The 119,471-nt window shown below is 40.7% G+C and overlaps 7 protein-coding genes and 1 pseudogene across 7 annotated transcripts; 4 read left to right on the top strand and 4 right to left on the bottom strand.

The window, feature by feature from the left end:
• Positions 1 to 8,742: 8,742 nt before the first annotated feature.
• Positions 8,743 to 10,121, bottom strand: LOC139475187 (uncharacterized; annotated as a pseudogene).
• Positions 10,122 to 23,322: 13,201 nt separating this feature from the next.
• On the top strand, positions 23,323 to 28,140 carry LOC139474710 (uncharacterized). Its single transcript, XM_071257812.1, has 3 exons — positions 23,323 to 23,356; positions 25,045 to 25,180; positions 27,966 to 28,140. The coding sequence occupies exons 1-3, from the start codon at positions 23,323 to 23,325 to the stop codon at positions 28,138 to 28,140; spliced, it is 345 nt and encodes a 114-aa protein (XP_071113913.1).
• Positions 28,141 to 31,904: 3,764 nt separating this feature from the next.
• LOC139475120 (uncharacterized) lies at positions 31,905 to 39,407 on the bottom strand. The gene is made up of 7 exons (XM_071258373.1): positions 39,119 to 39,407; positions 38,183 to 38,436; positions 37,156 to 37,302; positions 36,337 to 36,560; positions 35,372 to 35,617; positions 32,494 to 32,814; positions 31,905 to 32,205 (listed from the first exon to the last, which is right to left on the bottom strand). Exons 1-7 carry the CDS (start codon positions 39,405 to 39,407, stop codon positions 31,920 to 31,922), a joined length of 1,767 nt encoding a protein of 588 aa, XP_071114474.1. The 3' UTR covers positions 31,905 to 31,919.
• A 10,359-nt stretch (positions 39,408 to 49,766) lies between these two features.
• On the bottom strand, positions 49,767 to 57,221 carry LOC139474857 (uncharacterized). The gene is made up of 7 exons (XM_071258011.1): positions 56,839 to 57,221; positions 55,768 to 56,021; positions 55,101 to 55,247; positions 53,474 to 53,697; positions 52,290 to 52,538; positions 51,424 to 51,744; positions 49,767 to 51,128 (listed from the first exon to the last, which is right to left on the bottom strand). The coding sequence occupies exons 1-7, from the start codon at positions 57,122 to 57,124 to the stop codon at positions 50,831 to 50,833; spliced, it is 1,779 nt and encodes a 592-aa protein (XP_071114112.1). The 5' UTR covers positions 57,125 to 57,221; the 3' UTR covers positions 49,767 to 50,830.
• A 1,949-nt stretch (positions 57,222 to 59,170) lies between these two features.
• Positions 59,171 to 67,123, top strand: LOC139475026 (uncharacterized). The gene is made up of 8 exons (XM_071258242.1): positions 59,171 to 59,387; positions 60,828 to 61,081; positions 61,596 to 61,742; positions 62,250 to 62,473; positions 63,413 to 63,661; positions 64,526 to 64,700; positions 65,785 to 65,930; positions 66,544 to 67,123. Exons 1-8 carry the CDS (start codon positions 59,186 to 59,188, stop codon positions 66,842 to 66,844), a joined length of 1,698 nt encoding a protein of 565 aa, XP_071114343.1. The 5' UTR covers positions 59,171 to 59,185; the 3' UTR covers positions 66,845 to 67,123.
• A 4,756-nt stretch (positions 67,124 to 71,879) lies between these two features.
• LOC139474939 (SKA complex subunit 3-like) lies at positions 71,880 to 84,334 on the bottom strand. Its single transcript, XM_071258132.1, has 9 exons — positions 84,318 to 84,334; positions 82,695 to 82,885; positions 81,049 to 81,199; positions 79,716 to 79,857; positions 76,114 to 76,257; positions 75,124 to 75,263; positions 74,156 to 74,364; positions 72,937 to 73,191; positions 71,880 to 72,436 (listed from the first exon to the last, which is right to left on the bottom strand). The coding sequence occupies exons 2-9, from the start codon at positions 82,869 to 82,871 to the stop codon at positions 72,110 to 72,112; spliced, it is 1,545 nt and encodes a 514-aa protein (XP_071114233.1). The 5' UTR covers positions 82,872 to 82,885; positions 84,318 to 84,334; the 3' UTR covers positions 71,880 to 72,109.
• Positions 84,335 to 84,383: 49 nt separating this feature from the next.
• LOC139474165 (dentin sialophosphoprotein-like) lies at positions 84,384 to 101,928 on the top strand. Its single transcript, XM_071257062.1, has 3 exons — positions 84,384 to 84,448; positions 87,106 to 88,527; positions 95,407 to 101,928. Exons 2-3 carry the CDS (start codon positions 87,289 to 87,291, stop codon positions 98,119 to 98,121), a joined length of 3,954 nt encoding a protein of 1,317 aa, XP_071113163.1. The 5' UTR covers positions 84,384 to 84,448; positions 87,106 to 87,288; the 3' UTR covers positions 98,122 to 101,928.
• A 2,305-nt stretch (positions 101,929 to 104,233) lies between these two features.
• Positions 104,234 to 116,810, top strand: LOC139474290 (uncharacterized protein C11orf97 homolog). Its single transcript, XM_071257242.1, has 5 exons — positions 104,234 to 104,376; positions 112,157 to 112,255; positions 112,632 to 112,757; positions 113,170 to 113,208; positions 115,448 to 116,810. The coding sequence occupies exons 1-5, from the start codon at positions 104,346 to 104,348 to the stop codon at positions 115,570 to 115,572; spliced, it is 420 nt and encodes a 139-aa protein (XP_071113343.1). The 5' UTR covers positions 104,234 to 104,345; the 3' UTR covers positions 115,573 to 116,810.
• The last annotated feature ends 2,661 nt before the right edge of the window (positions 116,811 to 119,471 follow it).

Genomic DNA, 119,471 nt, shown 5'->3' with positions numbered 1-119,471 from the left:
GGGATGCACTGGATCAATGACTGCGAGCACGTTAGCAACAACCACAGAACCTCCGCGAGTTGGCACAAGCACTGCAGGAAGAGTGGGGGAAACTGTCTTTGGCTACAACTCGGGATCTGATTGTTTAAAAGACGACACAAGTCACTTTTGAACTCTTCTGGTGACCATACAAAATATTGAGCACAGGTGACCTTCACCTTGAAAATATACTGTTCCGTGTGTGCCATATGAAACCTTGGTCACTGAGAAAAAATTGAGCAAATTTTGAACAATTAATAACCGTCTGTTGATTATTTATATGACATATAAAATATACATCGGATATCACTTTTGCGTTTCTTTTCTTGAAGATTATACGTGTATACGAAATCGCACAGTTGACTCTACCTGATTAAATTACTTAGTTTATCTGGTCCAAGTATAACTGATTTCCTGGATATAAGTAACCTACGCGTAACTGATCTCTTAGTAAGCTGACTTCTAGGTATAACTGATTTCCTTGTAATTTATAACCAGTTATAACTGTCTTTCAAGTTTAAGTGACCTCAAGATATAAATGAACACCAAAGTATAACAAACCTCTTCATATCACTAACTTGCAAAAAGCAACGGACAAAAGTAAAACTGACTACCTACATAGATATGTCTCCAAACTATAAGCCACCTAGCTACTACGTACGTTCTTTGCATAACTGGCCCCTAACGTTCATCACTGTTATCGCATGTTTGGGTTCTAGATTATATGATGTTAGCTGTATCATGAGCCACTGCGTTCTAATTCCTGTGTCATGTACAAGGCCATCGTTAAAACGTGCACACACGTGGTTTATTACTCGATCAATATACTTGGAATTTCAAACGCTGTAATCAATAGAAACGTAACCTAATGATAACAAACCTCACAAGAGCACGCGAACGAAAGTCTGTGAGAGCGCGGATGACGATTGTTACCACTGGCAACATATTCTGTGACAATCAGTCAGTAGGATTGTCATGGCATTTTTACACTGTCAGTGTTATCTGCAGTACACGATCTGTTTGATTTCATGTTGGATTCAATCACTTCTGGCATATTTAACATAAACTTTCTTGACTTGATCTGATGTAGTGCACGTAAGTGCTATCAGTACACTCAAAGGGGAACCGTACACCATTACGGGAACTGTACACCATAACGGGAACTGTACACCATTACGGGAACTGTACACTCAGAGGGGAACTGTACACCCAAAGGGGAGCTGTACACCCACAGGGAAACTGTACACCCAAAGGGGAACCATACACCATTACGGGCACTGTACACCCAAAGGGGAACTGTACACCATTACGGGAACTGTACACCATTACGGGAACTTACACTCAAAGGGGAACTGTCCACTAAAAGGGGAACTGTACACCCAAATGGGAACCGTACACCCAAAGGGGAACCGTACACCATTACGGGAACTGTACACTCAAAGGGGAACTGTACACCCAAAGGGGAACTGTACACCATTATGGGAACTGTACACTCAAAGGGGAACTGTACACTCAAAGGGGAACTGTACACTCAAAGGGTAACTGTACACCATTACCGGAACTGTACACCAAAAGCGGAACTGTACACCATTACGGGAACTGTACACCATTACGGGAACTGTACACTCAAAGGGGAACTGTACACTCAAAGGGGAACCGTACACCCAAAAGGGAACTGTACACCCAAAGGGGAACTGTACACCCAAAGGGGAACAGTACACCATTACGGGAACTGTACACTCAAAGGGGAGCTGTACACTCAGAGGGGAACAGTACACCATTACGGGAACTGTACATTCAAAGGGGAACTGTACACAATTACGGGAACTGTACACTCAAAGGGGAACTATACAATCAAAGGGGAACTGTACACTCAAAGGGGAACTGTACACTCAAAGGGGAACCGTACACCATTACGGGAACTGTACACCATTACGGGAACTGTACACCATTACGGGAACTGTACACTCAAAGGGGAACTGTACACTCAAAGGGGAACTGTACACCATTACGGGAACTGTACACCATTACGGGAACTGTACACCATTACTGGAACTGTACACCATTACGGGAACTGTACACCATTACGGGAACTGTACACCCAAAGGGGAACTGTACACCATTACGGGAACTGTACACCATTACGGGAACTGTACACCATTACGGGAACTGTACACCCAAAGGGGAACAGTACACCATTACGGGAACTGTACACCATTACGGGAACTGTACACAATTACGGTAACCATACACCATTATGGGAACTGTACACCATTACGGGAACTGTACACCCAAAGGGGAACAGTACACTCAAAGGGGAACAGTACACTCAAAGGGGAACTGTACACTCAGAGGGGAACTGTACACCCAAAGGGGAACAGTACACCCAAAGGGGAACAGTACACCCAAAAGGGAACTGTCTCATGTCGAGTGAGTGAGTATAGTTTTACGCCGCTTTTATCAATATTCCAGCGGGGGACAGCGCTTCATTTATTATACCCATGTGGGGAATCGATCTTCAGCGTGACGAGCGAACGCTTTTGCCACCAGGCTACCACACCGCCCCTAATTCATGTCGATAATGTATGTTGTGAAATGTCTCTAAAATAATTCACATGACTTAAGAGGTCTTTAATTAGGAGATAAATACTATGTGTGTGTTGGTTTGCTATGGTGGTTGTGATTTTGGTAATTAACGTACACCGGCAATGAGACGCAAATACCATCACGTATATTTCAGCTGCGATACCTAAATACTTGAATTCCTCATACATTTTAGAATCAAATGCCAAATGGTCTTTGTCACCAATACAAATTGTCTAAATGCAATGAAGCAAAATAAATGAGGTGTGAAAACGGACGCTGAAAAAACTGCACTTGTTGGAAATGTACATTGGCTCGAGATCTGCATTTTCGGAATATACCAGGGAAGAGAATCGTAGGAAGAATTAGGGAATTAAATATATATACATTGCAATAATTTGATATTTTCAACAGAACTTGTCGAAGTTCCCGTCCTGTGTGACGCCATGACTGACGCAAAATCACGCACTACGACATCGGTATTTATCAGAATTTCTGACTATTTACGTTGGTTTCAATGAAAAATACAACAACAAAAAACAGTACACAGATTGTCAGAATGTTTCTGATTACTTACATGTCACATTTATGTATATACGATCCCTGAATCAACGAAAGTCCCCTCGTAAAATCCCGCGCACTGTTGACAGTCAACACGCCATTTTGTAAAACTCGGTCACCGGTAGTGATGTCAAACTTCAACATATTTGTTATACATATTTGGTAATTTCTCTGAGGTTGGTTGGTTGGTTGTTTAACGCCGCACTCAGCAATATTCCAGCTATATGACGGCAGTCTGTAAATAATCGAGTCTGGACCAGACAATCCAGTGATTGACATCATGAGCATCGATCCACGTGAAGGTCCTTGAATGAAAGTACACACGATCATTGTTAACTGCTTTTTACTGTTTCATGATGTAGATCTTGCTTATCTTTTGTACATTTTTTTCACACAATTAATTTCACTTTGGATATTAATTTTAATTAAAAATTTAAAATCCCAATAATTCCCATGAATAGAGAAAATCAAAATATTTGTTATGAATGTTAATTTTGTATTTCAATTTGCGTCCATTGTTAATTAGTATGCAAAAAATACTGAGTAATTATGTATTCCTACACAGTGATTCGGTCGCTTGCTTCAGGGAATGCAAATCATATTGTCACCCTTTGACATTTAGTCATGTGACCCAAATTAGCCAATCACAACACAGAACACTCTTTCTATCGGTTTACCACCAGGTTTCTATAGGTTTACGAACGCTTTTGCCACCAGGCTACCACACCGCCCCTAATTCATGTCGATAATGTATGTTGTGAAATGTTTCTAAAATAATTCACATGACTTAAGAGGTTTTATGCATTATATTTTACATGTGAAGCTATATTGAAATTCAGGATCAGTTAAATATACGATAAAATCTTATCTAAAAAACCAACCTTTTAATTTCTTATTACTGAACTTTAAGTTTGAATAAATTCAAAATTTTCAGGTCAAATTCAAAACTACGCTGTAGTTTGGTTAGGTACACCCCGTTAGAGAAGTAAAACACCACCAAAGGGAAAGACGTTATTGTGATGTGATTGTCTCTTACATCACCGTATCTCGTCATCTTGTTCGTGACGCGTGACTAACTAGATTCCCATTGTCCATGTCTTCTATCTAGCAAAACCACAGCCAAGGGATGCATTATCACGGTCTGTTTTGTCAAGCTATTTGTCTGAAATACAGTTATCAGACTGTTCATTCTGTAAAGCCATATAATCGATATCCTTCATAGTGTCAGTAATGAATTGATCGCGGTAACCGTATATGTGTTTATATATTTCGTAAAATATAACCCAAAGTGATGCAGGCCCCAAACATTTACCTCATTGGTAAAACCCACGAGCAGGGCGCTGAGAAACATCGAAACATAATCGGTGCGAACCGGGATTCGAACCAACGTTTATAGGTTTCTGGCATGCCTAAGGAACTCTGCACAGCTAATTGCCGCGCCTTAGATGACTGGGCCATCCATGCCTCTATATGTGACAAAGATTGTTTTTTGTTTAAGGCCGCACTCAGCAATATTCCAGCTATATGACGGCGGTCTGTAAATTATCGAGTCTGGACCAGACGATCCAGTGATTGACATCATGAACATCAATCTACGAAATTGGGATACGATGACATGCATCAGCCAAGTCAGCAAGCCTGACCACCCCATTCCGTTAGTCGCTTCTTACGACAAGCATGGGTTGCTGAAGACCTATTCTAACCCGGTTTCGAGCTATATGACGGCGGTCTGTCCATAATCGATACTGGACCAGACAATCCAGTGATTAACATCATGAGCATCTATCCACACAGTTGGTTGGTTTGTTGTTTAACGCCGCACTCAGCACTATTCCAGCTTTATGAAGGCGGTCCTTAAATAATCGAGTCTTGACCAGACAATCCAGTGATTGACATCATGAGCATCGATCCACTCAATTGGGTTCGATGACATGGCACCGACCAAGTCAGCGAGCCTGACCACCCGATTCCGATAGTCGCCTCTTTTACGGCAATTCACGGGTTGTACCCATGTGGGAATCGAACCCGGGCAGTCGGCGTGACGACCAAACGCATTAAACACCACAAGGATACCCCCACCTCTCATTATCCACTGAACCATTGGACACTTGAAACTGAACTGGAATGTAGTGATGGACCCAGACAAAGTGGTCTCTTTAAAATTGGCTCACAATATATACATTCTAAGGGACCGACAGGTCTTTCAATAATTTTCCATTACTTAAAAAAACTCGGTATACTCTCCTTTGACCCTCAGATAATACATTTTTGCTCGTGTGGTACTTTATACATATTGTACATAATTCTTTGATAATTTGTTTTTCATAATCATCATTATGATTAAAATGCATTAAAATAATAAGTTGCTTGGCAATTCACGGTCGACCATCCACTGTATTACATCTCCATTCTATTATGATCAATACAGCTAAAAATTACCATTTATTATTACAAAATTTGCGAAATTTATAAAAATTCCAAGTTATATTACGGAGAGGGGCGTCAAAATCGGCTCAGCATGGTGTACCCATGTGGTGAATTAATCGGTGTGACGAGTCAACGCTTTAACCTCGCTGGACCAGCCCCACCGCCAATGGCTTTGTCGGTTAAGATTATTTATATAAACATACGTCAAATCAGGTTAGAAGTGTTGTATATTTCATGCAGGTGTTCACCAGAATAGTCACATGATGTCATGGTTACGATTTTAGCCAATCGGGAAACACTTCCATTGCACGAGTTTTTCCTGCGCGTAATCCAGACTCTAAGGATCGAAGCAGACGACGCTTACTTTATCAAATGCACCGATGCATGTTAAATTAATTTCAATAAGCTGTTTAGAATTCATTTAAAATCGAGATTACAATGGGCTTAGAACCCTATTTCTCATGTTTATATTATTCACGCGCTACTTTGAACGCTGCGTTTAAAACTTTGGAATTTCATGTGTATTATGAAGACTTTTCACGAAGAAACATTTTTCAGCTTGATTACCAGCCCTGCCGTGTTTTCACTTTGGAGAGGACGTTGAACAAAACGACATGGTAAGTGCAGAAATATGTAATTAAACAATCTGTTGGTGAACATATAATTATGTAAACGAATAATTGCTGTGGCTGTAACGATTCGCAGATGATGTGATGTTATATATTCGATACAAAACAACACCAGGCCGGTAAGAGCGTGTCTCTGTCACTCTATGTGCGCGCGTGTGTACGTGCGTGTGTGTGGAGGGAGGTTGGGGAGATTGTCCCATGTCGTCAATGAATGAAGCATATAATTTAATGTTAGAATACAGTATGTACATAAAACATATTGATTCTAAATTCTGTTTATGTTCTTACACCTATGTCGTTGGTGTTTTCAACTTTACCAATTACACAATTAAAATTACATTTCAACCGCATTACGACCGGAAGACCAAGGGTGGGTTTCGCACATTGTACCCAATCTTGGTACAAAGCCCGGATTTTCGTCACGGGAGCGAACGTTTTAACATGGTTTCTCCATACACCACGAATGTTGTAAACAAGAGAAAACAGTTTCATTGCCGTCCTAACGGCTTCCTCAACACATATATGCAGTGTTAACATACCATTTCTAAACTACACCCGAACGAACAAGTGGTATATCATTTATCAGGGTATTTTTAGATAATGAATGAACGAATGAATGAATGAATGAGTATAGTTTTTTACGCCGCTTTTAGCAAAATTCCAGCAATATCACGGCAGGGACACCAGAAATGGGCTTCACACATTGTACCCATGTCGGGATTCGAACCCGCGCGCGAACACTATACACACACCGAATTATTATTTTTTTTATTTAATTTGTCACAGATTAATCTAGAATATATGCTGTATAATATAATGAAATTTGAAATTGCCGAGAATACTGTCGATGCATTGAATGGCCTAAGGGGTAAAGCTAGATTGTTTTTACATTTTGATGTATAGTGCTCAAACAGAAGTGTGTTACTGATCGTGATATAAAGATCAGCTGTCAAGGTCATCGGTTGTTTTGCAGTTTGTACATTGATCACTGTGGTGTTTAGTTGCAGAGTTTAGATCTGCAATGGCTCTGTGAATTCTTGAACTTAGTTTGTCTAAAGGGGTCGAGTTATAAAAAATGGGCAATTTAGTAATACTTTAAGTGTGAAGGGATTTATGTCCATATAGATTTAAAATTTGGAATATAAATTTTGAAATTTTGAAATTAAATGCTAATTACATGTTTGTTTTTTAAATCTAGTGATTGATATCATGAGCATAAACAAAGTCAGAGAGCCTGACCACCCGATCCCGTTAGTCGCCTTTTACGACAAGCATTGTCACCTTTTACGGCAAGCATGGGTTGCTGAAGACCTATTCTATCCCGGATCTTCACGGGTCCAATGTGATATTAAATATATCAACTTGTGCTGATATATTTGATATCAAAAGACACTCGGGTCAGAATCTCTATATCAACAAACTCCTGTCATCCACTATGCTGTGTCCACTCCACAAGTGTGTCGGACAAGTGCTCCTTAAATCCCACATGCACATGTTCCCTTCCCATCAGTCACACTTGTCTCAAATTACACCCGATGTTCCTTAAACTTGTTGTCCGGATTAAATTGTAACGCCGGTTCTCTTGTCATTCCTGGTTTCGGCTGTCTCATATCGCGGGTCATTCATTCCGACACTGTCACAAAGTTTACCGCCCATGCGACTGATTCCGTCAAAATTATCGTCTATCTCTCGCTTCCGTGGGATAAACATTTGAACGGAGGAGGCGTTGCACGGTACATGAGAAGCACTGCCATACAATCGCAACCATACATTTGACATTCCGGAATGTTCGTTTGTTCAGTTTTCAAAATTTTAATCGAGAACTGTGTAAACATATTTTTCAAGCGTAGTTTGAAATGGAAGTCGCCAGGCCGGAGAAAGCTGCTTTCTAATTGGTTGATGTGACCTGTAATGGGATGTCCTCAGCTCTTTGTTTAGCGACAGCGAGAACTTCGATCTGAATTAAATGAGATTGGACATTTTTCGAATGACACATGAAACAGTTGACAGTTTTTCCGTGTTTCCTCTTATCAGTGTGAAATGCATGCCTATGCTGATGCACGGCGGCGACTTGTCTGTCAGTGACGAGATCTTGTCAAAACAAGTCTTGTTTAAAAAACCCCGATGAACCTTTTTAGCAACTTGTCTTCTATTATCAATGCTAGATAGTTTACGCTGTAGAATAACCCACTCGGTAGGAGTGATTATGGAAAAAATGTCACTCGTAAAATTAATGTTTTCAGTTCCTCGCTAAAGCAACATTTATTTCACGGCGTGGGTTATTCTATGAGTATTTCATTTCTCCATAGGGACGGAGGGGTAGCCCAGTGGTTAAAACGTTTGCTCGTCACGCTGAAGACCCGCGTTCGATTCTCCACATTGGCACAATGTGTGAAGCCCATTTATGGTGTCCCCCATCGTGATATTGCTGGAATATTTCTAAAAGCGGCGTAGATCCATACTCACTCCTCCCTACACCTCAAATATGATCATGTCATGGAATGTCATCTATAATTTTCTTACCTTAAAGGTGCAGGCGGGCAAACCTGTCATGGCGTATTTCACCATACGAAATGTTTGGGTTCAGTTTTCTTTTAATTGCTTCTGTCATTTTCTTGTTCGTTTCTTGATTGTGCAAATGTAGTAGCAACCGCAGGGTGAACATGTAGTTTCCGGGTGGCATCGCATCTTGGAAGTAGCTCTTGCGGCTCATCTCCCTGTGTAATTGTTCTTCTACTTGCGAATGTATTGTGCCTTTCATTTCGGGAACAAACGTTATATGCCTTAGCAATTCCTCTTCCGATTTTGTATTTCCTTCATGAAATCTATCAAACAAAAATAACGTTTCCTTTGAGGTTTGCAAGTCAGTGTCGGAGTCCAGAGCATTGGCTGGAGCCTCTGTTAGCCATTCTTTCATGTACGGAAAACTCTTAGAAAATATCCCTTCTTTAACTTTCTGTATGTTCTCAGCAGCTGCTTCGGCCAAGCGTCCCTCGTTGGGAGAGAACATGTTCTTTCACCGCTTGTTTCCATGGCGTGACAATAGGGGCTAGTCACTTATGACGACTTGCGGTTGACTTGGCAGATCGATGTGGTCATTCAGGCCGCAGTATGTTTGTTTGCTTGTTTGTTTTTCAACGCCGCACTCAGCAATATTCCAGCTATATGACAGCGTCTGTAAATAATCAAGTCTGGACCAGACAATCCAGTGATTGATATTATGAGCATCGATCCACGCAATTGGGATCGATGACATGCATCAACCAAGTCAGCGAGCCTGACCACCCGAACCCGTTAGTCGCCTTTTACGACAAGCATAGTCCCCTTTTACGGCAAGCATGGGCTGTTGAAGACCTATTCTACCCCGGAATCTTCACGGGTCGATTCAGCACACGACCATATGTTAATATGAAGTGACCTGAAACAGCATGGAAGTAGAATAATCTTAAGAATGTGTATACTCTTCAATAGCCATTTTGAGTGAATACATATTAGCTTTGAATATTATTAGGAGCCTTTTCTACTGCGTTACAACATTCATTTCTGGTTAGTTAAGCATTGCATGAATGCTGCATTCATGCGGTGCAGTTCTTCGGGCTTTTTTCTGTGAATTTCCATGTTTTCATCATGCATTGTTTTAAATGCGGCTAGCCTTTTCTTTCTTTTTTTTGCTGATCCATGTGTCCCTTGAACCACATGGGTCGAGTTGATTTTCGGAAACCTGATTTTTCTTAAGGCTTCCGAAAACAGAACTTTATATCCAAACTTTCGCATTTCACTAGCTATGATACGCCAAACGGATGGTTTCTTCGCAGGTTTGGTAAACTTGTCTTTGTGCTCCCTGTACTTCTCCAAAAGCAGGCTCGGGTGGTCAGTCTCGCTGACTTGGTTGATGAACGTCATCGATCCCTATTGCGTGGATCCATGCTCATGATGTAAATCACTGGATTGTCTGGGCCAGACTCGATTATTTACAGACCGCCGTCATAAAGCTGGAATATTGCTGAGTGCAGCGTTAAACAACAAACCAACCAACCAACCAAAAGCAGCTTTGTTGAATGGCAGTTCCATTCAAATCCTGTCTGTGAAAAAATACTTCAAGAAATGAAAGCATATGGTGACCACATTAGAACAAGAATACTGGTATTTTGTTTGATTGTTGTTTAACACAGCATCCTATAATATTCCAGCTGTAGGATGAATCAAGTATGGACCAGACAATCCAGTGATTGACAACATGTGCATCGTTCTTTCACTGCAATTGAGATACGATGACATGCATTAACTGAGGCATGAAGATCCGAGTTAAAATAGGTCTTCAGCTACCCATGCATGTCGTAACAGGCGTCTGTGGTTGTCGTAAGAGGCGACTAACTGAAACAGGTGGTCAGGCTTGCTGACTTTTTAGATGGATTTCATCGTATCCCAACGTGAAGATCCGGGTTAGAATAGGTCTTCAGCAACCCCCGCTTGAGTAAAAGGCGACTATGCTTGTCTCAAAGGCGACTAACGGGATCGGGTGGTCAGGCTCGCTGACTTGGGTAATGCATGTCATCGATCCCAATTGCGCGGATCGATGTTCATGATGTAAATCACTGGATTGTCTGGTCCAGACTCGGTTATTTACAGACCGCCGTCATATAGCTGGAATATTGCTGAGTGCGGCGTTATACAACAAACCAAACCAAACCAAACCAAAACCCAATGGCGTAGATTAATGCTCACGATGTCAATCACTGGATTGTCTGGTCCAAACTTGATTATTTACAGACCACCGCCATATAGCTGGTATATTGCTGAGTGCAGCGTTAAACAATACACAAACTTAATTATTAACTGAGTCAGCTTGCCGATCCTGTAAGTCGCCTCTCACGACAAGCATGGTTTGCTGCAGATCAAAGAATACTGATTAAGAAAAATAATAATTCTGATTTGATATGATCATATTCATATAGTAATATGTTGGTTAATCTATGATCTCTTAGCATTTGAAATTACTTGACATACTGAAAGGACGCTGGAATTTGTTCTTCAAGAGTAATGGAGACTGTCACAAGTCTCATTTCACTCACTAACTGCAGGCCTACATAATCTATTTTCGGGGCATGGGTGGCTCAGTCGGCTAAGGTGCTGCAATTAACTGTGCAGAGTTTTTGTTCCTTGGGCACGAATCCTTCTTCGCCCCGATTATGTTTCTAGGTTTGTAACGCCGCTTTTAACATTATTCCATTTATATCACGGCGTGTCAGCTAAATGTGGTAGGAAAGCCCGAAGTGATGCAGGTCTCAGACGTTTACCACTTCGGTGAAACCCACGAGCACGGGTATGGTGCTGACAAACCTAGAAACATAATCGGGGCGAACCGGGATTCGAACCCACAATCATAGGTTTCTGGCGTGCCCAAGGGACGCAACTCTGCATAGCGAATCGCGGCGCCTTAGACGACTGGGCCATCCGTACCCCCTTAGAATTATGAACAGATTGACCTTGAATATGTTATTTTAATTGTTCATAGTTCTTTCCAAAAAATAATTTCGTATCTAGCAGTGGTCGCGCTGGTCTGATTCGTAAGTTTTGAAGACTAAGTGCAGTAATAAAATAAAAAATGAGAAAACTTTCAAAGAAATAAAAATGTGACTAACGGTATTCTGCCGGGTAGCCTAATGGTTAAAGCGTTCGCTCGTCATGCCGAAGACCCGGGTTCGATTCCGACGTGGGTACAATATGTGAAGCCCATTTCTGGTGTCCCCCGCCGTGATATTCCTGGAATATTGCTAAAAGCGCCGTAAAACCATACTCACTCATTCACTCCTGAGTAGTGCAATTTGTTAAGTTATCCTTTAATCATAGTTGAGAGAATTAACAGAAGTTTGCTTTCTGTTTGAATGAAAGTTATGAACATTTGCTATCAGAGTACTTTAAAGTAAAAGGGAGTAAATGATACTTTCATTTCGTGTAAATATACTCCAACTCACGAGAGGATTAATACAGATGATGGAATCAAAGCTGCACCAATCAGTTAGTACATTTAATCCATGGGTGAATGTACACCAATGATTTTTCCCAGTCAGTGTTAGATTGCTCATTATGTGGGGGTAAACATTGTCAGAACATCCCTGCACAATCACAGATGTGCCTTGGCCCATTTCCTCCATTAGGATGTCGTTTGACGAGTGCTCTGACACCTCATATGAAGATAAAACCTCCATACTGATATATCGGTGTTAAAAAAAGTTTTTGTTATCATTATTAGTTACATGGCCCTGTGCATAAATATTACATAGCACGTAATCTCCGCTATGAAAATAATGAGGTTACGGTGATATAATGCCTGACAGATTGAAATAGGAACCGTTTTGTCCGTGGATTGGCGCTTTGCAACGCACCCGTGTACCCACAACATGTGAAAAGGGTCTAATAAATTCTTATGACGTCATTCCTTTATCAATCGGCACCCATGACGTCATATTGGAGTGCCGTATACCTGAAAGGAAGTATTATACTCAAAGGGAAACAGTTCAAGAGAAGAGGAGAACAAGGGGAAGAGTACTCTCAAAGGAGAACAGAGCACCTAACGGGGAACAACAGTACACTCAAGGAAAACAGGACAATCAAAGCGGCCGTGAAACAGTCCTCTCGTATTTTTGCAGTTAAGGACACTACAGGGCAAAAATATTTTCCATATGACCAGCTCCTGCGTTGAACATGTCATCTGAGACATCGCTTATACAGGACCAGTGTCAAAAAATGATCTCACGCCATATACTATGTCTTTGGACGAGTGTCAAACCACACTGTCACGCCATATATAATGGCCTTGGACGAGTGTTAAACCACACTGTCACGCTCAATGCAATTTTATTTGCACCAGTGTTAAGTCAGTCTGGCCATTCCCCTTCATACCGGATATAGGGGCGGTCGGGTAGCCTAGTGGTTAAAGCGTTCGCTCGTCACGCCGAAGACCCGGGTTCGGGTCCCGACATGGGTACAATGTGTAAACCCCATTTCTGTTGTACCCCGCCATGATTTTGCTGGAATATTGCTAAAAGCGGCGTAAAACCATACTCACTCACTCACTCATACCGGATATATAGTGGAGATCTGTTATCTGCAGCAACGGGTTGAGGGTGTGCAGAGTAGCTATGTCTTCTATCCTGGCGCTACTTATGGAAATATATTGTCCCCGAAAATCCTTCAAAAATATAATTATACTTAGACAGAAATTACCTGCCACAAACATTACATTGTTGCAAGTTGTTTTTCGTTTAAAACAATCAGGCTCATAGTTATCAATTAAAAAAGGTATCTGGTCTTGAAGCTGTAGCTGCAACAATATCTAATCACGATACAAAGTCCCGCTTATTCGTAGATTTTGTTCGTGTGTTTGTTGTTGAACGCCGCACTCAGCAATGTAACAGCTATATGACGGTAGTCTGTAAATAAACGAGTCTGGACCAGACAATCCAGTGACTGACATGATCATCGATCCACGCAATTGGTATACGATTCCATGCATCAACCAATTCAGCGAGTCTGACCACCCGATCCCGTTAGTCGCCCCTGTCGACAAGCATAGTAGATACAACACTACCTCATCAAAGATATGTAAAAGGCGTGTAAGGATTACCGGATGGTACTGGACATCAGATACCTTCAAGCATCGGTGTGAATGCGTCATATGTATTTGTTGTTACCATGGCGATAACAGGTTGATCACCGTGTGGTTTCTTTAATAGATACAAATAGCTTCTTAGTGTTATTCAAAGGAATATCAATATTAAGCTACATCTAACTGGGTTCTTAATGCTTATACAAATCATCTAATAAATGCTGCTATTTGTTCTTTTGATAAAAACATACCATGCGTTCCTTATGTTTAGACTGGCTATTTATATATTCTAGAGCAGTTAATAGGGGCCTTGAATCTGCTGTAAACAGTGAAGAGTCATCTGGTAATCTAGCTATTATAGTTCTGGATCCAATGATGGTGGCGCTGGCAACAGCACCTCCATCCTTGGATCCATCTGTAAATATTGATTTGTAAGTATTATATTCGCTTCTTAACTGATTATAATCTTGTAGATATTTTAGTTGATTAGTGTCAGATTTCTTTAGTTTAAATAATGTAAGATCCACCCGTGGCTTTACCAATTGTCAAGGAGGAGAAGGCAAAAAAGGCGGAAAGGAGATATATTTTCGAGTTCACTTTTTGCAGCAGAAATGAAAGGTTTGATTCTGATTCCCAGTGGTGGAATAAGGGATGACTTTTCATTGAAAAGATCCTCATAAAGAGGATTAAAAACGCAGTTGTAAGCTGGATTAGACGTATTTGAATATAATTTAGTTACGTATTGTAAAGATAGTTTTATACGGCGGTGTTTAAGAGAAGGTTCATCATCATCATCAATGTACAAACTGTCAATAGGAGATGTTCTAAAAGACCCAAGACAGAGTCTCAGACCTTGATGGTGGACGGAATCTAAGGTTTAAGATTGCTTTTACAGGCTCCACCATAGATGATGGAGCCATAGTCGAGTTTAGAACGGACAAGTGATCTATATAAGTGAAGGAGGGTCGTCTGATCTACTCCCCACTTGGAATGAGAAACTACCTTTCATAAATCTAGTGCCTTCAAACATATAGCTTTTAAATATTAAATATGTGGTAAGAAAGTAAGGTGATGATCAAAAATTATACCCAGTCCCTGGGTTTATATTTTCGACAGAAATGGATTCAATTGGTTTTAGAATTAGACAACTTAAAGCCGTTCTGCTCTGCCCAAATATTGATTTTATTTAAACAAACTTGTAACTGTCTTTCAATCGTGTGCATATTTTTACCTCGACATGATATATTAAAATCGTCAACAAATAACGACCCATCAACAGAGTCATTCAATACCTTAGCTAAATTATTTATCTTTATACTAAACAACGTTACTGATATACCGGTGCCCCTAGGAGTGTGCGTTTGGAGGTTGGAGGTTGGAAAAAGACGTTTTTCAGCCTAGTTTGGCTCGTTTGGGGTCATTTTGACCTAAACTGGTCTTACCTAGGGTTAGAGTCGAAAATCGAGCTAACGGGTATGGTTAGGGATAACCCTAGGGGGTTAGCTAGGTTAGGTCGATTTTGCTTTTTTTCGATCTTTCGGTGGATTTTTGGAGGTCCCGCGGCAGGGTCGAGTCGTTGCTGAGCGTTGGTGGTGTTTTTGATGTCTGCAGTTCCCCGTTGTCGTGCGCGCGCGTGCGTTTTGTGGCGTTTTTGGAGCGTTTTGTTTGCGCCGCAACTAGAGTTAGACAGTGCAATTTATTTTGGTTAATCTTATTTCATTATTTTGGGATTTGTTATCGTTTACTGTGATTGCTATGGTCTTTGTGCGCTGTTTGTTTTGTTGGGGAGTGGTTTGTGTTCTGTTGTGGTTGGTTTTGTTTGGTACTCTTTTGTGTCATTTTAGAGCACGTCTCCAAAGGTTTTACTCAATATTTAATATAAAATACATTGCTGAAAATAAAATATATTGTAAATAAGCTTTCCTCACTCCTTGTAGCTTTAGCGTTGCATAAACGACAGTGTCATATTGCTAAGTATATTTGAATGCGTCAAATGTAGGCAAATAGTGATCGTGCACTCTTGTTTTACTCAAAAAACATATAAGGTGGCATGGTTTCGTGAAACTGGTTTTTTTAAATCCATTTTAACAAAGTATGATAGTAATGGTTATCGGATCATTGTATCTACTTGGATAATGTAGTAGTATTAGTCTGCTCGTGATATCAAGTTTTAGATATAGTTTATGCTGAAGGCATTTTTCATGTAATTTCCAAATGAAGTTTACCTCCCTGCAATCCCGGAAAGTATGAATGATTGTGTCTATGTGTTTGGCGCATGTGCTCTTTGTGACCTGAACTTGTTATTTTGTAAGAACGAGGTGTGGAAAGAGGTAGAAATGGCCTTGGGTGCCCCTAGGAGTGTGCGTTTGGAGGTTGGAGGTTGAAAAAAGACGTTTTTTCAGCCTAATTTGGCTCGTTTGGGGTCATTTTGACCTAAACTGGTCTTACCTAGGGTTAGAGTCGAAAATCGAGCTAACGGGTATGGTAAGGGATAACCCTAGGACGGTTAGGGGGTTAGCTAGGGTTAGGTCGATTTTGCTTTTTTTATGTTTCAGTGGATTTTTGGAGGTCCCACGGCAGGGTCGGGACGTTGGGAGCGTTGGTGGTGTTTTTGATGTCTGCAGTTCCCCGTTGTCGTTCGCGCTCGTGCGTTTGGTGGCGTTTTTTAGAGTTTTGTTTGCGCCGCAACTAGGGTTAGACAGTACATTTTATTTTGGTCAATCTTATTTCATTATTTGGGGATTTGTTATTGTTTACTGTGATTGCTATCGTCTTTGTGCGCTGTTTGTTTTGTTGGGGAGTGGTTTGTGTTCTGTTGTGGTTGGTTTTGTTTGGTACTCTTTTGTGTCATTTTAGGGCATGTCTCCAAAGGTTTTACTCAATATTTAATATAAAATACATTGCTGAAAATAAAATATATTTTAGATAAGCTTTCCTCAGTCCTTGTAGCTTTAGCATTGCATAAACGACAGTGTCATATTGCTAAGTATATTTGAATGCGTCAAATGTAGGCAAATAGTGATCGTGCACTCTTGTTTTACTCAAAAAACATATAAGGTGGCATGGTTTCGTGAAACTGTTTTTTTTAAATCCATTTTAACAAAGTATGATAGTAATGGTTATCGGATCATTGTATCTACTTGGATAATGTAGTAGTATTAGTCTGCTCGTGATATCAAGTTTTAGTTATAGTTTATGCTGAAGGCATTTTTCATGTAATTTCCAAATGAAGTTTACCTCCCTGCAATCCCGGAAAGTATGAATGATTGTGTCTATGTGTTTGGCGCATGTGCTCTTTGTGACCTGAACTTATTATTTTGTAAGAACGAGGTGTGGAAAGAGGTAGAAATGGCCTTGGGTGCCCCTATGAGTGTGCGTTTGGAGGTTGGAGGTTGAAAAAGACGTTTTTTCAGCCTAGTTTGGCTCGTTTGGGGTCATTTTTACCTAAACTGGTCTTACCTAGGGTTAGAGTCGAAAATCGAGCTAACGGGTATGGTTAGGGCTAACCCTAAGGGGCTAGCTAGATCACAATCAGGGTGAATTTTACCTGTATTGGAATGGCGTTGACAAACCACAGATCACAATCAGGATGAATCTTACCTGTATTGGAATGGCGTTGACAAACCACAGATCACAATCAGGACGAATCTTACCTGTATTGGAATGGCGTTGACAAACCACATATCACAATCGGGGTCAATTTTAACAGCACTGGTACCATATGATAATTGGAACTTTGCACGACTGCATCGCATCAGAATTCTCAGAATTAAGGTGGACACGCTATACTCAAATACAGAAATGTATTTGATAAAATATAGTTTTCACACTTTGGGACACTTGTGTGCTACTTAAAGGAGTGTGAATACCTTTTCGCCGCTTTGAGCAATATTTCAGGGATATCAGAAATGGGTTTGTACTCATCAGCGGACTCGAACCCGGGCCTTCGGCATAACAAGCGAACGCTTTGACCACTGAGCTATCCCAACGATCTCAGTTCTACTTACTAAATCAGTGTTTATTCAGTCACTAAGTAACGACAGCATACACAGTCACATGCACATTTTCCTTAACTATGATACAAACAATCAAACCTTAACAAATGTCACACCAAGTATCTGCCGCCCGACTATTAAAGCCTCATAACGTCTTGCCCTTTTCCGATAAAAACAAATCTATAAATGTGGGTTGTGTGTGTGTGAGTGTGTGTGTATATGTGTGTGTTTGTGTCTGTGTGCGTCTCTCTCCCCCCCCCCCCCCCCCCCCTCTCCCTCTCTCTCTCTCTCTCTCTCTCTCTCTCTCTCTCTCTCTCTCTCTCTTTCTCTTTGTGTGTGAAGATTACATACCATTTCAATTCTTTTGTGGAATGAATTATTAATTCCACAGTCTGTCTTCAACGACATATCCAGTGGACTTACTGCCAGATGTGAAACTGGCACAGTGACTGTCTTCTATTAAAGGTAGCATTACCTGGAATACAGTAATACCCCATTAATCCAGATAGTTACTTTGCGGTAGAAATACGTATAAACAAGTGTTCGTATAAACAGATAATGTGTACGGGGTATGTCTGTTTGTACAGTAATCGTCCATATTAACAGGTAACCCTACAAAAGAACCACGGTTACGGAGTTTGGTTATTTGAATAGTAATCGGCCAGAATATGGAGTTTCCGGATAAAAGGGGTGCGGACCAACGGGATTTCATTGACTACATAAAGAATTGAGATATCAGACAAAGTGAGTGCTTACCCATGGCTCGTTACAACGGACATTCATAGCCCCATGGATTCCACTGGAAGCAGTGTCGTCCGTTTTAATGGGTGTCACAATTCATACGTATATTTTATTAACTGTTTTATTTATACATTTACTTGTTTACCTGTAAATCACAATTGTAACGCAAGGTTTCATAGCCAGATGGCAGTCATCAAAATCTAACAAAAGTCAGACCTTCACCTGAATTATAGATCAAATATATTTCTCGTCCTTCTCAAATGCTATTAAATCTTCAGCCAGGCCGAGCAGGGTGGCGATAAAATACTTTCACAGTAAGAACAACACATTCTTGAACCGTATGGTACTGACTATCTTATACTGATCATGACTATCTTGTATTGACTATCTTATACTGACTATCTTGTACTGACTATCTTATACTGACCATCTTGTACTGATTACCTTGTACTATCTTGTACCGACTACCTTGTACTGACTATCTTATACTGACTATCTTGTACCGACTATCTTGTACTATCTTATACTGACTATCGTGTACTATCTTGTACCTACTATCTTCTACTGACTATCTTGTACCGACTACCTTGTAGCTACTATTTTTTACTGACCATCTTATACTGACTATCTTAAATTGTACTGATTACCTTGACAAGATAGACACAATTTTATGGATAAAAACGTCTTTGTCTATGTCCCTCAGTCAGTCTTGCTTGACAACGCTATACGGATCTATACCGAAACGTCGCTTTTCACAGTATTAAAGAAGTTGTTATCCATAAGATTGTGTCTATCTTGTCATCCGTCAACTTCTAAGTAATGCCTATCAAACAACTGAATACCTTGTATTGACTATCTTGTACTGACTATCTTGTACCGACTATCTTGTACTGTCTTATACTGACTATCTTGTACTATCTTGTACCTACTATCTTGTACTATCTTCCACTGACTATCGTGTACTGACTATCTTATACTGACTATATCAGACTGACTATCTTATACTGACTATATCAGACTGACTATCTTATACTGACTATATCATACTGACTATATCATACTGACTATCTTGTACTTATTACCTTGTATTGACTATCTAGTTAATACTACCCCGTACTATCTTGTACTGACTACTTAAACAAGGTAAATATATAACGTCAATAAACCTATATAACCCATCGAAACAGATTCCATTGGGCGCCAAAGGCAAAATCGTGGTGAAAATCCTATGAATGGATCACTGAAAACCAGTGCTGACACCAGGTGTTGGCGAAAAGGGTAACATGTCCTTCTCTAACGGTAGCACCGCCACTCACACTAATTGGATGATATATAAGAGTCTGTTGCCTAATAACACACGGGAGTTCTCCTGCCAATCGAGTCTTGACCAAACAATCCGGTGAAACGGTAGTGCATTTACTGATTTTGTTGAACTAAAATCGATATGTCAATTGCATCTCATGTGTACAAGCGCAGAGATTCTGCTGTTTACAAGTAAAGAGAAGCAGTTCCGACATTCTCTTGTTCAGAGTAACCTATACCTACTTAAACAATGTAAGCCCAAAGTTACTTACAAAGTGTAAAGTTACATTCTATTAAGCGAACACAATATGCACAGTAGCGACATCTACTTAAAAAGTGTTTATGATAAGCCATAAATTCTTAACTAGTTTAGGTGATATCACGGGTACCTAAACAGTGTCAGGTTACATTTACCACAACAGTCCAAAGCCACGGGTACCTAAACGGCGTCAAGCTACATTTACCACAACAGTCCAAGGCACGGGTACCTAAACGGCGTCAAGCTACATTTACCACAACATTCCAAAGCCACGGGTACCTAAACGGCGTCAAGCTACATTTACCTCAACATTCCAAAGCCACGGGTACCTAAACGGCGTCAAGCTACATTTACCACAACATTCCAAAGCCACGGGTACCTAAACGGCGTCAAGCTACATTTATCACAACAGTCCAAAGCCACAGGTACCTAAACGGCGTCAAGCTACATTTACCACAACATTCCAAAGCCACGGGTACCTAAACGGCGTCAAGCTACATTTACCGTAACATTCCAAGGCACGGGTACCTAAACGGTGTCAAGCTACATTTACCACAACATTCCAAGGCACGGGTACCTAAACGGTGTCAGGCTACATTTACCACAACATTCCAAAGCCACGGGTACCTAAACGGTGTCAAGCTACATTTACCACAACAGTCCAAAGCCACGGGTACCTAAACGGCGTCAAGCTACATTTACCACAACATTCCAAGGCACGGGTACCTAAACGGTGTCAGGCTACATTTACCACAACAGTCCAAAGCCACGGGTACCTAAACGGTGTCAAGCTACATTTACCACAACAGTCCAAAGCCACGGGTACCTAAACGGCGTCAAGCTACATTTACCACAACATTCCAAGGCACGGGTACCTAAACGGTGTCAGGCTACAATTACCACAACATTCCAAGGCACGGGTACCTAAACGGCGTCAAGCTACATTTACCACAACATTCCAAGGCACGGGTACCTAAACGGCGTCAAGCTACATTAACCACAACAGTCCAAAGCCACAGGTACCTAAACGGCGTCAAGCTACATTTTACCACAACAGTCCAAAGCCACGGGTACCTAAACCGCGTCAAGCTACATTTACCACAACATTCCAAAGCCACGGGTACCTAAACGGTGTCAAGCTACATTTACCACAACATTCCAAGGCACGGGTACCTAAACGGCGTCAAGCTACATTTACCACAACATTCCAAGGCACGGGTACCTAAACGGTGTCAAGCTACATTTACTATGTCGTCTCAAGTTTTATAATATTGAGTTATCTCTTTTTCATATGAATTTTAAAAACTTCTATTTATCCCCGATTGGTTTGTGGTGAAGAATAAACTAAGGCAAGGTCGTTTATAACCCTTTCTCTCCACCGAATTAAAGAAGTTATGTTGGGTTTTTTTCATTATAATAAAATGAGTGTTAATTCGACAGAGCTAGCGGTTCTTTCTCTACAACCATACGCACGTCATATACATATTCACATACAGTAAACTACGGTTATAAGGAACACGCTTATAATGAACTGACGGATATAACGAACTTACTGTTTTGTCCCGACTATTTGCTGTATTTATGCTGTATATATGCTTATAACGACCTACGGTTATAACGAACTAAAATTAGTAGTCCCTTTGAGTTCGTTATAACCGTAGTTTACTGTAATACCAAAGGCAGGGCAAAGGTTAAACAGTATATGTCAAAAGTGGGATTTTCATGGGCGATCATAAATATTAGAGATTTGATCAAATCGTTGACAAAGGACGTGTAGTTAACAGACAGAACACACACGTGATGCTATATATATCTTTGGTTATAAAAAGGTTGAAATTAAAAAAAAGTTCATCAAATTCATAAAACAGTTTTTTCAATCATTTTATCAATACTTAAGTTGGTGGTCATGCCATATGTCATTCCTGAAGCTTAAATTTGTAATTTTCAATATTAAAAATATGATCATGATGATGGTGATGGTGATCGTAGTCGCTCTATGGCTGAAACAATGCCGATGCGATGTTAAATTTCAACTCACTCACCCCGATGATGAAAACAATTAATAAAATTCACAAAATCATAAGAAATCTCCATTGTACTATTCATGTGTTTTTGAAACATCAAATAGTCAAGGTGACGATCTCCAGCCCCATCGGTGGCACCCATCACAAACACATGCAAGGGCAAGGCATGTCTTCACCTGAGAACACATGGGGACATATGGTACAAGTCAAAATAGGGACATGCATCAGGGATATTTTTATGTCACTGATGAGTCAAATTTGGAAATGTCCTCCACATGTCTACCATAGAACCTTTTGAAAGCTTTGCTGAAGCCTTCAATGTCATAACCTTGATAAAACAACTTTTGAGCAAGAGTCGTATGACGCTCTATAAAATCGTCGTGAAAAGAACATGCTCGATTGTGCCTCAAAAATATTGCTCGACATGAAGGGGAAGTTGACTATTGGAAAGTTGAAGTCAACCCTCTTGTCATACAATATTGTGGCCAGTTTTCTTGTCGCTCTGAATCTTTATGAATAGGGGGTTTCTCTTTTCTAGTTCAGGGCCCACTTGCACAAAGCGATCTTAGCGCTAAGATGATCGTAACTCCCATACTTCAACATAGGCTTACCATAGTCTTAGCGCTAAGATCGCTTTGTGCAAGTGGGCCCTGGTGGGTAAGTCACTGGAAGGAATTGACTAGTTGACTATTATTGAACGATATCAGATCATGGATATATCTGAAGCTCAAGTTAACCTCGGTCAAGTTCCCGTGTTTTGAATTTGCCAATTCCGATCCATATGACTAAAGAAACAAAACAGTAAAGAGGGGGGCACAATTGGTGGTCATGTGGATGCATGCTTGCTTTGGTGGTACATTATCTTGCCCCCTACGTGTATCTCTCTTTGAGCGAGTGAGACAGTTTCACATCCACCTTAACACTAGTTACAATCTCGTACAAACATTCCGCACCCATATCATAATGTGAAAGAATAAATGACCATACATAAATATTTATGACTTTGCACGGGTGAATGTGAGAAGCCTTGTACTCCACTAAAACTTCACGACACCCTCCAAACACGTTTATAACCCGCATAAACATGGGGAGATTGTTATATAAAAAGCCAGCAAACACCTGGTTCTTGATTGATGTTCGTGAGAATCTGCAGGAACCTGACGCAACCCCGATCATGATGATGTTGATCTTGCTGGCCTTGGTGATGGGTGAGTAGACAGGATTAAGGGCACCCCGGTACAACGAAACCCTGCCATTCCAGACAGTATCGTTCTCAGTTAATTCGTATAGGTGAACAAATTTCTGACTAAGGAATCATGCATAAGAAGTTTGTTTGTTTGTTTGTTTGTTTGTTTGTTTATTTACGCCGGACCCAACAATAATTCAGCTATGTGATGGCGGCATGTAAATAATCAAGTCTGGACCAGACAGTTTAGTGATTGATATTGTGAGCAACGATCTACATCGTCGGGTTCCGATGACACCAATCAGCCAAGTCACCCAGTCGGACCACCCGATCCTCTTGGTCGCCTCTTTAGACCAGGATAGGGTCTTGGGGACCCTGGGTTCGATTCCCGGTTCGCCGCGATTATGTTTCTAGGTTTGTCAGCACCATACCCGTGCTCGTGGGTTTCACCGAAGTGGTAAACGTCTGAGACCTGCATCACTTCGAGCTTTCCTCCCACATTAAGCTGACACGCCGTGATATAACTGGACTACTGTTAAAAGCGCCGTTAAACCCAACTCACTCACTTGGGGACCTGTTCTAGCCAGGAATTCCGACGGGGCTCATTTTCTTGCCGCTTTAGATAGACGTCTACCCTAATAGTCGTCCGGAAAACAGATTTTCCGTGATAACAGGGTTTCACTGGGGCATATATATATCCCAGTGCTTCGGCCTTTTACTTCATAGTCAAGATGCGCTTCTCGTAACTATGATATGTATATGTATATGTATATAGCAGACGTAATTAATAATTAAGATATCGTTTTCTGTTTCAATAAATTCAGTAAATGCGCTGTAGTGTCACTAGATTTTCTACTGGTGACCCTCTGTGAATACCCCTTAACACAATGTGAGTTTCGTCCCTTTGCCTTGTCAGAAATGGTCGGTGATCCGCTTATCCGCTTATCGGAGGCGTGGGTTGTCTGCACAGTACTGTAGTAAATAGCGACTTGCGTCACTTTCCTCCCAAATTAAGCCGTGCCAGTGAAAATACCGTCAAATATCTGAAATACCGTTCAAAACGGCGTTCACGCCAAGTCAGTCTCTACACTGAGTGGGGCGGTCGGGTAGCCTAGTGGTTAAAGCGTTCGCTCGTCACGCCGAAGACCCGGGTTCGATTTCCGAGATGGGTACAATGTGTGAAGCCCATTTCTGGTGTCCCCCGCCGTGATATTGCTGGAATATTGCTAAAAGCGGCGTAAAACCATACTCACTCACTCACTCACTCACTCAGAGTGATTTCTGAATCTCAAAATTGCGTATCAAGGTACAATTCGATTCCGTTTCATCCGTCTTAACCCTACATTCATCCTTGATTACCCAGTGTATGAGGTCTCAAATATATTATGATAAATACCCTGGACCTGTCCACCATCAAATCCTCGTTCCGGAAGTGACGTCACCAGCTCCACCTATCTTATCACTAACTTGCACAAATTTGCTACTTTGCACAAAGAGTGTAATTAATTGGCCAGCTATTGTCATTCGAATCGGGCTAAAATAAAGCCAATGGTAGCGAATAGGCCCAGGGATTAATCATAATAGAATTTAAATAAAATACCCTGCATAATCGAGGATGTCATAAGGTATGAAGAAGGAGTTCTTTAGGTTTTATATTGTAAAGTGTGATGTTGTTTAACAAAATAATAAGAAACACGCGTCATGTTACAGGCGTTGCCCGCTGTTCTCTCGTCACCAACTGCACCGACTTCAACCCCGCCGTATGTCAACCCGACCTCATCGTCTACTGCTTCACCGACGGTACCACAGCACAGGGGTCATGTGAGGCCAACGACAGAATATGCTTGTGAGATATATCATTTATTTTAACGTGAGCTCAGATGGATTTCATGTTTAAGCAAATGCATTTGCTGCTTAAACTAGAACGCTTTAAGTATTGTCATATCATTCAATACCAGGTGGCAGTTTGCTTTGCCCATGAGAGGCGGTCGGGTAGCCTAGTGGTTAAAGCGTTCGCTCGTCACGCTCGTCAGGTCGATTCCCGACATGGGTACAATGTGTGAAGCCCATCGGTGTGGTCGGGCTTCATTTCCCATTGGCTTCCACCTCTGTGTTCTCTGTCCATCGTGTTGTGACAGTATTGTCCCTTTGTTGTCAACACCTTACCTATGTTATCCCACTCACATATGCAATTGTTGTTACTGCTAATCCTCCACCTACTATATATATTCTGTACTAAGTCTCTCATTCAGTCTTGCTTGACAATGGTATAAGGATCTATACCGAAACGTTGCTTTTTACTGTATTAAAGAAGTTGTTATCCATAAAAATTGTGTCTACCTTGTCATCCGTCAACTTTTAAGTAATGCCTATCAAACAATTTATTCGTGATATTGCTGGAATAAAAACTGCGTCAAACCATACTCACTCACTCACTTTGCCCATGTTCCTTCATCAGTTGAGCCCCTTGGATGCGCAATCATTGCTTTGTCAGCACTATACCTGTGTCCGCGGCTTCACCAAATTGGTATTAACCTCTGCAACCTTCATCACTGTACTTATAGGGGGCACGGGTGGCACAGTCGTCTGAGGCGCCGCAATCCGCTGTGCAGAGTTGCGTCCCTTGGACACGCCAGAAACCTATCATTGTTCGAACCCCGGTTCGCCCCGATTATGTTTCAAGGTTTATCAGCACCATACCCGTTCTCGTGGGTTTCACCGAAGTGGTAAACGTCTGACCTGCATCACTTCGGGCTTTCCTCCCACATTAATTTGACCCGCCGTGATATAACCGGAATATTGTTAAAAGCGGCGTTAAAACCAAACTCACTCACTCAATCACTGTACTTATAACATCACACCCTCTCACAACAATGTATTCAATACACTTCAGCTTTGTTCGTTTTATTTTATAAAAAGATAGAACGAGGTTAAACAACGATGAACGTATATATATTTAATCAATTGACATTCATAATCATCACACAAGACTACAAATAGCGAAGTTGGGGGACCTCCATAGTGTTTAGACTAAAATGGAGAAACCTTCACCTATTAGCCCCAAACTGTGGGGGACGGACATTCTCAGAATTATTCCCTAACTGTACGAACCTTTACTGAATATTGCAACGGAAATACTGTATGGATATTCATTTATGTTTACCGGAACTTGATGGAATTATCCTAAAAGTGTACGAACCACTACGTGGTCAGAGCTTACGTGAACCTTCATAGAGCCATGTTAAAAGTGTATCAACCTCCATAGCACCATGCCCTGAGTGTATGAACCTTCATAACACCATGCCCTGATTGTATGAACCTTCGTAGAACCATGCCCTGATTGTATGAACCTTCGTAGAACCATGCCCTGAGTGCATGAACCTTCATAGCGCCATGCCCTGATTGTATGAACCTTCGTAGAACCATGCCCTGAGTGTATGAACCTTCATAGTGACATGCCCTGAGTGTATGAACCTTCACAGCACCATGCCCTGAGTGTATGAACCTTCATAACACCATGCCCTGATTGTATGAACCTTCGTAGAACCATGCCCTGATTGTATGAACCTTCGTAGAACCATGCCCTGAGTGCATGAACCTTCATAGCGCCATGCCCTGATTGTATGAACCTTCATAGCACCATGCCCTGATTGTATGAACCTTCGTAGAACCATGCCCTGAGTGTATGAACCTTCATAGTGACATGCCCTGAGTGTATGAACCTTCACAGCACCATGCCCTGAGTGTATGGACCTTCGTAGAACCATGCCCTGAGTGTATGAACCTTCATAGCACCATGCCCTGAGTGTATGAACCTTCATAGCGCCATGCCCTGATTGTATGAACCGTCAGAGCGTCGTCCCCTGAGTGTATGGACCTTCATAGCACCATGCCCTGAGTGTTTGAGCCGTCATAGCACCATGCCCTGAGTGTATGAACCTTCATAACACCATGCCCTGAGTGTATGAACCTTCGTAGAACCATGCCCTGAGTGTATGAACCTTCATAGTGCCATGCCCTGAGTGTATGAATCTTCATAGCACCATGCCCTGAGTGTATGAACCTTCATAGCGCCATGCCCTGATTGTATGAACCGTCAGAGCGTCGTCCCCTGAGTGTATGGACCTTCATAGCACCATGCCCTGAGTGTTTGAGCCGTCATAGCACCATGCCCTGAGTGTATGAACCTTCATAACACCATGCCCTGATTGTATGAACCTTCATAGCGCCATGCCTTGAGTGTATGAACCTCCATAGACCCATGCCCTGAGTGTATGAACCTCCATAGCATCATGCCCTGACTGTATGAATCTTCATAGCACCATGCCCTGAGTGTATGAACCTTCACAGCGCCATGCCCTGAGTGTATGAACCTTCACAGCGCCATGCTCTGAGTGTATGAACTATGCCCTAACGGTTAGGACCTCCACAGGTCGTGCCTGCGATGTAAGTAGGTATTAGATTTATCAGGTTTAACACGCAGGGAATTGGATCACTACCAGAACCCAGCTTCATGTTTACGGTAAAATATTCAAATGACGTTATTGTCCAATGCACAAGTATGAAGCTTGATTTCAACCAAGAATTCCAGAATACTTAATTGAACAGTTTTCTCTGTAATTTTCTTCCAGTGAGAACGCAACGTTATCGGGAGACAATTCTTGTTTCTCAACAATGTCTTCAACGCTCTCAACGACGACAACCACGTCACAAAACGACAATGGCGGAACGTTGCTATCCCCGCAGTTGGCGTCAGTCCTGGTGATGATGCTTGCTGTGTGGCTGGGCCTTGCCAAGATGATCTGAGAGCGTGGATGAGGGAATGCGGGGGACAGGGCATGTGCTTCTCTGTGTGGTGTGGACTTAAACCGCCTACCCGGTTAAACGGAAACTACCAGTATATAACAAACCAATTGCCGTATCGAAGTTGAATGATCAACATACAGTCTTTCTTGGTGTCTTCGTCACAGTACGCTATGATGCATAGTTGGGCATAAATAATATTCATATATTGCCTTAACTTTTCAAGCATCGTTTAAAGGACGAGGTGGGATGAGGTCCTTCCTGGAGTACTGAATAAGTCAATTTTTAGATTTATGGAAAATCTTTTTATGAAATATAAAAACGATCGGTTTTCAGGAACCCATTCATGTGGGTCTCATCACTGTTTGGAAGCTGCTGGGGAAGATGGTCCAGATTGGTTGCTCTCTGGCGTTGACATTTTGGGTACAAATATTGCTCGTGGCCAAATATTAGAGAAACGTTTCCTGAACATGTTGTAACTTATTGTTTGACATATCTTCGCCTAACCTATACATTTAGGATTGTTATAATTCCAAAATTATTGGTATGGACAAAGCACATTCCCGTTCATATGAACACATGTGGCAACCACCACAACATTTTCTAAACATGTTTCCGTGAAATGAGCGAATCCTGTGGGGCATAAAGACCCTTATTCGACATTGTCCCTTAAATAGACAAAAACACGTTTCTCCTTTTTAAATTTTTTATTACATTAATTTTTACACTGAACCTCGTTATACCGTGTTCCCTCAGTATACTGGCATGTGTGACTATCTTTAATACACATATGTTCAACTGGTGATTAAAAACAATCTTTGTCTGCCCATGATTAACCAGTATTATAAATTAATACTGCGTCATATATCAGCCCTGATAATGGATATTTAACAAGCACTTGACACTTATCAATCACTGCGGCCGACTACTTTATTCGCTTCGTCTAAGTACAGCGAAACCTCGTTTAACAAAAAGGATACGGAATTGTCCGGATTAAAGCAAATACGCATTCATTTCATTTTCATAAGACGTTGCGAACAGAAATCGTCCACAATAATGAGGATTCTTGATTAACGGGGTCTCACTATTATAGATAAACGGTAGTTAACCGGACTGTTAAATGGTCTAAATGTCAAGTGCATTGCAAAAGATGTTTACCAAAACGCCTGTAAAGCCAGTTTCCCGTTGGAAACCAATGCATCAGATCAAGTCACACTGTAGGCATGTTGTAATTTTGACTTCAAAACGGTTGACGCGTTTTAAAAACTGATATCCTATTACAAAGACAAGAATATTTTCATATCACAGTGTGGGTAGGGGGGGTGGTTAACGAAGAGGGTGGGGTTCACTCACAAAAATAAAAACAGTGAAATTGAGACCCCGTTAATCCAGACAGTACTATTCTATGTGAAATTGTCCGGACCAGCGAATGTCCGGAATAATGAAAATAGTTGTGAAGTCATGTATCCTTGGTTTGTGTAGACCTTCCAAACGTTCACTCCTGGAACGGTCGGATGGTGTTTTTCCAGGCTTGTGGAGTTTCGCTGTATTTACTGCGGCATTATGCTTGACCTTGTGATTATGTTGTCTGCTGCCGGAAACAGTCACAGCGTGTGACGACATATATGACTGGTTCAAACCACGAGTCGTCCTAGTATGTGTGTAAAACTGTGTTTGGTTCAATATGTGTCTCTTTAATGTCGTCAATAAACTCTCAAACTTACCACTGTTATTGTCTTGACTAGTGTCTGTAAGGTCTTCGATGAGCGATTTACATCGCCATACACAAATTCTGCCAAATTGATCCTTCATTGTTGTCGTTCACTCAACTTTCGTATTTTTGCAAGTTTCGAACACGATGTCGACCTGTTGAAGGTTAAAATATTTTGTCACCAACAGTAGCGTATGGTAGTTGTATAGTTTGGACTTTCGGTTGGCTGGTTGATGGGTTTGTTGTTCAACGCCGCACTCAGCAATATTCTAGCTATATGACGGCGATCACCACATACAAGAGGTGAGCGGAGCTCCAACTCAGACATACAAGAGGTGAGCTGAGATTCAGTCTCACACATACAAGAGGTGGGAGGATCTCCAAATCAGAGACATACATAGATCGAATCCCACTGCTGACTCATGGCGCTTTGCGTTGTGTTTTATTTGATGGTAAATGTGTTGTTTAACCGTGAGTCAGCTAGCTGGGGACACTCCTGTGAGACTGTAGTATGGCTCACGCATTAGGCGGGTGAATAAGGACAAAAAGGCTTGCTGCAAATACAATGAAATTTTAATATAACAAAAGTAAAATGTTTAACAGAATATAAAACAAGCATATAGTCCACGAAGTCATCTATATCCCCCGCCCATTTTAACACGTTATGGTCCCAAACCAGGTAACTGACCCAACATTTCCCTTAGCCCATGTCAAAATAGTTGCAATGGAAATTCTAAAATAAACATTTCTAAAACTCCTTAATATCAAAAGGCACCAGTTCAGTATATGCTTTATATATAGACATGCAATGTTTGGCGAGGAAATATTTCTGAAAATGATGCCAGGTAATATACATTTCTAAAATTAATAAAAAGCAGAAGGCAAAAATTCAGGATGTGTCTGACAGATGTGGAAACTTTCCTTCGGAATCGAAACCTACGCTTATTGTTTTCTAAGTCCAACTTGTTGCCATGGAAATGTAAAAAAATATTTTTCTAAAAGTGCTAAATATCAAAAGGCACCGGTTCAGTATGTGCCTGGTAGACATGCAAAGTTTTGTAAGAAAGTATTGAATGGGTTTTGAGTTGTGATCTGGAAACAAACTCTACCCTATAGAACCTAAGTCCAATTTGTTGCCATGGAAACATAAAAAATAAAAACTTATAAAATTCCTATACAGCAAAAGGCACCAGTTCAGTATGTGCCTGGTAGACTTGCAAAGTTTTTTAAGAAAGTTTTTAACGGTTTTTGAGTTACACTCTGGAATTGAAAACCATCCTAAAAGAACCATCCTAAAAGTCCAAAATATTTTTTCTAAAATTCCTACATAACGAAAGGCACCAGTTCAGCATGAGTTTGGTAGACATGCAAAGTTTCATAGAAAAATATTTAACGGTTTCTGAGTTATGCTCCAGAAACGATTTCGGGACACACACACACACACGCGGACACACAGATGGACGGAGAACCAATTTCATTTTCAAACCTATTCTACAACTAACTATAGAGGCGTCTTCTTAAACAAGAGTCTGTGCCAAAATATCCCCGAACTTGAGAGGACTTACCTGTCGGGAATCCCGAGCTCATAAGACACTGAATGCTGCAGTACCAGGTCACGACCAATCAGTGCGTTCCTACCATATTGTGATCGGCACATCATAGGTCTTGGCGGAACATACAACACGAGGCGCGAGCACTCAAGTAGGAAAACACCCACCCCCCAAATGACCAAAAGGAAACGATTCACGGCCAAAACGTGAGTAATAAGAGAGACTACAAGATACATACAACTTCCAGACGTACTCATATCAAATTTATAAGATGTTTCTAATCGGTTCTGAAAATGGCCACATGATGTCCCTTACCCTAGGTTATTATGCTAAATTACGTGATCTCCCAATTGTGTTAAATATTGAACCTGTGTGTAAACTATGTGTGTAACTGTAATTAAATGCGTAGCTTAGTCGTAACTCCAATTTGTTCGTACAGCCTTACAACAATTCTAGCCCTGGTATTTTTAAACACCCCTTGAGTTCAGGTACTGACCTTACCCATTTTACTGTCTTGAGGCTCAACCCTTGAAGAACTTGCCCAGCCCCAACTTTGTGATGTTCTTCTGCATCTCGGTGATTTCATCTTTGAAGGAGGCGGAATCAGACGACAGCAGCCCGAACAGATTGTCCAGTTTGGTGAGGTCGGGGCGGCTTTCTTCCAGTTTGAACTGGAGTGGGTGGAATCCAGCTTCTTGAAGTTCAGTCACGATTTTCCCCTTTGCATGCTGGGAATCGAGGAAGGACACGAAGACCAGCTTTGCAGGAAATACTTCATCATGATATTTCTTGTACAACTCAGCAAAACTGAAATGAAATTATTGCGAAACTCATCAAATTGTCGTGATATTAAAACAAATACCAAGTTGAATTGTCAATGCTAAATATATTCATTAGATAAGGTAAACCTTTGTCTGCAATTTTTATCCTTTGTCCAAAACAAGACTCTACATAAAGCTGCACCCAAACTCCCATTGTGTAGAAACAGGACCAACATTTACTCCAAATCAAATTTCCTTGAAAAGAATTTACACAACAGATATGAAGTCAGTAGTCCATGTGTCTAAAACAGGGAATCCTGAATGGTCAACTCACTTCATATCCTGAACTTTTCCATTCTCCTCTTCGTCAGTCACCATGATGAATGTCTTCACAACCTCCTTCTTCTCATAGAACGGCCACAAGCTAACACCAGGAATTGTCGTCCCTCCTGCCTTGGTTTCTATAGCCAGTTCCAGCACTTCATCGATGGTCTTGGGCAAGTATGGAGCTTCACGATTCTCGTGATCGAAGAAGACAAGTCTGGCTGAGCAGATCGCGGTGAGCAGACTGGCGATAATGGTGCTGGTTTGGATGGCAACCTCCATGGACCCGGATGCATCGCCCATCACAACAATTGGGGACTCGAGGGGAAGTCTAAAGAAAAGTGCAAATAAGAAGTAAGTCATAACATTATACAGTGGGAGCCTAGTGGTAATGTTCTGTTCTTACTTAAATTGGACTTATTGCAGGAGTTGAGTGTCTGTCAGAAGTTAAGTAGTGGACTCATGTCAAGAGCTGAATGTTGGACTTATATCAGAAGTTGAGTTTTGGTCATATATCAGAAGTTGAATTTGGGGCTTACATCAGAAGTTGAGGGTTGGACTTGTATCAGGAATTGAATGTTGGACTGACATCAGAAGTTGAGTGTCTGTCAGGAGTTGAGTGTTGGACTTATATCAGAAATTCAATCTCATTAAAATCAGTCTCTAAACAAAGATCTGTTGACATGCCATTACAGGTCACATCAGAACGACCTTTCATGAATTTTGACCGACCAATGAAATGATTGACAAGAAATCGACATTGGACAATCAGAAGGTAGATTTCTTGAGCTTTATGACATAAGTTTCAAACTGGCGACTACGCTTCGAAACATATTTTGACGTATTCTCGATTAAAAATGGTAAAACTGATAAGAAGAACATTCTGGAATGGCTTATAGATGGCATAGATTGTATGGATATGATCATAAAACCTGTAACTGTCGTTCAGAATACCCCGTGTTAAATATATCATGGTTGCATGATTAGAAAACACATTCCGATTGTCACTTTCATGGTAAGCGATGCTCTGATTGGTTGAATGAAAGGTCATTCTGACGTGACCCCTAATATGATGTCCACAGATCATTGTTTAGCGATAGCGAGAACAAGGATCTGATTTTAATGAGATTGATCAGAAGTTGTGTGTTGGACTTATATCAGAAGGTGAGTGTTGGACTTATATCAGAGGTTTAGTGTTGGACTTATATCAGAAGGTGAGTGTTGGACTTATATCAGAGGTTTAGTGTTGGACTTATAGCAGGGGTTTAGTGTTGGACTTATAGCAGGAGTTGAGTGTTGGACTTATAGCAGGGGTTTAGTGTTGGACTTACATCAGAAGTTGAGTGTTGGACTTATAGCAGGGGTTTAGTGTTGGACTTATATCAGAAGTTGAGTGTCTGTCAGAAGTTAAGTGGTGGACATATATGAGGAGCTAAGTGTTCGACTTGCATCAGGTATTGAGTGACTTATATCAGAGTGTTAAGTGTTCGACATAAATCAGAAGTTGAATGTTTTACTTGTATCAGGAGTTGAATGTTGGACTTATATCAGGAATTGAGTGTTGGACTTGTTTCAGAAGTTTAGTGTTGGACTTATATCAGAAGTTGAGTGATGGGCTTACATTAGGAGTTGACTGTTGGACTTATATCAGGAGTTGAGCGTCTGTCAGGAGTTGAGTGTTGGACTTATATCAGAAGGCGAGTGTTGGACTTATATCAGGGGTTTAGTGTTGGACTTATATCAGAAGGTGAGTGTTGGACTTATATCAAGAGTTTAGTGTTGGACTTTTATCAGAAGGTGAGTGTTGGACTTATACCAGGGGTTTAGTGTTGGACTTACATCATGAGTTCGGTGTTGGACTTACATCAGAACTTGAGTGTTGGACTTATAGCAGGGGTTTAGTAGCAGGAGTTGAGTGTTGGACTTATAGCAGGGGTTTAGTGTTGGACTTACATCAGAAGTTGAGTGTTGGACTTATAGCAGGGGTTTAGTGTTGGACTTATATCAGAAGTTGAGTGTCTGTCAGAAGTTAAGTGGTGGACTTATATGAGGAGTTAAGTGTTCGACTTGCATCAGGTATTGAGTGACTTATATCAGAGTGTTAAGTGTTCGACATAAATCGGAAGTTGAATGTTTTACTTGTATCAGGAGTTGAATGTTGGACTTACATCAGGAGTTGAGTGTTGGACTTATAGCAGGGGTTTAGTGTTGGACTTATATCAGAAGTTGAGTGTCTGTCAGAAGTTAAGTGTTGGACTTATATGAGGAGTTAAGTGTTCGACTTGCATCAGGTACTGAGTGACTTATATCAGAGTGTTAAGTGTTCGACATAAATCGGAAGTTGAATGTTTTACTTGTATCAGGAGTTGAATGTTGGACTTACATCAGGAGTTGAGTGTTGGACTTACATCAGGAATTGAGTGTTGGACTTATATCAGGAGTTGAGTGTTGGACTTATAGCAGGAGTTGAGTGTTGGACTTATAGCATGAGTTGAGTGTTGGACTTACATCAGGAGTTGAGTGTTGGACTTACATCAGAAGTTGAGTGTCTGTCATATGTTAAGTGGTGGACTTATATGAGGAGTTAAGTGTTCGACTTGCATCAGGTATTGAGTGACTTATATCAGAGTGTTAAGTGTTCGACATAAATCGGAAGTTGAATGTTTTACTTGTATCAGGAGTTGAATGTTGGACTTACATCAGGAGTTGAGTGTTGGACTTACATCAGGAATTGAGTGTTGGACTTATATCAGGAGTTGAGTGTTGGACTTATAGCAGGAGTTGAGTGTTGGACTTATAGCAGGAGTTGAGTGTTGGACTTACATCAGGAGTTGAGTGTTGGACTTATAGCCGGAGTTGAGCATATATCAGTCCTGTATAATACTTACTTGATTGATGTCAGTCTTCTTTCAGCCATGGGGATCAGCATGGAGAGAAAAGAAACTTTTGTGTAATTTGACACCCAGGTCCGGGCCATAGTGCAGAAATATGACGTGGGGTTATTCTTGCTAAGTATCTTCAGGGTTAATAATCTTTCCAACAGTTTCCCATTGGCCAGGTTCACATTCTCGCCTGCTTCAAGTCGTTCTGTTATTATTTTGTCTACCTCCAAGCACTGAAGATCTTCATACCACCTAAAGGACGATAAACAGTAGATAAGTACAGTATTCACATTGCTTTGGTTAAACATGGAGTCAACACAGAAAGGAGAATTTACTCCAATTTTTACCAGAATTCAAAGAACCATTACATATCTACTTAAGATCTCAAGAATGGTCAGTGTATGAGTGAAATGGTGAAAGAATGTCGTTTAAAAAGAAATAATTTCATAGTTTCAGATATTTTGAAGAAAAATCTTGGTGAGTAAGAAAAAAATAAAAAATATAAAAAAGACATTTTAGGTTATTTTGTCCTTCAATATATTATCTGAATATATAGACTGCAGTTGGAGTTAAGCTTGTCTCATCACTTAATCTATTGTAACCTAATCTATTGTAACCTGTTGTCTTGCATCTGCAGCTCAATTGTTTCGTGATGAACAAAGTTTCAATAATAAAAAATGAGAGCTTTACTGATGCATATTTCCTACTTTGCAAATTTTTAAACATATAAAACAAAATAAAATTTGGCAACAGGAACTGATTGTGCCTCACAACCTTTCATCAGTTATATCGATATTTTGACTGTCTTCTCTCGCGCGCTGCTCTTATAAAGAAAATATTTCTCTCCACTGAATCACAACTCCCCCCAAAAGGGGTACGTGTATCATACACAGGAAAATCTGGTAAAAGATACAATGGAATAATGAAGATAGTTATTGAAAAACAAACATGACTGCTTTAAAGTGTTTTACCATAACACTGTATCTAGTTTCGGCTCATATGCAGCTAATCTGGCTTTCGAGCTTTTCGTCAACTTGGATTGGTATTTCTTCACATGAGTGTACGGGACGTCATACTCCTTGATGAGGTCGTTGACGTTAGCCTCTGTGACGTCGCGACACCTCTCCACCATCGATCCCTCAGGGGGACTGTCCCCAAGACAGAAGGGCAGGAACCATGGCAACACTGCAAAATCCTGAGGTACAAAATAAGGAAATGAATTACACACAGAACCATATCTGACATGTGTGAGTGAGTGAATGTTGTTTTAACCTAAACTCAACCATTTGTCAGCAAACAAGTGGTTGACTGCATGAGCATCAGCAGATTTTCTAAAGGGTCACATTTTTTACATGTGTTGTTGAAAACGTTTTGGAACGCTTCAATGCAAAACTGAACGCTGTGAATGATGTCACCATATGCCTAAAAAGTAAAGTGTGAATTTGCCGTGTAGCACACTTTGTTTTCATGTGGACAGATTAAATTAAAATGATAAAGATTTAAGAAAATACATCTCAGAAAAAGCTACTACTCTCACTACAGACCAGCTGACAGCATAGCCCCCCATATTTCCATGTCACCATAGTTGACCTGTATAATTACTTGTCAGTGAGTGAGTGAGTTTGGTTTTACGCCGCTTTTAGAAATATTCCAGCAATATCAGGGTGGGGGACACCAGAAATGGGCTTCACACATTGTACCCATGTCGGGAATCGAACTCGGGTCTTCGGCTTGACGAGCGAACGCTTTAACCACTAGGCTACCCGACAGCCCCTACTTGTCAGACTTACTGTTTTGGGGCTGAAGTGGCAGATGTCTGCCAGTTTCTTCCAGGGATCCTTTGGGTAGTGGAGAGCGTAGAACTCCAGGTCCTCCTTCGTGAACGTCCTCACCCACGCCTGCACATGTTTGCACACCGCCCCACTGGCAGACCCTTGCTGGAAACAGTCATCGTAAGTATTACCATATTCGACGTAATGAGCGCCCCGCTCTAATAAGCGCCCACGGCAAAATTTTCTAATATATTGGCAAGTGAACAATCCCAATTAGCCCCTGTTCCGATTGATCAATGTATACATGACTTATTTATTCGTGTATAATACGTATGTTATATGCATTCTTAATTATGGGAAATTAAATTCTGGAAAAAATATATCTGTCGTATAAAATATAAACATTTCAGGCTGTCAGCATAAACCACTAAATTTACGATCTTTCAACTCTGTTGTTTTTCACCAAAATGATATTCTAATAAGAGACCCCTATTTCTAACTTTGAGAGCGCCCTAGGCACTTATTATGTTGAATACGGCAGTTTCATGGTAGGACTTCATCTATTTCACTCTCATTAAATCAGATCTTAGTGCTCAGTACCACTATGATTGTGTACAAAGGGAGCACAAAGATTTGTTTTAATGAGATTGCATTTATTTCAAATATTAGCCATATTGTGATTTGCTTATCAGTAAATAACGTATAGATTTGCCACGCAAACTCTTGCAATACATCTAAGGTATTGCTACTCAGCATAAATGCAAGGGAAGCAACTCTTACATTACTAGGAATCAAATCTCCATGCTGTTATTTTCTTTGCTGGACTCAAGTCACATTGAATGTTATGTTTGGTTATGTAATACATTTTATCATGTATAAAAATGTTTTTACTTTATATATATATATTTTTAATTAAGATTCTATTCAGCTAACAATTTCACATTGTTACAACATTGTAACCTTATAGTTTACAGTGTTGAGACATTGCTACCATTTTCTGATTGGCTTTCAGCACATCAAGGGAGACAACCCCTGCAGTACTCACTGGTGGTTTAATAGCATGAAGGTTGTCAATGTCTGACTTCAGCTTTCCAAATTTCTTCTTGCTGATCTTCGACCCCGTGAGTTGCAACCTTTTGAGCTTTTTCTCGAGAACACGCACTCTCCGCCCTGAGTCGAGTAAAGTTAAGGCCTTCAAAACCTCAACAAGTCCAAACTGCTCTCTGTTCTGAAGAAAGGCGTCAGCAAGCTTGTAGTCATGCCGGGCCCATGCAGCAGTCAAAGCTCGCACACAAGCATCTGCACATTTACAATACAGTTTACTTTATTCGTTGTTGTGACCAGACAATCAAGTGATTGACATCATGAGCATCGATCCACACAATTGGGATACGAAATCCCGTTAGTCACCTCTTACGACAAGCACAGTCACCTTTTACGGCAAGCAGGGAATGCTGAAGACCTATTCTACCCCAGATCTTCACGGGTCGAAACTATATATGTATACTTCTTAACTTCATTTGATAGTAAAATATCAAGAACACAGCTCTGATCTTTCACAAAAATGTTTCACAAAAAAAGTATGCACACAGATAGTTGCCGATTCATCAAAACTATTGACGTCAGCAATATGTACTCACTTTGAGCCACAGTACGGTCTGTAAATAATAGCTGGGCCAGACAATCAAGTGATTGACGAGCATCGATCCACACAATTGGGATACAATGACATGCATCAACCAAGTCAGGCTGACCACCCAATCCCGTTAGTCACCTCTAACGACAAGCATAGTCACCTTTTACGGCAAGCATGGATTGCTCGAGGCACTATACTCTACCCCGGATCGAAACTATATAGATCTATGTATACTTCATTTTATAGTAAAATATCAAGAATAAAACTCTGATCTTTCACAAAAAAGTATGCACACTTATAGTTGCCGATTCATCAAAACTATTGACGTCAGCAATTTGTACTCACTTTGAGCAACAGCCACCCCACTCTTCCGGAGAACTGCCATGGTGGCCGCGTACCTGTCCAGGTTGTCTGTCTGCCCCTGGATGTGCTGGACGACTGAGGCGGTGCCAGTGAAGAAGTCCTTAGGCCTAGTCTCGATGTCCAACTGTTCTGGGGCACTGCCTTCCTCATCGTTACCTGTGTTTGACGCCGATGCGGATCTTCCACGGCCTCCAGATCTCCGCCTGCCTCTTCCACGACCACGACCACCTCTGGCACCCCTACGACCGCGGCCTCGTCGTCCTCTCGACATTACCAGATATGAAAAGTGTAGAAAACAATACGAGGTGTCTCAATCGGTCATGTTAATGATGCCCGCGTTCTTGATGTCGTCTGCGAGCTGTGGGCTAGTACCGCATTTCCGTATTTATATGTCGAGCAGCTTGCTCAACATGTCAACAACTCGCGTACCTAGCAACACTCGAAACTCCGCACAGAAATATAGGCCGCTGATATAGGTATCAGTTATATTCCTTGCAGATATATTAATCAAATGTACGTTTACGTATGTATATATCCTTAGGAGTAATAGCACAATTATAAGCTGTCATACATTCTAATGCATAGATTACGTTTCAACGTGCTCGTTCCGATCCGTAGGAATATACACGTGCGGGTTCATTCATAGAATTTCCCAAGTTCCTCACAGCGATAGCCCGTTCGCGGAGCTCTCGTAGGTGTAACGAAGGTGTCACGCGCTGGGAGGAGCTTGAGAATTTCCTTCAGCGTGAATCTGTTCGAAGTTTTCTCCTGGCGTGTCAAAAAAGACGAAGAGAATCATCTAGAACATCACTGCTTCGGGAACAAATATTTCGGATAATATTTGACATTCCTGATTTTTTTCATGTTACAAATTAAGCTACAGATAAACACGCCACACGGCTACGGTGATCTTTTATTGATTCACTAAAAAAATCATATGTAATTGTAAATAAATTCGAAATTCATGATAATTGATTCATAACATATCGATCTCATTATGAATTGTTTTAAAAACATTGGCTACCATTGTGTAACGATCGGACTAAGGCAGCAATGTTTCCTACAAGTAATTATTTAGTAAAATCCAAACTTTTGTGCTTGTGGATGATTGCATTTACTATAGTAATCGCGGTTAACCTCACATGTCCTATACTGACTACATGTACATCACTTTTGTGGAAATCGGTCAAACTTGTGGACAAAATAATTTATTTATCCATATTTAAGTGTCCAGACATACATGAGGTGCTCAGAGTTTCCAGCCCAGACATACATGAGGTGAGCGGAGTTTCCAGCCCAGACATACATGAGGTGAGCGGAGATTCCAGCCCAGACATACATGAGGTGAGCGGAGATTCCAGCCCAGACATACATGAGGTGAGCGGAGATTCCAGCCCAGACATACATGAGGTGAGCGGAGATTCCAGCCCAGACATACATGAGGTGCGCGGAGATTCCAGCCCAGACATACATGAGGTGAGCGGAGATTCCAGCCCAGACATACATGAGGTGAGCGGAGATTCCAGCCCAGACATACATGAGGTGAGCGGAGATTCCAGCCGAGACATACATGAGGTGTGCGGAGTTTCCAGCCCAGATATATACTGAACAACAAAAGTTCCTGGGACATTGAATAAAGATTTAATGCAAAGTCATGTTTTTTACCAAATCTGAAACAATTTCGGTTTGCAACAGCTTAATGTGTGAGGAAAGCGCCAAGTGATGCAGGTCTTAGACGTTTACCACTTCGGTGAAACCCATGAGCACGGGTATGAAGTTGGATAGTTTATACAGTTACACATAGACATAAATATAGTTGCTTAAGAAAATAATAGATGGTGATTCAGCACAAAACAATGAGGGGTGTTCGATTGAGTTAAACTATTACACAGTAAGGTCTGGGTAACAGATGGTTCATTGACCTAAATTACAATATACTCTACAAATAAATCAAACAGGGAATATTTTCTCAAAAAGGTTTAAGTGTCACCCTGTGGCAGTTGGTTGACGCCGCACTGTAAATGTTCAACTCCATGCACGGATCGAGGGGTCGGTGGGTGCATCCCTCTTTACCTGAAAGCTGTGTCTGTGCTTGGAGTCTGGACCAGATAAACCAGTGATTGATATTATAAGCACCGTCGAGCGTCGTCGGGGCAACCAACCAAGTCCCCATCTGTTCCATATAGTTGCCTCGTTTGACAATCGTACCCCTGGACTGCGGCGTTCGTCGTATTGAATGAGTGAAAAGCTAACGTCGCTTTGGCATTATTTCAGCGATATAGCGACGAGTCGAATATTTTAGCTCCAGTTGTGATGAATCAGACAATAAATGTGAATTAAGGTCCGCATTCGGCATGACGTGTTAGACAGCAGCATCAAGCTAGAGTGGGCGAGTTGAAATATTCGCGGCGTCATTTGTTTGGAGGAATTGGGATGGAGACATTAGACAATCATGACGTTCATTAATGATTTGCTGTAGCCCTAGAGTCGACCCACATGGGTGTACAGGATGCTGACTGATAGTCTGTATGTAATCGGCCATAGCAAGAGCCGAACTGAAACCAACGTGTGCTCACTCGCTCACTCTCTCACTCACGCGCTTACTCCCACACTCACTCATTCATTCACCCATTCACTTACTCAGTGCATGGGCGGATACAGGGGTGGGGTACGGGGGTGCGCACCACCCCCCCCCCCCCCCCCCCCCCACCCCCTCCCCTTTTATTTCGAAAAAAATCTTTATGTCTGTATAAATTACCACCAAAGACAATGAATAGATCTTAATTGTGCACCACCACCACCCTTTCAAAAAAGCTGTATCCGCCCATGCAGTGTGTAAAGTGTTTAATGATATTCTGGGTGCGTTTGGGTATAGGGCTTATCAGGGAACTGGGGAAAAACACATCAAACATTTATATAATTATAATATATGGATGTCACGATCTAGATAATTCCCCTGATACGATACGATATACATGTAAATTTATATCGATACGAAAGTTCATTGAAATCGGTATCGATTTGTTCGCGTATCGATTGATTTTAAATTTTCGAATCGAAATGTCATCGTATTTTCTGAATTTGACACATACGAAACCGACACAACCGGACCGTCTATATACACGATATCGTGCAAATAGTGGACCAATGCCGTGCAATATACACGACTGGAAAACTCCCTTCTCCGCCGTGAGACGCGAACGCTGATTGGTCTATTAATTTCCTACACAACAAACCTGGTTCCCGGTCTCAGTTGCGGTAAGCTACATTGTATATTACTCCCCAAAATGTTAACTCTACACCATAGTGCGGGTATCGTTTCTAAAATGATATATCAAAGATAATAAAAATAAACATCTGTGAAGATATAAACACAGGTATCACAGTTAGTTAAAACATTTGCAGTCGTTCAGACATGTTGTGAACATAGAGATCATAAATATTTTGAGTAAACATACTTTACCTAATGAGATACTAGTTTTACGAACCAGAATATTTATAGTTAAGTTTTGTTGAACCCATTAAAATCAAAACATAATTTCCCCTATTAAAATACTACGCACCTTCTGGTAAAACAAAATTTACAAGCTTTCTGTAAAAGAGCAAGCAATCTGAAGCAAGCATTTATTTCCCGCGTCGTGATTTACATGCAAAATATATAAAGCGTTGTAGCGGAATAAATGTTATGTTATTGCAAAGAATTATGGCATGTTGTTTGTAGAGCTGTTCGTATGCAATCCCCATCCTTTCAGAGAATTGTTCTAAAGGAAGTGGGTTTTTATTTACAAATACCAATACATTTTCTTGCATAAAAGCCTACAAAATAAGAAATGAAATGTGTTAATATATTTGTGGTAGCAATGTGTTCGCACAATAGTATTTTGATTAAACTTCACGTTTTTATGTACAGATATTAATCTTTAATGTGTTCCAGGATAATGAAAGTATCATTTAAAAAAATAGTTTCGTCCAGTTTCAATGCCTACATAAAGATCCATATGTAGTTATGCCGAATTAAAATCAAATGTACACCAAGAAATGTGCATTTAACATTCGGAAGATAATATAAATCGTTAATGAATGCTCCATGGATAAGTTCATGACACTTTTGCTATAACTCCAAGATACACATCCGAAGCGAATCTGTCTATACAACTTGCGATCTTGGTGAAATCCATGATGAGTAATACAATGTAATGTTTGTATGTAAGAATTATTGATTGTTTAGAAACAAATATTTACGAACAATTGTTCAATTTTAAATGTAAACAAGATATTTTTAATATATGGCAGTCAATCAGTTCGATATTGTTAAAGCTGTGGCTATTTATAGGGAAAAGATCAGGGAGTTAACTGTACATACCTTGGAATGTGTTTACGTGCGCTTCAGCCCTACCAGGATCCTATAGTTGTTGGTTTGAATACGAGATTCTCCTTCCGTATTCGACGTAATAAGCGCCCGGGGCGCTCTCAAAATTAGAAATAAGGTGCTTTTATTTTAATATGATTTTGGTGAGAAAAAAATAGAGTTGAAAGATTGTAAATTTCGTAGTTTATGCTGACAGTCTGAAATGATACAAAAGAAAAGTATGTGCGTATCATACACGACAGATATATTTTCCAGTATTTAATTGCCTATAATTAAGGGTGCATAGAACACACGAGTGCGTATTATACACGAATAAATAACAAACATAGCTAGCTTTACTCGATACGCTTGTTTTCATTGGCTACTGAAGTGTTATTGACCAATCAGAGACAGCGGTTCATAATAGCGTCTGTCACAGCGCGTGCAGACGACATCATGGAGTTCTCGGACACAGAATTGGAAGACCCGCTGGAGAATTTTCAATCTCATTAAAATCAGGTCTTAGTTCTCACTATCGCTAACCAAGGATCTGAGGACATTCCATTACGGGTCACGTCAGAATGACCTTTCGCGAACATTGACCGACCAATGAAATGATTGACAAGAAATCGACATTTGCCAATCAGAAGCAGAGTTAGAAATTGGCATTAGTCCTATAGTCCTTGCCAATCTGCCCATATCATATCATAAGGATGAGTAGATATTTGCCATTTTTAGTTGTTTTGCTATATATTATCATTATAAGGACTAGTGGACCAAAAATGTTAGTTTCTACCGCTGCAGAAGGCAGCTATCTTGAGCTTTACGACACTAGTTTCAAACTGGCGACTACGCTTCGAAACATATTTTGACGTATTCTCGATTAAAAAAAATAAAACTGACAAAAACAACATTCTGGAATGGCTTAAAGATGGCCTAGATTGTATTTATTTATCATAAAATCCGTAACTGTCGTTCAGAATACCCCGTGTTAAATATTTCGAGGTTGCATTATTAGAAAACACATTCCGACCGTCACTTTCAGGATCTGGTAAGCGACGCTCTGATTGGTTGGATGAAAGGTCATGCTGACGTGACCCGTAATGGGATGTCCTCAAAATCTTTAATGAGATTGGGGACGTTTAAGTCTGTCTGGAGACACTTCCCGTGTTCTATGAAGCCGGTGTAAGGAAGGTTTGCCGCGAAAGGACTGTTTGTCAACTCTCTAAAACGCAGATTTCCTACACGGGAAGCACAACCAACATGAACTTTCACTTACACTTACCTGATTTCACATCCATCTGCGTCGATCAGCTCCAACTCCAAGCGCTAGCAGTAGTGGAAAGAAAGCAATGTATGACAATGTATTTAAGAGACCAGCATCCGGTAAAGGTTCAATTTTCGATTCATTTTCGAAAGCCCGAATTCCGAAGTTGTGAACTTGTAATGAAGATTGTATGTGAATGAAAGAGAATTAAATGTTATTGGCTGATCAGACTGTTTACTGGTCAGTGTTGAGTGTTAGTATTTGCTGTTTGGGTTAAACATGCCTGACCTCACAATTGAGATACGTATCGTATCGTGACACCCCTAGTGATAATAAATCAATTTATCACCTGTAAAGTGCAGCCATTACTGATAAAGGGCTCACAAGTAGCATGATTAATTCCACCTTCCTTTTGTGGGGGATTTTACTCCCCACTTAGCAATATTCCAACTTTCGTGCCGACAGCCTGTTAATAATTGAGTTTTGACCAGGCAATCCAGTGATTAATATTCTTAGCAATGTTCCACATCGTCGTGGTATACAGAAATAGCCCATGCATCAGTGATATCATTGAAATCGTTCATGATATGCTCATGAATTACTGAATAGCCAATTCCACAGTGAAAGCATAGACATTGTACATGCCACAATGACATCACAGACATATAAGCCACAATGATATCCTTGACATATATGACACAGTGATATCCTTGACATACCGGTATATAAGCCACAATGATATCACAGGCATATATGCCACAATGACATCACTGATATATATATAAGCCACAATGATATCACTGACATATATAAGCCACAATGATATCACTTACATATATATGCCACAATGACATCACTGATATATATATATATATATAAGCCACAATGATATCACTGACATATATAAGCCACAATGATATCACAGGCATATATGCCACAATGACATCACTGATATATATATATAAGCCACAATGATATCACTGACATATATAAGCCACAATGATATCACAGGCATATATGCCACAATCATATCACTGACATACGAGGGGTGTTCATTAAAGATTTCCCCTGACCCACTTCCAATGGACCTAGTGGAATGAAACTTGACATAGGTATTAGTCTTTCTCCACATAGGAACCACCAAGAGTTACACACTTCTCCCATTGTTTTATGCAACTATGGAGACCTCGCTTGTAAAAGCCCACATTTTGCGTCTCAAACCAGGACTTGACTTCAGAAATCAGTGTTTCATCATCTGTGAAACGTTTTCCCTTCAAAAATGACTTCATGGTTGGAAAGAGGTGGAAGTCAGATGGTGCAAGGTCAGGAGAGTAAGGAGGATGTGGAAGGATTTCATAGCCACAGGACCGCGCTTCTGTCTGGGCAACATGAGAGTTGTGTAGTGGAGCATCGTCTTGCAGGAGACAGACACCCTTGGTCAGTATGCCACACCTCTTAAGCTTGATAGCGTCCCGCAATTTCCGCAGCAGTGAAGCATAATAAGCTCCTGTAATTGTGGTACCCTTTGCCAAGAAATCCATTATCACTACTCCGTGCTGGTCCCAAAACACCGTGTGCATGACCTTGTCTGCAGAGGGTTGGACACGTGCCTTCTTTGGGGGTGGTGACTCCACATGCTTCCATTGCATCGACTGAACTTTAGTCTCAGGATCATAGTGATGGACCCATGTTTCATCCTGTGTGATAAGTCTGTCAAAAAAGTTTGCCTGTTTTTTTTGGCACATGTCCAAAAGATCCTTTGAACAATTGACTCGTTCCTGCTTTTGGAAAGGTGTGAGCAACCTGGGAATCCATCGTGCAGACACCTTATGCATGTTCAAATTGTCATGGATGATTTTTTTCACAGACCCTACACTGATCTTGACATCTTGTGCTAACTGGCAAACAGTTATATGTCGGTCTGCCAAAATGGCGGTCTCCACTTGATGGATAGTGTACGATGGGGGCGACCAGGAATGGCAGCTGTTTCAACAGATGTCCGACCACACTTGAACTGGTGATACCAGTGTTTAACAACGTCATATGATGGGGCATCTTCCCCATAAGTTGCTTTCATTTCATCGAAAGTTTCTTTTGGTGTGCGACCTTTCAAATATAAAAACCTAATCACTGCTCGGTATTCTACTGGCTCCATTGTCACACCCTACTCGATCATAACACCTGTAAAAATGGTAAGATTAATAGTTCGGTGCTGCAAATTCAGACATAACCCATAGATACATGTATCATTACACATGTGAAATTTCAACCAAATATGATAACCCTAAATGGTTTAGGGGAAATCTTTAATGAACACCCCTCGTATATAAGCCACAATATCACTGACATATATAAGCCACAATTATATCACAGACATATATAAGCCACAATGATATCACTGACATAAGCCACAAAGATATTGATTTGATCCAGGCTTAAATACCAACCTTGTCTTCTTTACTGACAGATTGATTTGTTTGTGTTTGCTAAATGTATAATGAAAACAAAGTAATATCATACATTTGAACATATATTTATTATGAAAGGGTGCCCTGAGATAAAAACATACATTGATCATGTACAAAAAAGGTAAAAAGTATCACAGACTAAAACCAACATATGTTTTTTGTCATGTAGTAACCGTTCTAGTACAAATATACAGTAATATCAGTAATGCTGACTCAACACAATACATCTTTGTAACATTAAATAAACAAATAATCATATATTAGATCCAGAGAACCTGTCACCAGTATTGCACTTAAAATAACTCAACAGAACCAATCACAAAGCACTTGCGTCGGATTAATAAAGAAAAATGAAAATGCCTTAATTAGCTGTTCTTATTAAAACGTATCTATGTCAAAGATTTGTTATATCCTCCATACGCATGTTCACCACATAGTATATAGTATGTCTTGTATAAAATAGCTATTATTTCTCTATAAACAAAATAGCCTGTAGTTACCTGCTTGTTACACTTAATTGCATGGTAATGACAACTACATCTGAATATTAATACATGTACACTTCTAACTCTACTGGAAATACTATTTTTTGTAAATAAAAATACAGCTCATATACACAATTAAAACCTAACACATGATCAAAATAAAAAAATAACTGAACACCTTGCTTCCCTACACCATCCATAACACTCAGCTTAACAACATCCTTATATCAAATGCCCTTATTATTCACAAACTTTGTCAACCAACAAAAAGAATAAAGCTATTTAATCTTGCTGATGTTGATGTATTACACATAACAACAACGAACAAAGATTTATTCATGGTATGCAACTAAAGCATAGCAAAAGTTATCTCCCTTGAACACAAGATAGTGCCGAAGGGTCTCCTCAAGAAATCAAGAACATGACTTATCAATTGAAGGATGTTTGCTAATTACAGAAATTAATGGCCCAAGTTTTTCAGAAATAATCTACATGTAGCAGGGCGTGGAGTCATTCCACAGATGACATCCTTACCATGTCAGCTTGCTGACAGGATTAACCTCTTTGGTCATGTGGACAAGGCGTCTGACCTCGGAGCAGAAGGTCCGTGGTTCTAATCCCATCATGGGACTCGGAAATTTTATGGCTGCTACATTGGTGCCCAACGTGGGGCTGAGCATGTTCATATTAAACTTGAGCAAAATAAGCCTCAGTACCCTACTATGCGGCCCGGGCCGTGCCATCTCTTGACGGGGGAATATGTAGCAGGGCATGGAGTCATCCCACAGATGACATCCTTACCTTGTCAGACCTCTGATCAGAAGGTCCATGGTTCGAATCCCATCACAGGACCGCTACATATACAACATGCCATGTATTTTATATAGAAAAATATGGAAAAGACTGGTAATGATTGTTTTCTAGTTGTACTTTTTTAAAATGGTTTCTGGATAAAGCACACATGAAGGTTACAACTTGATCATGCTAGGGTTTCAAACTAAAGATAATGACCCTCTTAGTCTTATTATCATTCTCAGTAAAAAAATACTTTTCAACACAAAAGTGAGCAAACAAATGGATTATCCAGATGATATTTACACAAAATACAGGGAGAAATACAGTCACACAATTCATTTTAAATAATAATATCACAGTAATCATGTAACTATTGAACATGTGTGTCAACCATTGAACATGTGTGTCAACCATTGAACATGTGTGTAAACTATTGAACCCGTGTGTAAACTATTGAACCTGTGTGTCAACCATTGAACATGTGTGTCAACTATTGAAACTGTGTGTCAACTATTGAAACTGTGTGTCAGCTATTGAAACTGTGTGTAAACTTTTGAACCTGTGTGTCAACTATTGAACCTGTGTATAAACTATTGAACCTGTGTGTCAACTATTGAACATGTGTGTCAACCATTGAACATGTGTGTCAACTATTGAACATGTGTCTCAACCATTGAACATGTGTGTCAACTATTGAACCTGTGTGTAACTACTGAACATGTGTCAACTATTGAACATGCGTGTCAACCATTGAACATGCGTGTCAACCATTGAACCTGTGTGTCTACTATTGAACCTGTGTGTCAACTATTGAACCTGTGTGTAACTACTGAACATGTGTGTCTACTATTGAACATGTGTGTCAACTATTGAACATGTGTGTCAACCATTGAACATGTGTGTCAACCATTGAACATGTGTGTCAACTATTGAAACTGTGTGTCAGCTATTGAACATGTGTGTCAACCATTGAACATGTGTGTCAACCATTGAACATGCGTGTCAACCATTGAACCTGTGTGTCAACTATTGAAACTGTGTGTCAACCATTGAACATGTGTGTCAACTATTGAAACTGTTTGTCAGCTTTTGAAACTGTGTGTAAACTATTGAACATGTGTGTCAACTATTGAACCTGTGTGCAAACTATTGAACCTGTGTGTAAACTATTGAACATGTGTGTCAACTATTGAACCTGTGTGTCAACTATTGAACCTGTGTGTAAACTATTGAACCTGTGAGTAAACTATTGAACATGTGTGTGAACTATTGAACCTGTGAGTCAATTATTGAACATGTGTGTCAACTTTTGAACATGTGTGTAAACTATTGAAACTGTGTGTCAACTATTGAACATGTGTGTCTACTATTGAACCTGTGTGCAAACTATTGAACATGTGTGTCAACTATTGAACATGTGTGTCTACTATTGAACCTGTGTGCAAACTATGTGTGTATCTGTAATTAAAAGCAACATAATGAAGTCAGATACCTGAACACAGACTTATCGTAGCTTAGTCTTAACTCCAATATGTTCCTGCAGTCTTAGGACAAGAGTTGCACTATGATTGTCTTACTCCTTTACTTACAACAGTTCTAGCCCTGTAGTGGTATTATTCTGTGGAGTACAGCCCTTGAGTGAGTGAGTGAGTTGCTTTTAAACCCCGCTCTTAACATTATTCCAGTTATATCGTGGCGTGTCAGCTTAATGTGGGAGGAAAGCCCGAAGTGATGCATATCTCAGACGTTTACCACTTCATTGAAACCCACAGGTATGGTGCTGACAAACCTAGCAACATAATTAGGGTGAATCGTGATTCGAACCATAATCATAGGTTTCTGGCATGCCCAATGGACACAACTCTGTGCATCGAATCACAGTTCCTCAGACCACTGGGCCACCTGTGCCCCCCTACAGCCTTGAGTTCGGGTATTGACCTCCTAACTGATCTACAGCCTTGAGTTCGGGTATTGACCTCCTAACTGATCTACAGCCTTGAGTTCGGGTATTGACCTCCTAACTGATCTACAGCCTTGAGTTCGGGTATTGACCTCCTAACTGATCTACAGCCTTGAGTTCGGGTATTGACCTCCTAACTGATCTACAGCCTTGAGTTCGGGTATTGACCTCCTAACTGATCTACAGCCTTGAGTTCGGGTATTGACCTCCTAACTGATCTACAGCCTTGAGTTCGGGTATTGACCTCCTAACTGATCTACAGCCTTGAGTTCGGGTATTGACCTCCTAACTGATCTACAGCCTTGAGTTCGGGTATTGACCTCCTAACTGATCTACAGCCTTGAGTTCGGGTATTGACCTCCAAACTCATCTTACTCTGTCTTGAGCCCCTTGAAGACCTCGGCCAGCCCCAACTTCTTGATGCTCTCCTGCATCTCGGTGATTTCATCCTTGAAGGAGGCGGAATCAGACGACAGCAGCCCGAACAGATTGTCCAGTTTAGTCAGGTCGGGGCGGCTTCCTTCCAGTTGGAACTGGAGTGGGTGGAATCCAAGTTCTTGAAGGCCAGTCACCATTTGCCCCTTTGCATGCTGGGAACGGAGGAAGGACACGAAGACCAGCTTGGCAGGAAATACTTCGTCATGATATTTCTTGTACAACTCAGCAAAACTGAAATGAAATTATTGCGAAACTCATCAAATTGTCATGATATTAAAACAAATAAGTTGAATTGTCAATGCTGAGTATTATCATCAGATAAGGTAAACCTTTGTCTGCAATTTTTATCCTTTGTCCAAAACAAGACTCTACATAAAGCTGCACCCAAACTCCCTGTGTGTAGAAACAGGACCATCATTTACCGGTACTCCAAATCAAATTTCCTTGAAAAGAATTTACACAACAGATATGAAGTCAGTAGTGAGTCCTTATGTCTAAAACAGCCAATCCTGAATGTTCAACTCACTTCATATTCTGAACTTTTCCATTCTCCTCTTCGTCAGTCACCATGATGAATGTCTTCACAACCTCCTTCTTCTCATAGAACGGCCACAAGCTAGCGGCTGGAGTTGTCCCACCACCTGCCGTGGTTGTCACCGCCAGTTCCAGCACTTCATCGATGGTCTTGGGCAAGTATGGTGCTTCGCGATTCTCGGTGTTGAAGAAGACAAGTCTGGCTGAGCAGATCGCGGTGAGCAGACTGGCGATAATGGTGCTGGTTCGGATGGCAACCTGCATGGACCCAGATGCATCGCCGATCACAACAATTGGGGACTCGAGGGGAAGTCTAAAGAAAAGTGCAAATAAGAAATAAGTCATAACATTATATAGTGGGAGCCTAGTGGTAATGTTCTGTTCTTACTTAAATTGGACTTGAGTGTTGGACTTACATCAGGAGTTGAGTGTTGGACTTATAGCCGGAGTTGAGTGTTGGACTTACATCAGGAGTTGAGTGTTGGACTTATAGCCGGAGTTGAGTGTTGGACTTATAGCCGGAGTTGAGTGTTGGACTTATAGCAGGAGTTGAGTGTTGGACTTATAGCAGGAGTTGAGTGTTGGACTTACATCAGGAGTTGAGTGTTGGACTTATAGCAGGAGTTGAGTGTTGGACTTATAGCCGGAGTTGAGTGTTGGACTTACACCAGGAGTTGAGTGTTGGACTTATAGCCGGAGTTGAGTGTTGGACTTATATCAGGAGTTGAGTGTTGGACTTATATCAGAAGTTGAGTGTTGGACTTATATCAGGAGTTGAGTGTTGGACTTATATATCAGGAGTTGAGTGTTGGACTTATAGCAGGAGTTGAGCATATATCAGTCCTATATATTACTTACTTGATTGATGTCAGTCTTGTTTCAGCCAAGGGGATCAGCTTGGGGAGAAAAGAAACTTTTGTTGGGTTTGCCTCCCGGGTTGGGGCCCCAGAGCTGTAATATGATGTGGACTGGATGTTCTCGCGGATTATCTTCAGGGTTAATAATCTTTCCAACAGTTTCCCATTGGCCAGGTTCACATTCTCGCCTGCTTCAAGTCGTTCTGTTATTATTTTGTCTACCTCCAAGCACTGAAGATCTTCATACCACCTAAAGGACGATAAACAGTAGATAAGTACAGTATTCACATTGCTTTGGTTAAACATGGAGTCAACACAGAAAGGAGTATTTTTCATTTTACTCCAATATTTTACCAGAATTCAGAGAACCATTACATATCTACTTAAGATCTCAAGAATGGTAAATGTATGAGTGAAATGGGGTAAGAATGTGGTTTAAACAGAAATATTTTCGTAGTTTCAGATATTTTGAAGAAAAATCTTGGTGAGTAAGAAAAAAATAAGATAAAAAAGACATTTCAGGTGATTTTCTTCTTCAATATATTATCTGAATATATTGTCTGCAGTTTGAGTAGAGCTTATCTCATCATTCAAACTATTGTAACCTGTTGTCTTGCATCGTGTGCTCAATTGTGTCGTGATGAAAAAGGTTTCAATTTGGCAGAAAAAAAATGAGCTTTACTGATACATATTTCCTACTTTGCATATTTTTAGATATATTTAACAAAACAAAATTTGGCAACAGGAACTGATTTTGCCCCACAACCCTTCATCAGTTATATCGATATTTTGATGGTTTTCTCTCTCGCACTGCTCTAATAAAGAAACAGGTGAGGCGAAGGGACAGTATTTCTTCCTACCGACTCACTCCGTCCCCCCCACCCCCCACCCCCCATAAAAAGATTGGACCACCCACCAAACCCCAACACACAGGAAAATCTGGTAAAAGATACAATGGAATAATGAAGGTAGTTATTGAAGTGAGTGAGTATGGTTTTACGCCGCTTTTCGCAATATTCCAGCAATGTCAAAGCGGGGGACACCAAAAATGGGCTTCAGACATTGTACCCATGTCGGGAATCGAACCCGGGCTTTCGGTGTGACGAGCGAATGCTTAAACCACTTGGCTACCCTACCGCCCCATAGTTATTGAAACCCAAACATGACTGCTTTAAAGTGTTTTACCATAACACTGTATCTAGTTTCGTCTCATATGCAGCTAATCTGGCTTTTGAGTCTTCTGTCAACCTGGCCTTGTGTTCCTTCACATGAGTGTATGGGACATCATACTCCTTGATGAGGTCGTTGACGTTGGCCTCTGTGACGTCGCGACACCTCTCCACCATCGATCCCTCAGGGGAATTGGCACCAAAACAGAAGGGCAGGAACCATGGCAACACTGCAAAATCCTGAGGTACAAAATAAGGAAATGAATTACACACAGAACCATATCTGATGTGTGTGAGTGAGTGAATGTTGTTTTACACTGTACTCAACCATACATGGCCGATGTAGGTTTTGGTAATATCTGTTTTAATTTCATTGTAGGTTTTAACATATATTTATCATATATAACTAGTTGTTAGTTTCAGTCAGCTCTAGAACAAAGTGTATCTGACCTGTTTTACTAACAAACTGCCCCATGGACAGAAGCTTAATATCATAAATTTCTGTCTCAAAGTATTGTATATGTTTATACAGAATGTGTAAGCATTATGTATTTATGTTGTGTATATTATACAGTCAAATGAAAGTCAAGGAGTTATCTCCCTTGGATGGTGGTCTTGCCTAGCATGTATATTACTGTATGTGTTTTAGTATAATCGTTTAGCGTACGGTCTATCTAGTGATTTAATGGATGACTGATGTATTTGTTTGTTTGTTTGTTGTAAAACGCCGCACTCCGTAATATTCCAGCTATATGACAGCGGTCTGTAAGTAATCGAGCCTGGACCAGACAATCCAGTGATTGACATCATGAGCATCGATCCACGCATTTGGGATCAATGACATGCTTCAACCAAGTCAGCCAGCCTGACCACCCCATCCCGTTAGTTACCTCTTTTATGGCAAGCATGGGTTGCTGAAGACCTATTCTACCCCGGACTTCACCGGTCCATGTTATACTTACTTGTAGGAAGCCTATGCAATGTATCTAGCATTGATGATAATGGTTTACCTATTATACTAGTATATTATGTAATTATGTATTTCAGGGTGTCTGATATCTTAGATCTTTGCATGTGTTTCTTAACTGTGAAAAAGACATACACTAAACTACTACACATATGTCACCAAACTGTCTGGATCAGACAAACAAGTGGTCGACTGCATGAGCGTAGGCAGATTTTCTATAGGGTCACAATTTTTACATGTGTTGTTGAAAATGTTTTGGAACGCTTCAATGCAAAACTGAACACTGTGAATGATGTCACCATATGCCTAAAAAGTAAAGTGTGAATTTGCCGTGTAGCACACTTTCTTTTCTTGTTGACAGATTAAATTAAAAGGATAAAGATTTAAGAAAATACATCTCGGAAAAAAATCTAATACTCTAACTACATACCAGCTGACAGCATAGCCCCCCATATTTCCATGTCACTTTAGTTGACCTGGATAATTACTTGTCAGTGAGTGAGTGAGTTTGGTTTTACGCCGCTTTTAGAAATATTCCAGCAATATCAGGGTGGGGGACACCAGAAATGGGCTTCACACATTGTACCCATGTCGGGAATCGAACTCGGGTCTTCGGCGTGACGAGCAAACGCTTTAACCACTAGGCTACCCGACCGCCCCTGCTTGTCAGACTTACTGTTTTGGGGCTGAAGTGGCAGATGTCTGCCAGTTTCTTCCAGGGATCCTTTGGGTAGTGGAGAGCGTAGAACTCCAGGTCCTCCTTCGTGAACGTCCTCACCCACGCCTGCACATGTTTGCACACCGCCCCACTGGCAGACCCTTGCTGGAAACAGTCATCGTAAGTTTTAGTTTCATGGTAGGACTTCATCTATTTCAATCATTGAATGACTTCATCTATTTCAATCTCATCAGATCTTATAGCTCTGATTTTAATGAGATTACATTTATTTCAAATATTGGCCATATTGTGATTTCCTTATCAGCAAATTATGTCTAGATTTGCCACTCAAATTCTTGCAATACATCTTAGGTGTTGCTACTCAGGATAAATGCAAGAGAGGCAACTCTTACATAACTATGAAACAAATCTCCATGCTGTTATTTTCTTTGCTGGACTCAAGTCACATAGAATGTTATGTATGGTTGTGTAATACATTTGATCATGTATAAGTTTATTTTTACTTTTTATATATATATTTTTATAAAGATCTAGAGATTCTATTCAGCTAACAATTTCACATTGTTACAACATTGTAACCTTATAGTTTACAGTGTTGAGACATTGCTACCATTTTCTGATTGGCTTTCAGCACATCAAGGGAGACAACCCCTGCAGTACTCACTGGTGGTTTAATAGCATGAAGGTTGTCAATGTCTGACTTCAGCTTTCCAAATTTCTTCTTGCTGATCTTCGACCCTGTGAGTTGCAACCTTTTGAGCTTTTTCTCGAGAACACGCACTCTCCGCCCTGAGTCGAGTAAAGTTAAGGCCTTCAAAACCTCAACAAGTCCAAACTGCTCTCTGTTCTGAAGAAAGGCGTCAGCAAGCTTGTAGTCATGCCGAGCCCATGCAGCAGTCAAAGCTCGCACACAAGCATCTGCAAATTTACAATACAGTTTACTTTATTCGTTGTACAGAATTTCTTGTAAAAGTTGCCATTCTACATATTCACAGAGGGAGGTGCCTTCAAATTCATATTTGACAAATTAGGGTCATTATCTATGGTCAAAATTGTGGGGGTTTTTTCTACTGAATATATATTTAATGAAATGGACACATATCTCTGTACCCTTTTACTAGAAATGCCCCAGCCATTAATTAGTTCCTTACAATATTACTTCTATATTTTATATGATCTGTTGAATTCAAACTGCACTAAACTTAACATTTGAAACCTCACTCCGGGGTTCCAAATTCAATTTAGCAGGGTTAAATCTCCAGGTAACCTAGCTCTACATTGAAAACACAGTATGTTTATCTCCTACCTACTATTGATATCCTTACAAAATAATATTGATTTCCTAAACTAGTAGTTGGTTGGTTGGTTATTTGTTTAATGCCGCACTCAGCAATGTGACGGCGGTCTGTAAATAATAGCTGGACCAGACAATCAAGTGATTGACGAGCATCGATCCACACAATTGGGATACAATGACATGCATCAACCTAGTCAGGCTGTCCACCCAATCCCGTTAGTCACCTCTAACGACAAGCATAGTCACCTTTTGCGGCAAGCATGGATTGCTGAGGCACTATACTCTACCCCGGATCGAAACTATATAGATCTATGTATACTTCTTAACTCCATTTTAAAGTAAAATATCAAGAATAAAACTCTGATCTTTCACAAAAAAGTATGCAGACAGATAGTTGCCGATTCATCAAAACTATTGACGTCAGCAATTTGTACTCACTTTGAGCAACAGCCACCCCACTCTTCCGGAGAACTGCCATGGTGGCCGCGTACCTGTCCAGGTTGTCTGTCTGCCCCTGGATGTGCTGGGCGACCGAGGCAGTGCCAGTGAAGAAGTCCTTAGGCCTAGTCTCGATGTCCAACTGTTCTGGGGCACTGCCTTGCTCATCGTTACCTGTGTTTGGCGCCGATGCGGATCTTCCACGGCCTCCAGATCTTCCCCTGCCTCTTCCACGACCACGCCCCCCTCTGGCTCCCCCACGACCGCGGCCTCGTCCTCTCGGCATAATCAGATATGACAAGTGTAGAAAATAATACGAGGTGTCTTAATCGGTCATGTAAATGATGCCCACGTTCTTGATGTCGTCTGCGAACTGTGGTCTAGTACCGCGTGTCCGTAATTATATGTAGAGCAACTTGCACAACAACATGTCAACAACTCGCGTACCTAGCAACACCCGAAACTCCGCACAGAAATATAGTTCGCTGATATAGGTATGATTTATATCCCTTGCAGACATATTAATCAAATGTACGTTTACGTATGTATATATCCTTAGCAATAATAGCACAATTATAAGCTGTCATATATTCTTATGCATAGATTACGTTTCAAACGTGCTGGTTCCGAAGCGTAGGAATACGCACGTGTAGGTTCATTCATAGAATTTCCTTAGCTTGCATCTGTTGGAAGTTTATATCCTGACGTGTCAAAAGAGACGAAGAGAACCATCTAGAACATCATTGCTTTGAGAACAAATATTTCAGATAATATTTGAAATTCTTTATTTTATTCTTGTTACATATTAAGTTACATATAAACACTGAACACGGGTTGTGGTGATCTATAATTGATTCATAAAAAAATCATATGTAAATGAATGGAAATTCTTGATGATTGAATAATAGCATTGGTTACATAATGAATTGTTTTAAAAACATTGGCTACCATTGTGTAACGAACTAAGGCAGCAATGTTTCCTACAAGTAATTATTAAGTAAAATCCAAACTGTTGTGCTTGTGGATGATTGCATATACAATAGTAATCGCGGTTAACCTCACACATCCGATACTGGGTGCAGGCTAAAACGGCACCTCAGCAAAACGTCAGCGATTTCTCTGGCACCCTATACTGACTACATCACTATCTACACTGAATGGCATTTAGAAGATGTGTTAGTATCAATAAAGACAGGTTGACTCATCGATATCAACTTCTTGTTTATTCTTTCAATGTAATATTTCGGTACAGATCGATGCTAATATAATAGAGCAAAAGCTCTCGGCTCAACAACACCCTAAGAAACTACAACTCGTACTGAGCTGAATATCATTCTTTTAAATTTACTTAACAAGCTCCATCCACTGACATATCTATTAAGTATACATACTAAAAGTTTATAAAAATACTCAAATCAACACGATCAAATGTATTTATTGATATTGAATATTGATGATTCAATATTATAAATATGTAATGCTTATGATGTAATGGGCTGTATGGCTTTACTGAGGGTCCGGATAAGCGAGGTTCCACTGTATCTCAAGTTATCGTGTTTTTGTAATGAGAACAAAACCATTTTTAATCAAATGAAATGGAACCTACAGTACACGAACTCATCCAATGAAAAGGCAGTAGCCCTGAAACACCGCTACAAAGAATAAAGAAAGTGTTGTCCATTGAAGAAAGTATCATGTTGTATTTGAGATTTTGAAAAAAAAGTGCTTTACTACTTATGCTAATATTTCTTGTTTACATACGAATGTGAAGGTGTCATAATCATGATTTTAGTGTGGCTCTTTTTTTAAATAATCTAAATGTGTAATATCCCTTCAACTAAAATTTTGTTTCATGTTTCAGAATGTGGTGTAATGCATGTAGTATATACGTATTATTTTGTCTTATTTGTGAAAATAGAATCACACTAACATACATGATGAAATAGAGGAGAAATAAAACAGTGACTGGTATACCGTAAACGGATCACATTTTTTCATAATTACTACTCACACGATGAACGTACAGTCAACATCGTCGTAGTTAGAACTACATCACACTTGACCCCAGGTCATGGAAGCCCGAGCACGCTGATTGGCTAAAGAAAATCTGACGCATGATTGTGCAAGTTACAAACTCGTACTCCCATATAAATGTTCGGACGGTTCAAACAGTCAGTGTACTGAATACAAGAATGTAGCTGAATCAACGATTTACCAACATACAAGACACCTCGTTTAAAACCGAGCCATAACCATGAGCGGTCGTGGACGAGGCCGTGGGAGGGGTAGACGGGGCGGGGGGCATAGGGGGAGGTCCCGAGGGGGGCGGGGTGCCAGACAGGGGGGCATGGCGAGACAACACGGGGAGGAAGAGATCGACGAAAACAAAGTGGAGGAACACAAAGATCTGGATATAGAGAAGGAGCCTAAAGATTATTTTGTGGGGACGGTGGGTATGGCAGATCACGTGAACGGACAGGAGCAGAATAGAGAACGCTATGCAGCTGCAATGGCGGTATTGGCTAACAGTGGCGTTGCCGTATCTCAGAGTGAGTATCGTGCTGTTTATACAGTGATGTATATATGTCATCGGATCAATCAATATTGTCTATGTCTTCAAATGACGGCTTTAACGCCAAACACTATATAAAATGTCAAAAAAGTGTAAGAATGCGTGCAAGTTTTCCGTTTTTTCTCCGAAAACAAATTGTTATACCTTATATATACGTATATATGTTCGTATGTGTGAAATATGACACCGATTGTACATTAATCCTACCTTGTGTAAACATATACGCATGGATATATATATATATATATATATATATATATATATATATATATATATATATATATATATATATATATAAAATTAAAATTATAAGCTTTATCAGTATTCAACCTGTTGAAGGAGCAAGAAGCTAGTATCTCTGAAAAGTCGTTAAGACTGCATATAAAACTGACTGTGATTTGTTATAACAGCTTATCGTTAAAGTGGGAACAGAGAGTCTATGTAGCTTGCGTTGAATAATTAACTATACGTGTTTGGTTGGCTGTTGTAGAGACATTTGGTTTCTATAAAAAGTTAGAAATGTCTCAGGAAATCTGTTATGTTTGTTTCAATTCGTTATAATGTCTTTTGTTAGTCGCCTTATCAATATTGGGGTCAGGGGTGGCTCAGTCGTCTAAGGCCCCGCGATTCGCTGAGCAGAGTTGCGTCCCTTGGGCAGGCCAGAAACCTATAATTGTGGTTTGCCCCGATTTTGTTTCTAGGTTTGTCAGCACCATACCCGTGCTCGTGGATTTCACGGAAGTGGTAAACGTCTGAGACCTTCATCACTTCGGGCTTTCTTCCCACATTAAGCTGACACGCCTCGATATAACTGGAATACTGTTAAAAACGGCGTTAAACCCAACTCACTCACTCACCCCTAATCAATATTAATTATGTGGTAGTAGTAATATTATTATATATATGTTATTATGTAGATTTATAACTATTGTTTCTATTATTTCTATTATTTGAATGGCGTTGTGTATATATAAGTTGTGAACGAAATACATTTCTACTACCAAAAGCACTATTTATTCCACTGGGAGGAGTGATTGGGTTTTGATTTAAGGTACTTTGAACATTATTTCAGTTGTATTAAGGCGTGTGAGCTTTGGAGGTGGAGGTCTCAGATGTTTACCTCACTGGTGAGCCCATGCCAGTGAGCAGACATGGTGCTGACAAAACTAGAAACATAATCAGGGTGAATCTGGGAGTCGAACCCGCGACAAATGGTCTCTGGCAAATCTGCACAGCGAGTAGCGGCGCCTTAGATGACTTCTCCCTATTTCACTAGCGTGACGAAAATGTATCTTCCGCGCTGACCCGTCGACCTGAGTTCGCTCCCATAGGGAACAGGAACACCCTGTGTCCCCGGTCAATAATACCTAAGCAGTTTGTAAACAAACTCAGTCACATTACACTTCGATTATTCCAGACGCCAGGGTTCGAGCATTGGCTGCCGCGTGGGCCAGAAATGACTACAAGCTCTCGGACGCCTTCCTCCAGAACCGAGAACAGTTCGGTCTGGTGGAGGTCCTGAAGGCCTTGACCTTGCTGGACTCGGGGAGACAGATTCGAGTCCTTGAGAAAAAAATGACAAGGTTACAGCTGTCAGGGACAAAGGTCAGCAAAAAGAAGTTCGGGAAATTGAAGGCTGACCTGGGGAACCTCAAAGCTATGAAGCCCCAAGTAAGTGAAAATATTTGCATCTATAAATCGTTTGAAGCCGTTTTGAAACTTAATCATTAACTTAAGATCATGTTATTTATCTCCGATGCAGTGGGTAAATGTACCACCATCGGATACCATACTACCCAGAAGATGTTAAAGATCATCCGATTCTTTCATATGACCATAATTAATCTGTCATGGCATGACCGATTAACTGCAGTAAACTACGGTTATAACGAACTCAAATGGGCCACTAATGGCCGGGGACAAAAAATAAGTTCGTCATATCCGTCAGTTTGTTATAAGCGTGTTCGTTATAAACGTGGATTACTGTAAAGTGATATCAAAGAATCGGACGTTCTTCGCTGTACAGTATTTACAAATGTCCAAGACTTCACAGTATATAATCTGGACCTATGCTGACTACGGCCTATAACAACAGTAACTCACATAAACATTTATAAGAAATATAATTCACGATTCAAAGCTGTGGTGTATAAACATGACATAACATACCTGATGACGTCAACAGACAGGCTCTGCCAGTGGCGCCACCTGCAAGCACATCACGAGGTGGGTGAGGAACTTCACTACTCCGGAGCTGGAGTTCTACGCACTGTACTTCCCCAAACAAGGCTGGAAGAAACTTGCAGATATATGCCACTTTAATCCCAAAGAGGTACATATGCGTAGATACATTTTAACGCCAAAGAGGTAGATGTACATGGTTGTATCAACACTAACAATCACGTGGAGTTTCACTGTCGAACTCTTATAGAGTATACGGGAGCGACCATTTGATATTCTACGAGGTGGGCCTGGAATTCTTTAAAAAAATTATATTTCTTCCAAAAAATCTGAACACAAATATTTTGGCCTCAGGTTCTACACAAAATATTTTTCAAAATGTCTTTCCGAAGACAAATGAATGCCTTGAAGCAGTAACCGAAACACCATTCTTCGTCTCACCAGCATGACGTGCCTTCGAGGAATGTAAAATGATCGGTCCCTAGTGATGAATAATTATAAAAGTAACAATATCATATTTAGTAAAGGGTACTTTGTTGCCTTCTCAACGATAGCATAACAGTTTAATCAAGAAAAGTAGTACTACAACGCTACTTAACAATAAAAAAATAAATATAAATGTATCATGCGACATTGATGGGTTTATAATCTTGTGCAGGATTTCCCCGCGTTACCATGGTTTCTGCCCTTCTGCTATGGCGGACCTGCTCCAGACAACACCATGGTGGAGAGATGTCAGAGCCTGACGGACAGCAACGTCAACGACCTCGTCAAGGAGTACGACATCCCATACAGCGTGGTCAAGGCCCACGTCAAAAACCTGACGTCGGACTCAATGGCGAGAGTGGCGGAATACGAGGAGAAACTGGACACCGTTCTCTGGTAGGTGCTTCAAGTGCTGTTCGGATTGGGGTACATGATTGGACATGTTTATGTTTCTGGTAAGGGATATGTGGAAGATATAGGACACTGTTTCTGGTATGCGTTATACAATAGTAAAAGGTATATTTCATTGGAAACGGGACATTTCTCTCAGGTAAACTGTATGCTGTACTTACATAGGAGTATTTGGGCAGATAAATGGTATGTTAAGCTTACATAGGAATATAGGGGCAGAGACTGGACATTTCTCTCAGATAAATGGTATGTTAAACTTACAAAGGAATATAGGGGCAGAAACTGGACACTTCTCTCAGATAAATGGCATGTTAAGCTTACATAGGAATATAGGGGCAGAAACTGGACACTTCTCTCAGATAAATGGTATGTTAAACTTACAAAGGAATATAGGGGCAGAGTCTGGACATTTCTCTCAGATAAATGGTATGTTAAACTTTTATAGGAATATAGGGGCAGAAACTGGACATTTCTTTCAGATAAATGGTATGTTAAACTTACATAGGAATATAGGGGCAGAAACTGGACATCTCTCTTAGATAAATGGTATGTTAAACTTACATAGGAATATAAGGGCAGAAACTGGACATTTCTCTCAGATAAATGGTATGCTATATTTACATGGAGGTATATGGGCAGAAACTGGGGGACTTCACTGAGGTAAACCTTATGCTAGACAAACATTGTTCTCTAGAATATTCCTTGCAATACAATACCTAGGTACTTGTGATGAGAAACTGGACATCATTCTCCACGAGACGTTCGCGAGTTAGACATATTAGGATTATTATCTTAGTGGATGCTGGCAGTTTGACCTCGGGTACATCGTTCTGTTGTATGTCTTGTTTTACCTAGATATGTCTGGCTTTATTTCTTATCAGGGTAATATAACTATCATCAGTCATGTCAATGATCGTTTTCCAGGTATTACGAGGACCTCCAGTGCCCGGAACTGGACTCTGTGGTGAAGGCGAGGCTTGAGAAGGGCCACCAGGTGTCGCTGCCCAATGGGAAGCTGTTGGAGAGACTGTTGACACTGAAAATGATCCGAGAAAACATTCCCTTCGACCCCAGCTACAGCGGGTGGGACGTGCCTCGTATTGAGAACCCCACCAAGGCCTGTTTCCACCCGGACCTGGTGACCCTGGCCGAGGACAGGCTGAAGAACATCAAGTAAGTCCAAGAGGTTGTCATACTTCCATATTATAGGGACCTTTGCTTTGCGGACCAGTGCCCATTTCAAGCCTAGGTCTAGAAGTTGTAATAAGAGAGTGAGTTCACGGGTTGCTGCGTTTTGAGTGAACGCATAGATGGATCCAGAGGGGGGCATGGGTCCCCCATCCTTTTGAAAACCAAATTTAGTACGTTTCAGGCAGTAATATTATCTGAGAGAGGATTTTGATATTTTGGACCCATCCCTTTTAATATGCTGGATCCGCGCTTGGAGTGGGTTATTTAGTATGGCTTTATACCATTTTTAGCAATACTCCAGCACACCTTATTGGGAGGACAGCAGTAATGGGTTACACATTGTACTCCTATGTGGTGAATAGAACCCGGTCGTCGAAGTGACGAGCAAATACCACTAGGCTAGGCCCTTGTAACAAGCGCCCTGTGTAAATAGGCTCATCATTTACTGCTGGTACCATCCCCATCATCAAGTATTCGATCCCTTCTCTCCCCCCCCAACCCCCCCCCCCCCCCCCCCAACCCCATCTTTTGAAAACCAAATATTGTACATTGCAGGCAGTAAAATCATCTGAGTTGATTTTCATATTTTGGACCTCTCCCTTTTAAAAATAGGAGATCAGAAAACAAACAATATACGTAATGGCCACCAATTTCCAACATGAATATATACATCATATCGATCATACGAATACCATGGTTCTAAGTGAAATCGTCAATTTTAACCATTTTAAGGGTCATGGGATAATAACTATGTCACTTTAATTTATATATACATTCGTTTCCTGGGGTAATCGTACGGAAGACATAGTTTCGGGGATATACTGTAACACTTCTTTCTGCCAACAGATTGTGTCTGGAGTCCCCGGTGGTTGTGATGGGGGACGCTTCCGGCTCCATGGATGTCGCGGTGCGGACCAGCACCATCATCGCCAGCCTCCTCACGGCGGTGACGTCCGCCAAGCTCGTCTTCTTCAACGAATGGACCAGGGATGCTCCGTATCTGCCAAAAAACGTCCAGCAGGTGGGTTTACACATTTTGTGGCATGTTGATAATAAATACAGGCTTATACGGATACTTTCTACTTATGTTTGTAAGTAAGGGGATTGTCAGGCTCTTTGACGTGGCTGATCAAAATGATGATAATAAACTTATTTTTGGAACTTGGCGTAAAAAGTTGCTTTGAATTTCCGTAGATGTTCAACTTCATATAAACTGGTGAGTTATCAATCTCATTAAATCAGATGTAAGTTCTTGCTGCCGCTGAGAAAGATCTGAGGATATCCCATTACGGGTCGTCAGAACGACCTAACGCGAACTTTGACCGACCACTGAAATGACTAACAAGTCGACATCAGTCAATTAGAAAGCAGCTTTCTCGAGCTTTACGGCACTCGTTTCAACCTGGCGACTTCCATGTCAGACTACGCTTAAAAAATATGTTGACACAGTTCTCGATTAAAATTTTGAAAACATAACAAACGAACTTTCCGGAATGTCTAATCTATGGTTGAGATTGTATGACAGTGCTTCTGTGCAACGCCCCCTCCGTTCAAATGTTCATCCCACGGAAGCGAGAGAGAGACGATAATTTTGTAACTGTCGTTCGGAATACCTCATGTTAACGTTTTCGAGGTTGCATGATTAGAAAACGCATTCTGACTGTCACTTTCATGATCTGGTAAGCGATGGATGGATGATTGGTTGGTTGAAAGGTCGTTCTGACGTGACCCGTAATGGGATGTCTTCAGATCTTCGTTTAGCGAAAGCGAGAACTAAGATCTGATTTTAATGAGATTGGGGAGTTGTCATCATGCAAGACCAGAGGCAGTATCTTGAAACTAGTCCGTTGTTTCGAATTTTGTATAAACTTCACTGTTGTATAAACAATGAACCTGTTGTATAAACAACGTACCTGTTGTATCTGTTGTATAAACAACGAACCTGTTGTATAAACAACGTACCTGTTGTATCTGTTGTATAAACAACGTAATCATTGTATCATTGTAGTGTGAATAGGAGCGTTGCTCACGTTTCTAATCCCTGTATACATGCAGGAACTTGCTTCCGTCTGTCAATGTTTACCTGTAAAGTGACGATGTTGCAGTGTCTGGAGTTGGCGGTCACCATACGGGCGGATGGGGGTACGGCGCCGGCTGCCAGTCTCTACCCCTTCTACAAGGAGAGGGAGGTGGTGAAGACGTTCATCGTCGTCACAGATGAGGAAGAGATGGACGAGTGCGAGGGATACAGGTGAGTCTTGCCCTCAACATCCCTGGGAGGGAATAGAATCTTTAAAATTGTAATAACGTCTACAAGGCATATCTTGAAGGGAAAACGGGTAGTTACGAGGTAGGATCTGGGCCGTTTCTGGGAGATAAATTTGAAATAGAATCTTTATAATTGTAATAACGTCTACAAGGCATATCTTGAAGGGAAAACGTTTAAGGACGAGGTAGGATCTGGGCCGTTTCTGGGAGAGAAATTTGAAATAGAATCTTTAAAATTGTAATAACGTCTACAAGGCATATCTTGAAGGGAAAACGGGTAAGGACGAGGTAGGATCTGGGCCGTTTCTGGGAGAGAAATTTGAAATAGAATCTTTAAAATTGTAATAACGTCTACAAGGCATATCTTGAAGGGAAAACGGGTAAGGACGAGGTAGGATCTGGGCCGTTTCTGGGAGAGAAATTTGAAATAGAATCTTTAAAATTGTAATAAGGTCTACAAGGCATATCTTGATGGGTAAATGGGAAAAGGCCGATATCTGGAATAACAGAAATGCCAATTTTAAAGTTAATTTTAAATATTAAAATAAATATTTTTGAAAATATGCCTGTAAAAGACAGCTGGATCTCTCTTGCAGGTTCTGTCCGCTCTTCAAGAAGTACCACGCTGAGGTGTACCCGGCCAAGCTGGTGTTTGTGTCCTTCCTCCCGGGCCAGCACAGCGAAGGCCGCATGGTGAAGGAGCTGAGGGAGGAAGGCTTCAAGCCACTGCAGTACCGCCTGGAGACGAAGAGGCCTGACCTCACCAAGCTGGACAATCTGTTCGGGCTGCTCGCTTCCAACTCTGCCGAGTTCTTTGAGGATGAGATCAAACAGATGGAATCTCAGATTCAGAAAGACGGACTGAATTCTGTGTTTAAATCCACCACAGCCGTTTGAGTACCAGAGCGTTCTTCTCTACAAGGGCAAACATGCCATCAAGTCTCATTCTAAGCGATGTTGATCCCAAAACGAGGCTTACATTTCTGTGCTTTTTTAGCAGCATGGAGGTTTGTAACCATAAGTACTTGTTTTGTGAGATACATTGATTCAGTAGGAAGTGATTGTAATGACACAAGTGCCGTGTGCAAAAAGTGAATTCCATTATGACGTGTGTACGTCACATGTAACTTTAGAGCTTCCAGTCTTTGGGTGTGGCCTGATGGTTTCCTTTTCGTCACTCGATTTCACTGAACTGAGAAACAACATGTCTGTGTAAAGTTTAAGGCCTGATGTTGCATATTTCGACAAGCAGGGACTATACTGCCTTGGTACTTTCGCTATGGCTGCAGAGCTTTATACTGTGTGTTGAATGACCCTGACAACTGGACAGATCACCTGCAGAGACAGTTGACTTGTGGTATAAGGGGAAGGAGGGTTGAGTCATGTTCCTGGTAGAGTTACACTCTATCTGTATGTTGGTAGAGTTACACTCTATCTGTATGTACAGGATTTGTTTAAGGCCGCATTCAGCAATATTCCAGCTATATGACAGCAGTCCGTAAATAATTGAGTCAATCCAGTGATTGATATAATGAGCATTGATCCACGCAATTGGAATATGATGACAAGTATCAATCAAGGCAGGGAGCCTGTAAGTCGCTTCTTACGACAAGCATAGTCGCCATTCACGGCAAGAATAGTTTGCTGAAGATCTATTCTACCCTGGATTTATAAGGGCTGGACTGGAGGGGTACTTGATCCATCAAATGTGGGTACCTCACTTGAGGAGATCCATTATTTTGTTAAGGAGGGGTTAATTCTCATTAATACTTTCAGCATGTGCGTGAGTGGGGTGTGGGGTCCTCATTGAACTTCTACCTTAGGGGGGTATGGGAAGTGCGTGCGTGCGTGCGTGCGTGCGTGCGTGCGTGCGTGTGGAGGTGTTCAATAATCGATGGTATTATTTTTTTGTCATTTGGGTCCACGTTTTTTTCACGAGGGTGGGTGGGTTGGATGGGACAGTGTTTGGGTGTGAGATCAAGTGCAGTGAGTCTTGTATGGGTGAGAATCAACATTTGGCATCGCATTACCATTGTTTCAGCCACATGCCATCAATGTATCCAAGATATATAAAACAAATACTTTTAAACATGTTTTTAGAAAAGCAGTATCATGCATGTTCATAGTGAATGAGTTAAGTGCTGCTTTGAACAGTGAATAGAGATACACTCATCCTGTTAAAGCCAGAGCCCTGTTGTACAAAGCGATCTTCGCGTTACGACTATTGTAAGCCTTCTGTTAAAGTATGGGAATTCCAGGCCCTGTTGTACAAAGCGATCTTAGCGTTACAACTATTGTAAGCCTATGTTAAAGTATGGGAATTCCAGGCCCTGTTGTACAAAGTGATCTTAGCGTTACGACTATTGTAAGCCTATGTTTAAGTATGGGAATTCCAGGCCCTGTTGTACAAAGTGATCTTAGCCTTACGACTATTGTAAGCCTATGTTAAAGTATGGGAATTCCAGGCCCCGTTGTACAAAGCCATCTTAGCGTTACAACTATTGTAAGCCTATGTTAGAGTATGGGAATTCCAGGCCCCGTTGTACAAAGCGATCTTCGCGTTACGACTATTGTAAGCCTATGTTAAAGTATGGGAATTCCAAACACCCTAAGATGGCTTTGTGGAACGGGGCGAGGTCAGCTGTGAATGATGTAGGTTGAGGACGTGATACATCAGGTTGCCCTCTCTGTAACTCAGACCACTCTAATTTGTTCTGGGGAGGAACATGATGTACCCACAATAATCTTGGCTTAAGTGAGTAGTGAGTGAGTGAGTGAGTAATGAGTGAGTATGTTTTTTTACGCCGCTTTTAGCAATATTCCAGCAATATCACGGCGGGGGACACCAGAAATGGGCTTCACACATTGTACCCATGTCGGGAATCGAACCCGGGTCTTCTGACAAGCAAACGCTTTCACCACTAGGCTACCCGACCGCTCCTCTCCGCTTAAGTAAAAATAAAACATATTTTTTAAATACTGGTTTGATTAACAGTATATAAACGAATGATATGTTTGTTAAAAACTTATTTAGGTGGTTTTTTCCCCGAATATTTGTTTTCATCAATGCCTTTATCCTTGAAACAAAAAAGGATGGCCATTGAAAAACCTGGAGTAGAATCATCCTACCAGGTGTGTATTGCCTGAATTGACTGTTAGAGCTGAAGATACACACCAGCAAATGGTCTTACTTATGTTTATATACAACGGAGTTAAATTGTTATGAACCTACTGTACATATCTAACCAGGGCAACCTCTCATCAAAGCACAGTCTGTGATATGTACATATGAGCTTCTTCCAGCTTGGCTACAGTGTGCTACAGTTTGACATGTAGGCATGGACCTGTAGTATATGTGCATGCAGTTTATGTGTGTCTGGTTATCTATCTCTGTTGTGTGATTAGGGAGTTCTGCTGCTGTCAGCAATATTCCAGTGACATCAGGTACGGAGACACCAGAATGTCTCCACACCTGTAACCTTGGGGAATCAAACCCAGTCCAAATGGATGCTAAATCCACTGTGCTACCACCATGCCCTATTTCTCAATAGCCTTGGTTTTTGTGATAGCAATTCAAAGGATAGGGAGTTATGTATTATACTTGTTACTTGGGGTAGTCTGAGTGAGATAAGAGGCCCACCATCTTCAATTCAGGATTGGGGGTTGAGTTTTATTATGAAATAATCTGTTCCCGAAAATGCTGGGAAAAAGTAGTTTTGTATTCAGATTTGACTCAAGAGAACTTGTTCACTGGACATGCTGGTAGTTATGAAAAATATTTTTTTCTAGGTCACAAAACAATTGTTTGGTTCCACATCCAGTGAAAACAACTATGTTTTCAAGTGCTGACTGAAACAATATTCTGCTTCAGCCCAAAAATATCCCAGGGGCATCACCTATACAGTTAACCATTAGTATTGTGGGGAGGGACATAGGTAGATTAGTGGTCAAAGGCACTGCAATATGCAGAGTTGTGTCCCTTAGTCATGCCAGGAACAGCTGATAATAGCTCATCCAACATTATGATTTTGATCCTTAATCAGCGAAGTGGTAACCTTGGTGACCTGTGTCTCTGTTGGCTTTCCTTGACCATTTCGCTGGCAGGCAGTCATGTTGCTGAAATACTGGTCAAGCAGCATTAACATCAAACTCACCCTTCTTCATTGTTCACACAAGTTCATCACTGAAGTTTCTCTGGGAATGTGCAATACTCATATGTAAACATTTATACAGTGCTGCTCTTTGTAAATCATTGGTGTTGTTTTACAATCTCAACATTGAATATTGTAATAAATACAATCTCTGCTTTCAACATTGAATATTGTAATAAATACAATCTCTGCTCTCAACATTGAGTATTGTAATAAATACAATCTCTGCTTTCAACATTGAATATTGTAATAAATACAATCTCTGCTTTCAACATTGAGTATTGTAATAAATACAATCTCTGCTTTCAACATTGAGTATTGTAATAAATACAATCTCTGCTTTCAACATTGAATATTGTAATAAATACAATCTCTGCTTTCAACATTGAGTATTGTAATAAATACAATCTCTGCTTTCAACATTGAGTATTGTAATAAATACAATCTCTGCTTTCAACATTGAGTATTGTAATAAATACAATCTCTGCTTTCAACATTGAGTATTGTAATAAATACAATCTCTGCTTTCAACATTGAGTATTGTAATAAATACAATCTCTGCTTTCAACATTGAGTATTGTAATAAATAAATCTATGCAGCACTGGCAACTGAGTTGACATCATTGGACTTGTATATTGTAATAAAGAGGAAATGAAAAGTTTATATTTGACTCATTGATTACTGTGTGGCAATTATATAAGATGTAGAATTAGAGTCTTCATGTATAATCATAAGAAATATGCTGAGTGCGATGTTATACAACAAAGATAAAGCAAACTTGTGTTGAAGCAAATGAAAAAATCATTTGGCATTGTAAGCGGACAGTGATGCAACTATCAAATCATCCGCTATGGTTATTGTGATTTGAAACCTCTGATTTAACGATCAGATTTGAACATCCTATTCATTTATATAGAGAATATCACCCGAGTGACTTTTCATATCAAATATATCAACACGAGTTCCACTTATATCAACGAGTGTTGATATATTTTATATCAAAAGACACAAGGGTGAGATTTTATTTATCATCCAACATCAATCTGCCAACTTTTTCAGTTTGTAGACGGTAATAATCAGAGTCTTAAGTGTAAAAAGTACTGCTAACAGCTTCAGTAGCAGAGCCATTAGAGATGTCATTTGATTGTGACATCATTGTAACCAATGACATCACAAAGGTCTGCAAAGCATTGTGATGCAATTTCATTACAGCGATATCTACAATGTAGATATCGCTTGATCTCACCCAAGCCATATCTTCTATGGGACCAAATTTTGGATGATAAGGTAGAATCACAGCAATATCAAAATACACTTTGTTTTGTTCAGTTTAGGATTTATTTACAGAGTAAGTTCATTAATGACAGTCATTCCTACTTCCACTCAGCCATCATAGTGCTATACCAGCCATTCATAATATTGGCAGAGAATAATCAAGGCATGTTTACAGTTGATATTCTGACCCATGTCTAGGGAAATTGTCGGTTATATTTTGTTTGTTTGTTGTTTAACACCGCACTCAGCAATATCCCAGCTATATGACGGCGGTCTGTAAATAATCGAGTCTGGACCAGACAATCTAGTGATTGACATTATGATCATCGATCCAAGTCAGCGAGCCTGACCATCCAATCCTGATATTCACCTCTTACGATAAGCATGGGGTTGCTGAAGACCTATTCTACCCTGGATCTTGACAGGTCCGGTAATAATAAAATATTGCTAATTTCAGGTTTAAAAGATATAAATCATTTTTAAACGGAAAGAGGTATGACCAATAAAGAAAAAAATACATCAATTTCCAGTTCACCCTGATTACTGAATTGAATTCAATACCTCTGAATTAAAGATATTAACACTTGAAAAAATATCCCAATTTTACCTTGCTATCGGCACTTGGTTGACAAATCTAGATAAATCCTGCTAGAGTTATGAAAGTTATAGCACAGCAGTCACTTAGTAGAACCTGGCCCTGACCGCCATTGTCAACATCTAATAAAAATGTCTGATTTACTGGGGAGGAACATTTTCTCGATGTTCATATTTGGATGTGAAGTTATATTTGCCAAACAGAGTTGGAGGCGGAGGGGTGTCACACTGTGTTGCTTTTAGAATTCTTGCAGACATGGTGTCATCCTCGGCCTTGGTGTGGGGAGCAGAGGAGAGGGCTGATGTCCCTGGCAGGGTGCCGAGGTTGGCCAGTCGGGTGGAAAGTAGTTCTGGCAGTGGAGGTGTGTCTCGGTCCTTCATGTGCTTGGCCAGAAGTGCTGGGGCTTCTGGGGGTTTGGATACTGTAGAGTTGTTGAGACGGAATGACTGTGTCAGCTGGGTTATGTCCTGTTGTGAAAGAAAACATCTTCAGAAATTGCCATTGATCAGATTGATTGTTATTTTTGTGTAATCTTTTTCTTAAATACCTCATCAGAAAACCATGTTGAACTTATATGTACCTGAAGACTAAGTGTGAGTTCAGACCCTGGTTGTACCTGAAGACTAAGTGTGAGTTCAGACCCTGGTTGTACCTGAAGACTAAGTGTGAGTTCAGACCCTGGTTGTACCTGAAGACTAAGTGTGAGTTCAGACCTGTGTACCTGAAGACTAAGTGTGAGTTCAGACCTGTGTACCTGAAGACTAAGTGTGAGTTCAGACCCTGGTTGTACCTGAAGACTAAGTGTGAGCTCAGACCCTGGTTGTACCTGAAGACTAAGTGTGAGTTCAGACCATGGTTGTACCTGAAGACTAAGTGTGAGTTCAGACCTATGTACCTGAAGATTTAGTGTAAGTTCAGACCCTGGTTGTACCTGAAGACTAAGTGTGAGTTCAGACCCTGGTTGTACCTGAAGGCTGAGCGTGAACTCCGGCATCTCTGGCTCCTTGTCCCAGGAGGAGGCCGGCACTGGGACAGGCATGGCCTTCTTGACCCCGCCGGTCTTCTGGATCTGCTTGACCCCAGGGGTCATCAACACTGGCACCATGGGGCTGTCATTGTCTGGCTTGCTGTTGAGGGCGGTGACCTTGGGGGCGGTAATGGTTTTACTGATCTGCTTCATCCCTGGCGTCATCAGAAGAGGAGGAATCGGGCTGTCTTTGTCCTGAAGGACAAATAAAGCATGAAATACTCTCCTGCCAACAGCTTGATACAGGACATCAAGGATAATAGCACTGAAGTCTTTTAGGGTTCAAAATTCCTTGAATTAAATCGCCAATGGCATAGTAAAAATCATAATGGCACAGTCCAAACAAGTGGCATATTTAAACAAAAAAAACTTGTGACTTTTGTAGGCTAACACTGGAGAGATGATTTTGATCCCATGCACCTCAACTGAACTGAAGGCTGTGAAGATCTTGGGTAGAAAAAGCAACCCATGGTTGCCATTAAAGGTGACTATGCTTGTCGTAAGAGGCGACTAACAGGATCAGGTGGTCAGGCACGCTTACATGGTTGATGCATATCATCGATCCCAATTGCGTGGATCAACGCTTATGTTTATTTAACACCACACTCGGCAATATTCCAGCTACATGACTTCAGGCTGTAAATAATCGAGTCTGGACCAGACAATCTAGTGATTAACATCATGAGCATCGATCATTTCAATTGGGATACGATGACATGCATCAACTAAGTCAGCAAGCCTGACCACCTGATCCCTTTAGTCACCTTTAACAACAAGCGTAGGCTGAAACTCCACTGATTAAACTTTAAAATCTTGTCTTGTGGGTTTTTTTAACATTTAGTTTTAAACCCAGGGCTTATATTTATGAATGGGAAAAACAGACAAACCAAAACCCATCCTGTACCTCCCCCTCGATAATCCAATGTATTACATCCCCATTCTAATTGATTAAATCGCCACCGTAGCTTTGTTTTGAACCCAATTCGAATGGCATGATGCTAAAAATAGCTGTCAAAAATCAAATTTCAATCATAGGAGCAAGAAATTGTGATCTAGGTTAGAGATCGGACCGATGAAGCAGTGACATCAGTGACATGTGTCAAAGGTATTTAGCAAAATAGAATGGAAATATAAACACTGGCTATTGGAAGATGACTACCTCTGTGGCAGCAGGCTTCTTGACGCCCTCTCTGTACAGCTGCTTGTGGATCTGTTTGGCCCCCGGGGTGTTGAGCACAGGGGGGACGGGACTTCCCTGGTACTCAGAGTTCAGTCGCACCTCCGGCCGCCTCCATCCCCCCTTGTCTGCGGGGGTCATGAAGGGGGTGGGGCTATCCTCTGTGAACATGGGTTGGGGAAAGCCATACCCTGCAACAATATACAGTATGTGTGTAAGGCCATTGGTATTTTTGGGGTGTTTCTCCTACTGGTCCCAAATCACAGTTCCAGTCAAAAATGAAATAGTTTCTTTATATCCACAATATACCTGCTATTTGGGGGTAGGGTATTCAGTAGGGTATTCAGCAGGGTATTCTGAGGAGGGAAGAGACTGCCAACTGCCTAGTTTTTTTCCAGTCTCTTAAACTCTCCGCTTTCACATCCTTTAAACTTCTACATCCAAATGTTTTAGATGAAAATCGAATAATTAATTCATTGCATACCACTGCTTTGTATAATGAGGATGAGTGAGTGAGTTGGGTTTAACGCCGCTTTTAACAGTATTCCAGTTATATCGCGGCGTGTCAGCTTAATGTCGGAGGAAAGCCCGAAGTGATGTAGGTCTTAGACGTTTACCACTTCGGTGAAACCCACAAGCACGGGTATGGTGCTGACAAACCTAGAAACATAATCAGGGCAAACCGGGATTCGAACCCACAATCATAGGTTTCTGGCGTGCCCAAGGGACGCAACTCCGCACATCGAATCACAGCGCAAAAGACGACTGGGACACCCCTGCCCACCTTTGTATATTGAACAAGGTAACACAATTTATAGTCCTGCAACTGATAACATTGGCTGGGTTGTCGGAATATTTATGTTTGTATACCTTCATGCGGTATGTACACTATAAACATGCCAGTTTAAGAAAGAAGGAACCGACTGCGCAATGAAGAACACCCATCCTACCTGTTCTATTACAGTCTGGTGTCTGTTGAGGTATATACCGGCCGCCCATGAGGCTCGGAGTCACAAATAAGCCATTATGTTTGAAGAGAGCTGGTGTTGGAGAGTCTTCAGAAAGACCCTGATTGGATGCATAAAGTGAACTGAAACATGAAGAGATAATCACAATAACTCCAAAATTTGAACTGTAAACCTTCCGTGGCTTAACACCTCTGCTATGTGATATACAAGATATACCATATTTGACGTAATAAGCGCCCCGCTCTAATAAGCGCCCACGGCGATATTTGCTAATATATTGATTGGCTAGTGAACAATCCCAATTAGCACCCCTCCCGATTGATCAGTGTACACAAGACTTATTTATTCGTCTATAATACGCAGTCGTGTGTTATATGCACCCTTAATTATGGGCAATTAAAATCCGGAAAAAATATATCTGTCGTATATAAACATTTCAGGCTGTCAGTATAAACCAAGAAATTTACAATCTTTCAACTTTTTATTTCACCAAAATAATATTTTAATAAGAGCCCCCTATTTCAAATTTTGAGAGCGCCCTGGGCGCTTATTACGTCGTATACGGTAACCTGCCTGGCATATATGAGGTTCAGCTGCAGGCATTGCAGAGAGTAAGTGTGGATGAACATCTCTTTTAAAAATATTCCAGTAATAAAACTGCATGTCACAAATAACTAAAAGTCTAAAAATTGAGCTGTAAATCTTGCACAGCTTGACACCTCTTTTGAACACATTTCAGTCTTATCACAACCAGTCAGCTACATGCAGGATAAAAGTCCCAAGTAAGCAAGTTTAAGCAAATAAAACTTTGGAGAATCTCCCACTGATGTAGACAGGCCACGGATCATAACCTGAGTGAAATATTCGACCTTCGGATCCTGTTGTTGGTAAGGGACATGACTCTGGACAGAGAACTGCAGTCAAAAATCAAAAGGCCAGCCATGTCCCTTAAAGGAATGAGGAGTGGCTCACCTAGTCTGTGGGACATGCTGCTGTGTCGGGGCGTAGCTCCGCCCCTTCTGAAGAATATTGAGTGTGAGGTCACTCAGTCCAAAGTCCTCGAGGCGTGGTGTCTTACATTCACTCGGCTTCGCCCGCATAGGAGGCGTACGGGGTCTGGTTAAGGAGAGCAACTACAACAAGTATGAGGCTGTCTTGACTATATTCTGATTATAAGATTGCATTTCCATAAGTAAGATTGGCTATGACGTTGTACTTCATTAAGTACAACTGACTTAAGATAAGTAGCACTACAAACACTATGATTCTGTTTTGACTTCAAACTCCAGTGACAAACTACTTCAGGGCTCGAATTAAGGAATTAGATTTAACTTGCACCCCTGTGCATTTTGACATGAAAAGCTAGTTGGACCCTGGTCCGATAAAACTATCCCAATTGAAGCAGATATGTATAAACTCAGAGCTCCAGATAAGCTTTTGGAGTTGTGGGTATTTTACCCATGCATTTTAAAATCATTGGGTATCAGTAATTCTATCTGGGTATTCAAATTTCTGTTACCCACTAGTTTTTACACATGTGGGTATATAAGTTAAATATTTAAAAACACTATTCATCTAGTCCCTGCAAACTGGTGTCGTGTGGGTTCGAGAGCTTTATAGGACTAAAAAATACCGCGATACTTCCACAAGAAAGTGTGATGGCAAATGATCATGATGTAACTGTCATCGTGGAGTTTGGCAAGGTTGACGGAATGTCCATATATAATTTCAAAATAAGTTCCTGATTTGCTAATCGAATACGCAGGGTTACTTCACAATATTTTGATGATACGCACAAGTTTTATTTTTGAAGCGTATCTGGAATGTTCGTTGCGTATTTGATACGCTTGAATTTTATTTCACTGCGTATTTCTGCATTTCTGATGCGTATTTTACGCAGATACGCAGCTTATCTGGAGCTCTGTAAACTAGTCTAAATAAATGAACTATCGGATGACTGTGTCATGTCTCGTGAACTACACATAACAGCAATTAGTGATGTGGTAAGGGAGTGAGAGAGTGAGTTTGGTTTTACGCCGCTTTTAGCAATACACCAGAAATGGGCTTCACACATTGTACCGGGAATCGAACCTGGGTCTTCGGCGTGACGAGCGAACGCTTTAACCACTAGGCTACCCGAACGCCCGATGTGGTAAGGGAAAATAAAGCATAGAGATAGTGAGTAAGTTGAAAGATGGATGTTGTGTGCACGGGTAAGGGTTACTAAATTTGAATTTGTAAACATATATATTAGATTTGACATAGCTAAATCGAGCCCTGCACTTGATATGATTAACGCTGATTCAGACAATTTGGAGCACCCTGTCATGAGTGTATGCAAGGGAGACAACTCTATTGGTCTATTACTTGAGAATGACAAGCTGGTCGTCAAGGGCAACTAGAAGCAGGGTCATGAGTGAGTGAGTGAGTGTTGTTTGATGCCACAGTTGGTAATATTCCAGCTATGTCACAGTGACCTGTAATTCACTGGACCAGGAGAACACAGGACAAACCATGTAATCAAGGCACAACTACATGCAATCAGACAAGTCACAGATGAATGTGAAGTGCTACAGACCTGTTCCACAAAGAGATCTTATTGTACTATTGTATGCCTAAGTTACAGCATGGGAGTTACAATCACCTTAGCACTAAGACGACTGTAAGGCTATATTACAGCATGGGAGTTACAATCACCTTAGCGCTATGACTATTGAAAGCCTATGTTACAGCATGGGAATTACGATCACCTCAGCGCTAAGACTATTGAAAGCCTATATTACAGCATGGGAGTTACAATCACCTCAGCGCTAAGACTATTGAAAGCCAATGTTACAGCATGGGAGTTACAATCACCTCAGTGCTAAGACTATTGAAAGCCTATGTTACAGCATGGAAGTTACAATCACCTCAGCGCTAAGACTATTGAAAGCCTATGTTACAGCATGGAAGTTACAATCACCTCAGCGCGAAGACTATTGAAAGCCTATGTTACAGCATGGGAGTTACAATCACCTCAGCGCTAAGACTATTGAAAGCCTATGTTACAGCATGGGAGTTACAATCACCTCAGCGCGAAGACTATTGAAAGCCTATGTTACAGCATGGGAGTTACAATCACCTCAGCGCTAAGACTATTGAAAGCCTATGTTACAGCATGGGAGTTACAATCACCTCAGCGCGAAGACTATTGAAAGCCTATGTTACAGCATGGGAGTTACAATCACCTCAGCGCTAAGACTATTGAAAGCCTATGTTACAGCATGGGAGTTACAATCACCTCAGCGCTAAGACTATTGAAAGCCTATGTTACAGCATGGGAGTTACAATCACCTCAGCGCTAAGACTATTGAAAGCCAATGTTACAGCATGGGAGTTACAATCACCTCAGCACTAAGACTATTGAAAGCCTATGTTACAGCATGGGAGTTACAATCACCTCAGCACTAAGACTTTTGAAAGCCTATGTTACAGCATGAGAGTTACAATTACCTCAGCACTAAGACTATTGAAAGCCTATGTTACAGCATGGAAGTTACAATCACCTCAGCGCGAAGACTATTGAAAGCCTATGTTACAGCATGGGAGTTACAATCACCTCAGCGCTAAGACTATTGAAAGCCTATGTTACAGCATGGGAGTTACAATCACCTCAGCGCGAAGACTATTGAAAGCCTATGTTACAGCATGGGAGTTACAATCACCTCAGCGCTAAGACTATTGAAAGCCTATGTTACAGCATGGGAGTTACAATCACCTCAGCGCTAAGACTATTGAAAGCCTATGTTACAGCATGGGAGTTACAATCACCTCAGCGCTAAGACTATTGAAAGCCTATGTTACAGCATGGGAGTTACAATCACCTCAGCGCTAAGACTATTGAAAGCCTATGTTACAGCATGGGAGTTACAATCACCTCAGCGCTAAGACTATTGAAAGCCAATGTTACAGCATGGGAGTTACAATCACCTCAGCACTAAGACTATTGAAAGCCTATGTTACAGCATGGGAGTTACAATCACCTCAGCACTAAGACTTTTGAAAGCCTATGTTACAGCATGGGAGTTACAATTACCTCAGCACTAAGACTATTGAAAGCCTATGTTACAGCATGGGAGTTACAATCACCTCAGCACTAAGACTATTGAAAGCCTATGTTACAGCATGGGAGTTACAATTACCTCAGCGCTAAGACTATTGAAAGCCAATGTTACAGCATGGGAGTTATGATTACCTGCTAAAACTACTGTAAGCCTATATTACAGCATGGGAGTTATGAAAACTTTACGCACTACTGTAAGCAGAAGAGACAGAATGTTACAGAATGAGTTACGATCACCTTAGCACTGACATGGCTTTGAGAAATTTCGCCCTTTTCTGGTCATGTGACTATAGTGACTGTTTCCTATTTCAGCCCAGGGTGAGATGGTAGGTTTTTTTTCACTTTTTGATTTGGGGAAATTAACAATAATTTGCAGCATGTCATAACCATGATAATAAGCTTGCTTTCAATTTAAGATAATGTGAACCCTACCATTACCTGATTTTAAATCAGTGTGTAGCAAAAAGGATACGAAGTCTCATGCACAATAGCCTCATCGTTCACGGTGTCAGGTTCTTCCTCATTGTTATCTTCGCCTTCTCCATGACTGGTGTCAGGAACAAGGTTTGTCACTTCCGGTTTCACAACTGCTTCTGGTGCTGTCGTCTTCTTGGCTGAAAATGTTCACTAGTACTTTCATCATTGCAATCATTACAGGGCATGATATGTGTCTGCAGAACATATAATATCACTTACAACTCTTTTACTAATCATAGAATATCACGAGCCAGAAGAATAAGTTGAAGAGACGATGTGTTCAACTGGAGCTTATGTGTCTGTTATTATGTTGTGAGGTGAGGTGAGGTGAAATGGGGTTTAACGTCGCGTCCAAGATTATTGCACTTATATAGCGACGTGCATGTACGTGTGTGTTTGTGTGGCTGCCTGTACTAGTCCGGACTGATGCCGATTTATATTGCTAGCTCACTGAGATACCATGCCGCAGTTTAACATGAATACCCCACTCAGACACAGTATACTGACTCCGAGCCGACCAGTCCTTGTTTTAGCCCCTTAATGCCGAGCGCCAGACAGGGTAACAACAAGTACCATCTTTTAACATATTTTGGTATGACGCAGCTGGGGAGGTGAGGTGAGGTGAGGTGAGGTGAGGTGAGGGTGAACTGTTGTTTATTGTGTGGGATTCTATGTGTGTGGTTGCTTGTACTAGTCCGGACTACTGTTGGTTTTATAGTACTAGTCCACTGAGACCCCATGTTGCAGTTTAACACAGATACCCAACAGACACAGCATACTGACTCCAAGTCAGCCAGTCCTTGTTTTGAACCCTAATGACGATGATCAGACAGGGTAACAACAAGTACTATCTCTTAACCTCTTTTTGTATGACAGCATGCAGAGGTAGTTAAAATATTCTTAAAAGTTAAATACGATGAAATATACTTTGATGCAACACTGTCACCATAGACATTAGTGAAGTATGAATTTTGCGAGGTAGTTAATAAGTCCACAGGGGATTATCTAGACCTCCACAGAGGCCAATATTCATCCGAAGTCTGCAGCAAACGTCAACAAAATTTCACTCACAAAATTAAACATATACCAATTCATGTTAATATATACTATGCACAAAAAGTAGGGGATACATCATGAGCATCAATCTACGCAATTGGGACACAATGACATGCTTCAACCAAGTCAGCGAGCCTGACCACCCGATCCCGTAAGTTAACTCTTACAACAAGCATAGATGCCTGTTACGGCAAGCATGGGTTGCTGAAGACCTATTTTACCCCGGATCTTTACGGGTCATGTGTCTGACAGAGCTGGAGAGAAGAAGTCACCTTGCTTCACATAGCCGTACTGTTCCAAGTAGTCCTCTGTTCCGGTGAGAGTTCGTCTCTGTGATGCAATGAGTCGGGGGAGGAGGTCTAGCACCTGCTGCAGCCTGTATGTACTGATTTGCTGACTCGCCATCTTCTCCCGCGCCTCGTCCTGGTACACACATCAGGCTTATTAAAGCCGGGACACCACTCTGTGGTGGATAAAAAACTAACATCCACCTGATTTATGGCCTTTTAAAAGCATTTTCAAGGCAATGATCACACTTTTCAAAGCTAAAAGAAAAATCCAATTGTGTCCTAAAAAGATGTAGTAGGACATTCTAACGTGATTTCATCGTCAATACATATGTTACATTAATAAAAAATTCAAGTACACAAAGCAGTGTTTCAATGTTATTTATCAGTCAAATTAAGGTTGGTTGGTTGGTTGGTTGTTTAACGCCGCACTCAGCAATATTCCAGCTATATGACGGCTGTCTGGAAATAATCGAGTCTGGATCAGACAATCCAGTGATTCATATCATGAGCATCGATCCACGCAATTGGGATTGATGACATGCATCAACCAAGTCAGCAAGCCTGACCACCTGATCCCGTTAGTCGCCTCTTACGACAAGCATAGTCGCCTTTTACGGCAAGCATGGGTTGCTAAAGATCTATTCTACCCCGGATCTTCACGGGTCTCAAATTTAAGATTAATCTGCAGGATGTCCTCATGCGATGCTGATTTTAATATTCAGCAGAGTAACTATGTCATAGGGGAAGTGAAGTCAACATAGCAACTTTGCAGATTTAGATACATTAGGATATACATAATCACAAATGCTGGACCAAAATTAAATAGCATAAAACAGACAGTAAAAACTACAGGCAGAAATCGTCCTCCAAACGAAAATTTTCCAAACTGCTTTATTTGGGTTAAAACGGGTTTGTAATTATGTCACACATTAAAAAAAGTATACAATGTTGTTATATTTGTACGATTAACAGAAATTGCACAAAGAGTATGTGTATAGCTGCTAAGAATAACACATCAGCCTGTGAAAACCTTTGTCAAGCAGGGGCGGTAGGGTAGCCTAGTGGTTAAAGCATTCGCTCGTCACGCCGAAGACCCGGGTTCGATTCTCAACGTGGGTACAATGTGTGAAGCCCATTTCTGGTGTCCCCTGCCGTGATATTGCTGGAAAATTGCTAAAAGCAGCGTAAAACCATACTCACTCACTCACTTTGTCAAGCACAGCTGTGCTGGTAGCCTTAAGCCACGTCCCCATCTAGGTTTGTTTTGGAAGCCGATTACAGAGCATGTGATTTCAACACTTTTACTTGGACATTTTAAATACTTTCTACTAATGTTAGGATTTTTTTCCCTCTGGAATTTACTTAATATATAAAGGACAATTGGTATCTGCAAAAATATCGCAATCATTTTTTTCACTTTCCTTGTCCTTTTAGGCCATTTCAAGGTTTTTATCAAATCTTAAGGCCTTGAAAAGGCCAGACTGTCTTTCCTTGTCTATGTGAACCTTGCACTCATTTCTCAGCTGTTGCCCCAAAAATGGATAATGGCAAACTGTAAAAAGAGACATTTCTACCAATTCAAGGAAAAAAGATCTTTAATACTTGGACGGATTGATTCTTGAACTCACCTTCAGGGCCTGGACTTCCTTCTTCACCTCCTGTAGATGTCTGTATGCATGTGCGTAGCTGCTGTCACTGTCTGAATGTTTTCCTGGGTCAGTCACTTTCTTCTGTATGTCCACCACACCGTGGTCAAGACGCCTAGCAAGGCTCCGGAGCTGACCAAACACATTGGTGGACTCCATTCTTACTCTTGAAACTGAAAAGATGCAAACTAATTACAATGCTGAAACTTAGTTTTTGGAAATTGTTGTGACTTATTGATCATAATCAGTTTGTTCTGATCATCGATTACAGTCACTTGTCCTTTTTGCTTGCCTTTTGCAGGAAATGTATATCAAAAGATTGCTTGAAATTTTAAGAATCTTATCCCAAATGGCAAATGAAAATATGTACTTTACTGGTTTCATATTGATGGGTGTGTGTAGTTACTTACAGACAAAAGGATTCAAAGGAATACCCTAACATTTTTAACAAATCCGTGATATGAAAAAGCATTTATCATCACAAGAGGATTCAAAGGAATACCATAACATTTTAAACAAAACCGTGATATGAAAAATTATTTATCATTACAATCGATTATCATGATAATGGATAATTACAAAGGTGCAGAGGGAACTGATCAATCAGGATCTCAGGATCATTCACGGTAGGTTTGTTGTTTATGCCAGCTGTATCATGGTGGCCTGTATATAATCGAGTCTGGGCCAGACAATACAGTGATTGATATTATGAGCAACAATCCACACCATCGGGATACAATGACATGCTATCAACCCAGTCTGCGAGCCTACCATCCCATCCACTGTGATCTCTTACAACCAGCATAGGTTGCTGGGATCATTCCGGACCCCTAACACCCCCACCCCCTCTCCTCTGTATCCGTCTATGGATTCCCACTGTGGACACACTCATTGGAACAACACTACCTGAAAACATTCCCTGTACTGATACTGTAACCAGTACACAATCATATTCATTCATGTCATTACATGTCAATATGTACCGTTTTCACATTATTTTTATTATCAGCCCATCAGGTTGTTTGTTTTTTCAAAATGATACTGATGATCACATGGTGTAAACATCTTAATCGATACCATGCCGATGGATGACGTATAACCTGTATCCAGTCCTACAGAGCGATCTTAGCACTACTGGGAATCCAAATACTGCAGTTGACCCCGACTATCGCAATGCTATGTTATTGGTTAGGCTTAAAGTTTGGAAGTTACATTCGTCATATGCAGGCTAGCGCAGGTCGCTGTGTAATAATTTGTGTTGTCTTGAAATAATATTAACGTTTGACAGTTAGTCAATGATTTTGTGCTCATGATACTTAACATGAACAGTGTGACAGTCATATCCCTGCTGCCACTGCCAACTTTGAAGACGAGAACAGTGTCTAACAGCTGTGTACTACTCGGAGTATGAGATAGTGCGCCGGGCCGTTTTGACTGGTATCCTTGTCATTTACACCATTAACGATCGATCACAGAAGGTTTTGCAATTCAAAAAGATAGTAAGACAACAATGGTAACAAAACACACCAGACGATTGTTTTGAAGTTGTTTTAAACAATCAAATCGATCGTAAACACTTGGCGGAGTGAATATGACATTGTTTACCTGTTCAAAAATGGCGCTGGATGTGACGTCATCGGGAATCTCTTCCGCCCACGTGACCACTGGGGAAACACCCCCTCCACTGAGTGACTTGAAGCGATGCTCCTCACCTGGACAACCGGAGCACATCAAAAGTGAGTACGGGATTTGACGTTGATATTTTCATCCTTACTGATTAGAGCATCCGTGACAGAAGCAAGTGTCATTTTCTATGTAAAATCAATCATTTCAAATATCAAAACGGTAATGATGAAAGAGTCAAGTGCCCAGGAAACGCCCCCTTTTATTTAGTACATGTTCACGATGGTCAAACTTGAATCGGATTATGTCCATAGGCTTTGCTTCATAAAATGTGTAAATTCTTGTGATTTAAAATGGCGGGTAGGCATATACCTTGTAAGTAAATCAATTGCTGGTCGATATCTATTTTTACCCCTGGTCGCGAAGGTGCAAATAAATATTTAACAACACATTATATATCATGACCGAGTATTTCCAAAAGACTTGTTTACTTAGTTAAACGCATTCATATATAATCAAGCCACGATTTTTTAATATGCACAGAATATAGAATTCATGTTCATATTTGTGTACATGTTTTTGAAAGCAGTACTCATGAACTATGAGTAACCTTTGTCTCTGTAGGAGTTGACACTGAGACACATGTAAACAGGGCCCGCCTATCGGGAATAGTTCACATATAATCATCTGTTATATCGCTCGTTACTTTTGTCTTCTGTCAACGTCAGCGATATATGGACACCGAGAACAAAAATACCAATGACATTTGATTAAGGCTTGGGAGTAAAACGCTTATTGATTACGCATTCGGCACCTACATTCCCTGCTGCAACGCATGGGATCAATATATATCACAGGTATTACCGATACATGCATAATCAGAGTACATTGTCCCACGCAGTGTCGTGACTTACTGCTACAGTCTTTTAGCTGCTGTTTATCTTCACCCATACTCCAACATACGCTCGTTTGTGTACTAAACCCCCGATAACATTGAAGCATTATCACGATCCCTGTGGCATTATATCGCAGTGACCATTGTTGAAAATGTTACAGTCTAACGTGCATATTCCAACCGTTATGATTACACTGTGATTGAGAGGGGGTGGGGAAAGGGAAAGAAAGAAAGATGAAGGAGAGGGGAGGAGAAAGGGGAACAAAGGAGAGAGAAAGAGAGGAGAGGGAGAAAGGGAAAGAAAGAGAAAGAGAGGGGAGGAGATAGGGGAAAGGAGAGAGAGAGAGAGAGAGAGAAAGAGCGGAGAGGAAGAAAGGGAACGAAAGAGAAAGGTAGAGAAAGGGAAGGAAGGAGAAAGAGAGGAGAGGGAAAAGGGAAAGAAAGAGGGGAGGAGAGAGAGAGAGAGAGAGAGAGAGAGAGAGAGAGAGAGAGAGAGAGAGAGAGAGAGAGAGACCTTGATGCCACTGAATAAAATCATCATTACATATAAATCTTGGGTTATATTGATTTCATTAGCTTACGCTCCACCATTCGAAGCAGGTCACTAATTCCCCTGCAATAACAGTTACTGATGATTACCGTTGAACGATCTCAGGGGACGTACGTCAACCCGTGTACAGTATACCCCTCGTAGAAGAATGTGTCAATCAATACTCGCTCAGCAGTCGAGGCAAATCCTTCCACACAAAATATGCCACTCATTTCATAACAGAGCGACTTAATTATTTCATTCTGTTACGAAACAGGGGACCCTAACCGATAGAAATGTATCATTAACATAATTGGAAGCTGAAATTTACTCCACGGCAAATCAAAATATCCGTGACGTCACCCCAAGCAACCAGTCATAAACAGAGCCGACATGGCCAATTAAAATATCCCAATTAAGAGTTGAGCAGTATATGAATATCACTGCGTGCTTGGTGACGTGTTTACGCCCATGCAGGAGTAAATATACCATGCAGTGATGTAACATGGCGATATGTCGCTCAGACGGTGTTCGTTAACAATATGTATACAACTTTCTACCTTCATAGCTGACGTGTCCATACAGCCTTTGATTGTCAGGTAGTTCACGTTTCGTGTTTAATGTCTGTATGTGTTTAAATGGCCTGGCTTTTCACTCCTTATCAATTTGTAATTTGATTTCCTGGTTGAAGGTATTTTATTAGATACTATATAAAGTGTTATGATTTAGGTCCTGGTTGATATCAGTTAAGTAGTAGTATTTATGAGTGTTTCAGATCATTTCGTTTTCTGCAATATTGACTAACTGTCATTTAACCAAATGACATCATAATATCAAATTTTATCAGTTATGTCAGCACGTCCTATGTATATATAATGTTGGTTAAATGACAATATCCTCATTCCACGTGTTTCCAGCAAATCCCTGTATGTATCGTGCAAGTACTTGTATACACGTTTAGGTTGTAAAACTAATACGCAGATTATTCTGAAAATGGGGTTTTACAAATTAATATTTATGACGAAAACAAACTAAGATTAAACTCGAAGAGTTTGAAAGGCGAATGAAATCGGGCGATTGTCGATAGCTTGGGTTCACATACATTATGGATGGATGGATGGATGGATAGGTAGATAGATCAGAAAAACATATCGTCTATGAAATCAACACAATACATTTCTCACTTCTAAAATTAAAAATAATCTTCCTGATGCTGATTTCATAGAGCTGGCTAGACTTGCTTTTAGATTGGTTTTGTTTTCATAAACTACATATATTTCACAGTCATGATACAGGACGAATAGACGGATCAGTCTCTTCAAATCACTTCACTTATTTCGTTCCAGGTAGACGTGCAAGGGTGGATGTGACAATGATCTCTGAAGTCCAGTTCAAAGCTACTGACCACCCTCGTACGGTGGCTATCTGGACGGCCGAGGGTGTCAGCTCAACGCTACCTGTAATCAATCACCTGCTTCACCTGTGAAACTACTTCCCTGACAAATCAGCTGATTATACATGACATCACCATGACCTCAGCAGGTCACCTGTTCGTGTTGACTGCGCTGATTCAGTCCGCGGTACATGTTCATACATCTGACGTCACTCCATCTTGTAATTACACCCTCACGACCACCCGTGGGGTGATCCGCTCCCCCAACTACCCCCACCCCTATCCTGGCGGGGTAACATGCCAGTGGCACATTAGTGTTGCTAATTATGTTAACGTCAGCGGCCTGACTATAGCCATTAAACACTACTCAACACAAGAAACCAACTCAGCCGCCTTGTTTGAAGAGGAACTTCTAATATATGAAGAAAACCCCTCTTTTCAGAACGCGACGCCAAATGTTTACACGGAGCGCGATGGTGTTTACCAATCACAACAACGCGAGCTCTGGCTGTGGTTTTCATCTGCTCCAAACATCGGAATTAGAAGACCGGGACAGAAGTTTCTTGGCTTCGACATTCTGTACAGTGCTGTTATTCTAGGAGACAGCTGCTCATCTCGCGATAATCCCGTTACTCCTTTAAATGCATCCCTTGTTGGCAATAGTACTGTGGGGTCGGTCATCTCCTATAGCTGTAACCCTGGCTTAAGGCTTGACGGGGCTCGTGTGACTGTATGTGTGTTGGGCGAGTCGGGCCAACCCACGTGGTCCGACCCCGCCCCTTTATGTTTGGACACATGCAAACTACCAACGATACCAAACGGGAACACGCAATATTCCGATTTAAAAATCAATTCAACCTTAACATTTTTCTGTGATTCTCCATATATTATTAAAGGAGGGGATACGGTTAAATGCATTCTTGATAACGGTGAAACCCCAGCATGGAACAGAACGACTCTGCAATGTGTGATTCCTGATTGTTCTAACAGGGTGGTTCTAACACAGTGGAGTGGAACTATAGTGAACCCGGGTTACTCGACAAGTGTTATCAACGCCGGCGAGAGCTGTAGTTGGCAGGTCGTTGCTGACGTCGGTCGTATCATTCACCTTTCGTTTCTATACTTCGACCTGCCCCGTGGGAGCTCGCTAGAAATCACAGACACAGGGGGCGAGAGAAGGCTGATTTTAGGGTTATTGGGTGGAGAGGCATCTCAAAATGTCACCAGCCTCACAAACGCAGTTGAAATAGTGTACCATGGTCCTGCTAGCAACTCCAGCGCTCACCAAGGCTTCTACATACAGTATCAGATGGGATCTCTCATGATGCTGGGACAGGAGGACCAAAGGGGTACCAGGACCCCCATTCTCCCTCCGGTAAGTAAAACAATAAAAATATACATTATATAGTTGTATTTTCTGTTCACGTAATTCCATAATCTCTCTCTCTCTCTCTCTCTCTCTCTCTCTCTCTCTCTCTCTCTCTCTCTCTCTCTCTCTCTCTCTCTCTCTCTCACACACACACAAAAAACCACACACACACAGACGTACGCACAAACCAGATACAGAATCACGCACACCACACACACACACACGCACACACACACACACACTTGTGTATTGAATATTGAGTATTTTTTTTTGCTATTTACGGCATACACGCCAAGCTAGTATGGACATTTTATATATGTACATGTATATTTGTAAACAGGTAGATAGTCTCTTTATTAACAATGTGAACACTATGATTGTAACACCTGATTGGTAATACACGTATACGCGACGTCATTGTTGTTGTTTACATATGGCTGGTCGGTGAAGATAAACTGTGCAAGGTAATATTCATATTTGTCACAGACTGTATGTGAGGTCACTGGAACATGTGGTTCATATCTGTCGTCAGTTCCGCCCATGGTGAATGAGCACAGATATGATCTTTGTATTTTCTTCAAAATGTTTATCACATCGATTGACCTGACAAGGTGATTGTTTCACGAATGGTCTGAAAATCACAGTTACATTGAGGTAGATTTTAAGTATTTCTGACAGAAAGTGTTATTTCATTGCATTATGGGGGCGGTCGGGTAGCCTAGTGGTTAAAGCGTTCGCTCGTCACACCGAAGACCCGGGTTTGATTCCCGATAGGGGTACAACGTGTGAAGCCCATTTCTGGTGTCCCCCGCCGTGATATTGCTGGAATATTGCTAAAAGCGGCGTAAAACCATACTCACTCACTCACTCATTGCATTAGAATATCGGTTTTAGATTTACGAATCAATGCAGTATGACATAACTAAATATCAATATTCATACACATGTATAGGCATGACAAGATTTGTTGACATCGTAAGTGGCATTGTATATACGCACACATTACTATGACGCAATAAATATGAAACCCTCCTCAAGACAAACATTTTGTCACCCAGAAATGCGATTTATATGAAATACGACATGTTTATTCCCCTGGGGTATAATGGTTTATATATCCCCTCTCTTGTAAATACGTTCCGGCTCTGACAGCTGATGCCTGTCAATCAATCACTGGAACTGTCATGTACATTAATAGCATTAACACTCACTGATAACGACACACAACACGCACTTTGTAGGGTCGTTCTGAGGACGACATATTAACACAATAGTATACAATATACATAGTCTGGTATGTTTATGTACAATTCTGAATTTCTTTAAAAGTTATTTAGGGTGGGATGGTGGCTGAAGGATGGGGATGACTGTCTGAGTTTGTTTTTTCGGGGGTTTCACAGTTCAAGTAAGCAAATAGCAACTGAAGGCGTCGTGTTTCTACCCTGGGTATCGTAGGCAAATCGTTTATAAAACTATTATCATATATATAAGAAATACATTCAAGAAAGGTCGTACAAGTTCAAAAGTTTATTATGGTGTATGAGGGTCTAAAAAATGTTAAATTATGTCAAATGGGGTAGTACTAGTATTTATAATGACCCTCTTTTACCTTTTAGCGTTTTCTCAACGTAATAATTTAGTATAGACCAGTCATTGTTCTTGAGGACAGCAAGCACGAAGCCATGTATTATGTCTGACGTTGAGCATCTGAACCTTGCATTGTTGGCAACCCAATTACCGGAGTTTTTGTATGTTGGGAAGTTTGACGTGGCGCCAACAGGTAAAGGGTTGTATTTGGCCAACTGGAAATCGGTGGATGTTGATTCTTATAAACAACACCTGTACGGCCACACGGAACAATCTGCCAATACCTCGTTATAACACGCGAGGTTGGAAGCCAACCTTTCCTTAATAAAACATCTAGTCGTGTTCAGCTTTTTACAATTTCCACATCGATAAATGAACTTTATTTGAAATATGTTTTGTCATATTTTCTTTTAGTTTTACATTTTTAGTGAAGTGGAAAAAACACTGAATTATATATTAATCATATTTATATTTTCAGTTTCCCAGATTATATCATACCACACACAAAGAGACAGAAGTATTTATTAAGTTCTCATTAAACTAAACACTCCTTTTATTTGTTTAATTTGAATAACGAGCGAGACTATGCATAGATTTTCAAAAGATTTTTCTTTTTCAAAATTCAGATTATGCACTGCAATTTTTGTTTTCTTTACGGAAATTATGGTCACATATCTGATATAAAAAAATCTATTAGAGGTATCAGGAGTTGAAATGGAAAGAAAAGGGCGTGACTTTCTTTTTTTCCCTAATATCATAACAATGTAAAAAAACCTTCGTTGTTTACACTGTTAGACGCACGATGAACCCGTGAACCCATATATTCCATACCAACATATTTAATACCAAGTTTCAGCTATCAATAAAATAGATCACGGCTACTTTTGCCTATGTATTTAATATACTAATAGTTCTCTTATTGGGTATTGTCGAGTCCGATTGTGCCGGATTATCAATTGGGAATAACAAATGGAGTGTTTGTACGCATACATCGTATATGGACGAGTGGAGACCGTCGCCTTGACAGTGTCCATTATGAGAAACTAGCACGGAGATGTATTGTGTTATAACCAAACACTAGTAATTAGCTTCCTCTACAGTAGAGTACACGGTTTTGGTCCAGCCTAGCGACTGTATATTACCACTTCACATGTCAGCACTACCGTTATGCCGCTTCCGTACACACGCGGTGATCTCGCTATTAAAGGAGGACTAATCTCGACTCAAATGACAGCCACAGCCAGTTTGATTAAGGTATTTCGGGATCCATTTTCTCTGCTAACTCATTTTTTATAATGGACGTCAACCTCCAGTTAATGACCCTAGATACACAGGGACAATGCCTCAGTATCGAGTGAGTGAGTGAGTGTGGTTTTACGCCTCTTTTAGCAATATTCCACCAATATCACTCCGGGGGTCACCAGAAATGGGTGGGTGAGTGAGTGAGTGAGGTTTTACGCCGCTTTTAGCAATATTCCACCATTATTACTCCGGGGGTCACCAGAAATGGGTTGGTGAGTGAGTGTGGTTTTACGCCGCTTTTAGCAATATTCCACCAATATCACGCGAGGGGTCACCAGAAATGGGCTTCACACATTGGACCCATGTAAGGAATCGAACTCGGGTCTTCGGCGTGGCTAGCGAACGCTTTAACCACTAGGCTACCCCACCTTCCACAGTACCACACTTGGCAATGGTCACTGGCCCTGCCCTCAAAGGCGAGGCAAATGAATTCGATGTGTAGAGTTGCGTTCCCTAGGTGATGCCCGAATGGGTGATTTTGAGTTCGAATTCTTGATTCGCCCTGAATATGTTTCCAGGTTTGTCAGCACCATACCATGTTCGTGGGTTTCATCAAAGCTGATAACGTCTAAGACCTGCATCACTTCATGCATTCCTCCTACATTAAGTTGACACGCCATGAAACAGTCGGAAATACTGTTCAAAGAGGCGCTAAACCCAACCTACTCACTCACACATGTCACTAATTACAACGTTGAGACATAGACTGGGCGTTAAACTCTAGAACGTAGCTCTCCATCAATGTTTGAAAAGAGGAGACTATGATCTGGAGCAATTATAAATCTAGCCCCCGGCCCTGTTCCACAAAGCCCTTAGACGATCGTAATTCCCATACGTTAACATAGAGACTTACGACAATCGGAGCCGCCAAGATCGCTTTACGGTACGAGGGGACGTAAGTGCCATATGTGAAACTGAAATATTATCTATGTGTAAAAATAATCTTTTGGAATAGGAATATACAGCCTCAGACGTATCCAGGCCAACAAACCTGATCTTGTCCTTTTTGATAAATGCAATGAAATCATTTATATTATTTAATTTCCTGTCCCTTTTGATTGACAAGATTCAGGAAAAACTTGGCAAATATGCCGATCTCGCTTTGCAAATGTCACGCTTGCATCCCAAGTACCAAGTTGTCCGACTCCCCACTGTTCTCGGGGCCTTCGGTTTGGTACCTCCCAATCTGTTAACTGACATTGGGGGAGAACCCGGGTTTGCTGCCAGGAATACAGCCCTTCTGACAATCTGGGTAATGCAGAAGGCTGCAGTGTTGGGGATACTTGACATTGTCCGAAAAGATCTCGGTGGATTTGACAAGGCTGCGCTTCCTGGGAGAAGTCCCATTCGCTGTCTGGGCTGCGTGTAGAGGGGGCAAGGGCCCTGAGCTGATGATGAGCCTAACAAGTCTGACTGTGCCGGGATCACCCAAACCCTCTTTGCGGCATTTTTTATTTTAATCTGTATAATAATAATTATTAGATCATGAGGAATCTTTGCTAAAAGAAGACCCGCTATACAATTCCGACTATAATCATGTGTTGCTGAATCACTATGAAATAGTGATGACACCAGGTGTTCGCGAAGAAAGTTAGCGTATCCTGCCCCGCCGATGGTACCCCTCGCATTGGTTACAGCAGCGTGTTGTTAACATGGCAGGCGAACAGAATGTGACTTTATCTAAATCAAACTTGCTAAGACTGCCAATCTGACCGGCCGTAGTCCCCCTTTAAGAAAACAGCCAACCGAGATTGTTAAAGTGATCGTGATATATTCCTTCTCATTAACCAAGGCGGAAAGCTTCCTACAAATTCCAACCAAATACTAGTAATTGTAGAAACTTTCCTTGTTCCTGTGTAAACATATTGTTTATCTTGACAATTTGTGAAACGGTCTCATGTTCTGCTGGAGTGTTATTGGTATGCACGCGACCCGTGTAGTAAATTAACACACAATAGAAGAATCCACATCCGCGTGTCTCAATTACGTCGTGTGCAGTATTGAAACCACGTGACTTAACTCAGCCCAAGGACGATCTACCATAACTCGGCAATTGTACTTCATTGATTTTGCCTTTGATGTTCAATGTTTATTGAAAATAGAGAGCGTCTTAACAACAAATCCGCAAACATGGCACCCTATTGTTTTTCAAACATATTGTTTGTTAATGGATATGAACGTTTGTACGATGTTTGGCATTCTTGTGCCTGACTATAATGCTATTGTATCCTTGTTGACAGACCGACATGTTTAGATGACTGGAGTGGGTTTAAATAGTTAGGGAATCGATGAGAGACACAACTGATGTGATATCCCGTTTTGTTTAATCAGGACCTACCAACCTGCGCTGTCGGTATGGCGGTAATCAGTGTGTTCAGACTGCTAGTCATTCCGACTGGACTCAGAGATCGCCTGAATGACGCAACTCCCCACAGTGTTGGTTTGATAGATGCGTGAAAGGAGTTTAGATGGTTTGATTGGTTGAGCTTTAAAATCTGCATATATACAATTGTAAAATGGTTTGTATTGAGTGAGTGAATTGTGTTTTACGCCGCTTTCCACGTAATTCGGTTATATGACAGCGGAAAGTGAGTGACATGCACCAAAATGGTTAAGCCAACGTCCGAGGACGGGTATGGTGTCCACAGACCAAGGACGATAATCAGATATACGGAATTCGAACCCACGGTCAGTGAATTCTGACTCCTTTGGTGAGGTAAACTGATTCGTCGCGTTCAAGATTATCGTACATGTATAGCGACGTGCATGCGCGTGTGTGTGGCTACTTGTACTAGTCCGGACTTACGCCGATTAGCCATAGTATAACATCTTCCCGAGGCAAGGGAGTTAACTGACCTTTATGAACCCCTAACGAAGTCACCCTGTTACAAATATAGGTTCGACATTTCTCGGGTTAACCCGTGAAGGAGTTATTCCCTCAGAATGCCCGGGTAAGCGGGCATTCCGTGAAATTAAACGTTTTATAAACTGGCCTCTTGATCTGAACACAATTGTGGTTGATGATTGGTTAAAAGTCAGAAACTTGTTTTAAACATGAAAATTTCATGACGTCAATCGAACCTCCAACCTTACAATACTAAATACGTCACAGTGGAAGGTTCCAACTATGCTTGTCGTAATATGCGACAATATGCAATGGGTGGCCCGGATTGGTGACTTGGTTCATTGCGTGGACGTTGCTCGTGCGTGGATGTTGCTCGTGATATGAATCACTGGTTTGTCTGGCCCAATATAGACTATTTACAGTGCGGCGTAAGAAAACTAGTCATCATCATTGTATTCGTACTTCGTAGACGCCCATTTAATTCAGACCAACCCCTATATGTGTAGATGTACTGATTGTGAGGATTATGTCGCCACAGCCGACAGCCATGCAGAGCTGTACAGGCTGGGAGATGAAAGCTGACCTCCCACTTCATGTCACTGACGCATGTCACCTGATAGCTGGAGTCTTGGGCGTGTTACTGCATGTCAGCTCTTGGCAACAATAGAAGACTTGTATGTGCATTAATAAGATTTTAAAGTACATTTATTGGGCACTCCGTGGTGCGTAGTCCATGTCCTTCATATATTGCATGGCCTGGTGCTAACTCGGTTAGGCCAGTTTAATCGTAGTCTTGTTTCTTATGAAGTATTTAAATTTTATTTTGATAGGTTACAAATCTATAAAGTATACCTGATTCTAATAAATACCTCGTTTCACCTCGGAGACTTGATATGTGTTCAGCTACAGCTGCGAAACCAGAATTTCTTTATTGAAACATTTTGCAGCAATATAATATTTGTGGCCTTTTTTCAACAGTCTGAAATAATAAATAATTATTGTCCACCAAGGTTACCTTGACATGTTTGCCCTTTCAATCACGCCTCGCCGTCGTATCCATTCACTAAAATAAAAAAAACAGAGACAAAATATATTTTTTACACTCCAAGCATTGTTCCAGTCACTCACGGAAGCATTTTTTGCTGTTACAGATCACAACAGCGCCGGTGACGACCACAAAGCCGGTGACGACGTACGTTGACGACGGCAGTGGGACGGTGAAGATAGCCGCAGGGGTGGGTGTGCCCGTGTTCATCTGTCTGAGTGTCCTGCTGGGCTTGTATCTCTGGTACAGGAAGAAGTACCCCGTGAGGATGATTATAGGCCGAGAGTTCGGCAAGTTCTACAACCCCGAATATGCCACGAAGGGCACGTCGACTCTCACGCTTGTCCGAGATGACGCTGACGACTTCTTCAAGACTGCTTCTCGGGCTACGTCTAGCGTGAGTTTGGTCATAGATAGAGAAAGCGGCCCTCACTATGTGAATGTGGCTTTCAGAAAGGACCACGAAGGGTTGACGTCTGGCGAGCTCGATGACTTGGAGCAGCAGCCAGTGGATCAGGACGCTGAAGATAGGGAGCTGATGAAGCGGAAGAGCTATCTCTTTAGTCACATGGATACGTTCGATGGGGATGCGGACAGCAGGAAGGGGGACGATTCTTCCAGCGAGTCAGATTCTGCGTCCCACAGCGATAAAAGTCAGACGTCCAGAAGAGCTCGGGATGTTGTTGTAACCGTTGAACAGGAACAAGGACAGGAACAAGAACATGATGTAAAGATTGAGTCCAACACGTCTCAATCCGATGACTCGAGTACGATGGGTTCTCAGTTAAATAACCATTTTCCACCTCGAAAAATGTCGCTGTCTGCTTTGATTGAACGATCTAGAGAAAGACGAGCGTTCACGAACGAGGAGCCGAGATCTAGAAGACTTTCCTATGACGCTAGCATGTCCGCAAGAGGGAGATCGCTGTCTGCTAAAACGCCAGGCGAGGTGACCTTGGAGGCAGAGAAACTGACGGCTTTATTGAATATGTCTAAAAGTTGGGGTCGGTCAGTATCTGACGAGGAAGAGGAAGGCCGCGTGTCTCAAGTACCAGATAACATACCTGACCATGAAGGCGAAAAACCAAACAGATTAAGCGACAATAAGGAAAATCAGGTTGAATACGAGAATGTGACCGGTACGGGTGGTTACGGTGTTCACACTATGGCGGGAAGGGAGGTTATTCATGCCTATGAAAATGTGAGTATTCCTCCCGATTCTTCGGTCGTAACTATCCAAGAAAACAAACATGAACCGGATGAAGAAGTAAATACCCAAAATGGAGTCTATGAATATGTAGTTGTGACAGAGGGGCGATCTAGCGACGGGGGGTTGCATCAAGTTGAAAGTGCAAGGAAGCAAGGTTCTGACACTGAAGAGGGGGTCCCTAGGGGTGAAGATGAGTCGGGTGCAGACTCTTCTGGAAAGGAGGAAACAGATTTAGTGACATCTGACACCAAGGATGCACAGCAATATCCAAGTGTTCCTGATTCCGAGAAGGATTCTTTTGTGAAGGATGAAATAGATTCAGTGACCTCTGTCCCAAAGAATGATTCTGAGAAGGAATCTTTCGTGATGGATGGTGTAGGTTCAGTTGAACCAAGCGACTCACGTTATTCTGTTACGGCTCCTGGTCAAGTCTCTGGCCTACCTGAAGGAAGTAGCCTAGTGACGCCTGACAGAATGTCTGAGGAAGGCGCAGATTCATTAGATGGTGACGACACCGCAGGGGTAGAGGTCCATGTGAAGACGACGTCATTGACAGATCCAACTCCTCCAGAGTCAACATCTTCTCGGGAATTTGACGGAGCAGATAGAACAACGGAAGATGTTCCTGATACTCATCTTGAATACTTAAGAGCCAGTACTGAGTCCGACATACCGTTTCACACATCAGCTCGTTTAGATCAGACTTCCCGGGAAAACGCTGATGCTGACGAAAGTGTACTACTAGTGTCAGGCTCATTCAATGATGGGGAGAAACAGGACGGAAGTGTTGATTTTAGACCAGCGTCAAGTAGTTTCAAAGAAGATCATTCAGAAGATGACTCAGAAGATGGTAGTGTTAGCGAGTCATCAGCTTCTAGTAATGTTTCCGGGTGTTATGATTTTGGTAACGTCGTTCAGAAATCAGACGATGAAGATGAAGAGGAGAATGGGGAATGGGATATAAACATCGCTCAGCAAACCACTAAAAGCAATACTGATTCACCAGATGGTGTCGTATCTTTCAAACAAACAGAGGACGACGAGGATCAGTCAAGTGTTGTGTCTGGTTTTGAGCCGAAGAAAGAAGGTGGAATAAATCTGGATACAAGCTCCTTGTCCTCCCTTGATCCGTCCTTGTTGGATACATCAGTAGAATTGTCCAGTTCATCAACAGAGAGCCCTCTTCCCCAGACGCGCATCTCACATCCCCCTACCTCATCCGACCAGCCCAAGAAGGTGCCGGCGCCTGTGTTTACTATCGGGGATGACGACGACGACACCCACAGCGACGCCTCAAGCGAGTCCGAGGACGAGGACAAGCCCAGGGCGACGATCAGGAACTCCATCAACACGATGCCTGGAATTGAGGAAGAGTCAGACAGCGATGAGGGGCGGTCAAGATCTTACAACATCAGCGGGATGGGTGATGACGTGAGTGATTCTGGTGAGGAGGAAGAGGAGGGGTTAAAGTTCACGGACGATGACCTGCTGGCTGAGCTGTCTGACGGCTCCAGTAGTGACGGTCGAGAAAGGAGGGATAGTTCACAGAATGTCAAGGTCACGCCAGGCACGTTTGTTTTCGGGGAACCTGACGATGATGTTGATGTGTGATAGTGTAATCAGTTATGCTGCGTGTGTACTGTGTCTGATGCTTAGTTTTCTTCGTATGTGGACAAGATTGTGAGTTCGTTGGACGTGTGAAGATATCACTTGCAACATTCATTCAAGCGTGAAGGGAACACAATGGTGCCAGCTGAATAACGGTGCCATACTGAACACTGGAATGTTCTAGTTCCCAGTTACACATGTGACACACAACAGGATTGGATGCAGGTGCCATACTGAACACTGGAATGTTCTAGTTCCCAGTTACACATGTGACACAACAGGATTGGATGCAGGTGCCATACTGAACGCTGGAATGTGTTCCAGCTCTCAGTCATCTCTGTGAAACCACACACATGGATATAACAGTAAGCAAGGCTTGAAATTAACATAATTCCACTAGTCCGAGACTAGTAAAATTCAGGAAGGAGTCGTTCTTGCAGAGTAGTGAAAATACTAATTAATTTCCAACGTTGGTAGGGAATTGGTATAATTTGTTCTGACAATCATGTTTTGGCCTAAGGTTTTACTCACTCTAAGACATTGGTCACCGTCTGTCCTATTACACAGAGGTTTGGCTTGTTTTGAATATAAAACAGTTGCATGTCTTGAACCAGTGGCACACAATGTGTTAGACCAGAGTAAAACGTATCTAGTATTTCTACTGGTTGTGTTTGGCGTACGTATAAAATTCTCGCCCAAACACGTCCTTCCCTTTAAACGTGTTCCTTTCCTTCTTACCATGAGTATATAATTATATAATTACAGATCCTATTATTCTACTGTGTTATACGACGTGTGATGTTTTGCATTGTGCCGAATGCGTTAATCTAATGAGAGTTTCATGTAATTAGTAGTTTTTCACTAGCTTTATCTATTTTCTCATTTGAAATATCATTTCAAGGGCGTTTCTGACTAAGATGGGAAAACCTGTTGTCGATAATGTCGTGTTAATGGGAATAGTACGATGCACTGGATATTCATACACGTGATCGAAGTCTACAACAGACACGCCCTTTTCTATAAGTACAGTATGTGAATTTGGATTTTGTTATGTGATAAATGTTGAAGATATGTAGGAGGTATTACCTATGATGAATGTTTAATGTTGATAAAAGAGCCAACGAGCTACGTCGAATGACGGATCTGATCAAGGGAATATCACCCACTGCTGATTAGTGATTAGTAAGTTGAAGCGATACGTCGTATTGCATCATTGTTGAAAATAACATTATATGACGTCACGTTCATACAGTTTGTCACTCTATGAAGGTTCATACTCCAATGAACTCACACAAATTGAAAGTCAATTAATTGATAACATTACGTCATCCGAACAGTAGGTTGACTTAGTGAAGTTTCACTGTTGGGCTGACATTTCGTACGTTTTCTTTATTTTTTTTCCAAAGATGACACAGTCGGATATATAGAATAATTTAAAGGCTCGAAGCTACACTTGGGGCAGATAATGCGTCATTTCCATGTACCTCGCTGGTTGTTCTCCAATGAATTCCTGTATGAATCCTTAAGGGGAGGTCTGTCTCAGTGTGGACGCATTGTTGAATAATGTTGATTATATATTTTATAAAGCGAAGGCGAAGTAGTGATGAATGCCTGCATTTAGACATTCAGAGGGGGCGGGGGTAGTTGGCCTAGTGGTTAAAGTGTTCGCTCGTCGCGCCAAAGATCCGCGTTCGATTCCCCAAGTTGGTACCATGTGTGAAGCCCATTTCTGGTTTTCCCCGCCGTGATATTGCTGGAATATTGCAAAATGCGGCGTAAAACCATACTTACTCCCTCATTATACATCCAGACTCCGACTTTCTCCGCCCTTAAAGGTATCCATTGAGTGCTTATTAAAAGCGCTGTTTAATGCCAAAACGAGACTTGCGTGAGTGTATTATTTATAGCATCGCGGGGCTAGTCTGACCCAAAGTCCTTGTTTTGGAAAAAACGTTCAGTCTAAGACGTATATACGTCTTTGGTTCAATGGTAACGTGTCCGAAAATTGTATTATATCTAGGCCATGTGTTATTTTAAGTCTGCCAGCCTTTGAATATCGTTCAATGGCCTCCTTTATTTCCCTATCGCCCCACGTACATCTAATTAAATGTAGAAGCCGGGGGAAATGGACAGAGAAATGTGGAACTTAAATCTTACGCGGATCCGAAGTGGCCCAGTGGTGTCCGTCGCCGATATCCATGTGCATTGCTTATTGGTTCCATATTCGGCAGTACGTGGGTTCGAATCCCAGATATGTGTATCCTTGGTTTGTCAGTACCATATCCGTACAGCGTGGTAAACGTCTACGCCCTGCATCATTTGGTCTTTCCTCTCACATTAATCTGACACGCCATGATAGAACTCAAATACTGTTCAAAGTGGCGTTAGACTCACTCACTCATGTGTTATGCGTGTTCAAAGCGGCGCTAAACTAAACTCGCTCACTAGTTCACCGCTAAAAGGATAAGCACGATGATTTTCAAATGACCGTCAAATTCCTCAATTAAGTTGAGAGGTGTATCTAAGGACAACATTTTTTCCCGTATTACCATCCTTTCATTTGACGACGAATACACACTTAAGATAGATGACTGGTGAGCGCATTCAGCTTTTACGTCAAAACAGCTGTTTCCCAGGCATACAGCAGCTGCTGTGGTCCTGGGCTCTAAAGTACCTTCTCAAGTTTCATGAGCCAAGTTTTTAATCGAAACACTTCCGTGCTTCCCCTTGGTGGATAACATAACTATGTTTTGCTTGATATTGGCCTTTCCTATCCTTATTGATTCCGATACGACTTAATATGGTATTTTACGTACGCATCACATACTTTGTCGTTTCCTGTAACAGGTCTGTTTGTTTTCACGCAACTTCCAGTAACATCACAGCAGCATAAACTACGGAAGCCTTTTATAGTAAGGTACTCTTTTAAGGCCATTTGTTTTTTCTTTTTAATTTCAACGTATGTATCTTGAAATTTCAACTTACTATCTTGAAATTTCAAGATTATTTCAAGAACAACAAAAAAAGAAACGGCCCTAAAAGGTTTCCGTACTAAACCCGCTAAAACAAAACATCGCGCCTGACCACGCGATCCACTAGTCGCTGCCTTCAACAAAATTAAGTATGGTGATCAGTTTTATCCCGGGCATTTGATCCAAGTAATATTCAGTCACATTGTACCGTTTGTTCAATATGTTACTTCGACGAATGTTATTGTTTACCCTCAGGATTATATTTATTACAAATCATGCATAATCGTACCCAACTGTGCCTTCACCGCCATACAACCCTAGATATATGCATGTATTCCACGTGTAACGGTATCTGCATGTTGTAGCGGTATATAACATATTTACTTACAAGTTTTAGTGATATAGTGTATATCATTCGTCACGCACGGGAACAGATGCAGTTTTTAATTTCAACATTAACACGAAGATGGGTTATTAGTGAAAGGTTTTAAACGTCAAAGTAAGAGAAGACCTAGTTTGTTACGAAAAGGAAATCAGGGACCTATGTATTCAAACGTCTACCGCATCGTTAAAGAAAATGCGTGAAGCGTATGGGTAGTTATATATATATATATGTATTTTACATTTTTTAATGTTTACTGTATAAATGTTTCAATTGTTATTTTGAAATAGAAACAGATGAAGTTATTTCTTCATTATATTTTGAAATAATAGATTGTTATTTTACGAGTGCAGTATAGTAGTGCTTAATTATATATCATATTGCATTAATTCGTATATTACTTAAATTCACTTTACGTCACGTAGAGGTCGGTAGGGTTACGCGTTCGCTCTTCACGTCAACGACGCACGTGACTACATTGGGTGAACTGTGTCGCCGTGAGATGGCTGCAATATTGTTGATGGCGGCACACAACCACTCTCACATAGCCACGTTGTATCTATAACATATGTTATACATCATTAACATTGTCACCGTCAGTTACCGTCCGTCTGACCGAAAAAAAATAACTTTCCGATATTTCGTTCTGATATAATTACTTTGCGGTAACTTTTAAGAAATTCATTTGAAGTTTAAATGATCACCTGTTTACAAGTATTTGCCTCGACTAGCTGCAAAATTGGTTATGCGGCAAAAACAGCATTCACTCACTAATGACTCTGTTGTTGATATTGTTTTAGCTTTTATTATGTATCTCTCCAATCACACAGGTCACAATTCACGGACATTCAATCACACAAGGCAAATATATGCTCTTTATTTACTTACCAATAACGAATTCCTGTGAGTTAAAGATAGAAGTGATTGAGGTGGTGACGTCACTTCCGGAACGAAGCTATGGTGGCGAATAGGATCCAGGGTGTTTATCATAGAAGAATGGAGGAATAATGCACTGAATAATGGAGGAGCCACGGTATTAGATTTGGTTGGTTGGTTGGTTTTTTACGCCGCACTCAGCAATCTTCCGTCTATATGACGGTGGTCTGTAAATAATCGAGTCTGGACCAGACAATTCAGTGATTGATGTCATGAGCATCGATCCACGCATTTGGGATCGATGACATGCATGAACCAAGTCAGCGAGCCTGACCACCCGATCCCGTTAGTCGCCTTTTACGACAAGCATAGTCGCATTTTACGGCAAGCATGGGTTGCTGAAGAACTATTCTACCCCGATCTTCACGGGTCAACACGGTATTAGAACTGTAGGCACCATATATATCATTGTAAGTGACAATCACCCAACACAGAAGACGTCTGTGACACACAATATCCAGTATTTCCTACTTTTATTAGAAGTATTTGTTTTAGCAATGTTTGTAGGTTTAATTAATATGTATTTCACATTCCTTTGTCAAATCAAAATACTCACATATTCATGAACAAAGTGCCAAATGTATTGACAGCAATGTCTCAAGATTCAAAGTCCCAAATAAACTCATGCCATTCAGCACTTGTTATGTTGTGTCATCATTGTCTATATTGTCATCAAATTATTTTTATACATACAGTTGTAATCACGTGAGTGCGCGAGATAATGTGTCAGAAGTGTTATGTTGGATTTTAAACACGAATTGTGGCAAGTGTCGTAAAATCAGTACGAAACACAAACACATATCATACGTGTTCTTCGCGTATATGTGGAGCAAAAGCCCCGCTGAGGATTAACAGATTAGCTATTGTAACGTTGTTACACATTCCGACACCAATAGTGTTTGCATTACGCCAACAAAGCTGTAACTGGACCTACTAAATCAAGATTATACCGTGAGTTCGGAAAATACTCGATTCTGGCGGGTCAATCATGTTTCAATTCACATTTTTTACCTCTGATTGAAACAGTTGATTTGGATGATGCCCCACACACGAATTAAATAAACAGCTCTTCAGTTTACAAGCTGTGAGTCACTGTTTTCTTGAGAAAAACTGAGTCGTAGAAGCAAACAGTCCACATGACGTCAGCAACGATGATTGCGACGTCATCTTGCGTGACATCACAAAATATTACGACAACAATGATGTCTGTATTACGCCAACAAAGTGTCTATTATACGTCAATAATGCAGTTTTGCGCGTGAATTATTATTTAAAAAAATAAATTAATTTGAAGTTAACACGATATACGGGTTTTCAATTGGACGAGAGGTCGGTCACCTGAAATTGACGTTCATAAGTGTATTATACTCCAATGAACTCACACAAAGTGAAAGTCAATTCTTAGTGTGCTTTGTATGGGTTCGTATTTACCCGCTTATTAACACGCACACACACGTGGAACAAAAGTCCAGATTGTAAGTAGTACCAGTTGTTATTTCGTTTGAAAGAACAATAATTTTATATTAATACACCATGTACTGATAGATACCTTTCATCGCGTTTTTAGGAGTGAAGGGAGATAATCCATACTTCTGAATATTCAGCCAGGGCGGGATTTCGAAATGCAAAGGCTAAGCGAATTGGACTCCAGAGAATATAAAGCAAAACACAGTTGTCTGGTATCTTATTAAATAACACGCACATGTAAATTTTGATGGATATCCATTATAATCTGAGCCCATACGATGGTCTGTGTTAAAATGACAGAGTCGCCCGAGATGAACTTCTTCGAGTGCCCTGATTCCAGAACGAGGCTTAGAATCTGTCATGGCTGACCTGGTTGTAAACAAAGTCCAGTGATCAGCGATCAAGATCTACAGGGGCGGGCATCCATAGACTAACCACGGATACAGTAAACCAAGAGGCTGGCGGCTTCAATGAGGAAAGACGGGGACAGTCAGCCTCCAGGCAAGTATTGTCACCGACCTTTTTGCACAAGCAGTGTAATTCTGTGAAAGTAATCTGTAGTGTAGATCGTCATGTCAGCACTGACCACACTCGGCAGTGCGCTCGTGGCTACCTGTGCGGACAAACTTTTAATGAGTAGAGCCACTCGATCCGTCCTACACAACCCCTGAAAGTATATCTATAATCAAAAGTATTGAGCTACAATCCTCGGTACATGATAAGCATATTGGGCGAGATATACTGATGCTTTAAAGATCACACGTCTCTGTATGGCATTCGACATAAAATATAACTTTTTTTTTTGGGGGGGGGGGGGGGGGGGGGATACAGTCGGAAGTCTTTGCACTAATTTTTCTTTAAGTGATTTTTCTGTGATTTACAACATTCAAGTGTTATCTGACATACAATTTCCAGGGCGGCCGGGTAGCCTAGTGCTTGCTTGTCACGCCGGAAATCGGGGTTCGTTTCCCGACATGGGTACAATGTGTGAAGCCCATTTCTGGTGTCCCCCACCGGAATATTGATGGAATATTGCTGGAATATTGCTAAAAGCGGCGTAAAACCATACTCACTCACTCGCTACAATTTCCAGGTGTTTAATCTGGCTGGCTCTGTTTGCAGCAGGTGTTGATCATACCACCGGCAACTCATTATCATTATCGTTGGGTAGTCCAAAAGTTATCTGTGAATTGTGTCTGTTCTAAATGAATGATTGGACCCCTATCCTTTTTTCAATGATAAATGAGGGTTAGAATAGGTCTCAGCAACCCCTGCTTGTTGAAAAAGGTGAATAACAGGATCAGGTGGTTAGGCTCGCTGACTTGGTTGATGCACATCATGTATCCCTATTGCATAGATCGATGCTTTTGATGTCAATCAATGGATTGTCTGGCCCAGACTCGATTATTTACAGACAGCCGTCATATAGCTGGAATATAACTGAGTGGTGTTATAAACAAAAATGTTCTAAAATTTATGCATATGCAAAATAAATCTATAATTTACCGAGCTCCTCAAATCTGAAATGCCAGGTAAGGTACAGCGATGGCCTCTTGCAGTCATAACCAAAGCTTTTTTTACACATACCATATCATTTAAAGAGTTCAGCATTGAAGTTTGAACAATTTTATTAACGTGATCAAAGCCAATGACATAAGGTATCATGCAATGTTTATCTTGAACACTGATGTACATGGTGTAAGTTAAGGATAAACTTTATAATTATATCATGTATGTATGTAAATTTATTTCGAAATTTTTTGTGTGTGTTTCATTTGAAATAATTATCAAATTTCAGATTTCTATTGCAAATTTAGATATTCAGAGTAACTTTATTCATCTAGAACATCTCCATTCCAGCGATTACTGCTTGAGATGCTTACATGAGTAAATACTTGCATTTTGGTACCCATTAGTGGTCATGGTGGTGGGACGATGCACCAATGCATCAGTGGATTGCAATATTTTACTTCCCGATACAAGACATTACAAGTATCGATCTTAGTCGCACACTAAGTACAAAATATTGATTCATACCTTAAATGTTTACTTTAATGGCTGTTACACCAAACACTTATTAGCAGCGGTAGAAACTAACAGTTTTCGTCCACTAGTCCTTATAATAATAACATATGGAAAAACCCTTAAAATGTCAAATTTCTACTAGTCCTTATGATACCTTAACTATTGGGCAGTTTGGTAGGACTACATGACAAGTGCCAATTTCTAACACTGATTAGTAGTGAAAAAGTAAATATTTTCATACGATGCGTCATACTTGACACTGCCAGCTGTAAGACATCAGCATGCCAGGTATTTGACTATCCTGTCTATGAAAAAGATGGCTTACACACTACAGATAAGAGCACTTACAAGTATCGTGATACATATCGGATTGTGAACAATGTATCATGATATGTATCGGATCGTGAATAATGTATCATGATATGTATCGAACATGAACAATGTATCATGATATGTATCGGATCGCACAGTTGGTGTAGCATCCCAGCCCTAGTACCCTTGTATCCTTAATCCAGTAACCAATCGGGACAATTTCATTTGGAACGTGGTCAAATCGTGCCAGTTAACAAGATAAACCCAAGAATGTCAGTACCAGCTTTACCCGTTAACTCTGAGATCAGCCATTGTAGCCATGCCAATATACACACAATTGCTTCCAGAAACAGGCACAAAGCATAGCGACATTATCATTAAAGAAATCTGTAATTGCCGAAATTATCAATGTAGTACTACTATATATTGCACTGTTATCAGCCTTGAGGGAGATCTTGTAGCAGTGTTCCCTGTAGCCTGACTATAAACATGTCAATCAGACCCCTCAAGGTGATCCCCGCCAACATTAGCGTAAATAATCAATGTGGAACTACCCCAGGCGTCCCAGCGACTCACTATAGGCATGTCAGTGTGGACGAACATATTGACGAACAACTTTCATACAGCAGTCTTCCTTGGCAACGGTAATAAGGATCTATACCGAAATGTGGCTGTAAGATTATATGAAGAAGTTGTTATCCACAAACTGTGTTTACTTTGTCATCCGTCAATGTCTGGTGGCAAACATATTGACGAACAACTTTCATACAACAGACTTGCTTGACCATGGTAATAAGGATCTATACCGAAATGTGGCTGTAATATTATATTAAGAAATTGTTATCCATAAACTGTTTCCTGTGTCATCCCTCATCTAGGTATGCCTATCAAACAATTCTGCTTTCATATTATCTAGGCTGTCTGTTGATATCAGGTAGACATTCTTTATCACTAATATCAGGGTATACCCGTCTATCATGCTTTAGAAGAATTTGTTGCTCTCGTTTTGGATAATTATTCAGTCATATTTGACTAGCCTGTATGGTGTGTAGAAACCCGATGTCTGTTTACAGACAGTCATTATATGGGTATACTCATCTACCTTGCTTTAGAAGATTTGTTGCTCTGGTTTGGGAATTATTATTCAGTCATATTTAACTAGCCTGTATGGTGTGTAGAAACCCGATGTCCACAGTGGAGTGCTGCTAGGATGACAGCCTGTTTCTGGTATTGGCGACGGGTGGACTGTGGGAGCATTGTGATCAATGAAGCTCTTATATGTTATGGATTACGCTGCTCATTGAGATATGTTCACGGTCGTATGATTTTGAATTGACGAAAAGGTTCAAGCCAATATCTTATCTTTAGCAAGGTGATATGTAGAGATTTATGGCTGTAGTCTTTTTTTATGTGTTGAGTATACTTTCAATTTGTATATTATTGATTATTTTGGGAGTGGAATGATGCATATTGTTGGACGAGATATTTTGTCAGTAGTTGAATAAGTACCAGTTTCTTATCAACTAACCAAATAGTGGAAGGTCAGAAGGTCGCCTGATTTATCAGGTGTTATGATTATATCCTAGTGGTTTGACAACTAGTCTTGGCTGTGTGTAGAATGAGCTCTACGGTAACGCTTAATGTAAATATTTTAAGAGTGATTTAGGCATGGCTGCTGGCTTGGATTGACCATTGTTGCCTTGGGAAACAGTTATTAAAAATTGAAAAATGGGAGTAGAATTACTACAACCAAACACTTCAGCCCAGTTGATGGAATTGTCTGATCAACCATATTAAGCTTGCACGTACAGAGCTGAATGTCAGCCCCAGTGTGGATGGTGGTGTGCTGTTCGTACAGTCGTGAAGCAGTATAGCGACACTGTATTCAGCGCTGGTGACACGGTCGGAGACAATCTGAAGGAAGCACTCATGCAGTCAGGTAAAAGCCAACACCCCAGGGTGTAAGGCAGATTGTAGCTTTATAGAATTCTGAAAAGGATCCTGTTTCTATGGTTACTGGAATCATAGATTCATTTGATAAATGTTAAACTATGCCATGTCTGGATTTGAAATGATAAGCTATTTTCTGCATGACATTTTCTATTCACATGGGTCATGGACGTATTAGCAGTCCACATGTCTGTCATTGTGCCTGTGTCAGGAATACAAGGGTAAACATGGAGTGATTATTATCAGGTTTATGACATGCATGTTTGATATCACCGGGTTGGATCATGTGGGTGATAGACCCAAATTTAGTATGTCCTGAGTCCTTTTTTGTATATTGTTACGTGTCAATTCCCAAATTGAAACAATATGTTAACCCAGAAATCTGTACGTAAAAGGATTTAGTGTGAAGCCAACAAATGGTACACAATCAACAATTGTATTACAAAATTAAGTAGGTTTACAAATGAATACAAATTACTGCACAGCAATTACAATGGCAGTACACAATGGAATGGTAGTACAATATTCAATGGCAGTATAAAGTGTGAGAGCAGTGGAAATGACAATGACAAGAGTAATAATCAACAGTGGTCAAGCTTCCAAGATTAGATAGGCCTAACACCAGGGTGAAAAGTGAACTTTACGCAAAAGCTGGTCTTGATTTTATGTCAGATGAAATGTGAGACAAGACAGGGACGCTCACTCCACTTATATACTCTAACTAGCTTCAAGCACTTTCCACACAGTACTAGACCAGTGATAACTTCCTCACCACTGCTTACATTAAATAGAAATACATTCTTAACAACTAATCATTTTCCAATACAATGCAATTATCTTCTACTGAGTCTGAACAGAAACAATGTAATACAGCTCTAATCATTGTTTAGCAATTCATTACACTGCCGTATAACAATATCCTTGGAAAATATATCCCTAAACATGATATTTATTTCTCAACACAGAAGTCAGCCTAACACGCACAAGGGGCGTGATCTTTTTTGTGTATGTTACAACGGAAAATAGGCATCAATGAATGACCAAGATAAAAGATTCCTATTTTATATTATGATATGTTGGTGATTATAATGAGTGATTCCTGCAAATGAACTCGTATGTCGGTAGAACATGGGACTTGGTAAGGTTGTGAGTTACCACTGTGCCAGCTTTAAACAGAATTGATGTGGTTAACAGGTCAGATGTGATGACATATTTTGGAAATGATACCTGTCATCACAGGGTCTTGGAGAGAAAATGTACAGAATAAATTTATTACTATAGGTTATTACCTACTGGATAAGTAGGGGTACATTAAGTACACCCCGGGCTATGTTTCCAGACAACGTGAACTTCATCATGTTCAGGTTTCTTTTTGGAAATATCTTCACATGACACATCATCTTCCTGAGGCAAGGGAGTTAACTGATTACACAAGTCAAGTTTGAACCCTTGCCAAACTAGGTTGGAATTTCGTGACTGGCTAGGTCCCTCCTATTGACCCATCAAATTCCATCTCTCACATCACTTGCATTTGCTTCAAACAAAATGGTGGTGCCCTGTCAAGACAATCTGATCAAGTTAATCATAGAAACGTTACACATTCCCTGCCTCACAGACACCCAGTGCATTAGAGATTGTAGCACAATGCCCGAGCTTGTTGATTAAAAACATTTGGAAAATATCAGTCAACGCCCATTTGACGGTACACATGACCATATACCAACTGTTCCCACAATTGATGACATCTGAATTTGTCCATAGCAGCTGTGTTTAGGTCGCTGCTGAGCCATTTATCCTCCGCATGTTCTGTATCATTCGTGACCAACGCGTGTTATTCCGGGACAAGCCAAATAGCGACTCGTGCCCCTTTCATGGCCATTTTTGTGACCGGGTTCCATCTTAGCGCAAACGGGCATACCTAAAACAATTGTCAACTCGTTGTGGAATGGTTCACATATGTTTCATTACATAGTATGATTGAACACATTTAACTGTGTGTTTGGGTATATTTTTAAATGCAAGACATGTATAAAATCAAAAATTATTTCTGAGGGATTCTTTGACGAAGTACTTGAAATCATACGCACATTCTGATTGGTTTGTCGTATTTTCGCACATAACATTCATCGATAGGGGGACGAGTCTTCTTGCAGGTTACGGAAAGGGGTGAGTGGTGACAAATGGTTCTGTATTGTTCTTAAATCCACATACCGGTACAAGTCATTTTGGGCATAAACGTCTTCCCTGACATTGCAAGCACAGTGGAGACAAACATTGGCACGTTTGTTTCTCCTTATCATTCTTACGATGTCATCACATTTCGTTCAAACCATTAGATTTTCGTTTTACTTTTAGTCATGCGTTTATGCATAAAAACATTGGAATATCAATGCTGAAAGCAAGTGTTGACGTTTTAAACTGTTTACTACATTTTCGGGTAAGCTTCAATACCATGGCACTATTTTATTACAGATACTAAAAGGCCTGACTCAGATATACTACTCAACTGTTATAGGGATAGGGAGTATCCCGGTGGGGTCTGAATGTGACTGACTGCTGGGATATGTTGTCCTACAAATAGTGTTCAATATCGCCATGGAACTAAAGCATGTGCAGCTTCATTTCAAGTTGAATTAACCTAAAAATATACAGTTCAGTAAGGTGTTGGCATGTTACGTCACAGTATGAAATATGTCAGTATCCCTCGCAGATGATGGGGAGTATATACCCTGGACCCCCCCAAAGGTCAATGCAGGCAATATGAGGGTCCCTTACATGAATGAAATGGTGTAGTGTACTGAACATTTAGATGATAACTTTAGAGTGAGTGAGTGAGATTTTACGCCGCTTATTTCAATATTTCAGCAATATCACGGCGGGGGACACCAGTAATGGACTTCACACATTGTACCCATGTCAGGATCGACCCAGGGTCTTCGGTGTGACGAGCGAACGCTTCAACCACTAGGCTACCCGACCGCCCTTATTACTTTACAGGCTTGAAAGGATCAATGACCATGATGACAGTGGTTTCTGCATCCATTCTCTACATTTGTGCGTACTGCACTGATGTAAAACCCTGATATATGACTGCATAGACCATGTATACAGGCTAGATTAATCCCTGGTAGATGAAGCCAAAGGACACCACAATACATGCATGGAGACACAATGCTCACATCTAGCTGTGCCATGAGCCTGGCAAATGTAATCAATATTGGAACTTCATTTTCTTCCAAGCATGTGATCTGCGTGAGGTAATCACTAAGCATGACACTAGTTGACTAGGTATCACACTGATTGAGGATGTGTGAATGACTGACATGATGAGAGAGCCACTTCAAAGTAACCTGTGGAGGCCACAAACATTTATACCTGATGTATTTTCGCAATATTACAGAAACAACAAACAAACATACAAGGGTGGCAAAGTTATGACATTATGAAGATGAAAAACATTTGGTTTGTTAATCTTTTTTTCCTGTGTTGTTATGTAATCCTAGCTGTCCCATGAAGATTCCCGGTTGGAATAGGTCTTCAGCAGCCAATGCTTGTTGTCTTCTTCCCGAGGCAAGAGAGTTAACTGACTTTAAAAGTCCAGTTTCCACCCTTGCTGAACTATAAAACAGGCATAAGTTTGGACAAGTGCGGGCGGTCGGGTAGCCTAGTGGTTAAAGCCTTCGCTCGTCACGCCAAAGACCCGGGTTCGAATCCCGACATGGGTACAATGTGTGAAGCCTATTTCTGGTGTCCCCCGCCGTGATATTGCTGGACTATTGCTAAAAGCGGCGTAAAACCATTCTCACTCATTGGACAAGTGCAAGCGCAGTCACGCACACACACATGCATGCACATTGCTATCTAAATGCAATAATATTTTATGTGACATTAAACCCCATTTCTCCTCACCTAACGCAAAACAACTTATTTTGTGGGTTGTGGGTTACACTTGGTGACATCACCAGTTGTACTTAGTGTTCATCTCTGTCACCAGGGGGAGCCAAGAAGTTCCTTTACACGGGTCCCAAGTCTAAGGAACATGCCGAAGAGGATCAGATGAACTTCGCTCCTCGGAAAAACTCCAGCTCCTCACGTAAGAGAGTAATTTGTTCTTAAACTGTAGAGGAAACAAGTATGAAGATCTAGATCGAGGCTGAAACATGCGTGATGGTTTAACATGTGTCATCATGCTTCGGGATAAGGCATGGGTCGCCAAGTCGTCTGAGGCAGAGTTGCGTCCCTTAGACACACCAGAGACCTATGGATGTGGGTTCAAATCACGGTTCGCCACAGTTATGTTTCTAGGTTTGTCAGCACAAAACCTGTGCTTCTGGGTGTCACTGAAGTGGTATACCTCTAGGACCAGCATCACTTCGGGCTTTCCTTCTGCATTAAGCTGACATGCCGTGATAGAACTGAAAGATTTTTCTCTGAAACAGTATGTCAGAAACAACTGTTCTTGTTTCCAGCATCGGCTATTGACCTGGATGGGGTGTGGAGTATCAAAAGGAATGTCGGCATCGGAACTGCCCAACAGGACAAGCTCAACCTGAACGCCAACAAGAGCTTCTACTCCAGGCATGGTGGCATGAAAGGTATGTGAGTTAGAGAATAACTTACCTGCTGGTTCTGACTTTAAGATTTCATGCTTTACAGATTTTGTTTACAAGGTCTTTTCGGTAGGAAGGAAAAAATGTAATAACTAAGATATTTGAGATTATCATGATTATTAGGAGTAATCTGATTAGTTTGCTTGTCTGGTCAGCCTTAGAGCATGTAGAGTATAACCTATTACAGGCACATTTTTTGTATGTAGAACATCTAACTTTACTTTGGGAAGAATATAACTAGTGGGTTTGTTTTGTTTTTTTCAGAATATTTATATCACAATTTCATTGATTTAGCATTGGCAGAATCTGCAGATTTTTTATTGTAATATTGTTCAAAATGACATTAAACCCAAGTTACGATGTCAGTCTGAAGTGGTGTACCCATCATCTGTTACAGACTCAAGTGCATCATGTTCCATGCCTGGCGCCGTGGGAGGTAAGGACCAACATGTGGAGCAGATAGGGCTAACTTTGTAGAATAGATGTGCCCTTGATACTATAGATAACTAGTGGTTGCACGCACGCACGCACGCACGCACGCACGCACGCACCCACCCACTCACTCACTCACTCACTCACTTGATCTTCCAGTATCCTCTGTCATGTATTATACAAAGAAAAGCACAGTTACAGTGATTACGTCACTGACATCCATCCATCAATATACCACACACCAACACATAGAGGTTGGTTATCAATTATTGATCCCATTCCTTTTGCTCAACTCTCATTAGGAGAAGGATGTAATCGAGACTGCCATCCTTGTATCCACAACATTCCTCAGTAGTGATGTCAACATGCAGCATGCACTTAGCTCAAGTATAGATTCAAGACAGACAGTTGTAGGAGATTATTTAATTGATGCAGGTGCCACTTCTTTCTGCTATTGTCCCTTGTCATCACATGTTGCGGAAACATTTAATTCAACATTCAGTGGCCTGGCACAGTTGTAATGTTTTAGAAGACCAGATTTTGTGTAAATAATTTGAATCTCTTATTCAAATCTTTATCAATTCAATTCCAATTGTAGGACAGTGGTGACGCATATTTTAATACTAGGTTCTGACCCGTGAAGATCCGGGGTAGAATAGGTCTTCAGCAACCCATGCTTGCCGTTAAAAGCGACTATGCTTGTCATCGTATCCCAATTGTGGGGATGGATGCTCATGATATCAATCACTGGATTGTCTGGTCCAGACTCGATTATTTACAGACTGCTGTCATATAGCTGGTATAATGCTGAGTGCGGTGTAAAACAACAAACAAACAAACTAATACTAGGTTCTGATACAATGCAATTTGGGTAAAGTATGATCCAGATTATATTACAAGGGTGCAATATGTTGCATATTGTCATACAAGCTTAAGGGTGCAAAATGTTGCATATAGTCATACAAGCTTAAGGATGTAATATGATGCATATTGTCATACAAGCTTAAGGGTGCAATATGTTGCATATTGTCATACAAGCTGAAGGATGTAATATGATGCATATTGTCATACAAGCTTAAGGGTGCAATATGATGCATATTGTCATACAAGCTTAAGGGTGCAATATGTTCCATATTGTCATACAAGCTTAAGGATGCAATAGGACGCATATTGTCATACAAGCTTAAGGGTGTGATATGATGTGTATCACAATGGTGCAACTTGATCCATATTATGATACAAGTGTAATATGATGCATGTCTTTCCTGCCTCTGTAACCATTTGATCAACAACATAGTACATCCCTATGGCAACCCGTACATATTTATTACGGAATTACAGATATCTTCAATTGTTTTAAAGATGTCTTTATTTTATTTAAAGATATCAATAATGTTTTTGAGATAACAAAAATAATTAAAGATATCTTAAATTCACTTATGATATGCTTAATACAATTACTGATATCTTAAAATGTTACAGTGATATCAACACATTAGTTTATGATATCTCTAAATGTGTTTAAGATATCATTAAACAATTACCATCCTAATGTACATAAATATATTAGAAGTAAATTCAAGATATCTTAAATTCAATTCAAGATATCTTGAAATAAGTCATACATATCCACAAATGCATTAGAGATATCTTTAATTCAATTAGAGATATCTTTAATTCAATTACCGTTACTGATATAAAAAAATCCAATTAAAGATATTTAAATTTTTGATGATATCTTTATATCAATCATTGATATCAGTTATCTAATTTAAGTGACATTATTAATGTAACATCTTTAATAATGGCAACAATTGGAGATATCAAATTGAAGACTGTTTAATTATTGATATCTGTATTTAGTTTCAAGATATCAGGAATTGAAATACTGACATCATAACAAAACATGACATTTTGATATCTTTAAATCATATTTTGATATCAATAATAGAATTTAAGATATCAGCAATTCTTTTCAGGATATCAGTAATACGCTTCACCATATCCATATCCTTAATTCATTTCGTGATATCTTAAATATTATTGCAGATATCTACAATTATCTGTATTCAAGATATCTTCAATTCCATTCAAGATATCTTCAATTCTATTCACGATATCTTCAATTCAATTCAAAATATCTTTAAAACAATTGAAGATATCTGTAATTCCGTAATAAAATGTGAAAACGGCTTGCCATACATCCCTCATAATACATGTAATATGGTATTTATCATTGACAGACGGCATGTGGACACCCGGAAGACGAGGGTACAGCTACTCACCGGGAGCCAATGTCAAGGACACTCGGGGTCAGAGTTCACAAGGACAGACAAATAAATGGGCCAATGATGACCATGATTTCTGACTTCTAACAAGTGCTAATATGTTAATCATATGACCCATGAACATGGATGGGTTTTTTTACGTTGCCTTACTTGTGTCCAGAATGAGGTTTAGTGCCACCAAGTTCAGAATTTATAAGTGCTTCATCTGTTATTATCGTAGACCAGTGTCGTTACTGTTGTTCAACCATGGTTAACTGGTGTTGGAGGAAGTCGAGGAGGAACTGTTTCTCAGAATTCACAAGTTACAAGGTCAGATTTCCAAATATGTGTAGTTGAGTTCTGTTGATTAATTTTTTTCACCAAAAATGGCATTTATTGCCACTGTGCAGACATCAATATTATCAAAGTACATAAAAGTGAAATCCCAACATTCATGAAAATAAATTATGATCGTTTTCTACACACCATAAAGACATACAATCATCAACCTGTCCATCTTTTGGCAATTTCTCTTTCTTAGATCTCGTATATTAAGTAGAACACAGATGGGTGAGTGTATCACTGTTTACTTTGAAGATCCCATTCGTCACCACTCGCCCCTTTCTGTAACCTGCAAGAAGACTTGTCCCCCTATCTATGAATGTCATGTGTGAAAGTACAACAAACCAAGCGTGTATGATTTCAAGTTCTTCGTCAAAGAATCCCTCAGAAATGATTTTTGTTTTTACATATGTCTTGCATCTACAAATATACCCAAAACACAGTTAAATGTGTTCAATCATACTGTATAATTCTGTATGTCTCGAAGTGCTTTAAATTGCATCTAAAATATATATAGTATATGGGGAAATATATGTGAACCATTACAATTGACAATTGTTTTAGGTATGCCCGTTTGCGCTTAGGCGGAACCCGGTCGCAAAAATTGCCATGAGAGGGGCACGAGTCGCTCTTCGGCTTGTCTCGGAATAACACGAGTTGGTCACGAATGGCGAGATCCAAATGTAAGGGAGATAACCCATGATCCTGCTAACATAGGTACCACTACATATATGTTATGGACAGAATGGTGGTTGTGTATTTTAACCCATTAATCTGAAAAAGTGTTCCTGACTTAGAATGGAATCTGTGTGTCACATGACATAATCATCTATTAGTGTATTTGGAACAAGCTGTAGCCTGTGATATTGGCATATCATAACGTCTCTCATTTGTTTTTTTTGTGTTTTATCATGACAAATATGCATTTAAGATGCAATGGTTTTGAAGTTCATTTTTATATTTTTATAATGAACAAGATATATGTAAGCAGATATATCTGATGATAGGTGTTCCATGTAGTGATATGGCTGTCAAACTAACTGTCGTACAGCGCCTCACTCAGCTAGGCCTCCATGAGTATCTCTCAAGGTCTTGGTTCAGAACCAGTGTCATTAGTCGTGTGTCTTGTGTCAGACTCGGGAACATGGAAGGATTGCTACTCCAGGTCTTGAGTAGTTGATTGGGAGAATTGCTATTGAAATCAAGGAATTGAAAGGGAGGTTACTCTTGAAATCAAATAACTGATAGAGAGAACTCTGGACTCAAGGTCTTGAAAGGGAGAGAACTCCAGAGCTTGGAAGGGAGATGTTTCCTTGGTCAAGGACACCAAGACAAATAACAGAACTGTTAATTAACGGTTTATTTGAAATTAGTTTACAGATGCACTTGCACCCAAAATATTGAAAAGTGTGTGAAGCATTTATCTGAAAAGAACTTTTAACTATTTGGACACATGTAAAAATATGTGCAAGACAAACTTAACTAACACCGCTTAAATGGCAACATAAGTTTTGGAAGAACAAAAAACAAAAATAATCTGAAATGTCTGTTTCGTCTGTGCCCTTGTCCTTAATGCCTGCCACGATTTTGCTGAAAACATCTGTAAACAAGGAAATAGTCTGGTTTAAGATTAGCAACTAGTGTCATTGCACAAGTACTCAAGTCTTATAGATGGATCTGACTTGTGATGCGCATGGAATAACACGAAGACATGGTAACAGAAGACATGGTATAACTTCCCTGTGACCGGAGTACCGGTATTTGTTACATAGTGAATCTTGCCATTAACGTTTGACTTTATTATCCCACACCACAAAATGGAAGTGGGATATAGGAATGGGTGCTGTCTGTCCATCCATCAGTCCGTCACGTTTTGTTTCTAGAGCAGAACTCAAAAACTAGGAGAGATATCTTAACCAAACTTGGCACATAGATAGGTCTAGCGGTGAACTTGTGCCTTTTGATAGTTTGGGATTTTTGAAAAATTAAATTTTTCGAATTTCCTTGGCAATGATTTTGACATAGGCTGAAAATGGCAGTAGTGCTCTACATAACCAGACATGTCATATTGCCGGGGGATATGAGTATTTCATGCTTGTTTAGTTTGTTTTAGATGTTGTGATACTGACATTGTATGCAGAGCCGTCTTGTTTATTGTTTGTGTATTTTGTGGGGAATTTATAACCCTGTGTAATGTTTTTATCTCTTTATTGTTTTTTTAACCATGTTTTGACTGAACTGTTTTAATAGTTAAGAACAATGTCGCAGGTTTATGCAATGTGTAGCTCAGGATTGCCATGAACATTGCAGTTGAATACTGACAGGGAATAACTTAGGGAATACTGGAGCAATTTCATTGTGGTTAAGAACTGGAATTAATAACCGTTTTTCTCTTTTTCTGGCTTATTTTGCCACTGAATGGCTTCAACTATTGTTGTATAGAGTACTACAAAAATGTACCCTGGCCGAAATTGTAAACCAGAAATATCTTGCATGATATGGTTGTTATTAGGAAAGTGCTATTTGGAGATATTGCTCGACCTCATACATGCTTGACCTCACATCATATCTCATGTGGGAGACATATTTGGATAATAAGGAAATGCTTTTGTTAATTATATAGTTTATTAAAAATAATATTTGTGATTCCCCGGAGCCAAAACAACATTCTCGGTGCATGTTTTTACAATGGTATATGGTGTATGATATAGGGTTGACATTTAATGAGAAGGTGTAGGTTGATGTGTAGAATAGTTATGTAAGGCTTTTATTATGTTTATATTTAGTTAGTTGATTTACAAAATGTTGGGCCAGGACATTCAATGTAAGTGGTCAGATGAGTTTTTCTATATTCAACTATCAAATTAAGTTCCTCTTAAATTGTTTGATAGGCGTTACTTAGAAGTTGACGGATGACAAAGTAGACCCAATTTATGGATAACAACTTCTTTAATACTGTAAAGGCGATGTATTGGGGTATAGATCCATATAAGTTGCTCTTAATGAATGAAAAAAACTTGACTAGACTTTCGAGCTGTATAAGTAGCAGGTGTAGACGATGTTTAGGCACTAGCTCATCAGAATCCAAAATCTGAACACCAACCAATATTTACAGAAAAATTGAAGGCGATCATCCACCGATGTTTTCAACGATGATTGGTTGTCAATGAAGTAGTTCCAGGAACCAGGAGTAGACAGCAGAGGTGCAATCCTCCTAGCAACTAGTAATTATTTTCATGGCACAACGTCTGATAGTGAAACACAGTTAGGCCCCAAAGCCTTTGTCAAAAGATTTTTTTTTTCTCTTTTCTAAGTATGTTTCTTGTCAGTTGGTTTTGTAAACCACCTCACCAAAAAAAAGAGGCCTGAATAATGTTGTGTTTTGTGTGTCCTTGACCAATCAGCTGGTGCTCATTGTCTCACGTTGTTAATTGCACTTGTCATTGCACTTGTTTGAAGCGTCCCATGTTAATATTTTTTTCATAATTAAAAATCAGATCTTTTCTCTGATAGCTGTCTGCATGAAGATCTGAGCACACCTCCATAGGAGGTAGCACGAGGAGAACTTTCTAAAATGTCAGTCAGCAACGATGCTTCTACATTCTCGGTGTGTGTGAGGGAAGCGTTCAGACAAACCTATCTGATTTCTGTATCTTGT

This window comes from Haliotis cracherodii, unplaced genomic scaffold (genome assembly GCF_022045235.1).
Source record: "Haliotis cracherodii isolate W230 unplaced genomic scaffold, xgHalCrac1.p SCAF_3, whole genome shotgun sequence".
In the NCBI taxonomy this organism is placed as follows: domain Eukaryota; kingdom Metazoa; phylum Mollusca; class Gastropoda; order Lepetellida; family Haliotidae; genus Haliotis; species Haliotis cracherodii.
This window is presented reverse-complemented; position numbering and strand designations above follow the sequence as displayed.

What these genes read in the sequence shown, in the direction of transcription:
- LOC139474857 (XM_071258011.1), bottom strand. Translation starts at nt 57,124, where the DNA reads ATGCCGAGAGGACGAGGCCGCGGTCGTGGGGGAGCCAGAGGGGGGCGT. An exon ending in AAACTAGATACAGTGTTATG is followed by an intron (nt 52,539 to 53,473) that starts GTAAAACACTTT and finishes ATCGTCCTTTAG; the next exon opens with GTGGTATGAAGATCTTCAGT. An exon ending in GGAAAAGTTCAGAATATGAA is followed by an intron (nt 51,129 to 51,423) that starts GTGAGTTGAACA and finishes ATTTCATTTCAG; the next exon opens with TTTTGCTGAGTTGTACAAGA.
- LOC139474710 (XM_071257812.1), top strand. Translation starts at nt 23,323, where the DNA reads ATGATGATGTTGATCTTGCTGGCCTTGGTGATGG. An exon ending in CTTGCTGGCCTTGGTGATGG is followed by an intron (nt 23,357 to 25,044) that starts GTGAGTAGACAG and finishes GTCATGTTACAG; the next exon opens with GCGTTGCCCGCTGTTCTCTC. An exon ending in GCCAACGACAGAATATGCTT is followed by an intron (nt 25,181 to 27,965) that starts GTGAGATATATC and finishes ATTTTCTTCCAG; the next exon opens with TGAGAACGCAACGTTATCGG.
- LOC139475026 (XM_071258242.1), top strand. Translation starts at nt 59,186, where the DNA reads ATGGCGAGACAACACGGGGAGGAAGAGATCGACGAAAACAAAGTGGAG. An exon ending in TGGCGTTGCCGTATCTCAGA is followed by an intron (nt 59,388 to 60,827) that starts GTGAGTATCGTG and finishes CGATTATTCCAG; the next exon opens with ACGCCAGGGTTCGAGCATTG. An exon ending in GCCACTTTAATCCCAAAGAG is followed by an intron (nt 61,743 to 62,249) that starts GTACATATGCGT and finishes AATCTTGTGCAG; the next exon opens with GATTTCCCCGCGTTACCATG.
- LOC139475120 (XM_071258373.1), bottom strand. Translation starts at nt 39,407, where the DNA reads ATGTCGAGAGGACGACGAGGCCGCGGTCGTAGGGGTGCCAGAGGTGGT. An exon ending in TTCATGCTATTAAACCACCA is followed by an intron (nt 37,303 to 38,182) that starts GTGAGTACTGCA and finishes GACTGTTTCCAG; the next exon opens with CAAGGGTCTGCCAGTGGGGC. An exon ending in AGAAGACTGACATCAATCAA is followed by an intron (nt 32,815 to 35,371) that starts GTAAGTATTATA and finishes ACTTTTCTTTAG; the next exon opens with ACTTCCCCTCGAGTCCCCAA.
- LOC139474939 (XM_071258132.1), bottom strand. Translation starts at nt 82,871, where the DNA reads ATGGAGTCCACCAATGTGTTTGGTCAGCTCCGGAGCCTTGCTAGGCGT. An exon ending in CAGCATGTCCCACAGACTAG is followed by an intron (nt 75,264 to 76,113) that starts GTGAGCCACTCC and finishes TTCATGTTTCAG; the next exon opens with TTCACTTTATGCATCCAATC. An exon ending in ACCAGACTGTAATAGAACAG is followed by an intron (nt 74,365 to 75,123) that starts GTAGGATGGGTG and finishes ATATTGTTGCAG; the next exon opens with GGTATGGCTTTCCCCAACCC.
- LOC139474290 (XM_071257242.1), top strand. Translation starts at nt 104,346, where the DNA reads ATGAGGAAAGACGGGGACAGTCAGCCTCCAG. An exon ending in CGGGGACAGTCAGCCTCCAG is followed by an intron (nt 104,377 to 112,156) that starts GCAAGTATTGTC and finishes CTCTGTCACCAG; the next exon opens with GGGGAGCCAAGAAGTTCCTT. An exon ending in CATGCCTGGCGCCGTGGGAG is followed by an intron (nt 113,209 to 115,447) that starts GTAAGGACCAAC and finishes TATCATTGACAG; the next exon opens with ACGGCATGTGGACACCCGGA.
- LOC139474165 (XM_071257062.1), top strand. Translation starts at nt 87,289, where the DNA reads ATGACCTCAGCAGGTCACCTGTTCGTGTTGACTGCGCTGATTCAGTCC. An exon ending in GGACCCCCATTCTCCCTCCG is followed by an intron (nt 88,528 to 95,406) that starts GTAAGTAAAACA and finishes TTGCTGTTACAG; the next exon opens with ATCACAACAGCGCCGGTGAC.